This window comes from Saccopteryx leptura, chromosome 5 (assembly GCF_036850995.1).
Source record: "Saccopteryx leptura isolate mSacLep1 chromosome 5, mSacLep1_pri_phased_curated, whole genome shotgun sequence".
In the NCBI taxonomy this organism is placed as follows: Eukaryota; Metazoa; Chordata; class Mammalia; order Chiroptera; family Emballonuridae; genus Saccopteryx; species Saccopteryx leptura.
The window spans coordinates 2,893,853-3,026,583 of NC_089507.1; the positions used below are offsets into that span (position 1 = coordinate 2,893,853).

Consider the following 132,731-nt stretch of genomic DNA (forward strand, 5'->3'; position numbering starts at 1 on the left):
TGAAGAATACAGGACATAAATGCTAAGGGCTCAGAACAGTGCCCCCCCCCACACACACACACAAGTGTGCACCCACGCCCAGGCACACACACCAGGTGTGTGTATTTTTGTCAGGCATCCTGGTGATTCTGACTCTCAGCCATGAGATGTGACGTGGGCTGTCATGGTGAGGGACCGCTGGTTCGGCTGACAGCGGAAAAAGCTGGACAGGAGCTGCCCACTCAGTTCTGCTTCCCTATGTGACGAATAGATGGACAGACGGACGGATGGATGGATGCGGTACAAAGCGTCTGACACTGTTCTTTGATTAAATGCACGGTTCCGTGGTGCTTTTAATCAAAGAACCATGGAGTATACTTCTACACGGCCCTGCTGGCTGGGACCTGCTGGCAGCTGGCTGTCCTATCCCTTAACTGTCCCACCAGGCCGGGGACCTGGGCTCTCTTTTCACAAGTCCTCCTTGCTTACCTGTCAGTGCCGCTGTTCCAGGACCTCTGGTCTTTGGTGCTCACATTTCTGTCACCAGCCCGCAGTGACAGCTGTCCCCTGGGTCGCTGGTGTGGGGCTGACAGACTCCTGAGTTCACTGCCGTCCGCTGAAAGGGGAGAGATTTCCTAGTAGGACCAGACGGCCGGCTGTTTGGGGAAGTCCGGGGAGCCTGGCCACATGCTGGGGCTCTCCGGTTCACTGGTGGGCGTCCCTCAGGGGGTTGAGCTGGTGCTCTGCTTCCCTGGGCCTAGTGGGGACGTGGGGGGGGTGGGGGGCTGCCACGCCCTGGTGCTCTGGACTTTCCCAGAGGCCCCCTCAGGTCTTGGGCAGCCTAGGCTGGCCTGCGGACCCCACCCCACTCAGGGTCCAAGGGGGTGTGCTGGTCACCTGGCCAGGGAGGCCAGGCCTGGGGGCTTGGAGGTGGTTCAGTCCCAGACTGTCCCCCTCAAGGGGCCTGCCCACAGGTCGAGGGCTTTCGGGGGGCTGAGTGCCTCACTCAGGTCTCCCCTGCACCCTTTGGTTTCAACCCCCCCAGGCAGGTCTACCGAGTGACCCGTTTCTGGTGGGGAGACCTAGGCCCCGAGGTGTCCAGCACCGTGGACAGAACCCACCCCTGGAAGTCTCCACACTGGGGTCCCACGGTGGGGTTTCCCACTACTGAAGTCTCTTGTGCTGAAGAGACCGTCCTCTTGTGAGGCTGAGCTGTCAGGAACCCTACATATTTATTCTTATATTTTATTTATTGAATTTAGAGAGAAAGGAAGAAAGAGAGAGAGAGAGAGAGACGGGAGTATCATTCTGTTCCTGTGTGTGCCCTGACCAGGGATCGAAGCCGCCAACCTCTGCACATCAGCTGAGTTCCCTGAACCCACCAAGCCACCCAGCCAGGGTGAGACCCCCAGAAATTCTAACCCCAGCTCCATCGCAAGCAATGCACACCTTTCGCTGGTCCTCAGTGCCCCCACCTGCGATCTGAGAGGGGCCGGGCTGGGCGCTCCCCGTGGGTCATGGTCATGAAGGAAGCCGTCCACCTGCCGGACCGCAGGACCCAGGCTCCTCCGTGCTCCCGCGCACGGTCTGGGGGTGAGCGGTGCGAGAGGACGCCTCCGCTTTCTCTGCACATGAGCCCGCTCTGCAGGCCACGGCGGTCTCCCTCCGCCTCCGGGAACCTAGCGTCGCTGGGCTCGGGGACCTGCGCAGGAGGTGCCTGCCAGAAACATCCCAACTGTGGAGAATTCTTATGAGTTTATCGGAGCCAAACAGAGGACGGTTGCCGGGAAGGAAATCTCAGCGGATGGAGAAGACGGCGGCTTCGCCACTTATTTTACAGGTCAGAAGCCAAGGGGAAGACGTGGGGGGTTCCATGGATCCCACGGGTGATGGGTTAAGGGGGCGGGAGAAAGCAGAGCGGGGAAATCGCTGGGATCGGATAAAATAAAACCGGCAGACACAGGCTTCTTTTCCACGGGTGCGCACAGGCTGGTTGACGAGGGGCATCGACAACTCACGGAGACGGTGCTCACTCCGGGAACAGGAGAACGGGGAGGGGTTCTGTGGCGGGCGATCGTGCCCTGAGGGTCCTGGGAAAAGAGGGTCCCCATGATGTTCCGAAGACATGTTGTTGTAGATACGAAAAAAGACTACAGACAGGCTCAATGGAGGTACAGAGGGACCTTTGTCAGGGAGGGTCGCGCCCTAGGACGTGGCTCCCCACCAGGAACTGTGTTTACGTAGGAAGTCTGACTGTCAGACCCTCCTGTGTGGTTCCTTTAGGCCCCTGAGTGTGCAAGGCCACCATGCAGGCCTCCCCTGAGCTTGTCAGGTTTGGCAGGGGGCCCCATTTCCATCCGCTGGGGTGTCCTTGGTGTGGAGGAGATGTGTCAGTCCTGTCGCCTAGGGAACGGGCGCTGTGGAGCCCAGAGTCCACTTCACAGCCAACGAGGCACCCAGACCTGACCTTGCTGTCTTACCCTTCTAAAGACCAGGTTAGCGATCTCGCTTATAAAGAATAAAGACAGGAGCACCTTCCTTCCTCCCGCTGGGGTCCTGAGGGCTGGCCAGCCACCCAGCTAGCCCAGAAGGGGCCTGAGCGACTGGTCCTCTTCAAGGCGAGTCTCCTGCCCATGGAGGAGCCAGTGTGAGTGACGCAGTGAGGGAGGGGTGGCCCTGAGGGGGCAGGCAGGAGCCCCCCGAGTGAGTGCGGACGACCCAGAAGCTAGAAGATCCTAGAAAACAAACAGGTGTTGACAGGCCCGGACCCCCAGGACCAAGGGCACCAGAAGCTCTACATTAAACGGACTGGCTTGGTCTGTTTCTTTCTGGGGTGAGTTCGCCGGCTCCGGAGCCGCGGCTGGGCCAGCCGAGGGGACGTCAACAAGGCAAAGAAGAGGCCGTGGCCCGCGGGCAGGGCGGAGGACAGGGTGGACCCCATCGGCAGCTCCATCCATGAAAAGGAAGTTGGGCAGGACCCCAAGTCCACCCCAAGGACTTGAACTTGGTTCTGAATTCGTCACAGGGGCTGCGCCCGCCCCGGCCTGGGGGGTGAGCCGAGCCATAGGAAGGTCTGGACGATGACTGCGGCTGGTGGCAGAATAAACGGTGACTGTGAACGTGTTCTCAACTATTCTCCAAGGCCGGAGGAAGGGATTTCACAACATCGTGGAGGGAGGGCTGCAGCCCGCTTTTGCTTTTGAAAACGCACTTTAGGGGACAGAGCGTGGACAGAGGAGTAGGGAGCATTTGCCGTGGGCGTCCGTGATGGGGCCAGGCGCTTAGACATTTCCTGAGCTCTTTCTGTATTCTCCGGGCGCATCAAGTTTAAAGTCAGAGGACGATGACGTTGGTGTTCAGAAAGAAACGCGATTCGTGTGATAATACACATTTTTTTCGGGTGCTACGTTATAAATGGGAGTGTTTCCGAGCAAGGCCTCAGGATCCAGGCTCCTGGGGGCTCTACCTGGGTCCTTGACCCCCTGATTCTGCTCCCCTGTCCAGGCTGTGGTTTGTTAGGGTATTGTCACCCGCTCATGGTGTGTCTGTCTTCCCCACCCCAAATCCGGTCCAAGCCCCACCGTGGAGAGCTCCAGGAACCCGGGACGGGTGGCAGTTCTTCCCTTGGGTGACTATGAGCAAGTCTCTTCCCTTCTGGGCTTTCTCTCTGGACAGGGGGGCCTCAGGACATCTCCCTGCTGGTCCCGTGTCCCAAACTGCTCAGTCTGAACCCGGAGAAGAGGCTCCGGGTCACCACTGCCCTCTAGTGGAGACCAGGAAGATTGACAACAAAGCTCTTGTACTGATCACTAGGACTTGGGTCTGACTTCTGTGGGAGTTCTGGACGACACGTTCGTTCCTATAGTCACCCCCTCCATAGATGAGAAGAAGGATGATTTGGGGGCCCCCGGCTCTCCCCACGGTGCTCGTCATTGGACAAGGTCCGCAGTCTGTAAGACCAGGGTGGCCCCTCGCCGTCCGGGCCTCCGAGGAGCGTTGGAACGAGACGTGGGGTGGAAAAGCTGTGGGCAGGTCTCGCAGGTGAGGCTCATGGCTAATCTTCCTGAAGGGCTATCCCGGTATCACTCTGGTGCCGGGCAGCTTCCGGAGGGCACAGCTCCTGTCCGGGCCCTTTCCCCGCCCCCAGAGACGTAAGTGTTCCCACGGGCGGGTGAAACGGGGCGCAAAGGGTTGGGGGTGATGAGCTGTCTCACCTGACCAGCCTGGGGGGCTGGTAGCAACATGGGACCTCAAGCCGGGCTGCTGCATGAGACTCAGGACAAGAGCTGTTCTCACTGCCAGGGAAGCCGCCTCTGAGTCCCCCGCTGGGCGTGTCCTCAAATTGTCATGGACAAGGGGGGACACAGGAAACTGGGGTCATGTGGCTGGGAGAGTCCGGTGGATTCTGACCGGCTGAGGTCCTTGTTAGCTGTGTGACCTTGTTTCTCTGGGCTGCCATTCTTCCCAGCTGGGCACCCCTAGACCTCAGCTTTTCTCCCAGGCCCTTGTGGGGGGACGATACTGGGTGGAGCTGTGCCCCCCAAAAGAGAGGTTCAAATTCTAAACCCATGCAACCTGTGAGTGGGACCTTATTTGGAAATAGGGTCTTCATAGGTGTAATTAGTTAAGATGAGGTCCTGCTGGGTTAGGGCAGATCCTATTCAATAAATCCAAGGACCTGGGTCCTTACAAGCAGAGGAGATTGACACACAGGACAAGGCCATGAGAAGACAGGGCAGAGATTGGAGTGATGCAGCCACAAGCCAAGGAACGCCAGGGATGGCTCGGAGCCCCCAGGAGCTGGAGAGAGAGGAAGACTCCTTCCCCAGCGCTATCGGGGAACACCGCCACCCAATACCTTGATATCTTTAAAAAAATTTTTTTCTTCTTTTCCAAGTGAGAGGAAGGGAGATAGAGAGACAGACTCGTACATGTGCCCCAATCGGAATCCACCCAGCACCCCCCATCTGGAATCAAAGTTCTGCCCATCTGGAACCGTGCTTGCAGCAGAGCTATTTTTAGCACCTGAGGTGGAGGCTCCATGGAACCATCCTCAGCACCCGGGGCCGATGTGCTCAAACCAATTGAGTCATGGCTGCGGGAGGGAAAGAGAGAGAGAGAGAAGGGGGAGGGGTGGAAAAGCAGATGGTCACTTCTCCTAGGTGCCCTGCCAGGAATTGAACCTAGAACATCCACACGCCAACACCTTGATTTCAAGCCTCTCCAGAACAGTGAAAGAACAGGCTTTGGTTGTTTTGTCCCTCAGCCCCAGGGAACTAGTCCATGTCACTCTGTAGTGACTCTGGAGGGCCCAGACCAGCTCTCCCTCCCTCTCTCTCTCTTTTTTTTTTTTTAATTTGGACTTACTGATTTTAAAGAGAGACAGAGGCCCTGGCCGGTTGGCTCAGCAGTAGAGCGTCGGCCTGGCGTGCGGGGGACCCGGGTTCAATTCCCGGCCAGGGCACATAGGAGAAGCGCCCATTTGCTTCTCCACCCCCCTCTCCTTCCTCTCTGTCTCTCTCTTCCCCTCCCACAGCCGAGGCTCCATTGGAGCAAAGATGGCCCGGGTGCTGGGGATGGCTCCTTGGCCTCTGCCCCAGGCGCTAGAGTGGCTCTGGTCGCAGCAGAGCGACGCCCCGGAGGGGCAGAGCATCGCCCCCTGGTGGGCAGAGCGTGGCCCCTGGTGGGCGTGCCGGGTGGATCCAGGTCGGGCGCATGCGGGAGTCTGTCTGACTGTCTCCCCGTTTCCAGCTTCAGAAAAATACAAAAAAAAAAAAAAAAAAAGAGAGAGACAGAGAAACATCGATTTATTGTTGTTCCACTTATTTATGCATTCATTGTTTGATTCATGTATGTGCCCAGACCGGGAATTGAACCCACAACCTGGGCATATCAGGACGATGACTGCGCTGCCCAGCCAGGGTGGACCTCCACCTCTTGTCCCCAGCACAGGCCTGGTATACAGAAGGCGCTCACCTGTGCACTTGCCCTTCTCCCTCACTCTCTGTTTCTCTTCCGTCGCCCTGACCTCCTCGTCTGTTTCTGCTACACAGGCACAAAATTTCATTAATTACAAGAACGGGCTCTTGGAGCACCGGCCAGGAGCCCAAGCCGAGCACGGCCTGAGTCATTTCCAGAGTCGGCCCACGCAGTCCGCTTCAGCCCATCCCTTGCCATGAACGAACCCTCTCTCGTGCTTTTCTGTGATGGCCGAACATCGCCAAGTCCTCAAAGCCCTCCGAGTGAACGGGGGCGGTGGGAAGGATGGAATAGACTCGGCCGCCCCGCAGAATCAAGGTGCGTCCAACCCACGCCGGCGCAGGTCCGCGTTCTCACCTGTGGCCGGGCCTGGTTCAGCTGAGTAATCCCAGCGTGGGGCCAAGATGTGAGTCACATCTTACTTTTACTCCTGGTTTCGCGTGGCGCGGTTTAAATTATTGAGTGGTTGGAAAGATCCCACAGTGAAGTCATATTTCATTCGATTTTTCACTTGGCTGTGAAGTACATCCGCTTCTGGGCTGTCTTTGGAGGCGAAGGAAGGACAGAGGAACTTGCAGTTTGGCAAGACAAATGCCCAGGGGTAGCCAGGGGTATCCAGGTCCCCGGGATGCTGTCAGCTTCCGCTGGCCACCGTGCACAGGCTTTCTGCACGGCTGGGTTTTCAGGGTGACACCTTTCTACACCAGGTCCCCAGGCGAGCCCAGCCACACCGTGCTCTCCACAGGAGGAGCGGTCTGAGGGAGGCCTCAGCAGACACGGGCCCGGTCAGCAATGTGGGCAAGGGGCTCAGGGGGTCTTCCCTCTTTCCTTTAGGTTAGCTGTGGGAGGGGCATTAGAGGGAACTGCAGTGGGGGCACGCTGGTCCTGCAGTTCACTGGCTACTCCCTCGGTGCTGAAGATTTCAGCATGTGATGGAGACCCCGGGATGCCTGGAGACCCCCGGCTGCCCTGGACATGCCAGGATGTGCAGGAGACCCCGGGATGCCCTGGAGACCCCGGGATGTCCATCATGAGATGGACCCAGCCCTATCTGGGAGGCCTGACATCTGGTGAGGGAGGCAGGCAGGAGACAAATGGAAAGATTATGGAGTGAAGTGGCAGTGACCTCAGAGAGCAGAGGTGGCCCCTGGCCTAGCTCAGGGTCCGGGGGGCTTCTCTGACTGGGGGGGGGGGACTGCAGCAGAGTCCAGAGGGGGAGGCTGAACTCCCCAGGTGAGGGTGGAGCATCCCCAACAGCCCAGGGGACAGAGGCGAGGTTCAGATCTGGCGGGACAGGCCCCTCTGGGCTGTGCTCCCCACCCTCTGCCCAGGCTCCCTCCCTTATCCCCTGGCCTCCCAGTGCCCTGTGAGGGGACGCAGATCCGGGAGGGGCCACAGCTTTCTCTTCAGAAGGGCCTGGTGCATCCCGGCAGCTCCACTCAGCTATAATTTGCAACTGGGTAAAGGCCTCCGTTTTTTCATCTGTGAAATGGGACGAAGATGAGGATGGTGATGACGATGATGAAGATGGAGGTTCTCTGTCACACATCGGTCCTGGGGCCCCACAGCTCCGGACGGGACTGCACGCCTGGCGTGGCCCTCGACATCCTCCACCTGAGCACGAGTCCGGCCCCACAGAGGGTCAAACACAACCCCTGCATCCAGGCTCACATCAGCAGCTCCCAGCCCATGGGGCCCAGCAGCCCTGGACGGGACTGCACGCCTGGCTTGGCCCTCGGCGTCCTCCTCAGGTGCAGTTCCATGCTGGCCCTCGACTCCCTCCGCCCGAGCACGAGTCCGGCCCCACAGAGGGTCAAACACAACCCCTGCATCCAGGCTCACATCAGCAGCCCCCAGCCCATGGTTCCCCCTCCCCTCTTCCTCCCAGGTCCTCCTGCATCAGCCTCAAGAAACCCATATCAGGCCGTGGCCGGGTGGGTCAGTGGATGAAGCATCGTCCCAGCGCACTGAGGTCGTGGGTTCTATCCCCAGTCAGGGCACATATGAGAAGCAACCAATGAGTGCACGACTACACGGAACAACTAAGTGGAAGAGTGAGCTGATGCTTCTCCCTCCCACCCCCAAATCAATGGCAAAATTAAAAAGAAAGAAACCTATGTGAATCGCCCTATGAGTCAGCACTTCGGTCAGTCCCAGCCGTGCCCAGCCCCACCCACCTCCCCTCGTTCTGCTCTTCCAGGACCTCCACGCCTCCCCAAAGGGAAATAAACATTCTGAGGACAAATGAAGCGATCTGCAGGCCCACGGAGCAGTGCCAGGAGCCTGTGCTCACTGAAGGGCCTTTGTCACAGAAATTAAAAAAAGACTCCTCTCTCTCCACAGTTCACTGGATTTCTTTCTCGGGAAGCCTCTCTGGGTGCGGCCTGTGTGGGAAAACTATCTGTACCACGGAGGGCTGTGCTTCTGAACGAAGCAGTGGTTTTACGTATCTAATGATGTCCGTGAAAACATGCATTTGCATTTTTTTTTTTTCTGTAAGGACTGTCAGGCTAAACCATTCTTAGTGCCCACTGTTCAGAGCACTGAGCGTAGAAATAGCCACTTCCTCTTTGCCCTGAGGTCACAGGCGCGGCACGCAGCTGCGTCCCTGGTGCCGTCCCTGGTCCCTGGTCCCGGCAGACCCAGCACTGCAGGGCATTCATTTGCATTTTTTGTTTCCGCGTTTTACGATCACCTTTGAGGGACCAGAGATGGAACCCCAGTGTTATAACCTGGTGCCCATAAGAGAGCAGAGTGTGGCTAAGACAGACTTGACCCTGAAACCAACGGGCCGGGAGTCGAAGGTTGCCCTCCACCCCATCCTCAGAGCAATCCTTATTCCACTGAGAAGACGGGGGGAGTGGTGCAGCTCTTGCCATCCTCTGCTGGCCTCCTGCTGGCACCGGGCAGGTCCACTGGTGGGCTCAGGTGCTCTGACACCACTGTCCTCCCTGGCCCAGGTTAGACCAAGGAGAGCTCCAGCCCACAGGTCAGGAGGAGAGGTGGAAACGCCGCCTCCAAGTTCTTCCTGACCCCGTGGTGGGTTCCATGTGGCAGAGGCAGCAGGCAGAGTGCTGGAGACCCACCAAGGCCCGTGGAGGGACAAGTGCTGTAGGCTGGGGGTCCCCCTAGGGGGCCCCATCCACAGGTGCCTTGCAAAACTTCACCCCTCCTGCGCTTCCCTGGGGACAGTCTCCAAGCCTGTAGGACAGAGGGCCAGAGCGCTGCTTCCGGGTTGTGGGAAGGACGACGCCAAAAGAAACATGTCTGTCACGCTTAGAGGGAAAAGAGGGGCACCACTGCCTGGAACGCTGCCTGGGAGAGGCTTGAAAGGACCCCCCACACCTCCTGTGGTGAAATGAGAAGGGGAGTCCCCCTGAGGGAATGTTCCGGAAGCACTGGAGGTGGGAGGGGCAGGGCTGGCTCCCTGCGGAGGCCTGGGTGGCAGAGCTCTAGGACCAGCCAGAAGTCGGGCCACCCACTCTACCTTGACTCACACGGACTTGGGAGCAAGTGCCCGTCTGTCCGTATCCGTGGTGTCTCCCTTGACGACGGGTGTGATGGGGGCCTCCCTGCTGTCCTCGCCATGCTGTGCGCAGGAACCCAGACACCCCCAGCAGGCTCATAGGAGCCTTTGGAGACACAGCAGGCAGGTGCTTCTGCCAGATAGGAAACAGGGCCATGGGGGAGCTGGATGCAGCACTCCTTAAAGAGGGCGAGGGGTGACAGGACTGTGCCTACCCTCTCTCCGTCCCTCCATGCTTCTTTTCTTTTACTCAACAGATATTTGTGGGGTGCCCACTGTGCACCAAGCCCAGTGCAAGGCACTGCGAACAATAATAAGAATCACACAATATCAAAGACATTTTATTGATTTCAACTCATGCTGGGGCACAGCACGCCTTAGCTCATGTCACCCACAGAACTATCCCGAAATGCAGGGACAGCCATCAGGTCCAAGGATGAACGCTGAGGCACAGAGATCGGCACCTCACACAAGCAGGGAGAGAAGCCAGGCTCCCACAGGGGGTCGGACCCCAGGGTCCTCCGTCCCTACTGGCCTGCATCTGCCCAGTCAGGACCAACGACCCAAATGTGGTGCTCTCAGCGGACAGCGGGTCCTTCACTCAGCCTCGGCCCAGACGGGGCCCTGATACCCAGAGGGGAAGGGACTTGCTGGTCTGCCCAGCTGAGAGGGGCAGCTGTGTAGGGAACAGGGCACCCGACCCCTTCCAGTGTACCTTCCGCCTTCCCTCAACATTTTCTGTGGCCAGCCCACCGCCCCTTGTTTACAGCATCTCCAAGCAGCCCTGGCCCCCTTTCCCAGCAGTGCCAGGTCCTGGAGAGTCTGTCCCTTAATTGCTGGTCCAGCCGAGACCCTCTGCACCCCCTGAAGCCCCCTTTCGTTAGTACAAGGCGCCAATGGGGTCCACCTGCTTCCACCCAGGGGCCCTCCGTCTCTGTCCCCATGCCCCGTGCTGGGCGCCTGACGTCGCAGAGAGCAATCGCGCTGCAGGGGAACTTGGGTCTGAACCCGACCCGGGGGTGGGGAGGACGCGCCCCCTCCCCGGCGTCGCCCCAGCAGATCAAGGCGCCAGCCGGCGCAGCGCTCCGGGAGCCCGAGGTGTGCGGCCCCAGACCTGGAGTCAGCAGCCCTGCGCCGGAATCGCAGCCTGCTCAAGCCTCCGCATGGGAAGTGGGCAAACCCCGCCGTGCCCCACCGCCGCTTCGGGTTCCCTCTCTGCCGACCGCGGAAGGAGGGGGTGGGCCCAGAAGGTGTTCAATGCCCCCCCTGGAAACTCCACGACTCAACAAGGGCTGCACCAAGTTCGCTTTCCCCTCGGGCGTCCTCCTCGACCCTCCTGAGCTCCCGAGAGCTGGCGCCAGCCAGGCCACCAGCCGCGCCACCAGCCAGGAGACGATGACAGCTCCGCAGAGACCCACGAGTGGCTGCGGGAGGCCGCAGCGGCGTCGCCTGTGTGCGCATGCACGGGGCGCGCGGCCTTTCGGGACTTGTAGTCCATCCGTGAGGAGGCCGGGGCGTAAAGGTGGAAACGGAGAGGGCGCGACGCCTACACTTCCCAGAGTGCGTCCCGCTGGCAGCGCGGCGGGAGGAGGGGTGGGGCGGAGCCGAGGGGCGGGGCCGGCGGGGGCGGGGCCGGCGGGGCGGGGCCGGCGCGCCGAGGGGCTGCGGCGACGCTGCGGGCAGGCGCGGCTGTGCGCTGAGCCGCTGACCCGCGGGCGGTTGGGTCGCTGCGCGGCCGGGAGCCGCACCTGCGGGCGGGCGGGCGCATCAGGCTGCAGCGGCGCCGGGACGGCCCGACTCCGGGCTGCCGCGGAGATGAGTGCAGGTGAGTGTGGGACCGTGGACCCGCGCCCTCCCAGCTGGGTCGCGGCGCCGCAAGGGCTCGGGGAGCCGCACCTGCCGCGCGAGGGGGAGATCGCCCAGCGGCTCCACCCAACTTTTGCTCCAGGGTCCGGCGCGCGGCCCCCCTGTCCCTGGACCTCAGGCACGTAGCTCTGCCGCGCGGGCTGGGCACCCCCTTCCCACCGCACCGGCCGCGGTGGCCGCGCCGAGCTGCCTGGGAGGCGCCACTCCCTTGCTTCTCTCTGGGGTCCGGGGGGTCCGGGGTCCCGGCGGCGGAGGGGCGAGGGGCCGCGCAGACCCTGGCACGGGGAGCTGTGACGCTGACGGGGGAGCTCTGCGGCAGGGGGCGCCCCCTCTGCGCGGTTCCCGCCGCGCCTAGGTCCGGGGTCGAGGGCGTCAGGCCGATCCAGGTGCCCTGGGCTCGCCCGCGGCAGATTTGGGGGCACGGAGCCGGGAAGGTGTGCGCGACTCGCCCGTATCTCCCTGCTCATCGCTCCTGTCGCCTCGCCCCTGCGCGCCCCCACTGCCGCCTCCCGCGCCGCACCCGCGGACCGCGCGGCCTCTGTGCGGCGCTGCGAATCCCTCTTCGCCACACACCCGCCGCGCCCGCCGCTCTTGGGGAAACTGAGCCCTGGAACTGGGAGGCCTCGTTGGATGAGTCCGGATTGCACGCAGCGTGAGAGCCCAGGGTTTGACAGCCTCCCGGGCCCGGCCCTGGGCGGAGGGCCTGTCCGTACATTCCGGGGCAGGGAGGAGCCGGCACCCCATTTTCCAGGGTGGGACCGCAGCTCGTGCACGCGCTTGAGTACGTTTGCTCAGCTCGTGTAGCGGGGCGGGGACTCGAACCCGATGCTTCCTGACCCCGGTGCTCTTTCCTCCGAGCCTGTCTCCACAGACTGCAGCGTGGCCCTTGGCCACGGTGCTAAAAGCAATGGGGACAGCTGCTTCCCCTGGCGCCAGGGTGGTCGGATTGGGGAGGGAAGGTGCATTTAGAGGGCACCCACCGTGCGCTCTGGGCCCGGGAGGAGTGTGTTTCCAGGGACCCTCCCCTCCCAGCGGAAACAGAGCCCTCCCTTTCCCAACCAGGAAAGGAGGGATGGCACTGGCTGTGGGCGTCGGGAGGGTGACTGAGAGCAAATGGCAGGTGGTGGGAGGCAGAATTTTCTGGAAGAGGATTGCTGAAATGGCCTACCTGTTATCTGGAGGTGGCTTGGGAGCAGGGCACCCCCAGACCCAGCAGAACCTCCAGACACATTTGTCTAACGGGGGGCGGGGATAATGACAAGGTGCATGCAGGGTAATTGTGGATTTCTAGGACCATAATTGATGCTTCCTGCCCCGCTGTAATCAGAGAGAACCCCAGAAGAAGCCCTGGCATCCCCCCTCCTGGTGGTTGTGTGGGCACCCGGGGCCACGGGGGTCACGGTTGGAAAGAGCAAAGGGACTGGGGTTTGAACCAGTGTCTGCCTGGTGATCTCGGCATCTTCCTGGGCTTGGCCTCTGATCCATAGAAGCAGTACCGCTGGTTACCTGGAGAGCATAAGGTACGGTGAGCAGCCCTGCACGTAGTAGGTCCTTCATAGCTTGTGATGGCCGTTACTAGATGGTCAAGTTCACCTCAGCCTTCTTGAGCTAACCCAGCCCTTTGGCTCTGGCAGGGAGAGTGCTCTCCCGTCCACCTGTCGCTCACGCCCCAGACCTGTCCCCAGCCCATTATCTGCACAGCAGTAATCTCCACCGCGCTGCACGGGGGCGGGGGAGCCGTGTGGCCCCTCGTGCCTGGCACTGGGCTCTAATGTCTGGCCACTGTGCGTATCTGACAGGTCACGGGCTTCCGTCATCCACAGGGGCAGGTCCCCTGATGGCCCCTCGTACCTGGCACTGGGCTCTAATGTCTGGCCACTGTGCGTATCTGACAGGTCACGGGCTTCCGTCATCCACAGGGGCAGGGGAGCCGTGTGGCCCCTCGTGCTTGGCTCTAGGCTCTAATGTCTGGCCACTGTGCATATCTGGCAGGTCACGGGCTTCCATCATCCTCAGGGGCAGGTCCCCTGATGGCCCGCCCCATGGCAGGCTGGCGTTATCCTGGAGCTTGGCGCCAGCAGGTGTGGCTAGGCATCATGTGGCCCAGTCTTCAGCTGCCCAGACGGGCTGGACAGTGAAAGTCTGAGGCTGGGGGCGCACCTTTCCCGAGGCTGATAATGAAGACACCTGTGCAAGGGCGCCAGTGGCCTTGGCTGGACAGCTGCCCGCTTGTTCTGCTGCATGCTGATCTCTGGTGGCCGGGGAGCTGGCAGGAGCTGGCACTCTGTACCAGTCAGACCCAGACCCGCGCACAAGCTGTCAGCTCCTGTGCCTCCGTTTCCCCACTGTCTGCGGGGCACGCCCTTTGCCCTTCCTGCAGTGCCGGCCCAGTGGATAACAAGTGTGTGGTGGCTTCACGTCGCAGCCCACCTGGCCACACGGTACGAAGCCGGGAGGGGCTCCTGTGCCAGCTCTGTCACCGGGAGCACTGGGTCCTCGAGGACCCGTGCTTTCTCTGAGCCACCCTGCGTGGCTGCCGGCCCGTGAGGGAGGAGGCCCCAGGTGGTCAGAGGCTGCCAGGAGTGAGGGAAGACTGGGGACTAAAGTAATGGAGATGTTGTCTTCTCACAGTCCTGGAGGCTGGAAGTCCAGGATCAAGGTGTGGGCGGGTGGTTCCTCCGGAGGCCTCTCTCCTCAGTGTGTAGGTGGCTGTCTCCTCCCTGTGACCTCACAGGGTCGTCCCTCTGTGTGTGCCTGTGTCCTAATCTCTTATAAGACACCAGTCATATTGGACCAGGGCCCATCCCAGCGACCTCATTTTACCTTAATTACCTGCATAAAGGTCTTCTCTCCAGAAACAGTCCCATTCTGGGGTCCTGGGTGGGGGATGGGGCTAGGACTTTAACATATGGGTTTGGGAGGGACACAGTTCAGCCCATGACAGGGGTGCAGGGCCAGGTGGAGACCTGGGGAGCTGGCTCAGCTGTCTTCCGTTTCCATGGCTACGGTGTTAGCATCGCAGAGCTATAAGGGACTTAAAGGATGTCCCCCCCACCCCAGGAGGGACACCGAGGCCTGGAGAGGTAAAACAACAGTCCAGGGCCACGGAGAGTGTGCGGCCGAGACAGAACCCGAACCCTAGTCCCCTACTCTGGTTGGCACAGAAAGAGAGACACAGTCCTTCCCCTAACCCAAGTGCGGGCAACAATGTAGCCATGAACCTGTTCCCGTCAACATTACTAATCACAGCAGAATGTTGGAGCCCACCCCAGTGTGGAGGGGAGTGATGGAATTGTAGCCATGCGATCATTCATTTAGTCAACAAATGTTTCCTAAACGCTTCCTGTGTGCCAAGCACTGCTCCAGGCCCTGAGTGCCAGCAACAGACAAGAGCAAACCAAATTCTGTATCCTCCTGACATTGCATTCTGGGAGGAGGGGAGCATTCTAGAGCCATATGTGGGGAGTCTTCGATGTTAGACAACCCTGCTTAAGGGAAGTTTAATTTAGATAACAGCTGAGGACAAAAATTGCATGCCGTAGATGATCTGCCCTCTACAAAACGGTGACAGAGAAAAGACCTGAAGGGCATGAACCAAGATGTCAGCATCGGACCTACTCTGTGTCTGGGAATGGAGGGCTCCCCGGTGGCAGCACCATGGAGCATCTCACAGGTGGTGGCACTGGTGCCCCGCTTCCCTGTGACTCCATCGGAATTCAGGGCGGCAGAAAACAAATCATCCTGACCCAGAAATACATCAGGAAAGGACGGCCGTTGCCCAGGAACCGGCTGGCTATCTGCAGCTCAGCCTGGGAACCACCGAGCTCTGAGCTGGTGTCCCCCACGTTCAGGGTCACTTCCTAACTGGCCGCTGAAGACCCTGGGATTTATTATGGTTTCTGTCGTTGAGGTTGGGGGGTGGGGGTGGGGGGGATAGATGGCGTATTTTCTTCCATCAAATACTCGGTCTGAGGAAGTCATGGAAAGTCCAGTCTTTCTGCCCTGGGGGAGCAATTGCGACCCTCACGGAGAAGTCACCTGGCAGATGCGCTGACCCTCCGGAGCATTGCCTGGGACACGGGAGAGCTGTGAGCTGGCCAGAGGACACTGGTGGTGACAGGAGGAGGGGGGATGTTCCAGCCTGCGGTGGGGGGTCTACTCTGCTCCTGGTCCTCAGGGCCAGGCCAGCCATCGTGGCTGACAGCAGCTGCTGGGGCTCTGGGTGGCTGGTCAGAAGCCGGATCCCGAACCCCTCCTCTGCACAGGGGAAGACTTGGGGCTTCCTTGAGCCCCTCGCTTGCGCCCGCCTCGGCAGGACGTGGTAAGGCCTCCCCGAATTCGGACCTCTGGGCTGAAATCCCAGCTCTGCCACCTGCCAGCATCGCCGAGTGTTGAACTTCCTGTTGCTTCCAGTGCCGCCTCCCCCGGGGTCTCCGTAGGGACAGCGGGTGCCAAGGGCTGAGCATGTGGGAGAGGCTTGTAGTCACTAAAGGCAGCGACCGTAGAGGAGCCCCTGGGTGGCGAGCAGGGAGCGGCTCACGCTCTTGGATGATGACAGTGAGGTCTTGTGAGCCACTGGGGGACCAGCCGGCAGTGCACGGGCGGTCCCGAGGCAGCGGTCTGCAGGGCCGAGCAACCTGAGTGCGGCGTCTCTGTTTACCCAGCGCCGGGAGTTTCCATCGCGCTGGGTCTCTAGGGTGTCAGCAGCATTCTGCCCGGTGTCACGGCGGGGCGGCCATGCCTCCCAGGGTGCTCCCTGGGGCCCCGTGCCCGGTCAGGCGCTCCTGAGATCCGATAGCGCTTCTCAGGGCTGCCGGGGGGTGTCCCCGATGCAAAATGGGGACATGGAGGCCCCAGAGGCCCTGTGGCTGCCTGGTGTCATGTCACTCCATCTGTCAACGGACAGAATTGGATTTGAATCCTGGTGTGGCCAGACACAGATCTCCCCAGGCTGGGTGGGCGCTGTGGGCCCCCGCCTCCTGCCTCGTGCGCCCCAGCGGGAGGCTTGCGACCTGTGGGCCCCTCAGAAGGTGTGTCACTGTTTGGGGTGGACCCGTCTGGAGCATCATGACGGGGCTTCGTAGTGAGAGAGGCGTTGTCCCATCCCATCTCCCAGGTGTCACCTGCCTGCACAAAGCCAGGAAGGCAGAGCCGCTGCCTCTGGGGTCGTGGCCCACCCCCAGGATTCACTCTAGGAAAGCTCAGACCCAACATCAAGTCCAGGGGCTTCCCTGTCACTTTGATCTCTGGCCCCGACTCTCAGCCCCGCCCACCCAGACCTCTGTGCTGTCGTCCCTGTTTGTGCCTCATTGTATCTGTCTGTAAAAATGGGGCCGTTGACCCCCTCAGATGTGTGACCTCTTTCTTATGACAACGCTGTCCCCTCCACTGTCCCCTGTTGGATCTGAGGCTACGCCGCCGGTTCAGGGAGACGTGCCGTGAGGTCCCCCGTTGGCCTTCTCCGCCAGGCGGATCTCACCCGGTATTTACACCAAGGATCCTGGCGTCGAGGGGGGTCTGGACACACTGGGAGTGGCCTCTGTGGCAGTTGGCCCGTCACCGAGCTGGCAGAGTGGCTGAGTGCTTCCCGTCTGTGGGCAGCACTGGGGAGGGAGGGAGGTGCGCTGTGAATTCTGGGACGCCCACTCTATGCGCCAGTCAGCAGCACGCCCTCCTGGAAGCTGTGCGCCTCCGGTGGCTCCCAGGCAGGCAGGTGCGAGCCAGGGTCTAGCAAACAGGTTCTGTGGACAGACGGTGCATTTGGGGCCTCTGTGGACCACTTACCTTGGCTGAGGATTTCCCAGCATGGGGGCTGGGGGGGGCAGTCTCAATACTTGGGAAGTGCTGTGGTTTGGGGGTCAGGCACACCTGGGCTGCCGTCACGACTGCCCATCATTTGCTTGTTGTGTTCCTGCCAACAGGTTGTCCTCTGCCTCCGTTTCCTTCACCTACAAAGTGAGAATAATAGCCCCCGCTTGTTGGGACCGCTCATGGGCTGTGCGTGGGTGTCCAGGGCCCAGGCCCCGTGGGCCCAGGACGCAGGTGGAGCATATATACAGTCTCCACAGCTCGGGGCAGACCTGAAATTGCACCCTGTCACCCTGTGTGGGCCACAGGGCGTCAGCTTACACAAGGTGCTGCAGCCCGTCTCCCCGTGTGTGGCTGGTTCTGCTCTCCCCTCCCCCACACAGCCCGCCCCAGTCCTGTTCCTCGCTCCCGTCCGGCCCCCAGAGAGCACCAGCTCCAGCCCCGTATGGGCTGCAGGATGGTCCTCCTGTGCTGCTGGGGTCCTTGGTCCAGCTCCGAGCTTCCCTGCAGCTGCGGCGGCTGGTGGCCCTCCCCACCCCACACACACACCGGCAGCACCCGCCCGCCTCCCGCATGCAGCGTGTGCCCTGTGCTTCCCGAGGCTTGGGTTTCTTCGTGCACAGGACGGGGGTTTGGAGAGACGATCCGGCAACACGACTCCAGCCAGCAGAACAAGAAACCGATGCCCAGTGTCACCGCCGTGCTCGGGCACTGGCTCCTGTTCCCGCCGGGTGTCTGTCCCCAGGGCAGGGCTGGGCCTCTGACCGGCTCCCCGCCGGTGGGCCACACTCAGCTGCCCCGTGACAGGCATTCCGTGAACGTCTGTCCAGTGGAGGGGGGACGATGGCTCAGCCTCCTCGTCGGCTGCCCTGGTTCCGGGTCCGGGGCTCACAGGCGGGTCCCTCTGCTCCTCCTTGGTCTCCAGCGGCCCCAGGATCTTACAGGGAGATGGCTCGTCCGAGGCCCCAGTTGGTGCTGCCCTTAGACGTGACATTTCAAGAGGGAAGAATTGCAGGGACCATCCCTGTGGCCCCTACTTCAGTTTGGCCACTTGAGTTTCAGATGATTGCAGAGGGTCCAGCCCCTTTGTCCCGTAGCTGCTTCATTTTGGGGTCCCGAGAGACTGGGGCCTTGGGTGCAGGTGGCTTCCCCGAGAGACGTCCCAGGGAGCCAGGGAGGGTGAGATGGGAGGGAGGACCCAGGGGGCTGCCGCCTGTGGGAAGTTCTGCGATACTGTCCCCTGGGAGCCCTCCCTGCCCATCCCAAGGACAGGGGCGTCATCCAGACCTCCCACTGAGCTAGTTGTACACGCCTGAGACAGGGGGGCCCCTGCGCCCCAGACGTCTGTGCGGTTGTGAGTCATCCCCACGTGCAGGGTCTGGAGCCGTGCACACTCTGGTTTGGGGGCACAGCCTCACCACCCCTGCCCTGGGTGTGGGGGGCCCGGGCCCAGCAGAGTCTGATCCCCCCGCTACCGAGGGAGCCTGGTGCTCCTCTGCTCAAGCCCAGATTGGCTCCTGAGCCTTCGGGGCCCTCGACAGGACTCTCATTTGTGGTTCTGACCCAATGCTTCACCTCCAGCTCTGAGACCGAGCCTTGTCAGCCAGGTGCTTGGCAAGCAGTTGTGGGGTACAGAATCACAGGCCTCAGACCCCTCCACACATCCCACTGTGCTCAGAAATCAGGAAATGCAGTAAGTGTGCAAGGGGCCCAGCATCCAGCCAGGTGCCTCCAGCCTCTGATGGGTATAGGTGTGGGGTGCAGTGTGGGCTTGGGGTTCCATGCAGGACAGGTGGGGTACAGTGTGGGCTTGGGGTTCCATGTAGGACAGGAGGGTGTGCAGTGTGGGCTTGGGGTTCCGTGTAGGACAGGAGGGGGTACAGTGTGGGCTTGGGGTTCCGTGTAGGACAGGTGGTGTGCAGTGTGGGCTTGGGGTTCCATGCAGGACAGGTGGGGTGCAGTGTGGGCTTGGGGTTCCCTGTAGGACAGGAGGGGGTGCAGTGTGGGCTTGGGGTTCCCTGTAGGACAGGTGGGGTGCAGTGTGGGCTTGGGGTTCCGTGTAGGACAGGAGGGGGTGCAGTGTGGGCTTGGGGTTCCCTGTAGGACAGGTGGGGTGCAGTGTGGGCTTGGGGTTCCATGCAGGACAGGAGGGGGTGCAGTGTGGGCTTGGGGTTCCATGCAGGACAGGTGGGGTGCAGTGTGGGCTTGGGGTTCCGTGTAGGACAGGTGGGGTGCAGTGTGGGCTTGGGGTTCCCTGTAGGACAGGTGGGGTGCAGTGTGGGCTTGGGGTTCCGTGTAGGACAGGTGGGGTGCAGTGTGGGCTTGGGGTTCCGTGTAGGACAGGTGGGGTGCAGTGTGGGCTTGGGGTTCCGTGCAGGACAGGTGGGGTGCAGTGTGGGCTTGGGGTTCCATGTAGGACAGGTGGGGTGCAGTGTGGGCTTGGGGTTCCGTGCAGGACAGGTGGGGTGCAGTGTGGGCTTGGGGTTCCATGTAGGACAGGAGGGGGTGCAGTGTGGGCTTGGGGTTCCCTGTAGGACAGGTGGGGTGCAGTGTGGGCTTGGGGTTCTGTGTAGGACAGGAGGGGGTGCAGTGTGGGCTTGGGGTTCCGTGTAGGACAGGTGGGGTGCAGTGTGGGCTTGGGGTTCCGTGTAGGACAGGTGGGGTGCAGTGTGGGCTTGGGGTTCCGTGTAGGACAGGAGGGGGTGCAGTGTGGGCTTGGGGTTTCGTGCAGGACAGGAGGGGGTGCAGTGTGGGCTTGGGGTTCCCTGTAGGACAGGTGGGGTGCAGTGTGGGCTTGGGGTTCCGTGCAGGGCAGGTGGGCTGCAGTGCTGGTGGGCAGTGGCTCTGAGTGCTGATGGACAGAGCAAGTCCCTAGGCCTGTCCTCCTCAGGAATCCAATGGGGAGGACCCTCCCACCCCAGAACTCAGTGTGCCTTGACCACTCTTCCCTGCCAGCCCTCTCCTCCTGGCCCCTACTGCCCTCTCTGGCCAGTCTGGGCTCCTGCGAGGTCTGGGGCTGCCGTACAGGCTGTGTCCTGCCCCAGGGCTGCCCCCGGGGCACCCTACAGCCCCCCTGTGCCTGTGTCTTTGGGACAGCAGCTAGCTAGGGCACAGCGGGAGGAGCCAACCAGCCGCCGTTGGAGAAGCCAAGAGGGGTGAACATACCCGAGCCCCTCAGTGCGCCAGGGTGGGGGTGGGCAGTGAGAATTCTAACTGGTGATGCCCTTGGAAAGGGAATGGGGTTGGGAAAGGAGGGAGTCAGACTCTTCCTCGAGGTGCCGCACCCCACAGAGGTGGCTGAAGTCAGGGTGTTGGCACCACTGCGCTCCGTCGGGGGCTCTGGGGAGAATCTGACCCCGGCTCCTCCCGGCTCCGGTGGCTGCCGGCACTCCTCGGCTTGTGGCCGCGTCACTCTGACCCCGGCTCCTCCCGGCTCCGGTGGCTGCCGGCACTCCTCGGCTTGTGGCTGCGTCACTCCAGCCTGCAAGGCCAGCACCTCCCCATCTCCATCTCCACATCGCCTGCTCCTCTGTGTGTGTGTCCAGTCCCTGCCTCCCTCCGGTAAAGGCGCTCCTGATGGCATTTAGGGCCACCTGGGTAATCCTCAATCACCTCCCCGTTTCAAGGTCCTTATTTTCCCCCCCACACACAACTTTTTTAAAATCACTTAAGTTCACAGTGCTAGTTAGTCAACTAGCGCATGGATATTTCTCGGGGACCACTATCCAGGGTAGCACAGGCAGCTTCTCGAGGGTTCTGTTCCTGGAGCCAGCCGCTTTCTCCTCCCTGTTAGGTTTCTAGACTAGCCGAGGGTTTGAGAGAATGGCTTTATCATGAGATAAAAATGTCCCCCTCGGCTGCATTTAAATGTCCCCAACCCTGCCAGCCGCACACTGTCACAGACCACCAACGGGAGCATCAGCACACACAAGCCTGAGGGAGCAATGAGGCAGAACACAGTGAGCCCTTAAAGCACCCATGCCCTTTGGTAGACTCCTGCTTCCGGAAACTTCTGAGAAAGGCTCTTGACACACAGGCAGGGGTTCATGCAAAGCCCCTTCGGGTGGGGGCTGTGTACTCTGCACTGCGAACATCACGCCACAGTAGATAAAACACTGTCCGTAGCAGGGGTTCTCAGATTTTTAGGGCTTAGGACCTCCCCCCACACACACACATACACACAGAACTCAAACTGACTGAGGACCCCAAAGAGCTTTCATTGAAGTGGACTGTATTGATTGATAGTCATGGTATTCAAAATTAAAATGGAGAGACCTCTAAGATATTTGTTAATCCACGAACCAGAATAATAGCCCTCTGTGTGAGGCTATTCTCAGTGGACAGACCATTGTACGGCCTTGCTGTACGGTTTTGCAGACCTCCTTAATATCCAGCTTAATCGACGGCAGCTGGGATCTTGTGTCCGGTCTGTGTTCTGTCAGTTGTGATGTCACCCGTCATGTAGCCTCCGGACAGCATCCTTGGGCACTCGGGGGGGAGAGTGGACATGAAGAAGGAAAAGCACATCTTCATAGTTTGATGAAAACGGACCGACCCCTGCTTGGGTCGTGGCATTCCTCAGGAGGTCCTTGGACCTCACATTGAGAACCGCTGATCAAAGAGGGACTAACTGTATCCTGCGGTCACTAGCACGCCTGTGAAGGACCAGGAGAATGCGTGTGTCCGGGCCGGTGGTGAATGAAGGTATGGGGTCCAGGATTTTGGACCCGGGTTCATCTCCACGAAATACGCAGAGAAAATACACTGGAAGAAAAGGCATCGCAGTGTGGGAGGGTCACAGTTAATGGTCCCTTTTCTTCCCCCCCCTAATACTTTGCTATTTTATTTACTTATTTATTTATTTTTCCTGCTGACTCATTTGGAGAGACGCAGGGACACAGAAGTTTTTCAAGGAGGTCTGATTAGCGAGCAGCTGTCTGACTCACTGGCACCAGCTGCCTGGGCTAAGGTCATGGCATTCTCTATTCTGGGAGGTGGACTCACGGCGGAGCGAGGGCTGTGGGTGGCACCGGCGTGTTAACCAGTGTAGGACTTCAGCGTGTACGTGTGTGTGTGTGTGCGTGTGCATGTCCTCTTGTGAGAATTTAGTCTGTGGTTATAAACGAGAGGGCGTTCTGCTCCGAAGCAAACCCCGCGGTCGCCATGGGGGAGTGGGGAGCTGGTGTCAGCCTGTGAGTCCTCAGCCGGAATGCCTGCACCCGGCCCAGCTCCCGCAGAGAAGCTAAATATATCCCGGGTGTGTGCTGGCGGCCTCGGGAACCCCACCCCCACGCGGCGGCCTGCCGCTGACCAGAGCTCAGGGGAGTGATTGATCTGCCTAATAAAAGCCGGCGTCTGCTGTTTATGGAGCGTCGAGTAACACCCAGCACGGTAGCGACTCCGGGCAGGCTTGGTCGGGCTCCAGGGCCCCGCGTCCCATCCCTGTGGTGTGGGGGACTGTGGCTTCCAAGTTGCCAGTGAGGGCATTCGGGTTAAGCCGGGAGAAGGTGTGTCTTGCCCGCGGTCACACGGCTAGTGATGGGGCAGGTGGGGTTCCACCCCTAGTGCCGCCTCCCCCGGGAACGCCCGTCTCCCCCCTGGTTCTTCCAGATCGGGGGCATCGTTGTGCTTCTCCAAGGGGCTGGGGCTTCCTGACCCAGGGGCCTCGCAGGTGGAGCAGGCTGGCGTTTGCAGTGAGAGCACCGGACAGTGTCACTCACTCAGTCCCCTCGGTACTGCGGGGGGGGGGGCTACGGTGACTGCCCACGCCAAGGGGGGGGCACAGAGGCCAGGTGGCACCCAGAAGCCTGCCCCGAGGACCCAGCTGGTCGAGGTGGAGTGGCACTTGAACTGGGGTGGCCTCTTTCCCGACCGTGGCTGCAGCTGCACTGGCCCCTCGCTCCGTAGCATCTAATGTGGGTCGGCTGCCAGCAGAGGCTGTCTGCATCTGCTCCGGGCGCTGCGGACCGGAGTTTCCTCCGTTCCCTCCATTCCCCAGCTTGCAGAGAGCAGGCTGGCCTGGGGCAGGCTAGAGCCATGTCAGTGCCCGGCGGCCAGAGAGGGGGCTGCCCTCTGCTTCCCAGGTGGGCGCCTCGCACAGGACTCCTTGCTGGAAATTGGGGTCTTGAGGGCCATTTTCGCCCCTTGCCCAGGGGTCCAGGGGTTGCTCCCCCGTTGATGCTCAGCTCTGAGCTGTGAGGCTTTTCCCCAGACTCTGAGAGGCACCCCTGTGGTCCAGCAGGAGAGCTCAGCAGGGCTTTGCTCTGGATTTGATGGGGAGGCGGTGCAGCCGGCGTCTCAGCCCACCTGCTAGCCACCACCCTGCAGGAAGCTGGGGGGTGGGGCTTCTCCCTGGACTTCCTCCCTCCAAGTTCCTGTTTTCCCTGTGAGGACCTGCCTCTCCCTGGAGTGTCTGTCACAGAGGACCCTCCCACTGCCCCCAAGGTAAGGCCCTACTTTGGGTCTCATGGGCATGCAGCCAACAGACCCAGCACCCATAACAGGGGTGAGGGGCAGACGTGGCAATTTCAGCTGAGTGTATGCATCCAGTGGCCAGGTGCTGCAGGTGACCCTCATACAGTCCCCCCTCCAGGGGCTCCCTGCCTAATAGACAGTACGTGACGAGAACACACCATGAGAAAGCACTTCTCAGGGAGGCTGTTGGGACAGAGGATACCGTTAAAAGAACCTACCAAGAGAGAGAAATCCTGGCAGGCTTCCTGGAGGAGGTGATATTAATTCAGTAGGTGCTAGCCATATACAACAGCGGGAGAGGACATCCAGCCACAAGTGCAGAGCCCCAGAGGTGAGGATGGACGGAGCATTTGAGGGCATCACCCATGCCTCTGACCAGGCGTGGCCCTAGATAAGGTGCGGGGCATGCAGCATGTGGCAGGGACCTCACAGCCCCGTCTGCCTCTCGTGCACTGTGGTCTCCTGGCCCGTGGCCCAGCGCCTTGATCGCAGTGGGTGCTCAGTGAAAATGCAAGAGCCAGTGGTCTCGGCGTCTGCAGGGGAGGGGAGGGGAGGGCGCGGGGAGATCCGTGGCTGGGCAGAATGCAGACTCCTGGGCACTCTGACCCCCCGGCGTGGGGCCCAGGAGCAGGGTTCCAGGCTGAGCCGTGTTTGAGGACTGTAAGTGTCACCGTGTGGCCAGGGCTCAGAGGACTTTAGTTGTCCCCATGGGATGGGGGGAAGAGGCGGGGGGTGGCACCTGGAGGGGAGACAGGTGCTGGGGGCCCATTCCTGACCCCTCACCCATCTGCTGAGCTGTCCTACACGGACCCCGTGTCAGGGGGCAGGGCCCAAGGGGGTAGCGGCACCTTCCTCCAGCCGAGCAGGAGACAGGGCCCGGGGACCTGGCGAGGCCCCTGGTTTGGATGCCGGGGCCTCCTCCCCCCCGTGAAGCAGGGACGCCCACCGCCAGCCCAGCACGTCATTTCATTCAAGAATAGCGGACAGTTTGGGACAGAGCGGCCTCTCTGACTTGGCATCGTGTTGCGTCTGCTGGCTGCCCAGGTCCTGGGGTGGTGAGTGCTGATGAGGGGACGTGTGCCCACTGCCTGTGCGGGGGAGAGCCACGGCAGACGGCGCTGGGGCCCTCTGTGCCCGGGCCGGCTGGGCAGTGCCAGGGCAGTGAGATGGGGCTCATGGGGTCCCCGCCCCCGGAAGCGTGGCCGGGCTGGGAGGAGAGCCTGGGAGCAGCCCCGTGGCGAGGCTGCCGTGCTGCACAGACCCGTGAGACGCAGAGACGCGGGGTGGGGTCCGGGGCTGGCACTGAGACCCCAGCAGCGGGCCCGTCTCGCTGTCCCAGTTCTGGGCAGGAGGGCTCTGCCAGGAATAGACCGTTTATTTCCCACGGCACCGCCTGATTGGGGGCTGCAGCCGTGTGGGGACGGTGGCACTCGTGGCCGGGATCTGTGGCTTCAGGCAGGAGCGTAGCGGGGCGTGTGACCTCCCGCTCAGGGGACAGCCGCTCCCGTCCGTACCCAAGAGCTGTTTAAGCTCGGACTGCAGGTTGGGAAGTCTGGAAAGCTTGGCCCCAGTGTGCGTGTGGGTGAAAGAGGTGTCAGGACGGAGCCCTGGACGCGGCCGAGAGCCAGTGCGCTCCCCGCAGACGCTCCCGCTCCTCAGAACGCCGAGTGGCTGTCAGCGCGGGTTCTCCTGTGCGCACACCTGTGCGTGGGCCGCTCCGAACACCAGACACACGGCCACCTGCCCTCCTCCACTGCCGCGATCTTCCGAAGGCCAGTGACTCAGGCATCGATTACCTGACTGCGAGCAAACAGACCCGCTCGCATTAGTGTCTGGCAAAGGCCGTTTCCCTGGGTGAGGGAGATGAATTGCAGGCAAGCTCCGAACAAGGCCCTCGTGGCCGTGGTCTCGCCCCCGAGGAGGAGGGGCTGGCAGTCGCTGTGGGCCTGGCTGAGGTCTGGCTGTGTAGGCTTCTCCCGGTCGGTCTCTTAATCCACAAGACTGTAACCAACGTGCGCTCGGGGGGCCTTGCTCCCCGGAACTCTCGGATGCCTGTGACCTCCTTACAGCTTTCCCAGAATCCTCAGAAGCACCTCAGGGTCTGGGGATGGTGGGGGCGGAAGGATGGCTGAGGTCCTGGCCGGAACAAAGCATAGATGCTGTTTGAGGCCAGGGCTGCCTGTCCCTGTCCCAGGCCCTTCCCACCAGCCTGAGACGTCTCAGGAGACGGGTATGTAGACAGCAAGGGGCCGGGGCAGGGAGCAGCCGGGGGAATTAGAGGCGGTGATGTTCCGCTGAGCTTGAGATCAGATGCGCTACCTTGGGGAAGTGTCCACAGGGCAGCAGGCACTGACTTTGATTCTGATGAGAAAAAAGACTTGGCAAGACACTGTTTACATGCCCAGGCCTGACCTGCACTGGTTCATAGTCTATTGTTCTGTCAAAGCTCCTGGCCATTGTCCCCACGCTGCCCCGGCCCCCACCGGAGTGCCCGTGGGGTGCGTGCAGAGGTTTCTCTTCTAAACTCTGTCACCTGCTCTTCCCTCCCTGCCACACAGCTGGGCACCACTCTCTGGCCACAAAGGACCTTACAGAAGAGGACACAACCTCTTCTAGGGCGTCCCTGTCATTTGAATTTTTGAAGTCAGTTTTATCACTGTCACTGTTATCAGGAAACTGAGGCCAGCGAGGTGACATGACTTCGCTACGATGCCAGCCTCTGGGCTGGGCGCTGGGCGCCAGGGGGAGGATGTTCGACAACTCGAACACACGCCATCGCCTCCTCACCGAACTGCGTGCATTCCCCCATCCTGCCGGTCCTGCACTAACTCACCACGTGTGAGTGGGTCCACGCTGTGCCCCGTCCTGGGCTGTGACACACATCGGGCTGGGTGTCACTCCTAAGAGCTGGCAGGATGAGGGGACTGACTCACACAGGGGCAAAGAACAGACAGTCGACTGCCCAGGTCTGCCACAGATGCCAAAAGGGTAAGCATGCATATGTGCGTGTGTTCATGCATGTGCTTGTACGCACATGGTGTGTGTGTGTGCGTCTGCCAGCTCTGGCTGCAGGCGGGGAAGCAGGTCCAGGAGAGGAGGGGTTTCCTCAGGGGCAGAGCCAGGCGCTCCGAGCCCAGGCGGGTCTCTGTTAGCACAGTCTCTCTCCCGGGGTCTCGGGAGGTGAAGCAGGTCCCGCTCAGTCCCGTTTCCAGTGCCATTGTTTTCTTCATCAGTCCCCACCTCCCACTGACTGTTTATTTTGCAAACTTTCAAGCATGTGGAAAAGTCAAAAGCAGGAGCAGCTCCACGATCACTTTGTGACACTTTTGTGCTGCGGAGGCGTGAAGAGTCCAGGCCTGCTGGGGCGGGGCGGGGGGGGCTGTCCCCCGATCTGCATTGGTCTGTTTCTCGGTGATGAGATCCAGGGGAGAAGCTGCCTCGGTGACTGTGTCCCCGTGCGAGGGGCCCACGTGCTTTCCGGTGGCTTCTCAGATACCCCCGCTCACTGGAGCAGAGGTGAGAATTCTTGCACCTGCGTGCAAATAGACCCGGCAGAGCTATTCTGGGGGTGGAGTTGGTTAACGGAGGGCTCCTGCCAAAACGTCTCCCCAGTTTATACCTTTATCAAGGGGCGGGGCCGAGAGTCCCTCACCCTGTCCCCTCCTAGCTCAGCACAGGGACAGTGTCGGTCTTCTCGTATTGGCTAAACTGGTGGAAAACGGCACCTCCCTGCTGTGGTCTGCCGGCTGCCTGGGCCCCGAGAGCAGAGCGTCTGTGGAGCTTCCGGGCCACTGGTGTCCCTGTGAACTTCCTGTTCCCCCTTTGCTGACCTTTCTCGGGGGTTGCCTGTCTGTCTGCACGGACCCAGGGGCCGGATGGGCGTGGGGGCCACCTTCAGTCGGGCAGGGCAGTGAGTCGCTCTTGATCCGAGCATGGGGCAGCTTCGGCAATGGGGCCTGCGAGAAGGGGTGTGTGGGGGGCAGGGACTCGGGGCACAGTGTGCAGCTGTGTCGTTGGGTAGAGAAGGCAGATGGGGACGGAGGAGGGGGTCTCCGGATGGGACACAGACAGTCCATCACCTCCCTCCCACCTTTCTCAGCAGACGGGCTCACCCTGTTCTGAGGGCGGCCCGAGGCCCCACGTGTGAAGTCAGGATGCCTCCTTCTCTGCGAGCGAGACCCTGCCCCCCCTGGCGTCCCCGCAGCCTCCTCTTGCTCTGGGCTCCTCCCAGCCTGGGGTCCTCACACTTGCCCGCCCTCTGCTGACCCGTCCTGTCCCCTATGTAGTGTCCTGTCCCCTCTGCTGACCCGTCCTGTCCCCTCTGTAGCGTCCTGTCCCCTCTGCTGACCCGTCCTGTCCCCTCTGTAGCGTCCTGTCCCCTCTGCTGACCCGTCCTGTCCCCTCTGCTGACTCGTCCTGTCCCCTCTGCTGACCCGTCCTGTCCCCTCTGTAGCGTCCTGTCCCCTCTGCTGACCCGTCCTGTCCCCTCTGTAGCGTCCTGTCCCCTCTGCTGACCCGTCCTGTCCCCTCTGCTGACCCGTCCTGTCCCCTCTGCTGACTCGTCCTGTCCCCTCTGTAGCGTCCTGTCCCCTCTGCTGACCCGTCCTGTCCCCTCTGCTGACTCGTCCTGTCCCCTCTGCTGACCCGTCCTGTCCCCTCTGTAGCGTCCTGTCCCCTCTGCTGACCCGTCCTGTCCCCTCTGTAGCGTCCTGTCCCCTCTGCTGACCCGTCCTGTCCCCTCTGTTGACCCGTCCTGTCCCCTCTGCTGACTCGTCCTGTCCCCTCTGTAGCGTCCTGTCCCCTCTGCTGACCCGTCCTGTCCCCTCTGTAGCGTCCTGTCCCCTCTGCTGACCCGTCCTGTCCCCTCTGTAGCGTCCTGTCCCCTCTGCTGACCCGTCCTGTCCCCTCTGTAGCGTCCTGTCCCCTCTGTTGACCCGTCCTGTCCCCTCTGCTGACTCGTTCTGTCCCCTCTGCTGACCCGTCCTGTCCCCTCTGCTGACCCGTTCTGTCCCCTCTGTAGTGTTTTCTCCGTCTCCGAGGGTTGCTGTCACCTCAGCAGCGGCTGCGGCTGCTCCTGGACCTTCTCGCGCATTAAGCGGATCGTGGTCCGACCTGTGTGTTCCCATGATTCCCGGCTGGGTCACCGCCTGCCTGGCCGCCCCACGTGGGACGGGGCCCGAGGATGTCATAGCTGGCGTGCCGCTCAGGGCGCACCTGCTCTTGGCAGGGTGTGGAGCACCCGGCACTCACCGGCTCTCATTCCCCAGCTCTCTGGAGGGGACATCCGCTGTCAAGCCCAACCCTTGATGGCCAGGAGGTTCCTGCTGTAGCCAGCTCCTGGTCGATGCCTCGGGGGTCCCTGAGTGTGAGTGTCCTCTGCCCTGTGGGGTCCTGGACTCACGGCTGAAGCCCTCACTCCTGGCACCTCAGAAAGTGACCTCACTCAGAAACAGGGTCATTGCAAATGGGACCCGTTCAGGTGAGGTCCTTGTGTGGAAGCGTGGGCTCTGACCCAGTGTGGCTGGTGTCTTTCATGAGAGGGGGAGAGGGACAGAGAGAGACACGGAGCAGCGGCCATGTGACAACGAGGCAGAGATCGGAGCGGTGGTGGCCACAGGCAAGGGGCTCGCAGGCTGCGCCGGGGCTGGAGGCAGCAGGAAGGACCCTCCTGTGGTGTCAGAGGAGCCGCGGCCCTGCTGGCAGCTTGACTTAGGACCGCCGGCCTCCGGAACAGCTGATTAAAAGAGATTTCTGTCGATTAGGCCTGGTTTGTGGTCCTCTGTCACGACGGCCATGGGAATGAATGCAGTTGGGAATTGGGAACGAAAGATGCCAGCCCTCCAGTGCCCACCCTGTGCCAGGCGAGGGGCCAGGTGCCAGCCCTCCAGTGCCCACCCTGTGCCAGGCGAGGGGCCAGGTGCTTTCACACACACACATCACCTCGTTTAGTTTCCCTGCAACCCCATAGGTAGGCATTCCCATTCCGTAGACAAGGAGACTGAGGCTCAGAGAGGCAAAGCGTCTGGGCCAAGGTCACACAGCTGCTGGCCCGCCCCAGGCTGCCTGGGTTGCAGAAGGGGGAGTCCGCTGGGTGAAGGGGCAGGTATGTGACGCGTGGCACTGTTGGGGGGTGGGAGTGGTGGGTGAGAGTGGGCACAGCGAGCCAGGCATTCTCTCTTCCAGCTGTGAGGTACCTGGGAGGGCTTCCAGGTGGATGGCGCCCAGCGTGAAGCTGGCGCTGGCAGAGTGGGGGGTTGAGCGCTCGGGAGATGCCCGGGCTGGTCCTTCAGAATCCTCGCCCAGGGGAGCGGATGGCACAGATCCCTCCAGACCTAATTTTTTTTATGTCCCTGAGAGAGTGTTGTGTCTTCTTTGCCTCAAAGTCACTTTGAAAACCTGTCTGTGCATCCTGACGGGACGTTTCCAAGCCCTTGTTCTCACCCAGCCGCGCTGGTCAGTGTCCTGAGTGAGCCTCTGGACCAGCCGTGCAGTGGTCGGTGGGAAGTCCGGGCTGTCGGGGATCCTGCCGGACGTGGAGTGGAGACAGCGCCAAGAGGAGGGGACGGGAAGGCTCCGAGCGGTGGAGCTCAGGGAGACACGGGAGTCACTGAGCCCACCCTGGGGACCCCCACCGCTCTCCTTTCTGGTCGGGGCCCCTTCCCCAGCCCCCAGTGAGCCAGACTGCTCGTGGGGTGTGAGGGCCGCAGGAGGAGGGCCGTGCACAAGCCCAGGAACCCAGGGACGCCCTCCTTCCAGGCACCTGTCATGCCCGCCGCCGTCTGTATGCGGAAGGAGCTCATTTCTGTCTTTCCTTTAAATCGTCACCACTTGGATTCCGGCCCCCGCCCTGACGGGGGCGTGCCCAGGTGCAGGGTCAGGATAGAACTTTCTCCGCTGCAGGTGGCGACCCATTTATGGGCGCACAATCAGATTAGTAGGTCACACGCGTTACGTAAGTTGAATGGAATAGCAGAATGGCAGGGCACTCCACGAGGAACAAGGGCACCAGCACACATGTGCGTGCCGCACAGACGGGGGCTGAAGCACGGCCCCTCCGGCACACCGCTGGTCCCCACCCTGGCCCCAGAGTACGGTGCCTGTTTGGGAAAAAGAGTCCTTGCCAAATGGGATTAAGTCAGGACGTGGAGCCGGGAGGATGATCCCGGATTATCCAGCCGAGCCCTCGATGCAGTCAGGATCATGGTCAGGATCATGGTCAGGACAGAGGCAGGGGGCTCCAGACAGACACACGGAGCAGGCGAGGTGACCGTGGAGGCCGAGGTGGGTGAGGCGGCCACAAGCCTAGGATGCCGCAGCCGCCCGAGGCCGGGAGACCAGGAGCATCTCACAGCCCTGTTCACCCCACGGTGTCGCCCCAGGGAGAACCACTTTGGGCATCTGGCCTCCGGGACTGGGAGAGAATAAGTCTGTGTGGTTTTAAGGTCCCCATCTGTGGGGCTCTGTTGCAGCCGCAGTCCCAGGACAGGGATGCACAGAGGGTCAGCAACCAACCGTCCTCGCTCGGGGCCCACGGCCCGGCGAGGGCTCACCTGGCCAGGTCCTGGTGGGTGGTCTGGCCCGTCTCACGCCTTCCTCCTGGGACCTGCAGGCTGGTGGAGCGTTCTCAGTGTTCAAGGGCAGACGCACAGCCGGGCAGGTGGCAGTGTCTGAGGCTTTGACCCTGAACTGGGCCTCTGTCACCTCCACCCGTGTGCCATTGGCCAGAACCAGCCCCGGGAAGCAAACACACTGTCCTGGGACAGGAAGCCACCCTGTGCCCCGGACGCTGGCAAGGTGAGGGTGTGGGGAGACTTCAGAGCCCAGCCTGCCCACGAGTGGGTATGCACACCTGTGCGTGCGGGCCTCCTCTGACCTGCACGACCCTTTCTGTGTGCTGATGTCAGAGCCATGTGGAAGCCACTAGCCAGGGACAGAGAACCCGGCCACAGGTGCCTGTCCCCGTGCCCCTGGTCCCAAAGTTCACGGGGTTTCAGCGCCCCAGCTTCTCTGTGGCTCCGCGGACCTTCAGCTGGACGGTTCTGGGTCAGGTGGGATCAGAACCACGGTCAGGTCCGGTCACACACGGGGCTCTTTACCGCTGCTGGACTCTCAGGCTCCGAGCCTGTGTGACCCTGTCCTGTTCACCAGCACCGGTCCATCCACCTGTCTCTGCTCGTTCCTCACTGGACAAGTGGGGGGTGTGATTCCTGCCTCGGGCGTGGACCCAGGGGAGACACGGGACCACGGGACCGCTGAGGGCTCACCAAGTCTGCTGTCCTTGTCACCGACATCATTTCTGCCCCGAGCTGGACACAGGGCCACAGGGCATGGGTAGCAAACTAAGTAAAGGAGAAGCTCTTCTCACATATAAGCAAAAGGGGATGGAATTCTCTTCCTTGGACTCATCATTTGTACCCGTTTGTGGGTTCCCTGGGCTGGGTAGTGACCCTCCTCCGGGAGGCCTTCCCTCTGAGATCTGCGGTCGACCTCCCGTTCACTGGGCGTGGCACCTGGAGGTCAGATGGGGCAGCCCCGACTCCTCAGAGCTGACGGGGAAGGTGTCTTCCGCCGGGCGCCCTGACCGACGGAACTGTCACACCTCCCAGAGGCGTCTCCCGCTGGGCGCCCTGACCGACGGAACTGTCACACCTCCCAGAGGTGTCTCCCACTGGGCGGAACTGTCACACCTCCCAGAGGCGTCTCCCGCTGGGCGCCCTGACCGACGGAACTGTCACACCTCCCAGAGGCATCTCCCGCTGAGCGCCCTGACCGACGGAACTGTCACACCTCCCAGAGGCGTCTCCCGCTGGGCGCCCTGACCGACGGAACTGTCACACCTCCCAGAGGCGTCTCCCGCTGGGCGCCCTGACCGACGGAACTGTCACACCTCCCAGAGGCGTCTTCCACTGGGCGCCCTGACCGACGGAAATGTCACACCTCCCAGAGGCGTCTCCCGCTGGGCGCCCTGACCGACGGAACTGTCACACCTCCCAGAGGCGTCTTCCGCTGGGCGCCCTGACCGACGGAAATGTCACACCTCCCAGAGGCGTCTTCTGCCGGGCGCCCTGACCGATGGAAATGTCACACCTCCCAGAGGCGTCTCCCGCTGGGCGCCCTGACCGATGGAACTGTCACACCTCCCAGAGGCGTCTTCTGCCGGGCGCCCTGACCGACGGAACTGTCACACCTCCCAGAGGCGTCTTCCGCTGGGCGCCCTGACCGACGGAAATGTCACACCTCCCAGAGGCGTCTTCTGCCGGGCGCCCTGACCGACGGAACTGTCACACCTCCCAGAGGCGTCTTCTGCCGGGCGCCCTGACCGACGGAACTGTCACACCTCCCAGAGGCGTCTTCCGCCGGGCGCCCTGACCGACGGAAATGTCACACCTCCCAGAGCTGCCCCTCCGTGGAGCAGAGTGGGGTGAGCTGTGATTGTGATTAACAGTCATGCCCAAAGCTTCTTGGGGGGGGGGGTCCTGGCCTCAGTGAGCCAGGCTGGGTTTCACATGTCACGTGCACCACTGACCACGAGGATGCCAGCGGTGCCCTGCGGCCAAGTGTCGCGCCCAGAGTGCTGCTGAATGCTTATGCTGCTGGGGGCTCAGAAAAGATTTCCACATCCTGAGATCATAAAGCCCAAACTAGCAGAAGAGTGTCACAGAGACTGGGGACGCCTCAGGGACCGTAAAGTTGGCCAGCCTTGGGCAGGGACCCAGCACCGCCTCTCCAGCTCAGGGCCTCCCGTTAGTGACCTAAGCTTCGCAGGCCTCCGTTCCCCCTGGCACAGTGGGGGCTGTGTAGGATAAATGAATGGGAAGTAGGTCCCCGCCTCCCCCCAAATCCATGTTCATCTGGAGCCTTAGCCTGCAGCCTTCTTCGGCATAAGCACCTTTGCAGATGTAACAAAGATAAGGATGGAGATGAAGTCATCCTGGTTTAGGCTGAGCTCTGAATCCCATGACTGGTGTCCTTAGAAGAGACAGAACAGCACTGGCCTGTGGTGGCGCCGTGGATAGAGCATCGAGCTGGAATGCTGAGGTCACCGGTTCAAACCCTGGGCTTGCCTGGTTGAGGCACATACCACAGGCAAGAAATGAACAGCTAAAGCGAAGCAGCTCTGAGTTGATATTTCTCACTCTCCCCTGCCTCTCTCTCTGTAAAATTAATAAATAAAATCCTTTAAAAACGAGAGACAGAGGGGACACACAGACACACAGGGAGGAGGCCGTGTAGAGACCGTGGCAGAGCTTGGAGCGAAGCGGCTACAAGGGCAAGAGTGGCTGGAGCCGCCGGAGCCGGAAGGACCCTCCCCTGGTCCTTCCAAGGGGGCGTGGCCCTGCCCACACCCTGCTGCCAGCCTCTGGCCTCCAGGACTGAGAGCAGAGGTGTCTCTTCGTGAAGCCGCTGTGCGTGGGGCTTGTCGGGCAGCCCCAGGCACCTGCCCACACGCCGGGCTGCTGGGAGGGCGGGTGAGCTCCCTCTTGCAGTACCTGGCACAGGCTGGGCAGCACATGACCCTGGCCCTCTGGCCCCCCTGCCCCACCCCCGTGTATCTTTTTAAAGTCCCTTTCCCGGACGCCTGGGAAACAGGTGCACTTGGGCGTGTGGCGGGAGTCTATTTCAGTGCGTCGGGAAGGGGGTGGCGCTGCCCCTCCGCGAGCAGGGGGGCGGCAGCTGCCACGTGACCCTCCGCGAGCAGGGGTGGGGCAGCTGCCACGTGACCCTCCGCGAGCAGGGGGGGCACCTGCCACGTGACCCTCCGTGAGCAGGGGGGCGGCACCTGCCACGTGACCCTCCGGCGTGCCCGTCTGAGCTCTGCTGGCCGCAGAGGCTCCCCGCCAGTCCAGCTGCTGCCCGCTGCCCCCACGGGCGCCGGCCCTTTGCGAGGAGGCCACGCTCCATGGGCATGCCCGGAGGGGACACAGGTAAGACCCCAGACTCCCAAACTGCCCTTTTTACTGGGACCGGCCGGCCGGGCAGGAAGGCGCGTGTGTCCAACGAGAAGTGTTGAGCACTGGGAACAGGCTCTGGGCCCCTGACGGGAACGGAGGTGGTCTGACCGAGCTCTTCTGTTGATGAATGTCATGAGGGCCAGTGCTTAGGAGCGCCGACTGCATACCGGGCTTTTGGACTTTTTCCTGTGGCCTCTTGGTGACAGACAGCCTTGTGGCCTGGCCCCATTTTACAGATGAATAAGCTGAGACTCGGGGAAGGAGGGTTGGGAGCATCGAGCAAGACCAGGCTCCAGTGCCCTCTGACCCCACTGGCGGGGTCCCAGGGCCCACAGCCTCTCTGCACCCCCTTTCTCCCTTCCTGGTTCTCAACCGGGACCCATTTTGCTCCCGGGGACCATGTGGCTATGTCCGGAGGCCTCCTTGGTTGTCATAGCTTGGGGCAAGGTGCTCCTCAGGCTCCCGGGGGTGGGGGGTGGGGGCCGGGGATGCCCCCCAGGCTCCTGGGGGTGGGGGCGAGGTGCCCCCCAGGCTTCCGGGGGGGGGATGTGTGTGGGGGGGCGAGGTGCCCCCCAGGCTCCTGGGGGTGGGGGCGAGGTGCCCCCCAGGCTCCTGGGGGTGGGGGCCGGGGACGCTGCCCAGCCTCCCGGTGCCCAGGGCGGCCCCCCAGCCGAGAGCTGTCCGGCCCTGAATGTCAGTTGAGCCGAGGCTGAGAGGCCTGTTTTAAGGAATTTCATCAACATGTCAGTTCTCCTGGTGTCGAGGTGCTCAAGGCCACTGAGGCCTGTGGGGAACATCCTTGGAGGAAGAGGCGGGGATGGGGAGGACTCGGGGATGCAGAGAGGAGACAACTGGGAGTGAGATGGAGCCTGGACCCCTCGAAGGCAGAGAGAAGTCGGGGTGCACAGGGAGCGCCCCGTGTGCCTGAGGTGTGTGTGTGGGGTAGCCTCTGCCCTCGCCTCCGTCCCAGGTCCTCAGGCCTCTGTCCTGGCACGAGGCCCAGTGCCCAGGGGCACCTCCTCTCTGGGCAGTCAGGACAGAGCCCTCCCCTTTTGCTCTGGCCTGCAGGGTCTGTCCCGGGGCAGGAGCCAGGACGCCTGTCCCACATCTCACCATCGGCGCCTCGCACTCGGGATTTGTTCTGACGGAGCAGCTCTGGGCTGGGGCAGTTCCCTAAAAGCTGGGCCAGCAAGCATCCAGCCCTGACTCTGGCCTGATCTCACTGCGTCCTGGTCAGGGCTCTTCACCGCCCGGGGTCTCGAGAGCCCCATCTGTACACACGGGGCTGGCTGTGGCTCCTCCCTCCCCGGTGGTGTGAGCAAGCGCAGCAGACACTCCCAAACTAGCTACTTAGATAGATATTTGCTTCCCCAAACCAGCGGCCATGTGCCCCCCCCCCCCGCTGGCCTGACACGGTGGCCGCATCAACACCTCCCTCCTGGTCTTTGCACAGTGGTCCGTTGGCATGGGCTCAGGCAACAGCCCCTGGCCTGGTCCAGAGGCCAGTGCAGTCCAAGCACTGCGACATGTGACCGTGTCCCTTCCTCAGATGGAATTTCCATGCCAGAGGCTGGGTGGGTCCCCGCTCGGCTGAGGACACAGCGTCCCTCACACCCAGATGTGGTGTGTGCTCTCCCAGAGGGTGGCCAAGAACGCCCCTGGCGGGGAGCAGACAGGGATGTGGGAAATGGCAGGGACCCGGCGGGGAACAAGCGCTCTTGTTCCCAACTCACATGAGAAGTGGAACCTCGTGATAAAAATAGCCGTTTAGGAAGTGTGAGCTCATTCGTGGGACGTCACCGTAAGAGCAGAAACTGGAAAGACTAGACAACGCTTAGAGGAAAACAGAGGGTACGTCTTCATGACCTCGGGTCAGGCGGTGGTTCCTTGGACGTGACACTGAGAACACAAGCGACACAGAAGAGAAACATCAGTCAGATGCCATCAGAACAACCCGTTCTCATGCTGCAGAGGGCAGGAGGAAGGAAACGGAAATGCAACTCACAGAACGGGAGACGGTCTTTGCCCATCACATCTGATCAAGGAACCGGTATCTAGAACGTACGAACAACGTATGAACCAGCTGTAAAAAGACAACCAAATTACACGGACAAAGGATCTGAACAGACGTTTCTCCAAAGAAGGGGTCCAGAAGCCGCCGGGCCACCGAGAGGTGCTCAGCGTCATCAGCCACCGGGAAAATGCCAGTCGAAACCGCGTGACACTTTTCACCCCGGCTGGGTGGCTCAGTGGATAAAGCATCGTCCCGGTTGTGGGTGCACCAGAGGTTGCGGGTACAATCCCCGGTCTGGGCACGTACAGAGATGCAACCGATGAACACACAAGTAAATGCTACAAACAAGTAGTGAGTTGATGCTTCTCTCTCTCTCTCTCTTCTTCTCTCTCTGTGTCAATTAATGGAAAAACTAAAAAAAGAAAACCACACATGAGATACCACCTCACAGCCACCCACCAGGGCTGCTGCAGTAAGAAAGACAGTCAGCCGTGTTGACAAGGATGTGGAGAAACTGGACTCTCCTACGTGGCTGCTTGTGGCACTGTCCACTGGTGCAGCCGCCGAGGACACGGGCTGGCGGTTAAACATAGAGTTCCCATCCGACCGAGCGGCTCACCGGCAGGGGTGCAGCAGGACACGGGGAGACACATGCCAGCCTGAACAACCCCAGTCCTTTGACTGATGGGTGGGTCCACGGGGCACGTCCACACACGGAATGTTATTCGGCCACACAAAGGAGCGGGGTCGGGCACATGCTGCGGCGTGGGTGGGAGGACGGGATGCTCGGTGGACGAAGCCGGATGCCAGAGACCACGTCTTCTGAGAGCCCATGTCTGTGAAGCGTCCGGAAGAGGCAGATCCACAGGGAGCAAGTGGGCGCTCAGTGACCAGGCCGGAGGAGCGGTGCAGAGGGACGGGCATGGGCACGGGGGCGGAGGAGCCGTGCAGAGGGACAGGCATGGGCACGGGGGTGGAGGAGCGGTGCAGAGGGACGGGCACCGGGCCGGGGGTGGAGGAGCGGTGCGGAGGGACGGGCACGGGGCCGGAGGAACGGTGCAGAGGGACGGGCATGGGCACGGGGGTGGAGGAGCGGTGCGGAGGGACGGGCACGGGGGCGGAGGAGCGGTGCGGAGGGACGGGCACGGGGCACAGGGCGGAGGAGCGGTGCGGAGGGACGGGCACGGGGCCGGGGGCGGAGGAGCGGTGCGGAGGGACGGGCACGGGGCGGAGGAGCGGTGCGGAGGGACGGGCACGGGGCGGAGGAGCGGTGCGGAGGGACGGGCACGGGGGCGGAGGAGCGGTGCGGAGGGACGGGCACGGGGCGGAGGAGCGGTGCGGAGGGACGGGCACGGGGGCGGAGGAGCGGTGCGGAGGGACGGGCACGGGGCGGAGGAGCGGTGCGGAGGGACGGGCACGGGCACGGGGGTGGCTTGGGGGGTGGGAGTGATGGAAATGTCCCACCATTGATGGTGATCATGACACAACTCTGAATACACTGAAACCATTGGCGTGTGCGTCTTTCCGAGGAGAAGGAGAGGTGTGGCATGGGGAAGTTTAAAAAAGGATTAAAGAAAAGCCGTTATTGTTTAAAACGCATATACCGAGCACCTTTTGCAGGACTGTGAGACGGTCAAGAGAGTCCCCAGTTGTGTGACGTGAGCTGGATACTTGGACTAAAAGTGTCAGGCACCTCTGGACAGTGTCTGGTGTCCCTCCTAGGAGATGGGGTGGGAGAAGAGGTCAAAGGGAGGGTTCTGACCTCCAGGACCCTCCAGGGGTCTTTAAACTTTTTATAAAAACCACCTACTTTTGCAGTGCTGGTCAACCTGGTCCCTACCGTGCAACCAAACAGCGCTGCGATTGGCCCACCATAAAAGCTGGACCGCCCACTAGTGGGCGGTAGGGACCAGGTTGACCAGCACTGCAGAAGTGGGCGGTTTTTATAAAAGGTTTGATGACCCCTGCCACCCTGGCTGGATTCAAAGCCAAGGACTTATCCAGGGTGTTTAGACTGGCTGGCGTTACCCAGGGGGCCAGCGAGCCCCCCGCCCCCCAACCAGGCAGGTGGTGTCTGGGGGTCAAGTCTGCAGCCCCATCTTCAAAGGCCTGGGCAGGAAGGGGGCAGCTGGGACTCTGAGCGGTCAGTGCACACTGGGGGGCATATTGGCAGGGCCTTCAGCCCGACGAGCTCCCTTCCTGGGGGTGTCCTACAGCAGATGGCCGGGGTGGGGCCCTGGCCGGACTGGCTCAGCCCACAGACCTCTCAGTGGGAGTTGATGGAGGTGTGTGTGTGGGTGGGGAGCCTGTGGCCCAGGTTCAAGTCCTAGCTGTGCTCTTTGCCCATTTCCTGCTCTGTGACCCAGGCTATCGGTGGAAATCGCCGAGTGCAGCGCCTGGCAGAGCCCGGACACAGGAAGTGGACGGTGACCATGTCCCAGAGGTTATTGATTATCCCCCTGCTGGCACTGTACAGTGCTCGGGCCACTAAATGCATTTCCTGCTGCCCATTGGACTTAAGGAACATTTACTGGGCATCTGCTGTGTGCCGAGCTCTGGGCATATGTTGAAGACCCAGATGAGGTCACTTGTTGACCCAGCGGTGGCCACCCCGGCCAATGGCAGCGTGACACGGGGAACAAGAACAGGCCTGGGAACGCAGAGCCCTGAGCCCGGTCCTGGCCTGGCCACAGACTTGCCAGGTGTGGGTAGTTTTCCCTGTGTGCGGGGGTGGGGTTGGGCTGGGGGTTGGCTGTTGCCTGCTAATCCCCAACCTTCCGGAATGCCACCCACGAGATCCTCTGATGCCTCTTCGGCCAGGACGGGCTGCTCTTCCGGGGATGAAATAACACACTCCGGGGAGGCGGGTGGGAGGGCGCCCGGCCCAGCTGCCGGAAACCCGAAGGTCCCAGGAATTGTCAGCAGCTCGCGCTGAGGTCTGCCCGGAGCCTCATGGCCAGCCTGCTCTTCCGGGGGGCTGCTCACCGCCATGTGTCTCCCAGCTCTGCCCCCCACTTCCCCCCAGATGCACACACTCACCCCTGCTGAGCCCCGCCACACGTCAGCCCTGCCGTGTCACCGTCCTCCCAGCAGAGAGACAGGTGCGGGGATGGACGTCCAGGAGGAGCGGAGGCCGCGTGGGGAACCGCGTGCATGCGGCCGGTGCGTGCTGCAGGAGGGGACATAGACTCGTGTCCAGCAGGGCTGCAGTTCTGTGTGACGCGGGCTGACGCACCCCAGTGACCCCACACCCGCGAGGCGCCAGGCCCTGAGCCGCGTGCTGGGCCTCCGGGGGCCACATGGAGCTGCCGGGGTGGGCAGCCTGCCGCTCCTTCGGAGTGGACAGTGGGAGCAGGACGTTCGGTGCAGCGATCTGGGGGTCAGCTCCTCCACCTGCAGCCACTCCTGCCGCCCTCTGGCCGTCCCTGAGCTGGGCAAGGGGGTCGGGACCCCAGGAGACCAAGGTCCAGGCTGACACGGGTGCCGACGGGCGCAGGGGCAGTCGGCCGGCTAGAGAATGCAGATGCTCCCCGACTGGCTGTGGGGTCACCTCCCGATAAACCCACCGTCAACTGAAAACTCCCTAAGCGGAAGATGCACTCAAGACGGCTCACCCAGCTTGGCGTCGTCGGTTGCCGCTGGAGACATTCTGCCATCCTCCTGTCATGGAGCCCGGGACGGCCCGCGTAAGGCGTCCTCACATGCGCAGTTCTGTCTGCCCAGACTTGTGCTCAAGCCCCGCGTCCAATTCTTAGGCCCTCGGGATAGAGCGGAGCCGATGGCTGACCTTGGGGAGTCGCAGTCTGACCTTGGTGCCGGTCAAGGACCCAGACAAGCACAGTCAGCTCCCCAGGGGAGACCGGAGACTGTGCTCGTGGGGAATCGGCAGAGGGCCGGGGCGCTCCGGGGAAGGTCCTGACCCGGAGCAGCAGGTCACGTCTCGGGTAGTGAGTTACTTCCAGGGTCACAGGTCACATCCGGTGGGCAGGTCACCTCTGAGGTAGCGAATCTCTTGCAAGGTAATGAGTCAGTTCCGGGGCAGCAGGTCACTGCCAAGAGGTTACTGGGGTGCGGGTCAGTTCCGGGGTAGCAGGTCAGTTCCGGGGTAGCAGGTCACTGCCAGGAGGTTACTGGGGTGCGGGTCAGTTCCGGGGCAGCAGGTCACTGCCAGGAGGTTACTGGGGTGCGGGTCAGTTCCGGGGTAGCAGGTCAGTTCCGGGGTAGCAGGTCACTGCCAGGAGGTTACTGGGGTGCGGGTCAGTTCCGGGGCAGCAGGTCACTGCCAAGAGGTTACTGGGGTGCGGGTCAGTTCCGGGGCGGCAGGTCACTGCCAGGAGGTTACTGGGGTGCGGGTCAGTTCCGGGACAGCAGGTCACTGCCAGGAGGTTACTGGGGTGCGGGTCAGTTCCGGGGCGGCAGGTCACTGCCAGGAGGTTACTGGGGTGCGGGTCAGTTCCGGGGCGGCAGGTCACTGCCAGGAGGTTACTGGGGTGCGGGTCAGTTCCAGGACGGCAGGTCACTGCCAGGAGGTTACTGGGGTGCGGGTCAGTTCCGGGGTAGGTCACTGCCAGGAGGTTACTGGGGTGCGGGTCAGTTCCAGGACAGCAGGTCACTGCCAGGAGGTTACTGGGGTGCGGGTCAGTTCCAGGACAGCAGGTCACTGCCAGGAGGTTACTGGGGTGCGGGTCAGTTCCGGGGTAGCAGGTCACTGCCAGGAGGTTACTGGGGTGCGGGTCAGTTCCGGGGCAGCAGGTCACTGCCAGGAGGTTACTGGGGTGCGGGTCAGTTCCGGGGTAGCAGGTCACTGCCAGGAGGTTACTGGGGTGCGGGTCAGTTCCAGGACAGCAGGTCACTGCCAGGAGGTTACTGGGGTGCGGGTCAGTTCCGGGGCAGCAGGTCACTGCCAGGAGGTTACTGGGGTGCGGGTCAGTTCCGGGGTAGCAGGTCAGTTCCGGGGTAGCAGGTCACTGCCAGGAGGTTACTGGGGTGCGGGTCAGTTCCGGGGCAGCAGGTCACTGCCAGGAGGTTACTGGGGTGCGGGTCAGTTCTGGGGTAGCAGGTCAGTTCCGGGGTAGCAGGTCACTGCCAGGAGGTTACTGGGGTGCGGGTCAGTTCCGGGGCGGCAGGTCACTGCCAAGAGGTTACTGGGGTGCGGGTCAGTTCCGGGGCGGCAGGTCACTGCCAGGAGGTTACTGGGGTGCGGGTCAGTTCCGGGACGGCAGGTCACTGCCAGGAGGTTACTGGGGTGCGGGTCAGTTCCGGGGCGGCAGGTCACTGCCAGGAGGTTACTGGGGTGCGGGTCAGTTCCGGGGCGGCAGGTCACTGCCAGGAGGTTACTGGGGTGCGGGTCAGTTCCGGGGCGGCAGGTCACTGCCAGGAGGTTACTGGGGTGCGGGTCAGTTCCGGGGCGGCAGGTCACTGCCAGGAGGTTACTGGGGTGCGGGTCAGTTCCGGGGCGGCAGGTCACTGCCAGGAGGTTACTGGGGTGCGGGTCAGTTCCGGGGCGGCAGGTCACTGCCAGGAGGTTACTGGGGTGCGGGTCAGTTCCGGGGCGGCAGGTCACTGCCAGGAGGTTACTGGGGTGCGGGTCAGTTCCGGGGCGGCAGGTCACTGCCAGGAGGTTACTGGGGTGCGGGTCAGTTCCGGGGCGGCAGGTCACTGCCAGGAGGTTACTGGGGTGCGGGTCAGTTCCGTGGCGGCAGGTCACTGCCAGGAGGTTACTGGGGTGCGGGTCAGTTCCGGGACGGCAGGTCACTGCCAGGAGGTTACTGGGGTGCGGGTCAGTTCCGGGGCGGCAGGTCACTGCCAGGAGGTTACTGGGGTGCGGGTCAGTTCCGGGGCGGCAGGTCACTGCCAGGAGGTTACTGGGGTGCGGGTCAGTTCCGGGGCGGCAGGTCACTGCCAGGAGGTTACTGGGGTGCGGGTCAGTTCCGGGGCGGCAGGTCACTGCCAGGAGGTTACTGGGGTGCGGGTCAGTTCCGGGACGGCAGGTCACTGCCAGGAGGTTACTGGGGTGCGGGTCAGTTCCGGGGCGGCAGGTCACTGCCAGGAGGTTACTGGGGTGCGGGTCAGTTCCGGGGCGGCAGGTCACTGCCAGGAGGTTACTGGGGTGCGGGTCAGTTCCGGGGCGGCAGGTCACTGCCAGGAGGTTACTGGGGTGCGGGTCAGTTCCGGGGCGGCAGGTCACTGCCAGGAGGTTACTGGGGTGCGGGTCAGTTCCGGGGCGGCAGGTCACTGCCAGGAGGTTACTGGGGTGCGGGTCAGTTCCGGGGCGGCAGGTCACTGCCAGGAGGTTACTGGGGTGCGGGTCAGTTCCGGGGCGGCAGGTCACTGCCAGGAGGTTACTGGGGTGCGGGTCAGTTCCGGGGCGGCAGGTCACTGCCAGGAGGTTACTGGGGTGCGGGTCAGTTCCGGGGCGGCAGGTCACTGCCAGGAGGTTACTGGGGTGCGGGTCAGTTCCGGGGCGGCAGGTCACTGCCAGGAGGTTACTGGGGTGCGGGTCAGTTCCGGGGCGGCAGGTCACTGCCAGGAGGTTACTGGGGTGCGGGTCAGTTCCGGGGCGGCAGGTCACTGCCAGGAGGTTACTGGGGTGCGGGTCAGTTCCGGGGCGGCAGGTCACTGCCAGGAGGTTACTGGGGTGCGGGTCAGTTCCGGGGCGGCAGGTCACTGCCAGGAGGTTACTGGGGTGCGGGTCAGTTCCGGGGCGGCAGGTCACTGCCAGGAGGTTACTGGGGTGCGGGTCAGTTCCGGGACGGCAGGTCACTGCCAGGAGGTTACTGGGGTGCGGGTCAGTTCCGGGGCGGCAGGTCACTGCCAGGAGGTTACTGGGGTGCGGGTCAGTTCCGGGGCAGCAGGTCACTGCCAGGAGGTTACTGGGGTGCGGGTCAGTTCCGGGGCGGCAGGTCACTGCCAGGAGGTTACTGGGGTGCGGGTCAGTTCCGGGGCGGCAGGTCACTGCCAGGAGGTTACTGGGGTGCGGGTCAGTTCCGGGGCGGCAGGTCACTGCCAGGAGGTTACTGGGGTGCGGGTCAGTTCCGGGGCGGCAGGTCACTGCCAGGAGGTTACTGGGGTGCGGGTCAGTTCCAGGACAGCAGGTCACTGCCAGGAGGTTACTGGGGTGCGGGTCAGTTCCAGGACAGCAGGTCACTGCCAGGAGGTTACTGGGGTGCGGGTCAGTTCCGGGGCAGCAGGTCACTGCCAGGAGGTTACTGGGGTGCGGGTCAGTTCTGGGGTAGCAGGTCACTGCCAGGAGGTTACTGGGGTGCGGGTCAGTTCCGGGGTAGCAGGTGACTCCGGGTGTGGCGAGGGAGCATCTTCCCAGGGAGGAGCATCCCAGCGGGTCCCTGCAGGTTGACTTGATCATGTTACTGAGACAGGGTAGGTCCGGGTCCCGGGAGGGACGTCCCTGTGCCTGGTCGTGGGGCGTCGGTGTAATGAATTCCGGGTGGGGGATGTGCCCCAGTCTGTCCCCCATCTCCACCTCCTGTGTGAGCCGCTGGGGGCGGGACAGTGTCGGCCTCACCCTCAGACCCGTGTCCGCCGGAGCTCGACGGGGCTGGGGCGTCCCCATTCTGTCCTCGCAGGGTGGAGGACGTGCTTGAGGGTCCGACGGCAGCACGGCCCCCTGGCCGCTCGCCGGGTCAAGGTGGCCGTCGTGGAGAGAGAGGCTGGCCAGGGGCAGCTCCGGGTCCCAGCTCCAGGTTCTGGGTTCAGATTAGCATCCGCCCTCAGTAGGTTCAAAGACAAGCGCTCGCTTGCGGTTGGTGTGGTTTCCTACACGTGACCCACTCCCGCCTCAGACCCGACCTGCGCAGTGTGCTGAGGGTGTGGTTTCCAACACGTGACCTACTCCCGCCTCAGACCCGACCTGCGCAGTGTGCTGAGGGTGTGGTTTCCTACACGTGACCCACTCCCGCCTCAGACCCGACCTGCGCAGTGTGCTGAAGGTGTGGTTTCCAACACGTGACCCACTCCCGCCTCAGACCCGACCTGCGCAGTGTGCTGAGGGTGTGGTTTCCTACACGTGACCCACTCCCGCCTCAGACCTGACCTGCGCAGTGTGCTGAGGGTGTGGTTTCCTACACGTGACCCACTCCCGCCTCAGACCTGACCTGCGCAGTGTGCTGAGGGTGGGGCTTCCAACACGTGACCCACTCCCGCCTCAGACTCGACCTGCGCAGTGTGCTGAGGGTGGGGCTTCCGACACGTGACCCACTCCCGCCTCAGACCTGACCTGCGCAGTGTGCTGAGGGTGGGGCTTCCGACACGTGACCCACTCCCGCCTCAGACCTGACCTGCGCAGTGTGCTGAGGGTGGGGCTTCCAACACTTCCGACACGTGACCCACTCCCGCCTCAGACCCGACCTGCGCAGTGTGCTGAGGGTGGGCGCGGACCCGGTGAGGGGGCAGCCTGACCGGGCGTGTGGGAGTGCAGGGCGCCTCCCCTGTGCCGCTGACGGCACGGCCAGAATGCCCAGGCTTGAGGGCACACGGCTGCACGGGTGCTCACGGCCACGCGGTGTGAGTGTGATGCTCAGGACGGAGCCCTCGGCTCTGCTCTCCGACCCAGAGCCTGCCAATGGGAGACGTGCTTCTCAGGCCTGACCACTGGTCCTGGGCTTCAGGCCAGGGGTGGCAGACAAGCCAGTGGACAAGGGCCACCCAGCGTGGTCAGTGCTGTGATGGAAATGAGCACCATGACGTGACCTTGCTGCTGTCCCGGAAGGTGTCTGCCCACCACATGTCACCTCCTCCTAAAAGCCCTCCCTGACTACACACTGCATCTGCCAGCCATACCTGCCCACAGCCCAGTGCCTCCCCCTCCATCGTTACCTGCTCATCGTCATGGTTACACAGAAGGGCCTGGACAAGGCGACAATAGTGTATCCCGGACCCGCTCTGGGTGTACAGGGTTCTCAGGAGTGGACATGCATGTGGTCTCATAGCTCATTCATCAGTCGAACTGCCGTGAAGTTTGCACAATACAAACAGCAGAGTGGAGGCTCTACAGAATCCTCCTGCTGATGGGGCAGGGGCTCCCCCACCTGACGTCGAGGGATTTACTTCCAGGTCAAACCCTGGGAGACAAGCTGGACGGGCCGCTGTTGGCCAAGCCAGGAACGCCTGCTCGGACACAGCGCTCGCTGACCCCTCGGAGAAAGGACAGAACTAAAGTGTGTTGCTGACAAAAGAGGAGACAGACGGTGGGGACATCCCCAAGGATCATGGGTGACGTCTGCTTTGCTGTCTGGGAAGTGTCCCCTATCCTGCCGCCCACCACACTGGCCTGGTGGCCAGTTGTACACCTGCCCCCCACACTGCCCACAGACAGGCTCCTTTGTCCCGTTTGTTGAACAAGCGCCTGGCTTGGGACTTGCAGATGCAGGTGGCTCGGGACTTGCAGAAGCAGGTGGCTCGGGACTTGCAGATGCAGGTGGCTCGGGACTTGCAGAAGCAGGTGGCTCGGGACTTGCAGATGCAGGTGGCTCGGGACTTGCAGATGCAGGTGGCTCAGGTGAGCCGGGCCTCAGACACACCTGAGCTGGGACCCCAGGCGAGCCCTCAGCCATCTGCACACCTCAGTGTCCTCACTGTGGAGTGACAGACCGTTCCCCTGGGGTGGGGAATGGGCCAAATGAGAGAACGTGCAGGGAAGCACTGGGTCCGTTGTCCCTGGGGCACCCCCAGGGCCAAGACAGATTCCGGGCGCGCAGTAGATCCTCAGACATTTGTTGGGTGAGTGAAGGAGTGAATGGTAAGAGTGGCTTTGTTTTCTCAGTGTTTGGAGTTGAGTGCACTTGGCCTTCAGAATGAAGTCACGGGGTTGTAGTGCTTTTCCCGTGGCTCAGGGCACAGCAGAGGTTGGGACAGGTGCTCTGCGGCTGGAGCACGGATCACGTCACCTGGGAGAGCGAGGTGACAGCTGGCTCCCGCTCTGATGACCGGAGGAGACGTCGGGATTTGGCTGTGGCGTCTTGAATGGCAGGCTGGTGAATCCCCGTGGACGGGTCTGTGTCAATGGAGGGATGAGGAGTGAGAAGCAGTTTGGTGGGGACACGGATCGGACTCGTGCTCCCCCAGCTCACTGGACAGAGAGGACTCTGAGGTCCGAGTTAGCAGAGTAAAGAAACCAACAAGAGTGACCGGTGGTGGCGCACTGGATAGAGAGTTGACCTGGGACCCTGGGGTCCCAGGTTTGAAACCCAGAGGTTGCCGGCCTGAGCGCAGGCACACCAGCGTGAGCGTGGGGTCACCGGCGTGAACGTGGTGTTGCTGCTTTAGCTGGAGCCCCCACCTTCATCAAGGTACATGTGAGAAGCTGTCAATGAGTAACTACAGTGATGCAACTATGCGTTGATGCTTCTCATCTCTCTCCCTTCTTGTCTCTCTCTCTCTCTCTCTCTCTCAAAAACAACTACAACAAAACCCAACAAGCTGTTGACATGCTCACCAGTGTTCTGGAGGTCCTCCCAGCAGGAGGGACGATGGAGCCGAGGCTTGAGGTCGCTGACATCAGCAGTTTGGAGGGTTCAGTCACCATTCCTGCTTTCCCAGCCAAGGGCCAGTGAGGCCCGGGGCTGGGTCTGGGTCTGCACCACTCAGAACATCAGAACTGGGCATGGCTGGGGTGCAGAGAGCCCTGCCCACCTGGAGGTCACCACAGGAGAGGTCTGGAGGGAGCAGATGCGTCACCCATAGCCCCCGTGTGGCAGTGACTGCCTCCTGCACCCCCACAATGCAGTGGGCGCCCAGCTGGGTTGCCAGCTTCACACGTGTCCTCTCCTCTGATCTGCACAAGGGTCCTGTGTTTGGCAATACTTGTCCCCATTTTATAAAGGGGGACACTGAGACTCCTGGTGGTCATGCGAGACCTGCCCAAGGGGAGGGTGCAGCTGGGATCAGAGGGGCTGTCTCTTCCCAGGCACCCTCCCTGCCCTCACACCAAGCTGGGCCAAAGCGTGCAGGCAGGTCCCAGGCAACTGATGAGGCTACCGTGTGAGCAAAGCTGTCGCCCTCTGGGAACCTCTGGGTGTGCCCGCTCCCCTTCCTGAGAGCCCAAGTTGCAGGTGTGCCGTCGAGACCTGGAGAGGCTCCGCTGTTGTTCACACCTGTCAGGCACCCACCAGGTGCTCTCTCTAATGCCACAGACTCTGAGCAATGCTGAGGGAGACCAGGCTCCATTGCACAGATGCAAAGACAGGTTTCTCAGAGTTCAGTCAGCTCTCCAAGGTCACCCAGCGGCCCCTGGACAGTGGGCCCAAACTGTGTCTCAGCTCCTCCAGGACCCGTTCCTGGTGGCAGAGAGGAATCCCCCACACCTGGTGGGGTCAGTCGCAGGGGAGGGACCACAGCGATTGCCAGGTCGGCTGGCCCTCAAGTCAATGAGCAAACCGTGCCCCTCCATTGCCAGTGTGAGCCTTATGTGTTGATGTTCCCAATAATAATAATAATTATTTTGATTCCCAGCAGGGCTCCCCGGTATTGGGGTTTCATGATCACAGGGATTAAATAGTCACAGCCCTTGTGTGATTGATCCTTACCACTTGAGTGTATGTCTTGTGTTATTATCACAGTGAGGGACTCGTTAAACCAAATATTAAAGCCAATCTTGAAATTATAATGAAACGACCTGCTGTTTCGGTGCACAGCTCTGGGAATGTGGTAGTTTCTCCCTCTCCTGCTCTCTCTCTCTCAGTAATTTTAACACTTTCTTTCTTAGAGCAGTTTTTGTTTTATAGAAACGTTGACCAGAAAGCGGAGAGTTCCCCTGTATGCCCATCTCAAACCCGTTTCCTCATTGTTAGCATACTGCATTGGTGTGGTGCTTACGATGCATCTTAGTACATTGTTATTAACCCATTCTGGTACATTGTTATCAGTGCATCTTAGTACGTTGTTATTAACCCATTCTGCTACATTGTTATCAATGCATCTTAGTACATTGTTATTAACCTATTCTGCTACATTGTTATCAGTGCATCTTAGCACATTGTTATTAATCCATTCTGCTACATTGTTATCAATGCATCTTAGCACATTGTTATTAACCCATTCTGGTACATTGTTATCAGTGCATCTTAGCACATTGTTATTAATCCATTCTGCTACATTGTTATCAATGCATCTTAGCACATTGTTATTAACCCATTCTGGTACATTGTTATCAGTGCATCTTAGCACATTGTTATTAATCCATTCTGGTACATTGTTATCAGTGCATCTTAGCACATTGTTATTAATCCATTCTGGTACATTGTTATCAGTGCATCTTAGCACATTGTTATTAATCCATTCTGGTACATTGTTATCAGTGCATCTTAGCACATTGTTATTAACCCATTCTGGTACATTGTTATCAATGCATCTTAGCACATTGTTATTAACCCATTCTGGTACATTGTTATCAATGCATCTTAGTACATTGTTATTAACCCATTCTGGTACATTGTTATCAGTGCATCTTAGTACATTGTTATTAACCCATTCTGGTACATTGTTATCAGTGCATCTTAGCACATTGTTATTAACCCATTCTGGTACATTGTTATCAGTGCATCTTAGCACATTGTTATTAATCCATTCTGGTACATTGTTATCAGTGCATCTTAGCACATTGTTATTAATCCATTCTGGTACATTGTTATCAGTGCATCTTAGTACATTGTTATTAACCCATTCTGGTACATTGTTATCAGTGCATCTTAGTACATTGTTATTAACCCATTCTGGTACATTGTTATCAGTGCATCTTAGTACATTGTTATTAACCAATTCTGCTACATTGTTATTAACCCAATCTCATGCATTGTTATCAATGCATCTTAGTACATTGTTATTAACCCATTCTGGTACATTGTTATTAACCCATTCTGATACATTGTTATTAACCCATTCTCATGCATTGTTATCAATGCATCCTGGTACATTGTTATTAACCCATCCTGGTACATTGTTATTAACCCATTCTGGTACATTGTTATTAACCGAAGTTGAGGAGAGTGCTCACTCTTGGTGTTGTACAGTCTGTAAGCTTGGACATGTGTCAAGTGACAGGACACGTGCAGACTGGTTTCACTGCCCTAAAAGTCCCATGCTCTGCCCATTCATCCCCCCCTGCCTCCCCACTCCCAGCTGTGACAACCACTGATCTTCCCACTGTCTCCATAGTTTCGCCTCTTTATAACGTCATGTGGTTGGAGTCCTACAGGCTGCAGCCTTTTCAGATTGGCTTCTGTCTCTTAGTAGCGTGCATTTAAGTTTCCTTAGCATCACTTCTTTTCTGTTACGTCCGCACAGCAGACATGACCTGTGGCCAGAACCGGCCCATGCTGCCCTGGGGCTGCACGGAGGAAACCCTGGGCATTGTCACGCACAGGCCCTGATCGTCCTTGCCGCGACCGTGTGCCAGCGGGGCCACCTCTGTGGGCCTGGTTCGCTCGGCGGCAGCAGTAGTGACAACACTTACTTTGCTGGCTGCCGTGAGGAGCGGTGCCCTTAGCAAAGCACCTTGTGCATGGTTGGCCTCTCCTCAACCGAGCAGCTGCAGGAGGACTGAGTCCATCTTATGGGTAGAAGACCCATGCTACACATTGACGAGATTCACATACGTGACCCCAGGGCCAAGTGGGCAGGTGGGGGGACAGGGGTGAGCTAGCAAGGTCCCCTACCTGCGGGTGGTACCTGCAGAAGACACCGGTGCAGTGTCTACTTCCTACCGCCAGAGGGCAGCACACGGCTCTCCCTGGCACAGAGGCCCAGGAGCCTCAAGGATGCTCCAGGTGGGTGGAGCTGGTCCTCCCCAAAGCGGTGACTTAAAGCAGCTCCCCACGAACCCAAATATAGCTCTGGTAACCAGGGAGCTGGAGATTCAGGCTGTGAGATCTTGAACGGGGAAAATGGCTGTTGTGTGTATTGCACACTTAGGGTTTGCTGGCCCCTGGGTCGGCACATTTTTGTCCATGGTCTGGAGAGGGGATGTGTGCGGAGGGTGGAAGTCTGGGAGTTCTGGGTCCCAGCATGTCGGAGGTGGGTCTAGGGTTGCACCCTCAGCACCTGACCTCGCAGCCTGTATTGCCCCCAGGACTCTGACACTGACCCCCCGTACCCCCCGCCCACCCGTGGGGGTGGTTTGAGGCTCCCTCACACTGGATTTGGGCCAGTTTCCGGCAGTGTAAGGACATGCCTCGTGCACTTGTGGAGAGACGATGGCGTGTCGTCCTTTGTGTGCCTCACAGACAGACGAGAAGATGACCGTGTAGATGGTCTCTGCCCCTACCCCTGCGATCTCGACTTGACCTCGGACTGGGACTCCGTCAGCCCCGCGTGAGCCCCGGGCAGCCAGGCTGTGCGCAGTGTGAGCTGGCACTGGCGGCCCGAGGTTTCAGACCTCGATCTCAACCGCTTCTTCCTCCCTGGGCGTCTTCAGTTCGAGCCCGGGACACCTTCACTTTCTGCCTCTTCCCATCAAGTGTGTGAAATAATCCATGTGATGGTTGCTGCAGTGATTCTACAGGGAAAAGGACGAGGAGGGGGCATCGAATGCTTTTGACATTTAACCCCGAGCCGGAAATGCCACCGTCACTCCTGGGCGCAGGCCCAGCTCCGCCAGCTTGCTGCTTGGTGTCCTGGCTCCTCTGGGAACGTGAGGCAGGCTGGCCCCAGGCCAGGTGCCACTTGTCACCCTTCCTGCACCTGCTTCCCCAGGCAGAGCGGCTTCTCGTCCCCAGACAGCTGGCACCCCACTCCCTGTGGGGCATTCAGAGCCCTCCTTCCAGGAAGACCTGCTCCCCGGCCTGGCCCTGGTCCCTCTGTGCCACCAGCCGAGGGCAGGGACTGCAGGGAGGACAGGAGCCCTGCTCTGCCGCACTGGGGACTGTCGGGAGGTGGGGATCTGGGGGGAACCGGCTGGAGGAATGTCCTCTGTCTGGGACCTGCCCCCTCAGTTTCACAGTGGGGACGGGAGACCTGCCGGGCCTGGTGCTCCGTCAGTGCTGGTGTTCAGCAGGGGTGTGTGCGTGTGTGTGTGTGTGCATGTGTGTGTATGTATGTATCTGTGTGTGCGTGTGTGTATGTATGTATGTATCTGTGTGTGCGTGTGTGTGTATGTATGTATGTATCTGTGTGTGCGTGTATGTGTATGAATATGCCTAAATGCCGACCGGAGCGTGGCAGGTGTCGGCCGGGCCTGCCCACCTCCGCTGGGCCCACCTGTGGTTCCGGCAGCCAGGTGGGCCGCCGCCTGCACCTGCAGACGTCCCAACTCGGTGCCCCGGAGCTCCCCTGGCTGCTGTTCCTTGAGCTCCTGCTGACCCCGGACTCACCCAGCCCAGGCACCACGCAGCCCAGAAAGGGGAGGCGGGGTTCTGCCTTTGGGGTGCCCCCTCCCAGAGGGCAGGAGGTAGGGTCAGTGCCCCAGCCCCTTTCTTCTGAAGCACCGTGTGGGCGATGAGGGAGGATTCCGTGGAGGCCCCGAGGGGTGGCCCGCTGGCCCACAGCGGTAGCCAGCTCAGTGGTGTGCCTGTCAGTGACTCCGCCCTCTCCCTGCCAGACCCCCAACCCCTCACCCCTTCTTGCCACCTGGGTGCCCCATCCTTGTCTCAGCCTTGAGTCAGGGGGACCCAGACCAAAACAGAGGGCGGCATCAGGTGTGGAGCTCAGCGAGGAGCCCACAGGAAAAAGCAACGGCTCTTCACGCAGAGCCGGCTGCAGCAGGGGGCTGGCCGCCGTCACCTGCATTGGCGGAGACCCCAAGGCAGGCAGGGGTGGGTGGGGAGCTTCCTGATGGAGACACTGGGGCCCAGGGGCCCTGGTGGAGCCTGGAGCCGGCTGCTGGGGCAGCAGCAAGACGGGGTATCCAGTGGTGGGATTCACATAATTTAACAACCAGTTCTCTGCCCTAATGACCGTTTTAAGTATAAAAAAAGATATACCGAAAGGTAGTTTATTATTTCATGCGTTTGGTCCAGCCCGCTGGGGTCCCTTGTGCGGCCTGCAGCTCCGCCATCCAACCAGATGCCCCTCGCGCGGCAAGTGACTCCGCTGGGGGAGGGCTGGTCCCCAGCCCCGGGCCCCCCCGGCCCTGGCTGTGTCCTGTGGGTTGTCACTGCTGCCCACTGTCTGCACCGCTGGCGGCAGCTCCTTAAAGGGCGCTCCCTGGGCCCACGTCCCACCGCTGGCCTCTCTCGGTGCGTTTGGAGGGTGCAGGGCACGGTGCCCCCCCCCCAACCTCAGCAGCCCCTAACCGTCCACCCTGACCCGTCCCTACGTGGGTTTCCGGTGCCTCCGTACACATCTTAGGCTGTGGCTGGGGGACAGCAATGATATCCAGGGCAGTGTCCCCGGACACAGAGGGACTCTGAGGACGCTTACAGAGGGACGGTGGCCAGAGTGCCTGCATTTGAAAGGACTCAGTCTCCCGGCTGCACCGGGCTGCCCAGCTCACTGGGGTGGCGGCGGTCTGTGTGTGTGGGGTGTTCTGAGGGCCTGGCTTGTGCCAGGTCAAGGCTGCCGGGGAAAGGCCACCCTTGGGGAGGGGGTAGCGATCTGCTCGTCACTGCAGGTGTGCCCGCAGGGACAGGGAGCAGGAGCCCCTCATGGGGGGTGGTGATCACGTGATTCGATTCCCACCGGTCCTCGCACCATTGCGGTCAGCGCCCCTATGCCTGACCCCCCGCCCACTAACGCCGCTCCTTTCCCCCGACAGTGTCGGAGCCGCAGGCCGCCCACAGCGCGCTGGAGAAGCCGCCGGGCTCGGCCATCCTGTGCACCACCTGCGGGGACGTGTGCAAGGGGGAGGTGCTGCGCGTCCAGAGCAAGTATTTCCACATCAAGTGCTTCGTGTGCAAAGGTGAGTGTGCGTGCGTGCGAGCAAGCATGCGAGGGGCCTCCCGCTGCGACTCGGGGGCCAGAGCAGCGTGGCCACAGGGGGGCCCCTCAGATCTGAAATCTGGGAGAGTCCGGAGTCCAGAGCCTTCATACAGCAACGTGACCTTTTCTGTGGGGCCCGTGTCATGCTGGTGTGACAGAGGAATCCGCTCGCGTGGGGCGGGATGGAGGACGGGGGCCAGGCTCCAAGGACTGTCCTCACACGGTGCGCCCAGTGTCCGGGGCCTCAGATCCAGGGCCAGAGCAACTGTGGCCACTGGGGCCCCAGAACCAGAGCAAGTGGCCAGTGTTGGTGGTATGCGCTCCACTGTGTGCTGCCCACGGGCCTGCACCGGGCCACACTCGGGGGCCCCCCACTCAGAGCAGGATGAGAACATTACCATCCTTTCCAAGAGAAAATGGCCCTTTATTTTCCCTGATTGTAAAAGAGTAATGTGATATACCAAATTCAAATAATAATCAAAGAGATGAGATAAAATAAAAAAATAAAAGAAAAGAAAAAATTGCGAAGCGTCCCGCCATCCAGGCAGTTCACGCAAGCCGCCCCCTCCCTCCCTCCTTGTGCTGAAGTTAACGCGCTTCTGGTGAGCACGTGTATTCACATTTAGCTTCCTAAAAATATGAGCATGAAGGCCCTGGCCGGTTGGCTCAGTGGTAGAGCATCGGCCCTGCGTGTGGAAGTCCCGGGTTCGATAAACGGCCAGGGCACACAAGAGAAGCACCCATCTGCTTCTTCACCCCTCCCCCTCTCCTTCCTCTCTGTCTCTCTTCCCCTCCCGCAGCCAGGGCTCCATTGGAGCAAAGTTGGCCTGGGTGCTGAGGATGGCTCCATGGCCTCTGCCTCAGGTGCTAGAATGGCTCTGGTGGCAACAGAGTGACGCCCCAGATGGGCAGAGCATCGCCCCCTGGTGGGCGTGCCGGGTGGATCCCAGTCGGGCGCATGAGGGATTCTGTCTCTCTGCCTCCCTGCTTCATACTTCAGAAAAATACATAAAAAAGAAAAATATCTGAGCAGGAACACTTGGGGGAAGGGGTGGGCAGATGAAGGCCACGTGCCACGGAGCCCAAGCCCACAGGGTACACAGTTTTGAGGGAATTGTATTAGCCGTGCTAGGGACACTATTTACTTCTGCGGGGAGCAGGGCCGGCACGCTACTGTCCAGGGTGTGTGGTCTAGGCCTGTGTGTGCATGGGAGGCGGTCAGGGCGGGACTGCTGAGTGCAGCAGAGTGGGAGGGAGAGGCAGCAGGTGAGCCCCACCCCGGGACCTCTGCCTGCAGCCCCCAGTCAGCGGCAGGCACCCTGTGAAGACCGTGTGGTCCTACTGTTTGGGAAAAAATAAATCTTGAGAGCCACTGGCCATGATTCCTCTGCGTCGCCCGGGGAGGGTCCGGAGGTGGCCCTGGTGTCTGGTGGCCTTGGAGGGGTCCGAGCACAGCGGGGCAGACACTAGGGTGGCTGGTGGCGGGGTGGGGCTTTGACTGAGGGAAGGTGATGGGCACTACCAGAGACGTTCACCTCTGGGCCCTGTGGGGGCGGTGCCATTCCTGGCAGGAGCGGGCGTGCCCTGGGTCCCCAAACCCGTCCCCGCCCTCAGAGGTACTGTGACTCCAGCTCTGGGCCGGGTGGCCGTCAGGGACAACACTGAGGGTCCCTTGATGCCTCTGAATTTTCTGGACCCAGGAGTCCCCCACGGGTCAGCAGCCCGGCTCATTCCCGCTGCCCTCACAGAAGCTGCCGGAGTCCTGACGAGGGGGATGTCAGGACTGGGGCACCCCAGGAGGGGGCCTGGGGGCTGGTGGGAGAGGCGAGGGACATTCCCCGGGCACAGCCTGGGAAGCGTCTGTTCTGGGAAGAGGTGGAGCCCCCACAGGCGGTGCCGGGAGCATGGGGACCCTCAGTGCCCCCCAGACCAGGGTGCCTGCGCTTGTGACGCCATGTCCACCGCCCTGTGGGCTCCAGGATGAAGGGGCTGTGTCCGCGCTAGGGAGACCATTCCCTGGAGAAGGTGGCCGCGGCCCTGGTTGGCGCCCGCCCTGCCCGGAGTGTCCCTTCCCCTCCCCCAGGGCTCCCAGGCCACCGCGCAGTTTGTCTGGTTTAATCTCCTCTTCTCTCCAGAAAGGCCCATTGGCTGCATTGCTGAAAAGCACAATCCGTGAGGTGGCTCTTTGCAAAAAGCTTATTTTGGAAGACAGGGAGGAAACACCCGTTGTATTTAAAAGGGCTCCTGTAAGCTCAGGTCTCGGCAACACAATCAAAGGCCGGGACTCCTAGAACTGAGTCGTCACCTGGTTTGACCCGTGGGGTTTGGTCGGAGGTGGGGACTGCCCCAGATGCGCCCCTCCCCACAGTGCCACCGGGGCGGCCACGTCGTCGTCCTCTGAGGTTCACCTCCGTGGGGGGCATCTTGCTTCACCTGCAGAGGAAGGAACTGAACGGCTGGGATTTCCTGCGAGCGTTAGGCTTGAGAACTTCCCGGTCCTGGGTCGGTCTTTCGTGCGGGCTGTCATGAGTCAGCGAAGGTGCCTTTGGAGGAATGGAGAAGAACGCCCAACCCAGCGGGTCTTAGCCCCAGGGACACCTGTCACCTTCGCAGGAAGCCTGGGGGTAGCCCCTCGCCCCAGAGTCGGTTAATTTGATGGCTCAACAAGGTCATCAGAGAGCCAGGTTCTTTCTCCACGCCCCCCCCATGCTCTCGCCCCTCAGCCTGTGCACGGCAGCATGCCTCCCTCAGGGTCTCAGAGTAGCTGCGGGAGCGCCAAGCATCGCATCCTCACAGGGTGACACTCAGCCCTGGGGAAGGGAGGCGCACGGGGTGAGGGGCTCTCTCCCTGCAGGACGCTCCTTTTGATCGGGGAGGAGAACCCTTTCCCCGAGGTCCCCGCTGACCTCCAGTATGATTCACTGGCCAGAACTGGGTCATCTGTCCACCCCCACTGGCAAAGAGGAACAGGAGGGTGGTGACTGATGGTCGTGTCCGTCCCCGGAGGGCATGTTGCCAGTAAATCAGAGCAGGTCTGCTGGTGCAGAGGACGGTTGTGCCGATCGATTCTGATCCTGCCACAGTGGCACTTGCTGGACGTGCCTCGGTTTACCCGGGGACCTCTGTGAACGAGATGGCATCATCATCCTGACCCACGCCGAGGCTGGGACGCCTGAGGCTCTGCGTTCCAATCCCACCGCTGCTGCCCCAGCTCAGCGGACCTTGGACACATGTCAGCCTTGTTTCCATCAGCCGCTATTTACTGGGCACCGACTATGTGCAGGCATGCTCTGGGTGCTGAGGGTGCATCCATGAATGACACAGACATCCCTGTCCCCGCGGAGGTGGCATCCCAGAGCGGGGAGACAGACGGTCAGCACTGGACAGGACAGGACGTGGAAGTGCATTCTAGCACGTGCTGGAAAGTGCTAGGGAAGGGAAGAAAGGAGCAAGACGAAGGCGGGGTTCGGGGTGTCGGGCGTTATCAGGGAGGGCTTCCTGGAGGAGGGACCTTTGAGTGAGGACTGAGGGAAGGGAGAGCGTAGATGCGGGTGTGGAGCACATCCAGGTCTATAGAGGAGCCCAGGAGGCAGGAGGGAGGGGAGCCGGCCTGTCGGGGAGGTGAGCCTACCTGCCTCCTGTGACCTGGTGACGGTGGGCGGGGTGTCCACAGGGACACCTCCATCTGGAGACTGCAGGTGAGCCCACCTGCCTCCTGTGACCTGGTGACGGTGGGCGGGGTGTCCACAGGGACACCTCCATCTGGAGACTGAAGGTGAGCCCACCTGCCTCCTGTGACCTGGTAACGGTGGGCGGGGTGTCCACAGGGACACCTCCATCTGGAGACTGCAGGTGAGCCCACCTGCCTCCTGTGACCTGGTGACGGTGGGCGGGGTGTCCACAGGGACACCTCCATCTGGAGACTGCAGGTGAGCCCACCTGCCTCCTGTGACCTGGTGACGGTGGGCGGGGTGTCCACAGGGACACCTCCATCTGGAGACTGCAGATGAGCCCACCTGCCTCCTGTAACCTGGTAACGGTGGGCGGGGGGTCCACAGGGACACCTCCATCTGGAGACTGCAGGTGAGCCCACCTGCCTCCTGTGACCTGGTAATGGTGGGCGGGGTGTCCACAGGGACACCTCCATCTGGAGACTGCAGGGAGCCGGGCCCAGAGCCACTCTGGGTCCACAAGGCCACCGTGAAAAATGCCTGCACACTCACCTTCTGGGATGTTCCCAGGGCCTTTATGGGAGACCCACCAAGGGCCTCGGGGACAAAGCAGAGCTCCAGACAGATGTGTCACCCCCGGCCGGGGCACAGGTCGCTCTGCACAGCCTGACCCCTGAGGGCGTGCCAGGACCCGGGATCGCTGGCACAGCTGTGGAACATCACGGCAGGACCCGGGACCGCGGGCACAGCTGTGGAACATCACGGCAGGACCCGGGACCGCGGGCACAGCTGTGGAACATCACGGCAGGACCCGGGACCGCGGGCACAGCTGTGGAACATCACGGCAGGACCCGGGACCGCGGGCACAGCTGTGGAACATCACGGCAGGACCCGGGACCGCGGGCACAGCTGTGGAACATCTCGGCAGGACCCGGGACCGCGGGCACAGCTGTGGAACATCTCGGCAGGAACCGGGACCGCGGGCACAGCTGTGGAACATCACGGCAGGAACCGGGACCGCGGGCACAGCTGTGGAACATCTCGGCAGGAACCGGGACCGCGGGCACAGCTGTGGAACATCACGGCAGGACCCGGGACCGCGGGCACAGCTGTGGAACATCACGGCAGGACCCGGGACCACGGGCACAGCTGTGGAACATCTCGGCAGGAGGGACTCTCCGATGACGTGGCCTGTTATTTCAGGTGGCGCGGCCGAGGCGGAGGTCAGGAAGGACCTGGGCGGTACAGCCCTGCCCGCCCTGAGCCCGCTCTCTCCCACGCAACACGCGAACCCCCCGCGTCCTCTGCTTTGCTTTGTGTAGTAATGCCCCCACCCACCACACAGAAGCACCCGATCGCCCCCGGGAACTGCCGTCAGTATTGAGGTTTGCAGCCCGGCAAGTTGGCCTTTGTACTGTCTTAACTGAGCACCGTGCTGTGTGCCCACGTCTGAGCCTGAACTGTTCACCTCGAGGACCGAAGATGGCGGCCTCCATCGGAGAAGCTCCTCGCCGTGCGTCTCGCATCTGCCCGCGCTCCCCTTCGTGCACGGCCCACGCGGACTGCCCCCCACTCTGCTTTCGGACATTCGTGTTGATGCCAGCCCGGCACCCGGCTAATCGCTTCCCCAAACCTCACCTCTGTGATTTCTTACAACAGCCGAGCCAGATGAGCATGGTGAACCCTATTTAACAGAGGAGAACTCAGGCTCAGAGAGGGTAAGTGACCTGCCCAAGGTCACACAGCCGGGGAGAGCCGGCGTGAGGACTCCGACCCAGGCTGCCTGTCTCTGAAGCCCAGTGATCATTTACCACAGGATCCATTTGTGACACTGCAGCCAGCATGAGGGACAGGCCATCCATGGGTAGTCCTGGTCACTTCCTCCAACTAGAGATCACTGGGTCAAAGGGTGAAAACGGTTTTCACATTCTTTCGAGTCAGTGCCAAGTGCTCTTCCAGGAAGCACCATCCCACCACTGCCCGCCCCCCTGACCGTTTCTCATAAGTGACCACAGTGAGTGCCAAGGGCTGACCCTCAGGTCACCCACAGCTGCCCCTCCGACCCCCGTTAGTCTGGGCTGATCCAATTGGCTAAATAGAATGTAACAACAAGCCACGGTCTTGATTAGGGTTGTAAAGTTATGAGTGAACTTGGACTTTTATTTGTAGCAGGCAGAGGTCTGGGTTCGACTGCCCGGCCCTGACCTCTGTGAACGTGGGCGGTCACAGTCCGACCGGTAGCGGTGTAACCGGGACGAGGTGGCCCCTGCCAGGCCGGCTCGTGGGGCAGGTGTGGCAGGAAGGCCGTCGTTCCCTGTCCTGGCAACTCCGTGATGGGGACTCGTGTGTACTGGTGGGGAGCGAGGTCTGCCTTCCCATCCGGGTCCTCCAGAGAATGTCAGCGCCCTCACACCCTTACCAAGAACAGAAACACAGCCAGGTGCAGTCAGGGTGTCCCCAGGCCATTCTCCTGCTCAAGGGCCTAATTGTTACAGACAGGGTTTGCAGAAAAGGACAGTAGTGACCCAGTCAGGCCCCAGATAGCCCATTCTCCCACCGGGGACATCTGTCTGCCTGTGTCATGAGGCAGATTCAGCTGCAGGTTTTCACTCTCGGGAGGGTGTGAAGAGGTTTCGAACTGGCCTGGCCTCTGGCCTCTGGGGTGAGTGACATCAGCACAGGCACAGCCTGGACAGGGTCCCCCCCCACGACTCGGGGCGTACGTCACGCTAGCTCCTTTGTGCTGCATTTCCACCTTTGCGGAGGGCTCGCTGCTCCGGTTGGGACAAGGAGGCCCAGAGAGGTCAGGAACTTGCCCAGGGTCACACAGCACAGGCCCAGGTAGAGCCGGGATCTGAATCCAGGCGGCGCCCACAGCCGGGCCCGCAGCTGCTCAGCTGACATCTTGCCTGTCCAAGGAGCCAACGTGCTCTTGGAGAAGAGGAATGAAGGATTTCCAACCGCTCCAGTGACCCTCACCGGCACACAGCTCCTGCTCCCTGGGGCGTGGGGAGGGGACAGGGAGACCGGGAGAGGCCACTGCCCCACCCTGAGCTGGCAGGTGGCAGGTGGCAGGTGGCGGGTGCGCACCATCAGGCGCTGAGAGGGGCACGACTGACCAGACTGAGTCGAGGGGACTTGGGGGACCCCAAGATCCCGCAGGTTCAGTTTCCAGACCTCCCCAGATGCTCTCTTGAGACGTGACCTTCTGGGTAGAGGAGGGCAGCTGGGTGGCCCCTTGTCCTTCAGACTCCCAGGACACCAAGCAGGGAACGGGTCAGATGTCAGGCTCCCCTGATGGGACCCCAGGAACACACTGTCACCACCACACAATCATCAAGGGCTACGTGAAGAAGGTTTTATGTTGTACATTGAATAACCTACCAAAACGTGTAACCCGTGTGTTGCTTCGATCGCTTTGTACTGAGTTGTGATGATGACCAATCAGAACAACTCGTTAAATATGTGAAGCCTTGTGACCACAGATATTGCTAGGAAATCAATTTTCATGTTGACTTGGGAATTTGCAGAGAACAGTACGGGCGTTTTTAATCTTTAAAATACGTGAGATGTGCATACAGTTCGGGGGGGGGGGGTGTGTGCAAACACGCTCTCCAGGCAGAACAGGGTGAGGTGGCGTTCCTGCTGGCGCCGAGCGCTGGGAGGTGGGCTTTGTGAGTGATGGGGGGTCTCCCTTTAGCGTCCGCATTCCGCTGGACGGGCTCCAACGGAACGACGTCAGGACTAAGAGCTCACCAGACACGACGTCCTCTGCCGTGGTGAACGTTCAGTGAGAACCTGTAGGTGTCGACTCAGCAACGTACGAGGCTGTGCGGGTTTTCAAGGCTCTGGCGCCTGTGACCGCTGAGGGCTGTGCGGGTTTTCAAGGCTCTGGCGCCTGTGACCCCTGAGGGCTGTGCGGATTTTCAAGGCTCTGGCGCCTGTGACCGCTGAGGGCTGTGCGGGTTTTCAAGGCTCTGGCGCCTGTGACCGCTGAGGGCTGTGCGGGTTTTCAAGGCTCTGGCGCCTGTGACCGCTGAGGGCTGTGCGGGTTTTCAAGGCTCTGGCGCCTGTGACCCCTGAGGGCTGTGCAGGTTTTCAAGGCTCTGGCGCCTGTGACCGCTGAGGGCTGTGCGGGTTTTCAAGGCTCTGGCGCCTGTGACCCTGAGGGCTGTGCGGGTTTTCAAGGCTCTGGCGCCTGCGACCGCAAGGACCGGGCCTGGGCCTGGCTGAGGTGCTGGGCTGCAGGGACCTCCCGGGGGCCTCTGGCGGGGCGCTCGCTCTGCTGCCGTGCCTGGCTTTCAGGTGCCCCTGGGGCTGGAGGGGCAGTGTGTGGGGTGAAGGCTCAGGTGCCCTGGTGGCCAGCTGTCCCAAGGGCCGGTGCCCTGTTCTCCCCCTGGCAGCGTGCCCCCAGCCCTCCACAGGCACTGCAGTGACGCTTCCAGGGGCAGGAGGGGTGTGTTAGGGGTCAGGGGGTAATAGGGTTCATGGTCAAGTGTCTCAGGCCTCACACCCTCTTGCAGAGGGTCCAGCCTTGTCCACATGGCGTGGGGGAGGGGCAGGAAGCTTCACAGTGGTCTGAGGAGGGGCTGACCACAGGGATTCATCTGTTACCTGCCACATGGGACCTCCCCACCGAGAACAGAGCCTAGCGCATAGTGGGTGCCTTTCTGATCCATTCGGTTCTGCGCTGGGACAGCGAGCATCAGCGCTTCACCCTGGTGGGGTCCCGGAGCGAGGGAGGGACTCTGGTGTCCTCCCAGCTCGGTGCCCCTTTCTGGAAGCTTCCACGAGGAAGTCCACCCAACTCCAGGCTGAGGGGCCGGAGCTGGAGCCTGTGCCTGCCCCCCCCACCCCAGGGTCAGCCACCCGAGCCGCCCGTCTGCGTCAGGTGGGGGGCTGTCCGGGGTGGGTCCGCTCGGGGCGCGTCCCTGCCTGCTAACACCCGCCTGGCATGCTCTCCCCAGCTTGCGGCTGCGACCTGGCCGAGGGCGGCTTCTTCGTGCGCCAGGGCGAGTACATCTGCACGCAGGACTACCAGAGGCTGTACGGCACCCGCTGCTTCAGCTGCGACCAGTTCATCGAGGGCGAGGTGGTGTCGGCGCTGGGCAAGACCTACCACCCCGACTGCTTCGTGTGCGCCGTCTGCCGGTGAGTGGGGCCGCTGGGCTCCTGCGCCCGCCTGGGCGGGGTCCTCCCCCCTCCGTCCCTCCCGCCCTCCCTGGGGGGCACAGTGGCAGAGGGCAAGCAGGGCCCAGCCAAGGGCGGCAGGTGCACCTGGATGGCCGCTCCCCGCTGCCCACCCTCTCTGCCCCAGACCCTGCGGCCTCCGCCCTTGCTCGTAGCACAGGACCGATCCTTCCCCGGGGCACAGAGGCAGCAGCACCGAGGCTGCAGGCCTGTGGCCTCCGCTGGCTTCCGGAAAGACCGCCCCCCCCCCCCGTGCCCTCCTCGGCCTCCCCCACCCCCTCCTCCCCTCGTCCGCAGCCCCACACATTCCGTCTCTCCTGTCGGGACGGCGGTGTCCACGCTGCAGCCCCTCCTCACCACCCACGCCGTCCTCTGCACGTCCACCGCACATCCTGCCTCTCATGCCCCCTGTCCCCGATTGGTGGGTGGCACCACCACTCAATCCACGTGCACGAGCCCCAGCCTCGGGAGGGGGTGTTCCATTTCGGGAAAACGAAGAATAAAACCCCCAGAGTCTATTCTGCTCTGTTCTCTCTGTCTCACCACACCCAGCTTAGCAGGGACTTTTTGGAGTGTTGCTCCCAAAGCCGTTGTCTGTAGTTACAACACGTGCGCCAGACAGAAACGAAAGCTCGGTACGGGGGATGTTGAGAGAGGGAGGGACGATGACAGGGAACATTTCTAACGGGAGAGTCGGCATGTGTGTGTGTGGCGTGCGTGGGTCAGAGCTCCCCCGAGGACTGTCTCAATGTTTGATTTCTGAGCACTTCGCTCAGAGCTGAGGCTTGATGTAATCACGGTGGACCTGAGAGATCACCTCTGGACAATCTGCTATTTTAAAAGTGAGAGCAGACAGCTCAGTCATGCTGGTGACTGGACCTACCCATCCACTACAAACACCTGGGAAATGGGGGAAATATACAAAACGAGGCACTGGGTCCCAGGCGGCTCAGGACGGAGAGAAGGAAGATGAAGGGATGGGGCCCCAGGGCTGCCCCGACCTGCTGCCTGGTGCAAGGAGGGGGCCCTCTGGAGCGTGGCATTCCTGCCGGTAGGTGATGGTGATCTGAGGGGCAGCAGCATGTAGAATGAGAATGCAGAGAGCGGCTGGACGGAAGCTCTGGAGAGCTGCAGAGAGGGGCTGTGCAGTTTTTGACCAGAGCCGAGTCGACGTTGAGGAATTTCACAGGGTGACCAGTTGCTGTAAGCTCAGCAGTTCCCAGGGCCGGGAGAGATTGAGTTCTGCCCGGGGCGGACAGTCCTTGCTGCGTAGCAGGTATGCAGTAGGCACCTCAGGCACGCTGTGCCTTACGGGTGGGACTAAGCCCTGGGCACAGGCCACGACAACCCTGCACCGACCAAGTACAAGTGAGAAACCTCAAAGAGACCAGGCTGGCCTGCAAACACGCCAAGCTGCCTGTCAACGCCGAGCTCAACACTCTTTACAGGAAGGAAAGAAAACCCAGCGCTCAGCACTGCAAACCTGACGGCGTTCCACAGGCCGTCAGACGCTACTGCTCACAGCGACAAAAATGTGACGGAAGCTGAGACGGCAGCCGTGACAATGACCCAGACATGAGAGCAAGGACGCCACTCGCGGTGACTCTAACGCAGCGTTGTGAACGTGTTCAGGTTGTTCAAGGAATGTTACCATCTCCAAAATGAAAAATTCCCTGGAAGGAATTAGCAGTAGATTAGCTTTTGCAGAGGAAAATATTGGTGAACTTGAAGACATAGCTATACACGCTTTTCCCCTAAAGCAAAGCAGGGGGGGGGACGGACTGAAAAATTTGAATAGAGACTCAGTGATTTGTGGCTATAGGGTTATTTGTCTGTCCCTTGAGGTTGGAAGGGGGAGACCCAGGGGATGGGAGAAGATGGAAATTTTTGAGGAAATTAAGGCTGAAAAATGTCCAGATGTGATGTAAACTATAAACTCATATTTCCAAAAATCTCAGAATAAACACAACAAAAGCCTACCAAGCCCACCATAATCAAATTTATGAGGTATAGAAGTAGGAAGAAAATCTTAAAAGCAGCAAGAGAAACACACACACACACACACACACACACACACACACGTTATAGACAATAGACTAAGAGAATGTCCATGGACTTCTCATTTGAAACTAGGTGCACCAGAAGACAATGAACAGCACCTATAAAGAACTGAAAGAAAAAAATCTATCAAACAATTCTATACCAAGACCCCCCCCCCCCCACAAAAAAGAAAACTTTTAAAAATGAAGACAAGACTGGTTAAGGGTTTGGTCTTCCTTCTTGGGGGTGATAAAAAAACATCTTCAGGTTGGCTTGGGGGATGGTTGTACAACTCTGGATACAGTGACAACCTTTGAATGGTACGTGGACTTTAAAGCATCCATGAATAAAAGTGTCAATAAAGCTGTCACACACACACACACACACACACAAATGAAGACTTGTGTAGGCACACATAAGCTTAAGAGAATATGTTGCCAGAAGTCAGCTCTACACATACAACAAAGTTACAGGAAATTCTGCAACCAGAAGAAAAATGTCAGAAGACATCAAGAAGATGCAGAAAGCAAGCCATCAGCTGGTAGATAGTATATATTTGAGGAAGGACTGGGATCCACAATATATAAAAGTCAATAAAAAGAAAACAAAGAAAAGAAAAGAAAAACCCAATAAAAAAATGGACAGAAGAGTTTAACCGATAGTGCACAAAAGAATACATATTAATGACCAGTAAACAGATGAAACAAGCTGGATTAGCCACCAGGGGAGTGCAGATTAGAATTATGTTGACGTAGCTTTACAGAGCCACTAGCATGACTGAAACTAAGAGATGGATGGTGTCAAGTGTTGGCGAAGATGTGGAGCAGAAGGAACTCTCATACATTCCTGGTGGGAACGCAAAGTGGTATACAGTAATCTCCATGGAAACCAGCTTGCCACACACACCTAGTTAGTATATGACCCCAGTACTTCCACTCCTCAGGGTTCACCGAGAGAAATGAACACTCATATCCGGCAGACAGACTGCCAGCAAACGACTTTAGCAGCTGTACTTGTCACAGCCCCACATTGGAAAGAATCCAGGTGCCGCTCAGCAGTGAGGGGACCCTGTGATTGGCTCATCCACGCAAAGAAACACGATCGGGCAGTGAAGAAAGGAACACACTACTGGTGTGTGCAGCCACACGAAGGAACCTCCGACGTGATGCTGAACAGGACGTCCAGGACTGTGTGCCGTGGGGTCCCATTTATATGAATGAAGTTCCAGAAGGGCAAGGCTAACCCATAGCAACAGAATGCCATTGTGGTTGTCTGGGCCAGGGTGGTGATGGGTGATTGCAGGTGATCCCAGGGGACTTTGTTCAGTGGACAGAATATCCCACATCATGTCTGTGGTGTTGGTTACATGAGCGTGTCCACTAGTCAAAATGGACTGCAATGATGTTGAATTCGTGAATGACAGCTGCCATTTATTCAACTCCTCCTGGCCCCAAGGTGGTATGTTGGATGGATGGATGGATGGATGGATGATGGATGGATGGGTGGATGGATAGATGGATGGATGCATGGATGCACGGATACATAGATGCACAGATGCATGGATGCATGGATGGATGGATGGATGCATGCATGGATGATGGATGGGTGGGAGGGTGGGTGGGTGGATGGATAGATGGATGGATGCACAGATGCATGAATGATGGCTGGATGATGGATACATGGATGGATGCATGGACACATAGATGCATGGATGCATGGATACATAGATGGATGGATGGGTGGATAGATGGATAGATGGATGGATGGATGGATGGATGGATGGATGGATGGATGGATGGAAGGATGTTTAGATGGATGGATGAATGGGTGGGTGGATGGATAGATGGATGGATGGATGGATGGATGGATGCACGGATACATAGATGCACAGATGCATGGATGATGGATGGATGGGTGGGTGGGTGGATGGATAGATGGATGGATGCACGGATGGATGGATAGGTAGGTAAATGGATGGGTGGATGGATGGATGGACAGATAGGTGGATGGCTGGGTGAGTAACAACCCTGTGACACAGGTATTATTAGTCCCACTTTCTAGGTGAGAGACAGGAACTCAGGAAGGCTGAGTAATGTGCTTTGGATTACACAGCCAGAGATTTGCTCAGACACATTCAGGGAAGGTGAGGGACTCCTGCTCTATCCCAGAATTACCAGGCCGGCTGCAAGACAGTGCGCTGGAGAGAGGTCTGGAGACAGGCAGACCTCAGCGCTGAACACAGGGCAGCAGACAGCTGGGAAGGCTGCGAGCCAGCAGGAGCTCGGGACCCTCACCTGGCCCCTCAGTCACTCATTCGTTCATTTAACAATCACCCGTTGAGTACCTGGTATGTGTCATCCAGCTCCGAGGAAGGCAGAGGAGAGATGACAAAGGCTTAAGCCCCAGGAAGGGGCACATCCTGGTCCAGGTAGTTCTGCCCACTGGGTGCTGAGCTGAGGAAGGCACTGGCCCGTGGCTGCTGGGAGCTCAGTGGCAGCAGGTGGCAGAGATGGAGGTGGTCAGGACCCACAGGCATGCTCTGGGCCCTTGTCCACAGGGGGCCTGGCCCCAGCTCACCAAACAGCAGCCACCTGATCCATCTCAGTCACCAAAGGAGGATTGGCGGGGGGGGGGCTGCCAGGGCTGGGCCGGCTCTCAGCCCCTCAGCCAGCCTCGCCCCAGGCGCCCAGGCCTGCACCCTTGCCTCGGGCCTGGGATCGGCGTGCAGTGAGCGGGCGCTGGCTTTGGGTGCGGGATTTAAGTGGCTGCCAAAACACTCAGCAATGAAGGTAAAATACACTTTAATGCGATATTGAAATGAATACAAAAAAATCCATGGTGAATAAAAGGCCAAACTTTTAAATAAAAATGGGACCCAAAGTTTAGTGCCGTGGTGTCTACAGGGCGTGTCCTGCTGTTGCCCCCTGAGAAGCCCAGGCAGGGAAGCCAGGGAGATGGGAGCCAGGCGGGTCTGGGTCTGACTCGAGCTCTGCCTGCATTGGCTGTGTGTCCCCGGGACAGTTACACATCCTCTCTGAACTTCAGCGTTCTCATCGACAGAGAACAAGTGATGACCAACTTGGACAGCCGTCCCCACGTTGTGAAATGAGGCCCACGGCCTGTCAGGGGCCTGTTGTTGTTGAACTGATAGGAACAAAGCACCCGGGGCGGTGGGGTCAGAGGCGGCAGGGGAGCGTGGGGGAGGCCACTGGTGAGGACTTTCCGGTTGAGTGCTGCGGGCCAAGCCCCGGGCACTGGCCCTCGCCCCTCACCCCTGTGGCACTGTGGTCCCACCTGCCAGTCAGGTGGGGAAACCGGAGCCCAGATGGCAGGGACTAGTCTGAGATCACAGAGCGGGGACACCGCAGCCCCTGGATGGAGGGACCTGCCCTCCTCGGCCTGGGCGCCCTCATCCGTGAGGTCCCGGGGGCGGGGGAGGTGAGGGTGTGGATCTTGGGTGGGGCTCCCTCCGCCCCCGAGAAGAGCAGGAGGAGGTAGTCCTGGATCATCATCGTCCTCTTGTTTCAGGTTGCCTTTTCCACCTGGGGACCGAGTGACCTTCAACGGGAAGGAATGCATGTGCCAGAAGTGTTCCCTGCCCGTGTCCGTGGGCAGCAGCACGCACCCGTCCCAGGGCCTCTGGAGTGAGTGGGCGCGGAGGGGCGTGGGGGAGGGGCAAGGGGGAGGGCTGGCACTGAGCGGGGACAGGAGCGGAGGAAGGGGACCGAGTGACCTTCAACGGGAAGGAATGCATGTGCCAGAAGTGTTCCCACGTCCGTGAGCAGCAGCACGCCCCCGTCCCAGGGCCTCTGGAGTGAGTGGGCGTGGGGGGGTGTGGGGGAGGGGCGAGGGGGAGGGCTGGCACTGAGCGGGGACAGGAGCAGGCGTGGGGGAGGGGCGAGGGGGAGGGCTGGCACTGAGCGGGGACAGGAGCGGAGGAAGGGAGCCGAGGCAGGAACCTCTGGTGCGCTCATGCTGCTGAGTCTTGGCAGAGCCTGTGCCCGCCACCCTGTGCGCCATTCCTGCTTTTACATCTGACTCCCATCCTGCTTTCGGCCCAGCTCTGGTCTCCCTCTGCCAGGAAGCCCTCCTGGCCTACTTCTCCCTCTAGCTCACTCAGCTCCCCAGAGTTAATCTCAGGCCATCGGGAAGCCTTTGGAAGAACAGTTCAAAGGGCATTGAACTCTGGGCTTCTATGGTCAGGGGCTCCACATCCCAGGAGCCTGGCCAGGGTGTGTACACAGTAGGTGCTCAGTACATGGTTCTTGCATGAAGAAGCAGGTGGTCATTCCTGTAAAAGCACGCACGTCAGCTGGAGCATCACTGGCCTGCGGAGGTCGGGCAGAGAGTGAGCGAGGTGGGCGCTGGCTCTTCCCAGCGGGCTTGGCTCTCCCGGGGGAGCGGGCACTGAGCAGGGGCCCCGCCACTCCAGGACCGGCAGCTGCCAGGATCCTGCCCCGTGTGTGAGGTCGCTGCAGTGTCCCCGTGTCAGGGCCACGTGTCCTAGGACAGAGGAAGGGCTCCTGCTGACTCCCAGAGCCAGCCCCTTGCCCACGACCGACTTCTCCAGCGAAACACCTCCTCCCCGCCCACCCGGTTGCCGCCTGCTCACTCAGGTCTGCGCGCACCCGTCCTCCCGGCCCGCTCACTCACGTCTGCGCGCACCCGTCCTCCCGGCCCGCTCACTCACGTCTGCGCGCTCTCATCCTCCCAGCTGCTCACTCACGTCTGCGCGCTCTCATCCTCCCGGCCTGCTCACTCACGTCTGCGCACTCTCATCCTCCCGGCCCGCTCACTCACGTCTGCGCACTCTCATCCTCCCGGCCCGCTCACTCACGTCTGCGCGCACCCGTCCTCCCGGCCTGCTCACTCACGTCTGCGCGCTCTCATCCTCCCAGCTGCTCACTCACGTCTGCGCGCTCTCATCCTCCCAGCTGCTCACTCACGTCTGCGCACTCTCATCCTCCCGGCCCGCTCACTCACGTCTGCGCGCACTCATTCTCCCAGCTGCTCACTCACGTCTGCGCACACCCGTCCTCCCAGCCTGCTCACTCACGTCTGCGCACTCGTCCTCCCGGCCCGCTCACTCACGTCTGCGCACTCTCGTCCTCCCGGCTGCTCACTCACGTCTGCGCGCACCCGTCCTCCCGGCCCGCTCACTCACGTCTGCGCGCACTCATTCTCCCAGCTGCTCACTCACGTCTGCGCACACCCGTCCTCCCAGCCTGCTCACTCACGTCTGCGCGCACTCATTCTCCCAGCCTGCTCACTCACGTCTGCGCACTCTCATCCTCCCGGCCCGCTCACTCACGTCTGCGCACTCGTCCTCCCGGCTGCTCACTCACGTCTGCGCGCACCCGTCCTCCCGGCTGCTCACTCACGTCTGCGCGCACTCGTCCTCCCGGCTGCTCACTCACGTCTGCGCGCACCCGTCCTCCCGGCTGCTCACTCACGTCTGCGCGCACCCGTCCTCCCGGCTGCTCACTCACGTCTGCGCACTCGTCCTCCCGGCTGCTCACTCACGTCTGCGCGCACCCGTCCTCCCGGCTGCTCACTCACGTCTGCGCACTCGTCCTCCCGGCTGCTCACTCACGTCTGCGCGCACCCGTCCTCCCGGCTGCTCACTCACGTCTGCGCACTCGTCCTCCCGGCTGCTCACTCACGTCTGCGCACACTCGTCCTCCTGGCCTGCTCACTCACGTCTGCGCACACTCATTCTCCCAGCTGCTCACTCACGTCTGCGCGCACCTGTCCTCCCGGCCTGCTCACTCACGTCTGCGCACACTCGTCCTCCCAGCTGCTCACTCACGTCTGCGCGCACTCATTCTCCCAGCTGCTCACTCACGTCTGCGCACACCCGTCCTCCCAGCCTGCTCACTCACGTCTGCGCGCACTCATTCTCCCAGCTGCTCACTCAAGTCTGCGCGCACCTGTCCTCCCGGCCTGCTCACTCACGTCTGCGCACACTCGTCCTCCCAGCTGCTCACTCACGTCTGCGCGCACTCATTCTCCCAGCTGCTCACTCACGTCTGCGCACACCCGTCCTCCCAGCCTGCTCACTCACGTCTGCGCACTCGTCCTCCCGGCCCGCTCACTCACGTCTGCGCACTCTCGTCCTCCCGGCTGCTCACTCACGTCTGCGCGCACCCGTCCTCCCGGCCCGCTCACTCACGTCTGCGCGCACTCATTCTCCCAGCTGCTCACTCACGTCTGCGCACACCCGTCCTCCCAGCCTGCTCACTCACGTCTGCGCACACTCATTCTCCCAGCTGCTCACTCACGTCTGCGCGCACCCGTCCTCCCGGCCCGCTCACTCACGTCTGCGCGCACTCATTCTCCCAGCTGCTCACTCACGTCTGCGCACACCCGTCCTCCCAGCCTGCTCACTCACGTCTGCGCGCACTCATTCTCCCAGCCTGCTCACTCACGTCTGCGCACTCTCATCCTCCCGGCCCGCTCACTCACGTCTGCGCACTCGTCCTCCCGGCTGCTCACTCACGTCTGCGCGCACCCGTCCTCCCGGCTGCTCACTCACGTCTGCGCGCACCCGTCCTCCCGGCTGCTCACTCACGTCTGCGCGCACCCGTCCTCCCGGCTGCTCACTCACGTCTGCGCACTCGTCCTCCCCGCCTGCTCACTCACGTCTGCGCGCACTCGCCCTCCCGGCCTGCTCACTCACGTCTGCGCGCACCCGTCCTCCCGGCTGCTCACTCACGTCTGCGCACTCGTCCTCCCGGCTGCTCACTCACGTCTGCGCGCACCCGTCCTCCCGGCTGCTCACTCACGTCTGCGCACTCGTCCTCCCGGCTGCTCACTCACGTCTGCGCACACTCGTCCTCCTGGCCTGCTCACTCACGTCTGCGCACACTCATTCTCCCAGCTGCTCACTCACGTCTGCGCGCACCTGTCCTCCCGGCCTGCTCACTCACGTCTGCGCACACTCGTCCTCCCAGCTGCTCACTCACGTCTGCGCACACTCATTCTCCCAGCGGTTCCTGCCAGCCTCGGTGCGGCCGCGGGGTCCTGAGCGAGAGGAGAGCCCCCCCACCCCGTTCCCGCAGGGCCCTGGATCTGGGAGTTCCAGTCTGCTTTTCCGTCATTTTCCAAAGCTGCATGTGGATTTAAACGGTGTGATCACTTAGGAGAGCCAGAGCTTGACCAGCAGTTCTGGGGACAGTTTGGGCTTTGGTTGGAGGATGCACCTGCCACTCAGGCCCAGACGCCCCGCCTCTGGCCCATGGAGCTCCCGTCTCCCCAGCTGCTCCCTGGGCTGCGTGCACTCGGTGCTCAGCCACACGGGAGTGAACTTTGTGATCTGTTCTGCGCGTGCTCACGCCAGCTGTCGTGTGACAGGGCCCCACAAGTACCCCGGTGGGACTGTCCCCCAGGGTCCCACAAGCACCCCAGTGGGACTGTCCCCTCTGTCCACTACCCCGGGACAGTTTAACTGCTTTCGTGGTGTCTGGGGACGCAGTGGTGAGACACCCCCCCCCCCCCACTGCTCTCAGGTGATGAAGTCTGGCTTTCACCTTCCAGGTTGCGGGGGCTGCGGCACAGAAATAAAGAACGGCCAGTCCCTGGTGGCTTTGGACAAGCACTGGCATCTGGGCTGCTTTAAGTGCAAGACCTGCGGGAAGGAGCTGAACGCCGAGTACATCAGCAAGTGAGTGGGGTGGGGCAGGGTGCCCGGCAACCGCTGGCACCTGGGGGCCTCCTGCTGCGTGCCCTGAGCTGGGACCTGGCGTGTCTGTCCCCACGGCCGGCCGGGCGGCTCCTCCCCCCATCCTCGCTCTCCGACCCCGGCTTGCAGAGGGCAGAGAGAAAGGTGCGATGAGCAGTCTCTCGGGGTCAGAGCACGTCAGGGGCTCTTTGAGCAACTTCATGGAGCGCTGTGCCCGTTCTGATGCCCTGAGGGAACAGAATCATCGCAGGAACTGATTGTATTAAAAAAAAAAAAAGGCTCTGCCGTAGCCTGACCTGTGGTGGCGCAGTGGGTAGAGCGTTGGCCTGGAACGCTGAGGTCGCCGGTTCTAAACCCCGGCTGGCCTGGTCAGGGCACATACGAGAAGCAACTGCTATGGCTTCCCATTTCTTCCCCTCCTCTCTCTCTCTCAAGTCGATAACTAAAATCACGCACGCCCACGAGCACACGTCCCTCTGGGGGAAACTGAGTCAGGCCGCTGGGTGCACCCACGTCGGTTTCCCAGGTGACTCTGTGCTCAGTTCTGCCAGGAGGCTGTGCTGAGTCTCCGGACTCTTTCTTTCAAGTACACGTGACCCCACAGTGACCTCAAGATAGAGTGCTTTCAGCAGAAGGCTCTCTGTGCAGGGGGGTGAGCCTCCGTCATAGTGACGGAATGGGGTGACTCAGAGGCAGCCTGGGGGACAGAGCGGTTAGAAGGAAGTGAGATGCCCAGCCCCCAGGACCCCCAGCCCCCAGGACGCCCAGCCCCCAGGACCCCCAGCCCCCAGGACCCCCAGCCCCCAGGACCCAGAGCCAAGCACGCGGCTGCCCAGCCCCCAGGACCCCCAGCCCCCAGGACGCCCAGCCCCTAGGACCCCCAGCCCCCAGGACCCCCAGCCCCCAGGACCCAGAGCCAAGCACGCGGCTGCCCAGCCCCCAGGACCCCCAGCCCCCAGGACGCCCAGCCCCCAGGACGCCCAGCCCCCAGGACCCCCAGGACCCCCAGCCCCCAGGACGCCCAGCCCCCAGGACCCCCAGCCCCCAGGACGCCCAGCCCCCAGGACCCCCACCCCCCAGGACGCCCAGCCCCCAGGACGCCCAGACCCCAGGACCCAGAGCCAAGCACGCGGCTGCCCAGCCCCCAGGACGCCCAGCCCCCAGGACCCCCAGCCCCCAGGACGCCCAGCCCCCAGGACCCAGAGCCAAGCACGCGGCTGCCCAGCCCCCAGGACGCCCAGCCCCCAGGACGCCCAGCCCCCAGGACCCCCAGCCCCCAGGACGCCCAGCCCCCAGGAAGCCCAGCCCCCAGGACCCCCAGCCCCCAGGACACCCAGCCCCCAGGACCCCCAGCCCCCAGGACCCGGAGCCGAGCTCGCGGCTGTCCAGCCCACACTACTCAGCAGCCTCCAGACTGTCCCAGAATTGAGGAGGAGGGTGCGTTGGTGTTGCCATGGAGACGTTTTCTTTGAATCTCCTGGGTTTGCTGCAGATGCACCGTGTGTGGGAAGTCACACAGGGCCCCCAGGTCAGCGCAGTCGAGAGTAGCCCCTGGCGCCCAGTTTCCATCCTCACCCTCCACCCCCGTGAGGCTGTGGGCAGAGGCGGTCACTGCAGCCCCAGGGGCCTGTCACCCCACAGCAGGTCCCTCCCCTCTGGCAGGCGTCCTGCGACCTGGAGAAGGTCAATCATAATAATCGTTGTGGCTATAAAATGAGCGTCTGGCCGGGGCAGATGAGGTACCAGCCGTGCCTGCATTTTCTCCCGCTCACGACCCTGCCCGCCGGCTCTGGTCTCACAACTCCTTCTGTGGGCGCAGCGTCTACGCCATGTGCCCGAGTCCGCCCTGTGCCAAGGGCCCGTGCCCCACGTGATGTCTCACTCATCACTGATTCCTGGGCACCACCAGCTGCGCCTGGCACGGAGTAGGCACGTCGTACACAGGCGTGCGGTGGGCGGGCCCCTGGCGTGCGGTGGGCGTGCGGTGGGCGGGCCCCTCCCCTGTGGTGGGCAGGCCCCTCCCCTCCCCGTGGCCCCTGCTCCTCCCTGCACGGCCGACACCTCTGCTGCCCCTCTCGGGCAGCGCGGTTTCCCCTCAACTCACCACGGCCGCTCCCTGGCGTCGTGGCATCCCTCAGACCTGGTCCTGGACGCGGGCGCCTTTGTCCACATGCCCTTTGGGACTCATATAAATTTGCAGGGTGCCCAGAGCCATTTGGGAAGGAGCTAGAAGCCCCCCCGAGGAGCAGTCTGGCCGTTTCCCGCGCTGGGTGTGGGACGTGGGGCAGAGTGGACCCGAAGGAAGAGTCACGTCTGTGGAAACATCTCTTGGTTCCCAGACGCGGCTTCTGTTCCCTTGGCTCAGGCTCCGGAGGCGCCACCAGCCCCTCACTCTGCCCCTGGGCATGAGGCACCCGCTCTGGGCAGCACCGTGTCTCCATTCATGAGATGGGGCCATCGTTGTGGTCTCTCCTGGGGGCTGGTGTGAGCGCCCCATGAACGCTCAGGGTGTTCCTGTTACTTGGAGGAGGAGGAAATGGTCTCGCCCCCATTTGTCGTGGCCCCTCTTGTAGGCGAGGGATGTCGGGTCTTGGGGGTTGCTGTGGTGACCCCGCCCGTCCTGACTGCCTGGCTCATTGCAGGGACGGGCTGCCCTACTGCGAGGCCGACTACCATGCCAAGTTCGGCATCCGCTGTGACGGCTGTGAGAAGTACATCACGGGGCACGTGCTGGAGGTACGTCCTGCTCCAGGTGGATGCCGGGCTCTGCCTGCCCCACGGGGACCAAAAGGGGCCTCGAGGTGACCAACAGTCCCTGTGTTTGTGCAAGAATCTGAACCCAGAGTCTTTGCCCCCTCGTTCTCCCAGCTCTGCTAGAGGACTGCTGGGAGTCGAGTGCCACCTCCTCCAGGAAGCTCTCCTGGAGTGTGACACTCTGTCCTGGGCCCTTTAAAAGTTAATAGAGCTGGATGCCTGACCAGGCGGTGGCGCAGTGGATAGAACATCAGACTGGGATGCGGAGGACCCAGGTTCGAGACCCCGAGGTCACCAGCTTGAGCGCGGGCTCATCTGGTTTGAGCAAAGCTCACCAGCTTGGACCCAAGGTTGCTGGCTTGAGCAAGGGGTTACTCGGTCTGCTGAAGGCCCGCGGTCAAGGCACATATGAGAAAGCAATCAATGAACAACTAAGGTGTCGCCACGAAAAACAAATGATTGATGCTTCTCATCTCTCTCCGTTCCTGTCTGTCTGTCCCTATCTATCCCTCTCTCTGACTCTCTCTGTCTCTGAAAAAAAAAAAAAAAAAAAGCGCTCTCTGTCAGATTTCTGTCGGAGTTCCCGCTGCTTGGCCAAGCTAGACAATAAAGCTTTAATGTGTAAAAAAAAAAAAAAAAAAAAAAAATAGAGCTGGAGAAGTGGGAAGGACTGAAGGTCCTGGGCCTACCCCTTCGAGTGTAGATGGAGAGTCTGAGGCCTGGAGCATTTCAAGTGCACGAGGAGGCAGGACTGTGTCCCCCATGGGAGGGACAGAGTGGTCGGTCCCCTGGCCGGCCAGGCCCCAGAGCACTTATGGGGCGGGTTCTCCTGGGAGCTGCCCGTGTGCTTCTTGATCTGGGTGGTGGTTACATGGGCGTCTCCCTCGTGAAATAGCGCGTGTTATACAATTTTCTGCGACTACTGTCCAGTAAGGGAGCTCCCGGGGAGGACTGGTACCACACCCCACCCACCGCTGCCCGGGCCAGCCCCTCCTCCACCTCACCCTGCTGTCCCTCCTCCACCTCATCCTGCCAGCCCCTCCTCCACCTCACCCTGCTGTCCCTCCCTCAGCTCTGTGCTGGCTGGGGCAGGCGGAGAGGTGGACCGTCCAGGGCCTGGCCCCTGGTCCCTGAGGGAGCGCACAGGTGACCAGAGGACCTCAGGGAGGAGCGAGGGGCTGAGCACTGGGAGGGGAGGAGGCGCTGACCCGGCCAAGGCACCAGAAGCTGCCTCTGGGGGTGAGGAGGGGCTGGGAGTTGAGGCTGCGAGGCTCCCCCAGCCCCCGGGACGGACTGCGTGGATCTGATGTGCACTGTCAAGAGCTCCCTTCAGCTGCGCTGAGGCTGGACTGGAGGTCTGGGCTGGGGGACAGCCGGGAGGGAGGGGCAGAGGACAGGCGTTCCCCTGGAATCCCCAAGGATTCCGGCTCTGCCTGCAGCTGGTGCACCGGAGACCCCGTCGTTCAGAAGGTTCCGCCGCTGGGATTCCTCAGTGAACCCGGATTTACTTTTCCCACAGTTACATGTGACGTCCAAGCCGCAGGCGCAGAGCTCCGAGGGGCCTCAGTGTCGCCTCCCTGCCAATCTCAACCTGGGGCTGGTGAGGAGGGGGCGGGGGCAAGGCGAGGTCACACCCGCCCCCACACAGTGCTGGCCCTCCTGCCGCGCAGTGGGAACGCCCTCGCTCTGTGGGGCTCCGCCCTCCGCCCGCAGGGGCCCCTGAGGGTGGATGCGATTACACAGGCGCAGGTGCGCAGTGTGCAGGGCTCAGAGGAGGGGACGTCTCCCAGAACACCATCCGAGTTCGCTGACCTTTAGGGCCGGTTTCCCTACAGGCTTTTCTCTTTCCCTGTGAGGTCATCACATCTGATACCAGACCATTTTGGACAACTTCATATCCTGATTTTTCTCAACTCATATATACTTTGTAACAGATTGCTGTGCTTTTGTTTTCTTCCGTTTCGGTTTTTTGTAGCATGGATCTTTTTTATTTACATAAAACAGTAAAATGTTTATTTTCTTAGGAGAAAAAAAAAACACGTGGGGAAGAGGGATTTGAAACGGTTGTGATCGCCCTTCCGTCTGCACCCTGAGCAAAGCCAGTGTCGCGAGTTTGATCCTTGATTAGATACCAAGTAAACGAAACAACCAACCGGGGCTGCTCCCTCCTGGTCGCTCCCAGGAGTCAGGTCACAACACGCTTTAAATCGATAAGAGCTTTTCTGCATCTTAGCAGAGAAGCAAGGCTGGCCGTAGCAAGCGCCCCATCTCCAAGCCCCGCCAGCGAGAGGCAAGGCTCTGGACCACTCCGGAGAGACAGAGAGGAGGGAGAGAGGGAAGGAGGCGTTTAGAGGCGGACCGGTCTAGAACAGAAGTTCTGATATCTGAGCTCACCACTGCCCCGTCTTCTAGAAGACAGGTCGGAGACCCTCTGTGCCACCCGCAGTATCTCGGGGGATTTTGCTGCCACAACCCAGACACAAGAGGACTGACAAGTTGCACCAAGTTTCAAGGTGTAGCAGCAGAGAAAGTAACCAGAGCAGTTTCTTGTTTGTGCTTAGCAGCATTCCTTTGCAAGGTCCGTAGGAAACCCTGTCGTTTCCTGGGGCACAGGCTAGGGAGCGGGATTCTTCTGTGGTCACGCTGTGTGTTCCTTGAAGAGGGCGACCTTGGCACGGTTTCGACCGGGGTGTGTGACCTGCGTGCGCAGTGAAGCAGCTCCTCTCGGGCGGAGTGTCAGGACGGGTGCAAAGCGACACCCTCTTCCCCGGACAGGACAGGCACCTCCACCCTTCTCTACTTTTCTGTCCGGACGGGTGCAAAGCGACGCCCTCTTCCCCGGACAGGACAGGCACCTCCACCCTTCTCTACTTTTCTGTCAGGACTGGTGCAAAGCGACGCCCTCTTCCCCGGACAGGACAGGCACCTCCACCCTTCTCTACTTTTCTGTCAGGACGGGTGCAAAGCGACGCCCTCTTCCCCGGACAGGACAGGCACCTCCACCTTCTCTACTTTTCTGTCCGGCCTCCCGAAGACTCCTCGCCGGCTCTCGAGAGATGTGCGTGCCTGTTTGCTCTGGGGGTCGACGAGCTGAGCCCAGAATCTCTCTGTTAGTTTTCGTTCTTCCATTTGAACCGGAGCTTTCTTTTTCCTCCGAGTTCTCTTGGTCCTTCGCTGCTCTTTTCTGCTCCTCCTCTGTCTTTTTTTTTTCCTTTTTTTTCTTTTTCTTTTATGTCTTGGACCTCTCTCACCGATCTGATCCTGTACTCATCGTCAAACACCTCTCCGTTCCGGGCGTGTCCCACCACCTGGGCGCCCTCTGCATTCTGAGCAGTGGTGGCGGGGCTGGGGGGAGGCTCAGCCCACATGGTCTCCTTCACTGGGTTCCCGCGGGCTGAACTAACTGCAGATCATCTCTACGGGGACGGGGACGGGGACCTTTCCCTTTTCTGAAATGAGTGATTGGCCTTAGAGAGACAGAGAGAGGAAGGGAGAGAGACAGAGAGAGGAAGGGAGAGAGAGAGAGGAAGGGAGAGAGAGAGAGAGAGAGCGAGCATTCGTTTGTTTTCCCACTTAGTTGTCCCTTCGTTGTTCATTTCCCGTCGGTGCTGTGACCAGGGATCAAACCCCCAACCTTGGTGTTGTTTCGGGACGACACTGTAACCGACTGAGTTAACCGGCCGGGACCATTTCTCTTTTCTTTAAACACGAAGTAAATTGACCTTCCTGCTGAGCTGGTCAAGATGTGTGCATCTTGGGTGCTCGTGGTGGTGGTGGGGGGCTGCGCTGAAGATGGCAAGCCTCTTGCCCCCCCCCCGCCCCCTCCCGTTCTCTCCACACCTAGCTTCTTCCTCCTTCTTCCTCTTCTTCCTCCCCCTCTCCATTGTGTGTCTGGGGCTCCCCTGCTCCCCAAAAACCCTGAAGCTGGTCTTGTATATGTGTGTTCGTGGGAAGTGGTGGCCCTGGGGTTTTTTTTTGTATTTTTCTGAAGCTGGAAATGGGAAGAGACAGTCAGACAGACTCCTGCATGCACCCGACCGGATCCACCCGGCACACCCACCAGGGGGCGACGCTCTGCCCCTCCGGGGCATCGCTCTGTTGCAACCAGAGCCATTCTAGCGCCTGAGGCAGAGGCCAAGGAGCCATTCCCAGCATCCGGGCCAACTTTGCTCCAATGGAGCCTTGGCTGCGGGAGGGTTAGAGAGAGACAGAGAGGAAGGAGAGGGGAAGGGGTGGAGAAGCAGATGGGCGCTTCTCCTGTGTGCCCTGGCCGGGAATTGAACCTGGGACTCCTGCACGCCAGGCTGACGCTCTACCACTGAGCCAACCTGCCAGGGCCCGGCCTTGGGTTTTGTTTGTTTTGTAACAACTTTATTGGGATACTGTTCACGTGCCACATGACTCACCATTCTAAGTATGCGGTTCAGTGACTGTTCATGTCTTCACAGAGCTGGGCTGCCATCCCCACAGTCCATCTTAGAGCATTTTGTCACCTCTCCAGAACCCTGTCCCTTGCAGCTGTTACTCCCTACCCCCTGGAGCCCGTGGCCACCGTGGCCCTCCTCTCTGTCCCCACGTCTCCCTGCTCTGACATCTCCTACGCCTGGAGCCCGGGGACCTCCTCTCTGTCCCCACGTCTCCCTGCTCTGACATCTCCTATAAACGGAGCCCGGGGACCTCCTCTCTGTCCCCACGTCTCCCTGCTCTGACATCTCCTACGCACGGAGCCCGGGGACCTCCTCTCTGTCCCCACGTCTCCCTGCTCTGACATCTCCTACGCCCGGAGCCCGGGTACCTCCTCTCTGTCCCCAGGTCTCCCTGCTCTGACATCTCCTACACAGGGAGCCCGGGGACCTCCTCTCTGTCCCCACGTCTCCCTGCTCTGACATCTCCTACGCCCGGAGCCCGGGGACCTCCTCTCTGTCCCCACGTCTCCCTGCTCTGACATCTCCTACGCCCGGAGCCCGGGGACCTCCTCTCTGTCCCCACGTCTCCCTGCTCTGACATCTCCTACACAGGGAGCCCGGGGACCTCCTCTCTGTCCCCACGTCTCCCTGCTCTGACATCTCCTACGCCCCGAGCCCGGGGACCTCCTCTCTGTCCCCACGTCTCCCTGCTCTGACATCTCCTACGCCCGGAGCCCGGGGACCTCCTCTCTGTCCCCACGTCTCCCTGCTCTGACATCTCCTACGCCCGGAGCCCGGGGACCTCCTCTCTGTCCCCACGTCTCCCTGCTCTGACATCTCCTACACAGGGAGCCCGGGGACCTCCTCTCTGTCCCCACGTCTCCCTGCTCTGACATCTCCTACGCCCGGAGCCCGGGGACCTCCTCTCTGTCCCCACGTCTCCCTGCTCTGACATCTCCTACACAGGGAGCCCGGGGACCTCCTCTCTGTCCCCACGTCTCCCTGCTCTGACATCTCCTACGCCCGGAGCCCGGGGACCTCCTCTCTGTCCCCACGTCTCCCTGCTCTGACATCTCCTACGCCCGGAGCCCGGGGACCTCCTCTCTGTCCCCACGTCTCCCTGCTCTGACATCTCCTACACAGGGAGCCCGGGGACCTCCTCTCTGTCCCCACGTCTCCCTGCTCTGACATTTCCTATGCACGGAGCCCGGGGACCTCCTCTCTGTCCCCACGTCTCCCTGCTCTGACATCTCCTACGCCCGGAGCCCGTGGACCTCCTCTCTGTCCCCACGTCTCCCTGCTCTGACATCTCCTACGCCCGGAGCCCGGGGACCTCCTCTCTGTCCCCACGTCTCCCTGCTCTGACATCTCCTACACAGGGAGCCCGGGGACCTCCTCTCTGTCCCCACGTCTCCCTGCTCTGACATCTCCTACGCCCGGAGCCCGGGGACCTCCTCTCTGTCCCCACGTCTCCCTGCTCTGACATCTCCTACACAGGGAGCCCGGGGACCTCCTCTCTGTCCTCACGTCTCCCTGCTCTGACATCTCCTACACAGGGAGCCCGGGGACCTCCTCTCTGTCCCCACGTCTCCCTGCTCTGACATCTCCTACGCACGGAGCCCGGGGACCTCCTCTCTGTCCCCACGTCTCCCTGCTCTGACATCTCCTACGCCCCGAGCCCGGGGACCTCCTCTCTGTCCCCACATCTCCCTGCTCTGACATCTCCTACGCCCCGAGCCCGGGGACCTCCTCTCTGTCCCCACGTCTCCCTGCTCTGACATCTCCTGCGCCTGGAGCCATGCCACGTGTGTGGTCGTGCGGGTCGGCTGCTCCCACACAGCCCAGAGCTGCCCAGGCTTGTCCACACAGGCGTGTTTCCACGCTGCGCCCTGTGCGCACGGAGCTGAGGAGAACTGACTCGGGGCCGTCGTGGCTGGACGCGGCACTGCCCTGCGGTCCTCACAGCGATAGTCGCGCCGAGACGGGCGTCTGGCTTTACTGCAAGTCTCGTTTTCCTTACGATTAAGTCACAGGACTGCAGACACACGTTCAGACACCATGAACCCTTAAAGGGTTCTTCGTGCTTATAAATTGCTTTTCAGATAGATTATCCTAATTTACACTATTTTTTAAGAGAGAGGAAAGAGAGAAAGGGGTGAGGGGGTCATAGCTGGAAGTATCAACTTGTAGTAATTGATTCTTGTATGTGCCTCGACTAGGCAAGCCCGGGGTTTCAAACCAGCGACCTCAGTGTTCCAGGTTGACGCTTTATCCACTGCGCCACCACAGGTCAGGCCTAATTTACCCCCTTATCAACAGAATACAATGCTCCCCGCCTCCTAGTGGGAGTGTGATCTTTATGGAATCCTGAGCCAGTCTGAGAGGTGACAACGTGGGGCCTCGCCCTAACTCGCCTCCCTCCACCCCTGGTGAGGCTGGGTCTTTCTGGGTCATTTTTAGCTGATGGTAGTTCTAGTGTTTCAGTTACGCTTTGTGAACTTGGCCCATTCACACCTGGGGGCCGCATGCTTCTCTCCTGACCCGTGCCCGCAGGCTGTGGGATGAGCTTGCTGACATCCTGTCCTGGAATTGTTTCTGGGGGGGTGCAGGGGGGTGATCCCAACTCCCGTTTTACGCCACACCCTCCGAAGGTGGAGAATGGTGCAGCCGCTCCTGGTCCTCGCTGTGACCTCTCACCTGGCCATCCTCCCTCCACGGTCTCCCTCGCCTCTCTCCTCGCAGGGCCCTGGCCACACCGCCAGCTCGGTGGGAGTCTGCCACCCCTGCCGCAGCACCCAGCGCTTTGGGGGAGCCCAGACGGGGCCCACCTTCCCCACTGCCCCACAGTGCAGACCCCATTTCTCGCGTTCCCCAGAACACCGTTGCAGACCCGGCCCTCGCTGCTGGGCTGCCCCCCCCACAGGACCTGTCCTCTCCTGGGGGGATGACATACGGAGCTTCCCCCCCCACAGGACCTGTCCTCTCCTGGGGGGATGACATACGGGGCTGCCCCCCCACAGGACCTGTCCTCTCCTGGGGGGATGACATACGGGGCTGCCCCCCCCACAGGACCTGTCTTCTCCTGGGGGGATGACATATGGGGCTGCCCCCCCCCAGGACCTGTCCCCGCCTGGGGGGACGACATACGGGGCAGGACGGCACTCGGGAAGGTCCTCCTGGGCTCGCAGTCTGTGAGCTCCCCTTGCCCACCCTACGGGCAGCTCCTGCCCTTTCTGCCAAAGGCGCCGTCTTTCCCTCCGTCCTCAGACCCCGACCTGACCCGTGCTCAGGTCCCCGCCCCTCCCCCGACCGCCCCCCATCTTCTCAGGACCCCGCTCCTGCCATCTCCTCCCTCCCCCCTTTGGGCACACAGCTCCCCTCTCAAAGGCTTTTTAAATAGCTCATCACCCCCATGGAAAGAAACAACCGCACGAGCTCCCCGGGGTCTCTGGCCTCCCCTCCCCCCTCCCTTCCCAGCCCAGCAGCTGCACAGTGCTGTCCCCTGGCTCCCGGCCCCGGGGCCTGCCCTCCCACAACCTGTCACTAGAGACTGGACCCGAGGCCCCCTCCGGGCCCCTCACCGACCCCTCCCTGCCCTCGGGGCCTCCACGCCCTGCCTCTCCCCTCCCTGAGCCTCTGGCACCTGGCTGACTCAGTTTGTCCCTCCTGGGAAATGCAGGTGGCTGCAAAGTTCTATCAGGTCAACCCCGGATTCTGGAAAGACCCACCCCCTCACCCAGACACATGCCTGCGGTCCCCGCACCCCGTGCCCCTGGACAGTGCCACCATCGTGTGTCGCACACCTGCCACCGGCTGGACAGCACCCACAGGGGGAGCGTGGGGCTTGACCCAGGCTGCCCAGGCTTCCTGGTGCCCATTCTGTCCTTTGCCGCAGCCCCATGGCCTCTCCCAGCGCAGGGACATCGCTCACGTTTCGGCCTTAGCATTGTGCCACAGTGTGAGGACTGACGGTCCAAAGTGGGGTGCCTGAGGCTCAGGCGGGCTGAGCTGTGGGTGCCACAGGTGTGTGAGCCCAGCCTGGCTGGCTTCCTGACAACCGTGGGCAGCGGCCCCTGTACCCCGAGTGGGGGGGGGCGAAGGGGCTGACCTGCCCAAACCCTCTGCCTGCCCGGCTTCTTGAGACCCTGAGCGGGTGCCACACTCGTCAGCCGAAGGCTCCAGTCACAGCTGGGTGTCCAGGGTCACAGCCCATGAACCCCCTGCCCACCCCAGCTCAGTGCCAGCCCCGTGGTAACTGATGGGGGTGGCAGCGATTAGCCAGCCTCTCCTGATGGATCGGGGCGAGGGGGAAGGTGACCCCGTCTGCAGAGTAAGCACCCCTGATGTCAGATGCTGGGCCGGGCACACAGCTGGGGGCTCGGTGCCTGTGAGGCCCCTCCAGTGCAGTGCAGTCGGGTGGATCAGCAAGGACCTTCTTGACAGCAGGGACGAGGAAAACAGGTCTGGGCTTTCCCCCCAGTCTGCATGGAGGATCAGGGCCTTCCAGGGAAGATGAATGCTTTTGTTTTCGCCCCTGCCGGGAGGGAGCCGGGCTGGCTGAGTCGGCAGCAGCAGCGGCAGCGGCAGCGGCAGCGGCAGTGGCAGTGGCTCCGCAGAGCTCTGAACACCCTCCGCAGGAGGCGAGGCGGCGGCCCAGGGCGAGGGCGGGCTGAGACGAGCTCGAGCCGGCTCCGCAGAAGGAGAGCCGCCGCCACGGTGGCACCACCGAGCCTGCCCAGAGTGTGCCGCGCCCGGCTGGGTGGGCGGTGGGCTCTAGGAGGCGGCAGGTGGCAGGACCTGAACAAGAGGAGGACAGACCGGACCCCTTGCTGAAGGGCGAGGGCCGCCCTCCTCCCCGTCACACGTCTGTCCAGCGGGCCTGACCCAGGAGCGGGCCCTGGAGAGGGGCCGTGGGGCCGGCCAAGCGGACTGGTTCCCTGGCACCAGGACCCCCTGCAGGTAGGAAGACGGGCCAGTCACTTCCCAGGGCTGGTGGGGGAGACCAGAGGCCCCCCGCTGGGCTGCAGGGGAGGGCTTGCAGGGAGCAGAGACAGATCAGCCAGATATGAGACCCCCCCAGGGCACCTGTCTCCCCTCCTCCCATTGTGCCCCCGAGAGGCTGTCGCTGCCCCAGCCCTCCTCTGTGGAGCCGAGCGGCAAAGCGGCCAGCCCTGTGCTCGCGAGCAGCAGGAGCCGGTCTGTGCTGCGTCTGGTCTGCCAGCGCAGGCAGAGTGCCATCTTAGCGCTGGCGCCCGCCCGCCTGTGAAGTGTGCTCTGCTGGCAGGGTGGCTCCCCCTCCCCTCCCCCAGTCTCTCCGCGTGGGGAGTGCTGTTCCGTGTCCCCCAGGTCCCGCGGGCCTCGTCTCGGGTGTCTTCTCTGGTTGAGCCTGTTCCCTGCTGGGGTGCGGGTAGAGGAGCTCTGTGGGGTGCCTGGGAGGGGCTGGGGGTTGGGGCAGCCCTGCCACAGGGCTGCTGGCTCCTGGGGTCAGAGTTGTCCCGGGGAGAGAGCTGCGAAGTGACCAGTGACATGTCAGGGACAGCCCTACAGTCAAACCCACTAGAACAGCGTTTGGGAATGGGCAGGGGACGCTGAGTGAGAGGGTGTCCCTGGCTTGGACCTGGTCGTCACCTCTTTCCCGCACACCTGCCTCGTTCTCGGTTTTGTTCTCAGCGATTAGCTGCACGGCTTCCCTGCGCAGGTGGAGGGGGCGGGGCAGGAATGGGACGCTGCTCGCTCAGCCCTCAGCCCGTGAGGCGCTGCTGTCTGAGCCTCTCCTGCCCTGTGCAGCCTGCTGTCCCCATGGCGACAGGAAGGAAGGCAAGGTCCCTCTGGGACCACTAATTCTTCCCTCCCTCCCTCCCTCCCTCCCTCCCTTCCTTCCTGTCTTCCTTCCTTCCTGTCTCCCTTCCTTCCTTCCTTCCTTCCTTCCTTCCTTCCTTCCTTCCTTCCTTCCTGTCTTCCTTCCTTCCTCCCTCCCTCCCTCCCTCCCTCCCTTCCTTCCTTCCTTCCTTCCTGTCTTCCTTCCTTCCTCCCTCCCTCCCTCCCTTCCTTCCTTCCTTCCTTCCTTCCTGTCTTCCTCCCTCCCTCCCTCCCTCCCTCCCTTCCTTCCTTCCTTCCTTCCTTCCTGTCTTCCTTCCTTCCTTCCTTCCTTCCTTCCTTCCTTCCTTCCTTCCTTCCTTCCTGTCTTCCTTCCTCCCTCCCTCCTTCCCTTCCTTCCTTCCTTCCTTCCTCCCTTCCTTCCTTCCTTCCTGTCTTCCTTCCTTCCTTCCTTCCTTCCTTCCTTCCTTCCTTCCTTCCTCCCTGCCTTCCTCCCTCCATCCACCCGCCTTTCCTCTTCTCTTCCTTTCTCAATCCACCGCTCACCTGACAGATCCTTCCTGAACACTTACAGTGTCCCCACCCCGGGCAGGGGGCTGCCCTCATGGAGGTGGTGGTGACAGGTGCCCTGCAGGAGACCAGTCGGAGAGGGGACCTCCCAGCCCACTCCCGCCCTAGGTCCGGCGTCCAGCTAAGCATTTATGTCCAGGACCCCGTCTTCTGTGACGCGGGCCGCCGGGCCCTGGGCTCCTGCTCCGTTCCACTGGGGCTCTGCACGCACCCTCATGGGCACGGACACTTGTATCTGGAAGAAAATAAGCCGTCTGTTCCAAGTAAACGAAAGGACGGAGGCAAAGTCAACCTCCAGATGGCCCCAACTGCTTTTTTAAAAAAAATAAAAACAAAACAAATTAATGTGTTTATTTAAATATAACACTCTCGGGAGGAACACTTGTTTATCATAAAATAAACCAAAAAAGAAAATCATCTGCGATGAGTGCCAACCCCCAGACTCACTACTGTCACCATGTAGAAGCCACCCTGTCAGACTGTGCACACAGAGACACATGGAGACACAGAGACACACACACGCACACGCACCGACATGCCTGTCCTCACCCCCCGGCTTCTGCACACTCCAGGGAGTCACTGCCCGGGGTCCTGATCCGATACTGGTCTCTGACGTGTCAGCCGGGCAGCACGGGGCTCCCCGGTCAGCTGGGCCCGGGGTACGGGCAGGGGTAGGAGCAGACGTCCACGGGCTTCTCAGAGCCTTGGGACGTGGGCGTGCGTGTGAACACCCGAAGGTGGGACCGGTTATCTCTTCCCAAACGCACCGAGCCTAGTGGACCCGTGTCCCTGCTCCCACCACCTCCGCGTGTGGCTCTGCTCCGGGGCCCGGGGGGCCCTGGAGGAGGGGACAGCGCTCTGTCCTCCTGAAGCTCACGCCCTGGATGGAGCTAGACGGTGAGACAGAGGAGGAAGAGAGAGCGAGCAGAGAGCCCTGCCAGCCCGGCAGAGAGAGCCCTAGGAGAGGGGGCGTGTCGCGGGCGGAGGCCGGTGGACACGGGTGGGTCAGAGAAGGGGAAGGGTAGGGAGGGGTGAGGTCAGGGGCTCTGGGGAGGGGCTACTGGGCAGGGAGCCGGTGTGGTGAGAAGTAGGCTCTTCTTTTCAAGGACAGGAGGCCCCTGGAGGGTCTTAGTCTGCAGACCCCCCCTCTGGGGACCGCGCCAGCTGCGGCCCCCTCACGCCCACGGGAGCTGTTCCTTCGCTCCTTGGTAAATTCCCTGTGATGGCGGCACTCTGGCGATGGGGTCTTGTAAGACCTGGGTTCACTTTCGGTCAGATTCACAGAGGAAATGGAAGCTTCCCCTTGGGTGGCGAACATACCCTGAGCAGCGGGGAGCAGGCTGGGGGACATGTGCACCCCCTCCGCCGGGTGGAGCCCAGGAAGCAGGCGGAGGGGCTGCCCGGTCTCCGGGAAGGCGCGGGCCGACACCCTTCTCTCCAGCACTGTGACTTCCCCGTGTGTCCTGCTCTGTTGTAACGACCGTCACCCCAGGGGCTGTGGGGTGCCATCACGTTGGGGTCCGATGCACATTTCCTCGGCCACAGGGACGCTGGACACATTCCGTGGGCTTCCCGGCCACGTGGACGTCTTCTTTGCAAGTGTTCCGGTCCTTGGCCCTTTTTTTTTTTTTTTTCATTTTAACTGGGACTGTTTGTCACTTTGTTCTTGGGCTGTAAGACTTCTTTGTGTTCTGGATACGAAGCCCGTATCCGAGCTGGGATTTGCAGACATTTTCTCCTGTTTCTATAGGTCGACCCTTTTGTGGCACAAGAGTGTGTCCTTTCTAAGGTTCAAGTCACTAGTTTAGTTGCTGCTGGTGCTTTTGGTGTCCTGCCCGAGAACCCGCTGCCGAACCTGGGGTCCTGAGGATGTGCCCCCACCCCCGCCCATGTGTTCTTCTAAGAGTTTTATACTTTCAGCTCTTCTGTTAGGTCGCTGATCCGTTTCGTGGGGGAACTCTTTGGGCACGTTTCACCCACGGAGGCGTGCGTGAAGCCAGCACGTGCGACTTGATGATGAATTTTCTCAAACTGGACACCCACGTCACCGGCACTCAGAGCAAGAGAGGACGTGCCAGCCCCCGATGCCCCGGGCACCCCACCCCAAGGGCAGCCACCCTGACTTGAGGAGTGTAGATTCCTATAGCCAGTTCCGTAAAGGTGGATCCCACTCTGGCATGCCTGGCTTCTGCTCCAGGCCGGCCCTGGGTTCTTCCCCCAACAGCCAGGGGTCACCTTGGGCCCGGTGTCCACCGAAGGCGCGGGTGGGTAAGGGTAAGAAACATGAGAGACACTCGTGATGAAGTTCCACCTGTTACTTCCTTACTCAGGAATGTGATGCTTCCGCCTGCAGAGTCGGGAGCTGGTGACCAGACTTCTCCCCGTTTCAGGAAGGAGTGAAGCGTGGGGGTCGGCACCCCCATCAGCAACAAGCTGCAGCCCTCCCCTCCCCCTTGGGCTGAGCGACAGTCCCTACAGAGCAATGCCGAACGCAGTATTTTGGGGTGATGTGAGGTTGTCTTCTTTTTGGCACCATGTAGAATGCAGGCCAAACCAGCGAGTGTAATTAGGCTATTCCAGTGTTAACAGTCTAATCTAATTTCATGGAGTTTTTAAAAAGAATTATAAAGCTAATAAATGCTAATTGAGAAAATCGAGCACCGCATAATACATCAGAAAACTACGAAATCATTTTTCCCCTCCTTCCCTGTACCCCAGGGGAAATAATGTTAGCTTTGTGCCCTCCCTCCCGTTTCTCCTCCTCCTCCTCCTCCTCCTCCTGTTCTCCTCCTCCTGTCCTCCCCAAATACAGAGGGGAGTGGGACCCGGCCCCTCTGCCTTGCGGGGAAGGCTGTCCGACAAGCCCTGAGCCGGGAGCTGGTGACACCCGCGGTGTGGCCGGGCAACCTCCGCTGGCAGACGTGTCCCCGCGGGCAGCGCCAGCTCTCACGCACAGCGCCCTGGGCTCGCAGGGCACCCGGGCTGCGTGGGCTCCCTGCGGCGCCCCCGCAGTAAAGGCCTCTCTGCTCTGCTCTGTCCTCACAGGCGGGGGAGAAGCACTACCACCCGGCGTGCGCGCTGTGCGTGAGGTGCGGCTGCATGTTCGCGGAAGGCGAGGAGATGTATCTCCAAGGTAAGGAGCAGAACCGCGCTCCGTCCCCGAGGACAGGAGGCCGACATCTCCTGGGCCCGTCCTGTGAGCTGGGTGTGAGCCAGGGGGTCCCCGGGGGGCTCTGGAGAGTTAGGAAGCCCCGGCATGGACACAGCAGGGGGCTGGGGCAAGGCTGCAGCAGGCTGTCTGAACGGGCGCAGTGGGACCGCGGGCTGTGCTGTGCTGGGGCAGTGGTGACCGTGGGAGGCAGAGCCCACAGGACCTGGGGCAGTGGTGACCGTGGGAGGCAGAGCCCACAGGACCTGGGGCAGTGGTGACCATGGGAGGCAGAGCCCACAGGACCTGGGGCAGTGGTGACCGTGGGAGGCAGAGCCCACAGGACCTGGGGCAGTGGTGACCGTGGGAGGCAGAGCCCACAGGACCTGGGGCAGTGGTGACCGTGGGAGGCAGAGCCCACAGGACCTGGGGCAGTGGTGACCGTGGGAGGCAGAGCCCACAGGACCTGGGGACGGGGAGAGGGACCAGATGCTGCTGCTGGGACCTTCCCCATCAGGCCCTGGGGAAGGTGGGTGATGTCAAGACCAATCTCTTTTTGAAGAGAAGGAGAGGAGGGGAGAAGAAAGGGGGGAAGGTAACGAGAGAGGGAGAGAAGCATCAACGCGTTTCACTGAGTTCCACTTAGTTGTGCGCTTGTTGATTGCTTCTCCTACGTGCCCCAACCGGGGATGGAACCCGTGACCTCTGAGTGCCGGGATTATGCTCTATCCACTGAGCCGCCGAACCAGGGCTGGAGACCGGTCTCTTCAGCAGTTTCTTCAATGCGCTCTCTGTCTCCAGTGACCAGGGGCAGCTGAGCAGGGCCCGGCCGGCCGGGGAGCCGAGAGCTGTCCAGCCGACGGGCTGTTTGATGACATCATCAACGTTGTCTTGGGGCTGTGTGCCAGACAGGCCTCCCTTTCTGAGCCTGAACCTCATGGGGTGATGTCAGCTAGGACGGCCTCGTCCCCAGTGTCCCCTCTTGTTCTTGAGTCTCCGCTGCAGAGCCCGTGAAAGGGGTTCTTTGCGCCCCGACCAGCAGTGCCAGGCTGTCTGCGGGGTGGGGCGGCCCTGCCTGCGGTGCTGGCCCCTGCCGTGAATAGCGCTTTCAGGGTCTCCTGACACCAAGCACAGTGCTGCAGGGACAGGGGCGTGGGGACAGGGGTTCACCATCACGGGGGACCAGCTGCAGGGAACAACAGTGCCGTTCACGGCTGTGGGCTGTGGCTGGCGCCCCCTTTCTGAAGCGGGTTCTGCTGTGACTTTTGGGGGACGTTGAGGCCAGCATCGTCCCCTCTCCCTACCTCAGATGTCCCCGTCGGTCAGATGAGGGGGTCCAACCAGCTCTAGGTGTCTGAGCTTCGAGCCACGGACCATGGTAGGGCCAGGGCCAGGGACCTCACTGGGGGCTCTGCCCCACCCTGCCCGGACACCCCGAGGTGCCTGGTCCACCTGGATGTTGGGGCTCCGTGCACATCTTATGTGACAGGTGACCCTTATGCACTAAAGCTCTGAAGAGCAGGCGTCCCAGCGAGCCCCACAGCCTTCTGGGATGATGCAACAGGCACCTCTCCCCCGGAGGTTACCCCTCCCCCGGGGAACCTCCCAGCCATCGATCTTCCCCTAAACACAGGGCAGGGAGGTGGGCTCCCATCATGATCCGACTACAATAATGAGGAGGAGCTGTTCTTTCCCCACTGGGCTGACAGAGACCAGAAGGGCGGGCACGGCCCCATGTCACGAGCACGCTAGGAAACAGGACTCTGAGCCGGCTGGCGGGGCGAAAACGGAAATTGTCATTGACGCATCGGGGTCATAAAACTTGCCCACAGCCTCGGAGGCCCCTGAGGACAGGAGGCGTGTGGCAGGTGGGCGCGGTGCTCCCGCGCCAGGTCACTCGGCAGCGCCCCTGTGGCGCCAGCCGAGGGCGGCAGGTGGATGCGTTCTCATTGGCCGGCACGGTGGAGCGCCACAGGGCCCTTCACGCCACGCCCGCGGTATCTACTTGTCGGGGGAATGTTCAGGACGCCCCAGAGCCGGCATCGCGAGAACCGTGTGTGCTCAACACCGTCCCCCCTCCGTGTAAGGGGCTCGTGGGTCCTGAAGGCAGCAGGGGGGCGAGGAGAGATGCTTTTAATTTTCATATCATGTGCATGTACTTCGTTAGGCTTCCTTCGTGTCTGACGAGGAATATCTGTTCCCATTGTCATTGTCAACCATTTGTTTTAAATAAGTGCTTTACTTAGACACACCCCCTCTCCCCCCACGCCGCCCCCTCCCCTAAATCGTGGTCTTCCTGGGAGCTCTGGGCTGATGCGGAGCTCTGCTGGGGGAATCGGGGTTGTCCGTTCACTGGTTCATACGACCCGGAAGGCATTGTGAGCGGGAAAGGGGTGTCATCGCCTCCTTCCACACACGTGCAAGCCCAGTGTGTGCCAGGCCCCTGGGCGGCTTGTTTGGGGACCCGAGGAGTGTGACAGACACGGCCCCACCTTCACGGCGGGCATGGCCCTGGTGGGGCAGACACCCAGACACAGCCCCAGGCAGAGGACACAGAGGGGAGTAGGGCTCAGCGGGGAGGGGTCAGGCTGAGGTTCAGGGAGGCCCCCAGGGGGCGCAGGTGCTCTGGGCCCGAAGGACGGGAGTGCAGGGGGTGCAGGGGGTGCTGCCTGTCGTGCTGATAAAACGTGTGTGTGTATGTGTGTATGTGTGTGTATGTGTGTGTATGTGTGTACATGTGTGTGTATGTGTGTGTACGTGTGTGTATGTGTATGTGTGTGTATGTGTGTATGTGTGTGTATGTGTGTGTATGTGTGTGTATGTGTGTACGTGTGTGTATGTGTGTATGTATGTGTGTGTGTATGTGTATGTGTGTGTATGTGTGTATGTGTGTATGTGTGTGTATGTGTATGTGTGTATGTGTGTATGTGTGTGTATGTGTGTATATGTGTGTATGTGTATGTGTGTATGTGTGTGTGTATGTGTGTGTATATGTGTGTATGTCTGTGTGTGTGTGTGTGTGTGTGTGCAGCCGCCCACAGCCCCCCTTGCGGCTCTACTCAGTTTTATTAGAATCTCCTGCTGACCCAGTCGGGCTGTTGTTGGCCCTCTCTGTACACACGGGGCGGGGTCCTGGGTGACTTTGGTGGAGGTATTGATGTGGGTGGCCAGGCAGAGCTGGCAGGTGAGGAAACCAAGGCAGGTGAAGGCTCAGGGGCCAAGTGGATCAGTGACGGGTCAAGCCTGGGGTGGGGGCCTCGTGCCCGGCCCCCAGTTCTCGGCCCCGCTCCTCCCTCCTCACCTGAGGGTCCCCCTGCCTGCCTCCCGGCCGGTTCCCACCCCAGCGCCAGCCCGGTGGTTCCCACGGTTGGCGGGCTACTGTCCCCCCCTCAGGAAGGAGGGGCAGGGACAGGTCACACCGGCAGCCCCTTCTCTCCCCTCCGCCCTTGAACCTGAAGGCCCTCAGCAACCCCTCTCTGAGCAGCCTCATCTGGCCGCCCCGCTGGGCGAGGTGCCCCCTGGATTCTGAGGGACCCTGTCCTGTGCAGGCCGCCCTCTGTGGGAGCACTGACAGTGGCGGCTTTGCCCGTTCACGTCACGTCCCGCAATGGGCTGCGTGTCCCCGGGGGAGGTCCCAGGAGCAGCACAGACTCCGCACAGAAGGCGCCCAGGGTCCCCTCAGAGGTAGCGGACGAGCGGACATCCACGTGTGGGCCGCCAGCTCCCCCCGGGGAGGTGACACTAACCACTCCCCTCTTGGGAATCTGTCCCCAGGCTCCTCCATCTGGCACCCAGCCTGTCGACAAGCCGCCAGGACGGAAGACAAGAACAAGGTGGGTGGAGTTCACTGCTCCTGGGCTGCAGCCTCCCCGCGTGTGCATGACGGTCGTGCAGGGAGGGGGACGCTGGCCAGCTGCGGGGCAGGGGCCGCGGGGCCAGCGGGTGTCCAGGTAGCTCTGAGGGACAGTGCCAGGAGGGGCAGGGCCTCCGGGCCTCCTGACCCTCTGACCTCTTCATTTGTTCAGTGGATACTGATGGCTGCATACCTTTGGGGACAACTTCGAAGTTAGTAGGTCCCCAGACGGTCATCACCGTAGAGACCGAATTCTCAGAAATGTCACTAGAATTACAGACACTGGGATTTGGGATGAGGACAGCTCACCCGTCTCCTCCTCCCTCCCCCCTTCCCTACGCCAGGCCCTGACCCACTGCCAGCTGAGTACTGCCAGTCCCTGAGCCAGTGCCCGGGCCGTGTGGGCAAGGGGGGCAGAGCCACCTGACAGCCGTCCTCCCAGCTCCAGGGGCGCAGAGGCCGGGGGAGGAAGCTGGTGACTTCACTGTTTCCTGTGGCACTATAACAGATGACCTCAGATGCAGAGGCTCAGAAACCACAGACAGACCACCTGGCAGGGCTGGCGGTCAGGAGTTTAACCCGGCCACCAGGGCTGTGCCCTCCCGAGGCTCCAGGGAGAATCCATTCCCGTCCTTCTCGGTGTCTAGAGGGGCCCCATGTCACTCAGACCACTGCCCGTCTCTCCTAAGGACCCTGCGGTTACATGGGGTCACCCGAGAATCCAGAACAAGCTCCTCAACGCCGTCTGCAAAGTCCCTTTGGCCGCACATGGTCACAGTCGCAGGGTCTGGGAGTTAGGACGTGAGCATCATGGGGTGTTACTGTGCCTCCCACAGTTACAGAACTGGCAGTCACAGCTTGTCACGTGCATGGCCAGGGTCACAGTGAGTGGCGTCATCCTCTCACTGGCCGATTCACTCTATAAACTGCCCCTGAGCCGCCCAGTCCTCAGAGATGAACCAGGCAACGTCCCTGTCCTCCCAGAGCCACAATCCCATGACCCTGAAGTGACCAGAGCCTGACCTTTGTCTGTGGACCCCTCCATCCCAACACCAGGGCAAAACCAAGGTGTGCCAAAGGCACTCGTGTGCCGAGAGGTCCCCAGGCCACACGTATGCATGGGCATGTCCACGGGTGAGACTGACCGGGGCTGGAAAGGGGGACCCAGGACCATGGCAGGCCCTCTCAAGGACAGGTCAATGTAACCGGCACCGCTCCTGGATTCTGGGCCCGGCGGCTGAGCTGACCACTGGGCCTGCAGGGACCCCAGCTCCGAGCAGCCTCTGCTCCCTGCCTAGAGGCCAGCTGGTGATGACCGTGGCTGCTGGCCCAACGGGAGGAGGGCTCTCTGGATGCAAGAGGGACAGGGAAGGAGGAAGGGGCCACTGAAGGAGGAAGGGGCCGCTGCCCGGGGCTGCACAGCCCGGGGGGCTTCCTGGGCTGTTTGGGAACATGTGGGGCAGAGGCTGCTGCCTGAGAAGAGCTGCCCCCCCAGCACTGGGCCCGGGGCTGGGGGGGCTTGTCCCCTGCCCCTCCCTGCCCTGGGACAGGGTCCTCCTGGTCATGCCCTTCTTGTCCCTGCCTGTCCCTCGCGTCACCCTCCCCATGTTCCACCCCCACCCAGCCCCTCGGAGCCTCTTCTGTCTGGCCGAGGAAAGAGCATGACCTCAGGGGCCCGGGCCAGCCAGGGTGGGTTCAGGCAGTGAGTGCACGGGGCAGGCCTACATGATTCTCCCTGGGCACTCGGGTCCCTTGGAGACAGTTCTCCAGCCAGCTGGCCACTCTGGCCTGGTAGCAGAAAGAGAGAGCCTGTTAATGACCATGAACCAGACAGACCCGGTCAGCTTAGTGGGGTCGGCTCCAAAGGACCATCAGCCTCTGAGAAATGCAACAGAGATGGCGTGGGCCTCGTTAACTCTCTGAAACTGGCCCCAGGTCAAGGTGGCACCAGTTACCTGGTAATCCACATGAGAGCTGACTTGCCCATCTTGGGGGTGTGCTCAGCAGTCTTCTAACAAGTGCCTCTCTGTGCCAGGCCCAGGGGGGGGTGTCAGGGACCCCTGGGAGCAAGCTCCTTTCCTGCCATCGGGGTCCAGCTGTGCCTCTGCCCAGCTGTGTGACCTTGGGCAAGTCACTCGCCCTCTCTGAACCTCAGCCTCACTTTTGCATGGAGACGAGCAGGTGTCAGTCCCCTCACACGGTGTCAGGGAGACTTGTGTGTGACCTTAAGGAGAACCAGGCGCCCCAGACACTGTTGTTGACGGTGCTTCCGGAGGGCCAGGCTGCGCAGTGGGGGCGGGGCGGGGCAAGCTCTCCACCCTTTCTGACTCTGCAGGTGCACACAGGCCTGAGAACACAATGGGCGTTGGGTTTAATTGTGAGGCTCCCCTGGGCGAGCTGGGGTCAGGGAAGAAAGTGAGAGGAGACCCCGTCTCCCGCATCTGCCTGTGGGAATAGCCGGCACTCAGCTCCCTCACTGTCTGGGCTCAGTGACCGGAGAGGTGCTCCGCTCCTGCCCCCTTTCCCCAGGCCGGGCACCGGGCTCCGGGCCCTGGAAGCCGCTGGCTCGGGACTGCCCTAAACGTGTAGAGCAAACAGACCCCGGTGGCCGCGCGCTCGGCCCGAGCACCCTGGTCACGGCAGTGCCCACGTGACCCGTGCGCCCCGACCTCCCACCCCGGTGCCAGGAAATATTCTCTGGGGGCATGGGGACAGCACCTTGGCCACCGCTGCTGCAGCCAGCTGGGGGGACTTTCTCTCCAACCCCCCAGTGTTCGTTTGGGGGCTTCCTGTCGTGGGCCCGCCCTGCCCTGAAATGGAAGTGAGGTGGTCTCCCAGCCTAGCTCCTCACAGGCCGTCTCTCTGAACCCCCAGGACAGAGCTGCGGGGAAGGAAGCTGAGACCCCCTAGCTCCTCACAGGCCATCTCTCTGAACCCCCAGAACAGAGCTGCGGGGAGGCCCGTCCGAGCCTAGCTCCTCACAGGCCATCTCTCTGAACCCCCAGGACAGAGCTGCAGGGAGGCCTGTCCACTGCGCAGGGAAGGAAGCTGAGACCCAAAGGGTTCCTTCTAGTGTGTGAAACGCACATGCACATCATCTGTGGCCAGTGGCCTGGGCTCCCACAGGGCGGCGAGGGGACAGGCCCGTGTTCCCTGCCTCTGGGGACACCGTCCCCTTGCTGAACAGCACGTGGGGTTATGTCTGACCTCGGGAGTGGCCAGAGGCTGGGCACTGCGCTGTGGGTTCGGGCTGAGCTCCGTGGGGAGACCGCAGCCTCTGGGGGCGGCATCGGGCCCTCTGACTCCTCTCTCCCTCTGGATGCAGAAGCAGGTCTGCACTCAGGTGTGCCCGGTGCCACCCCTGTGCCTTACAGGGCTGTGTGCCTGCCATCTGGTCCTGCTGCTGTCCCGGCCTCGCCGCTGTCGTGCTGAGTGTAGGCGGAGCTGGGACTCCTCCACCGGGGAGAGGACGGCTCCACAGCCTGTGCTAATGTCCTGGGGCCGCCATGGCAGCACCCCAGACTGGGGGCTTCAACGGCAGAGGTCCAGTCCTCTCAGTCCTGGAGGCTGGAAGTCCGAGGTCCAGGCGTCGGCCCCGCTGGCTCCTCCTGAGGCCTCGCTCCTTGGCCGTCCCCTCGTGTCCTCACACGGTTGTCCCTCTGTGTCTGTCTGTGTCCTCATCTCTTCTAATCAGGACTCTGGACATGTCGGATCAGGACCCGCCCTAAAAGCCCATTTTAACCTAATTAGGTCTTATCTCCAAATCCAGTCATGTTCTGGGGTACTGGGAGGCCAGACTTCCACCTAGGGGTTTGAGGGACGCCGTTCAGCCTGAAACGGGACCCCTGCCGGGCGCTGGCAGTACCGTGGGCGTGGACCACTGAGTGGACAGCGTGGCGGGGGTGCAGGGGGGCCTGCTTAGGAGACAAGAGGGGAGGTGGCAGGTGCTGTGTGTGGGGAGAGGGGGTTCGAGTTCCTGGCTGGGAGCCCCTTCACGGAGATGGGTTCCATTTAGACCGGGAGCGTGGGGAAGCGAGATGGGGGTGGTCCAGGCAGGGGCAGGGCTGGGCCCAGGTGGGTGGAGATGCCGGGTCGTGCCCTGCAGCTGGGGATGGACACAGGGGCATGCTTGGGGTGGGGGCCAGAGAAGGAGAAGGGTCAGGGAGGAGGTAGACGGCCAGGGCAGCCGTCACCTCGGGGAAGCAGGAGGTGTGGTCGGGGAGGGGGGCAGGCGGACTGCTTCCAAAAAGCAGCGGGCACTCAAGGGGCGGATTCTACGCGTGAGGACCACAGAGAGGCCCCGGGCCACGCCCGAGGGCTCAGCGGTGAGAGTGGCCGCGGTGGCCTCAGGAGGGTGGCTATGTTTGAGGCGTGTCCGGGTGCAGGATCAAGTGCAGGGTTGTGCCTGGGCTGCTGGCGCTGAGGAAGGCGTGGGGTGGCTGTCTGAGGGGCGTGGAGGGGCAGGAGCGGACTCGGCCTAGAGACGGGGCTTTAGGTCACGAGACCGTCCCGAGGTCCGACAGCAGAGCCCGGCTGGTGGGTTGAGCCGCCACACAGCCCGGAATCTGCGTGGAAAATAACTTCTCTGAGCAGCACGATTCTGGGTCCGAGACAGTGTCTGCCTCTGGGACTCAGAACCCTTTGGAACCCCGCTGCTCACTCTTCTTTTGTGTGTGTGACAGAGACAGAGAGAGGGACAGATAGGGACAGGTAGGAAGGGAGAGAGATGAGAAGCATCAATTCTTCGCTGCGGCACCTTAGTTGTTCATTGACTGCTTTTTCACATGTGCCTTGACAGGGGGTGAGGGGCTACAGCAGACTGAGTGACCCCTTGCTCGAGCCAGTGACCTTGGGTCCAAGCTGGTGAGCTTTGCTCAAACCAGATGAGCCCGCGCTCAAGCTGGTGACCTCAGGGTTTCTAACCTGGGTCCTCCACATCCCAGTCCAACGTCTATTCACTGCGTCACCGCCTGGTCAGGCTGCTCGCTCTTGTCCTCCAGAGAACAGACCATTTCGGCACCAGGAAAGCTTGCCGACCGTCGGCACGGAGAGCGTCCCTGCTTTGCTGTAGCCTGTTACATTGCAGGAGACAGGCCACAGCAGACACAAAGTGAATTTTATAAGTTTTATTGCAGACCTGCACAGGGACTGCAGGCAACCCATGCAAGGGAGCACTGCAGCCCCCCAAACCTGCGCAGGAACTGCAGGTAACCCACACAGGGGAACACTGCAGCCCCCCAAACCTGCGCAGGGACTGCAGGCAACCCACGCCTCCGAAGAGACTGGGGCACTGCAGCCACGAGCTTCTAAAATGGCTCCTTTTTATAGGATGGCTATCTAGGATGAGCAACCATCATACAGAAGCTGATGTGGCTGTTAGCTATTGGCTAGGGAGGTCGTGCGCAGTTACGGGGGGGTATTGCTCAGTGGAGAATTTCAAACATAAACTTCTGATAAGGGTCTCTGACTCAATGCAGGATGTTGCTGAACTCTTTGTTCTCAGCATCACAGGAACCTTGTACACTCTTGGCAGCCCCAGCATGTCAGTACTCCCTGAATCTAACATAGCCCACGTCACCCGCATGTCTGTCCGATTCGTTTCCAGTTATCCGTCCAAGCCTGCCTGTTTATTTTAAGAATTCTTCCAACCTGCCAATGGAAAAACTGTCTGTGAGCTGGCCTCTTGTTGTCGCGTGACTGTGACAGTGACAGTGACCTCTGGAGGGTCCTCACGCTGACATGTTCTGTTTCCCGTCTCCCCGTCTCCTCCTCTCCCAGGAGACCAGGATGTCCTCGGAGAGCATCATTTCCATGCCTGCGTCCAGCACCTCCGGGTCTCCCAGCCGCGTGATTTATGTAAGCTGGATTCTTCCGACAGTGGGGAGAGGTTGGGGTCTGGGGTCACGGCTGAGCGAGCCCCGGAGGCTGGGGTGCCCTCGCCCAGTGTCCGCGCTGCCTTCCCTGCCTCAGGGATGGATGCTGACTCCCGGAGGCTGACCCGGAGGCTAACCCGGAGCCTTCCTGCCACGTGGACAAAGCTTGACCCAGCCACGCCCCAGTCATGTAGTGACAAGGGCACAAAGCAGTGCTGGCAGCTGCCGCTGACAAGGGTGTGAGTGACATCGTCCGCACGGCCAGGCTCCAGGGCTGGCCTGAACAAACCCGCTGGGGCCCACACGGGGCCGGCCGGGCAGGCCTAGTGAATACCACGCAGACCTGTGCGTGTTGTGGACGGTGTTCCTCACGCGTTCCTAGGATGGTGTGCTAAGGATAATATATGTTGTGTATCCCGTTTTTGTTCAGGAGAATGTGTGTGTCTGTGTACATGTGTGTATGAGTACACGTGTGTATGTGTGTGCATGTGCACACATATCGGTGCATTTGTAGTTATACTACCTACTTGCATTCCACGTGGGTGTGTGTTTGTGTGTGTGCACGTGTCCATGTATTTCATGTGTGCATAGATGCATGTGCCTATGTCCGTGTGTACATGTGTATGCATACATTTGTGTTTGTGTATGTGTATGTATTTGTATGCACACAGAGATGTATGTACTTTAAGGCCACGGACTGAGTGTCACGGTCCTCTGGGCCCATGTCAGGCACACCCAGGCTGCACCTCTTTGGCCCCCAGAGCCGTCTTGTGGGCCATCCATCCTGTGGGCCTTCTCTCCCACTTCGTAGGCACAGGGACCCAGGCCCACATGATCGTGAGGCCTCCCGCCCCCGGTCCAGGTCTGCCCGCAGGGGGTCTGGGCTGAGCTCGGCACCCCCAGGGCTGCGCCCCCCGGCACGCGGGCCTCACTGCACCCCTCTGCTCTCCCCTGGCAGGCCAAGCTGGGCGACGAGATTCTCGACTACAGAGACCTGGCTGCTCTCCCCAAGAGCAAGGCCATCTACAACATCGACCGCCCGGACATGATCTCCTACGCGCCCTACGTCAGCCACTCGGCGGGGGACCGGCAGAGCTGCAGCGAGGTGCGTCCCCAGCGCGGTGCGTCCCCCAGCGCGGCGTGTCCCCAGCGCTGTCCCCTCACGCTGTCCCCGCGGCGCTCGTGACGCTGGGCCTTCTCTGCTGCCCTGCGGCGAGCTGTGCGTGTCCCCAGGGCCCCTGCCCCAGACACGGCCGGGCAGGCTACACGTGGCACGCCGGGCACGGCGTTGGAAAGCCCCTCGCGTGGGGCGGAGAGCAGGAAGCGTGCTGGCGTTTAGGGAGGTGACAGGGACCGGGAGACCCTTCATCTCTGCAGCTTGGGAGGGTTTCCATGATGTATGAAATGACAGTTCTCCTGCGTCCAGAACATTCCGGGCCTTGCTTCCACCCCCACCAGCCATGATGGCCTGGTCCTCGGGCCCATGACTTCCTCAAGCTGGGGGACCCGTGACGTCCCTGTGGGCGGCGTCCCTGTGGGCGGCGTCCCTGTGGGCGGCGTCCCTGTGGGTGGCGTCCCTGTGGGCGGTGTCCCTGTGAGCAGCGTCCCTGTGGTGTCCCTGTGGGCGGCGTCCCTGTGGGCGGCGTCCCTGTGGGCGGCGTCCCTATGGGCAGCGTCCCTGTGGGCAGTGTCCCTGTGAGCAGCGTCCCTGTGGGCGGCGTCCCTGTGGGCGGCGTCCCTGTGGGCAGCGTCCCTGTGGGCAGCGTCCCTGCAGCATCCCTGTGGGCAGTGTCCCTGTGGGCGGCGTCCCTGTGGGCGGCGTCCCTGTGGGCGGCGTCCCTGTGGGCAGCGTCCTCTGCTGGTGACGTCTCGGAGCAGCTGCCTCTTCCACGTGGTGCCGGCGCTGTTGGTTTCCGACTTTCTTGTGGTGGTTTTGAGGTTTCCGTGTGACGGGAGCTCTGCCGGCCGTCGGTCTGAGCGTGTGTGTGCCGCTCGCGGGTGGGTGGCCGCGGAGAGCACAGGCCCACCACACATGTCCCCGCCGCCACCTGTTTGAGTGTCCAGCCAAGGGCCTCTTGGGAAGCGAGGCTGGGGTTCCGGGGGGTGCCGTGCTGGAGGGGTGGTGCACGCGAGCCCAGCCTGGCCCTGCTGAGCCCCGGCACCAGCTGCTGTCCCAGTGGCTGGCACAGCCGTGGAGCTCGAGGGGAGTCCGGGGAGCGTGAGGAGGGCCCTGCTTCCCTTGCTCAGAGGCCAGCAGCTACCCCTGCTGCCCCAGGGGACATAGGGGACCCCCCAGGATCTGGGTGGTAAGTGCCAGGAAGAGAGGCCAGTGGGCAGGGCGTGAAGGTGGGGGTCTTCACCTGCCCCCACCCGCCACATGCCTGAGCTGGGCAGGTGCCCTCGTGGTCCAGTGTCCGGTCTGTGTTCTGCTGGAAGGCCCTGGAAGAGGGCCGGAGGGGTCAGGTGGCTTGGCCACCATCTCCCATAGCAAACGTCTGTGGAGCAGACGGTGCTCACCTGTCCTGACCGGAGGCGTCCCGCTGGGGAGGCTGGTCACTGCTCCCTGGCAGAGCCGGACCTCACCTGGACCCTCGGGCCCCAGCATGTCGCTGCCCCATGCCCTGAGCCAACAGTCTTCCTTTTGGAAAAATGTCTTCCTGGGAGAGCAGTGCGGACAGGCTCCAGGACGGGCACCAGTTAGCGTCCCGGGAGCCTCTTTCTCGGGGTGCCGTTGACCCTGTTTCTCCCATAAGAGATCCGGGGAGTCCCGTGCTGGGTTCCTCTCCCGGGTGGAGGAGGGCCCGTTGCGCATGTGTGTGCGTGTGCGTGTCTGCATCTGTGCCGTGTGTCGTCTCTCCCACACGCGGCCGCTGGTGCTGAGGTGCTGACAGGCTGCTCTGTGTTGCGTCCACAGTCACCGCAGTTGCTCTCGCCAACACCGATGGAGGTAACTGCCGCCCCGGCCACCCCAGCCCGCGTGCTCACAGTGCCACCTGCCGCCCCAGCCCGTGTGCTCACAGTGCCACCTGCCGCCCCCAGCCCGCGTGCTCCCAGTGCCACCTGCCTCCCCCAGCCCGCGTGCTCCCAGTGCCACCTGCCTCCCCCAGCCCGTGTGCTCACAGTGCCACCCCCGGGTTATAAACAGAGCCTCCTACTGCCCCCAGCCCGCGTGCTCCCAGTGCCACCTGCCGCCCCCAGCCCACGTGCTCACAGTGCCACCTGCCTCCCCCAGCCCGCGTGCTCCCAGTGCCACCTGCCTCCCCCAGCCCGCGTGCTCCCAGTGCCACCCCCGCGTGCTCACAGTGCCACCTGCCGCCCCCAGCCCGCGTGCTCCCAGTGCCACCCCCGCGTGCTCACAGTGCCACCTGCCTCCCCCAGCCCGCGTGCTCCCAGTGCCACCTGCCTCCCCCAGCCCGCGTGCTCCCAGTGCCACCTGCCTCCCCCAGCCCGCGTGCTCACAGTGCCACCTGCCTCCCCCAGCCCGTGTGCTCACAGTGCCACCCCCGGGTTATGAACATAACCACCTGCCTCCCCCAGCCCGCGTGCTCACAGTGCCACCCCCGGGTTATAAACAGAGCCTCCTACTGCCCCCAGCCCGCGTGCTCCCAGTGCCACCTGCCTCCCCCAGCCCGCGTGCTCACAGTGCCACCCCCGGGTTATGAACATAACCACCTGCCTCCCCCAGCCCGCGTGCTCACAGTGCCACCTGCCTCCCCCAGCCCGCGTGCTCCCAGTGCCACCTGCCTCCCCCAGCCCGCGTGCTCCCAGTGCCACCTGCCTCCCCCAGCCCGCGTGCTCACAGTGCCACCTGCCTCCCCCAGCCCGTGTGCTCACAGTGCCACCCCCGGGTTATGAACATAACCACCTGCCTCCCCCAGCCCGCGTGCTCACAGTGCCACCTGCCTCCCCCAGCCCGCGTGCTCCCAGTGCCACCTGCCTCCCCCAGCCCGCGTGCTCCCAGTGCCACCTGCCTCCCCCAGCCCGCGTGCTCACAGTGCCACCTGCCTCCCCCAGCCCGTGTGCTCACAGTGCCACCCCCGGGTTATGAACATAACCACCTGCCTCCCCCAGCCCGCGTGCTCACAGTGCCACCCCCGGGTTATAAACAGAGCCTCCTACTGCCCCCAGCCCGCGTGCTCCCAGTGCCACCTGCCTCCCCCAGCCCGCGTGCTCACAGTGCCACCTGCCGCCCCCAGCCCGCGTGCTCACAGTGCCACCTGCCGCCCCCAGCCCGCGTGCTCCCAGTGCCACCTGCCTCCCCCAGCCCGCGTGCTCACAGTGCCTCCTACTGCCCCCAGCCCGCGTGCTCCCAGTGCCACCTGCCTCCCCCAGCCCGCATGCTCACAGTGCCACCTGCCTCCCCCAGCCCGCGTGCTCCCAGTGCCACCTGCCTCCCCCAGCCCGCGTGCTCCCAGTGCCACCTGCCTCCCCCAGCCCGCGTGCTCACAGTGCCACCTGCCTCCCCCAGCCCGCATGCTCCCAGTGCCACCTGCCTCCCCCAGCCCGCGTGCTCCCAGTGCCACCTGCCTCCCCCAGCCCGCATGCTCCCAGTGCCACCTGCCTCCCCCAGCCCGCGTGCTCACAGTGCCACCTGCCTCCCCCAGCCTGCGTGCTCACAGTGCCACCCCCGGGTTATAAACAGAGCCTCCTACTGCCCCCAGCCCGCGTGCTCCCAGTGCCACCTGCCTCCCCCAGCCTGCGTGCTCCCAGTGCCACCTGCCTCCCCCAGCCCGCGTGCTCCCAGTGCCACCTGCCTCCCCCAGCCTGCGTGCTCCCAGTGCCACCTGCCTCCCCCAGCCTGCGTGCTCCCAGTGCCACCTGCCTCCCCCAGCCCGCGTGCTCACAGTGCCACCCCCGGGTTATGAACATAACCTCCTGCCGCCCCAGCCCGTGTGCTCACAGTGCCACCCCCGGGTTATGAACATAACCTCCTGCCGCCCCAGCCCGTGTGCTCACAGTGCCACCCCTGGGTTATGAACAGAGCCACCTGCCACCCCAGCCCGTGTGCTCACAGTGCCACCCCCGGGTTATGAACATAGCCACCTGCCTCCCCCAGCCCGTGTGCTTACAGTGCCACCCCCGGGTTATGAACATAGCCACCTGCCGCCCCAGCCCGCGTGCTCACAGTGCCACCTGCCACCCCCAGCCTGCGTGCTCACAGTGCCACCTGCCTCCCCCAGCCCGTGTGCTCACAGTGCCACCCCCGGGCTATGAACATAACCTCCTGCCACCCCAGCCCGTGTGCTCACAGTGCCACCCCCAGGCTATGAACATAACCTCCTGCCACCCCAGCCCGCGTGCTCCCAGTGCCACCTGCCTCCCCCAGCCTGCGTGCTCACAGTGCCACCCCCGGGTTATGAACAGAGCCACCTGCCTCCCCCAGCCCGTGTGCTCACAGTGCCACCCCCGGGTTATGAACAGAGCCACCTGCCTCCCCCAGCCCGTGTGCTCACAGTGCCACCCCCGGGTTATGAACAGAGCCACCTGCCACCCCCAGCCTGCGTGCTCACAGTGCCACCTGCCTCCCCCAGCCCGTGTGCTCACAGTGCCACCCCTGGGTTATGGACATAGCCACCTGCGCCCCCAGCCCGCGTGCTCACAGTGCCACCCCCGGGTTATGAACATAACCTCCTGCCGCCCCAGCCCGTGTGCTCACAGTGCCACCCCCGGGTTATGAACAGAGCCACCTGCGCCCCCAGGAGGACCTCCATGGCTCCTGACCGCGGTGCCTGGGCTGTGGTGCTCCCTGGCTGGGGCGCCCTCCTGGGCGTTGGTTATTTTCATAATCACGTCTCACTTGCATACCTCCCTGGTGCGTCTGTGGACCCGCCGATGCGGGCACCTGGGGCACAGGGCTCCCGAGGTCTGCACCACGGCTCCCTTAGAGAGGAAGTCCAGGAGCCTGGGGTGGCCCAGAGCCCACCTCCTGCGCCTCCAAGCGGGACATGTGGGAAGTCCTTGCAGACAGACATTCCGGAAGCATGTCTCCATCACACAGCTTTGGTGATGAGCGGCCCACTCTCTTCCCGTTGCTCAGGATCAGTCAGGGATGTCGATAACTGCCAACCAGACTCCAGTCTGCTTGGGCATCAGACTCCTCGATCCAGGAATTCAACAACCAAATCGTGCACGTGGCACGCAAGCCCCACAGACAGGCTGGGCGAGGAGACAGGGCACCTGTGGGCGTCAACGGGCCAGCAGGCCGTGCGGAGGGAGCCCAGGACGGAGAGCATACACAGAAAGGCTCTAGCTGACCAGGACAGGGCCCGTCTCTGCGGCCGGGACAGGCCACAGAGCTCTGGGTGCAGCACACACAGGGACCGGCAGGGCAGTACCTCCACGAGGCCTGGCCGGGGCCGAGTGTGGAGCGGGGTGCACGGCTGGCTTTAGGGACAGCGGCCTGGTCAGTTTGGCTGAAGAGTGTGCCCTAGGAGGGAGGTAGCCGGTGAATTTGGAAAGGCGTGGGAGCCGTGAGTGCCAGACCCAACTCTTGCCTCGCTCCTCCCGTGCCGGCCTCGAGGGCCAAGCAGCAGCGTCCCCCCCGCCTGCCGCCCCCCCTGTGCCAAAGCTGCAGCGTCCCCCCCACCTGCCCCCCCGTGGCGGGACCCTGGGCTGAGCTGTGTCATGACTCAGGGCAACGTGCTAAGCTGTGGGGGGCCCCGCACTGCTCTTCCCCTCCTGTCCACCGTGCCATCTCACGCCACCTGCCGCCCGCCCGCTCCGACTGCTCCGAATGGTTGCTCGTCCTGCTTGAGTGGAGTCTGCATTGTCAGTGCTTGTGGGTCTGACTCAACCGGTGCCCTCCCACCTCCCACGCCGGGGGTCCCCAGCAAGGCTGGGAGAGCACAGTGGTGCTCACACTGTGTGCCAAGGAGCCTTGGGTGCTGGGAAAGATTGGGAATGAGGGGGGAGCTGAGGGGTGAAGGGGAAGTGGGTGCCTTCCCCACTGGTGTGGGAGCCGCAGCGGCAGGAGGGGCTGTCGGAGGGGTGGGGTGGACCCTGCTCTCTGGTACCTGGTGGGCACGGGGACCATGCTCAGGCCCACAGGAGTGTCGGCACCAAGGCCAAGCCCCCATGTGACGCCTCCGCCCCGTGCCTGGCAGGTGAAGACGACTCCGTCTTGGGGCCGTGTTGAGTCAGGCTCTTAGGTCAGGAAAGCGAAGGCGGGAGGAGAGCGGGTGGGTGGGAGAGGGGCGGGCCGTGCCCCGGCTCCGTGTTCACCAGGATGTCTTCCCTCCCAGGGGGACCAGGACGACCGCTCCTACAAGCAGTGCCGGACCTCCAGCCCGAGCTCCACGGGGTCCGTCAGCCTTGGGCGCTACACCCCCACCTCCCGGTCGCCCCAGCACTACAGCCGGCCAGGTACTCGGCTTCCCCGGCCTCTTTGACCGCCACCCTCCCCCAATGAAGCTGTATTTCTCGGTGCCTTTTCTGCTATGAATCTGTCTCTTATCCACAACCAGAAAATTGATGGATGGGTGTGTGTGGCAGGGGAGGGGCGCCGTGGGTGACAGAGAAGCCATCGTGCAGTGACGAGAGGAAAAGGCCCTCATCGGGGTGGGGAGGTGGCGGCTGACCGCAGAGGCGGCCGGTGTGTCCGCTCTGAGGCCGCGAGGCAGACCCCGAGCACCTAGAACCTAGCTGGTGTCATTGCCGTTTAGCCGACGAGACCTCGCGAAGACAGAAGGCGGATGGTAGGCAGGAGTCCGTTAGCTCCGCGGAGCTCCCGCGGGTCTGGGACGGTCTGAGGTGTGAAGGCAAAAAAAAAAAAAAAAAAAAAAAAATTAAAGGCCAGAAAATAGAGTCACTCTCCATGGACACGGCACCTGGAGCTGGGTCACTGGCCCTAAGGACCCACGGGAAAATTGGCAAGAGGCCCCCTGCCAGGCCGCTCGGAGCAGGGGAGCCCCGTGGAGGGTCCTCTCTCCCGTCCCCTGCCTGGTGCCCAGCTGTGCGCTGCTGTCCCTTAGCTGCCAGAATCCCTCGTTGCCCTCCGCATGGCAGAGCCACGGGGACGCTCCACGCTCAAAAAGGGCGCTGCCTTTTTGGGGGATTTTTCCACGCAGCTTGCTCCTCCTCGGCCGGCTGTCAAACGGCTCCATCCCCCCCCCCCCCCATGGGCTGCAGCTCTTACTGCGCAGCCCACGTGGAAAAATCGGAACTCATTCATGCGCAGTTACTTTCATGGGCTCCCTGCCATGTGCCTGGTGCATCCGCCCGAGGGTGGGGTCCCAGAAGTGGGTGAGCACGTGGACGAGGGAAGGAGGGAGCAGGCAGTCCAGGTTCAGGGAACGAAAGGCCCTTGTCCTGTCCGAGGGCCCCTCTGCTGACCCGTGACCGCTGTACTGTGGGTCACCTGGGCTGGTGGACCAGTCCCAGCGGGGTGGCAACCCCAGAGAGCTGAGACCTGTGATGAGCACAGACAAGGCCGTTTGGTGGTCAGGTGACAGTCTGGGCACACCCCCCGTCCAGCCAGCTGCTCTCCACCTGTGTCCTTGGTCCCACGGAGCCCCCAGGCGGGGTGACAGGGGGGCTCAGCTCCTGTCCCCTGAGGGCCCGTCTCCCTCACTCTGAGTCTGGAGCAGACGGGTGTAAAACCTGTTTGGTGAGCCCCCCCCCCCCGAAAGGTGTGCCTTCTTGGGGAGAGGAAGCAGACATGTTCCTAGCAGAAGGGGCCTAGGGATGTTTGTGGTTCCGTGGCCGCGAGCCAGCGGACTCTGACTCGCTCTCTGTTGCCCGCAGCTGGTACTGTGAGTGTTGGTACCAGTAGCTGCCTGTCCCTGTCCCAACACCCAAGCCCTACCTCCGTGTTCAGACATCATTACATCCCCTACTTCAGAGGTAAGGCGCGCAGTGCTGCGGGCTGGGGCGCTGGCGGGCGGCCGCCGCACGCGTGTGTCTCGTGTCTGTGTCGCCGCATGGCTTCCCGAGCCCCGTGTCTCACATCCGTGCTCCCCGCCCTGTGTCTCGTGAGTCCAGTTCTGTTCCTGTGGGTGTGTGGCTGTTACGAAAAGCGTGAGCGGTGAGGGGTGGGGTGGGGGCTGCAGGGGAGATCAGGACCGGTCCGTCGCCTGCCCTGGGACCGACATCATCAGTGTTGTTTCCCACGGTCGGCTCCGCGGGCGCAGGGACTGAAAGCTAAGGCCTGAACAGAGCGGTGACTTGTCCGCAGCCTGGGTGCAGGGGGCCTGGGCAGGGTGCACCCCACGCATGGCTTCAACTCTTGCCTCTTCCCAGGGTGCAGACCCGCCCACTGTCCACATCCCTGCACAGAAGGGTGTGTGTGAATCCCACTAGGAAGGGGGACAAACTCCCGTTTTCCCATACGCTACGGACTGAATTCTGCCCCTCCCTCCAACATTTATATGTTGAAATAAATCCTAACTCCCAATGTGGCAGCATTCAGAAAAGGGTCTTTAGAAGGTTATTAGGGTCACATGGAGTCATAAAGGTGGGGGGCCCTAGTCCCACAGGATTGGTGGTCTTGTAGACAGAGGAAAGACACCAGGAGATCTCTCAGTCACTCTGCATGTGCTCAGAGGAAGGTCCGTGTGAAGACAGAGAGGCTGTCCACAGGCCAGGAAAGGCGCTCTCACCAGGAACTGAATCCTGCCAGACTTCCAGCCTCCAGAGCTGTGAGAACTAAATGTCTGTTGTCTCAGCCCCCGGTCCGTGGTGTTTGTTACACAGCCCTAGCTGACTGATACACCGCAGGAAGACTCAGCATGAGCGGAAGCAGCAGGGATGTTCTTGCTGATTCCCCAAGAGACAAGGTCAAGTCCCCGTTCCCTGCAGCTGCTGAGAGCATCTCAGGCAGAATCTTCTGTCCCGAAGGGACCAGGAGGCCGGCAGCCTCAGCTGGATCACTCTGTCATCTGATGGTCATTGGACAGGCTCCTTGGCTCTCTTAATATCTGTCATCATCACTTGCTTTTTGGGACCTCATTGGGTCCACTGAGAAGAGAGCCCCAAACCCTGAGGACCTCCATGCCTCCTTCTCGTCGACCTAGTCCTACCACGCATGTTCTCTGCTGGGCCCACTGACTCTTTCCAGAAGCAGGACAGCCTGAAGTGGCACACGCTGGGAGTGTGAAGCGCTGGCGGGGCCCTGCTGCAGGCATCCGTGCGGCACCTGAGTGTGTGGTCCCCCCAGCGGCAGACAAAGCGCTCCCCTCAAACCAGAGGGAGCTGGACTCTGAGGCAAGTTTCCTTTGCTCAAAAGTCCAAGGCCTCACGTCCAGCCTCCCTCCCACCTGACATGGCCCTGCTCTGGGTGGGGCTGTTACAGCTGGGGGGGGGGGCAGGGACACTCACTGTCCTGGCTGCTCCAGCCTCGCTCCCTGGCGGCCCCCCGTGAGCTGTTCTGGGCAGCCCTGTGGCCAAGACTTGTCCCCCTGGGGTCTGGAGCCAGAGCTGGCCCTGTGGCCAAGATTTGTCCCGCTGGGGTCTGGAGCCAGAGCAGGCCCTGTGGCCGAGACTCGTCCCGCTGGGGTCTGGAGCCAGAGCAGGCCCTGTGGCCGAGACTCGTCCCGCTGGGGTCTGGAGCCAGAGCAGGCCCTGTGGCCGAGACTCGTCCCGCTGGGGTCTGGAGCCAGAGCAGGCCCTGTGGCCTCTCCTCTGCTCCTCTGAGTCTCCACCCTCGAGTCCTCACCTCTCCAGGGTGAGGCAAGGCCAGCAGGGGGCCTCAGCCTAGGGCAGCCGCCCCCCCGGAGTGCCCCATCCTTAGACACAAGAGAGGGTCGGGAAGGGGACGGGGGGGGGGGGAGGCAGCCCTGTTCTTTCGGTGGGAGCAGCAGGGCTCCACCTGCTGCAGACAGGTCCCTACCCACCCACCAGAATGCAGATCAGAAACTGCCTCTGCTGCAGCCCACTCGGGGGTGCCCCCAGAGGCAGAAAGCCCCATGCCCGTGCCCTCTGCTGCAGCCCACTCAGGGTGCCCCCAGAGGCAGAAAGCCCCACGCCCGTGCCCTCCGCTGTAGCCCACTCAGGGGTGCCCCCAGAGGCAGAAAGCCCCATGCCCGTGCCCTCTGCTGTAGCCCACTCAGGGTGCCCCCAGAGGCAGAAAGCCCCACGCCCGTGCCCTCTGCTGTAGCCCACTCAGGGGTGCCCCCAGAGGCAGAAAGCCCCATGCCCGTGCCCTCTGCTGTAGCCCACTCAGGGGTGCCCCCAGAGGCAGAAAGCCCCATGCCCGTGCCCTCTGCTGGGTGGGCACAGGCACTGGCCCTGTGGTGGGTCTTGCTGCCGCCATGGCTGGTCTCTGCCTGGTTCCCTCCTGGCTGTTTCAGCCAGCAGTTCCCTTTGTTCAGAAGTCAGATGAAGCCCCCACCCTCCTCTCTGATGTAGAATGTGGGGGAGCCCGGCCCCCTGGCTCTGTCCCCTGCCAGACTTCCAGGGCTGCCCATGACCTCAGGAGGGCACAGCCTCCTCCCAGAACTCACCCCAGAGGAGACCGAGCCTGACCTCTTCTCCTGGTGCCCCTCACTCAGTCCACGGGCTCCAGGGCATCCCAGCCTGTGGGCACTGGTGGTCAGCCATGCCTAGGTCACCTGCCCGCTCTCAGCTGGCCAGGGGGCCGGGCATCCACCCCCGCCCCTGGGGAAGGCCTCCTCAGTTGTGGGCTGTCCTCGGCGACTGCCTCCCTACAGGACAGTGTGGGAGGGCGCGGGGCGCAGCAGGACAGTGGAGAAACCTGGCCACCACCACGACCCTGGGCAGGGCACCAGGTCAGCATCACAGTGGCAGGTCGTGGGACACCATGTGTGTCGCCTTAACCGGGTGAGGTGAGAAGGGCGCTTCTCTGTGGTCGTCCTCCCAGGAACCGTAACCTCCGTCTAATCACGGGGAAAAACGTCAGACGAATCCCAGCCGAGGGACGTTGAACAGAACACCGACAGGACCTCTCAAAGCTGCCAAGGTCATGAGGAAAGAAGGAGAGTCTGAGAAGCTGTCGCCGCCCAGAGGGGGCCAGGGAGCCGTGGTGATGGAAGGGGACGTGGTGCCCCAGTGGGACACTGGGACAGGAACAGGCCGTGAGCTAGAATGTGCGGAATAGAGCTGAGGGTGGCATTTACCGAACGCTACCGCAGCAGTGCTCATAGTGACGAGCGGTGTCACCTGTAGGGACCTGGACACCAGGACGCAGGACCTCTGCACTGCCCGGAGCGCGGCAGTGCTCATAGTGACGAGCGGGTGTCACCTGTCAGGGCCTGGACACCAGGACGCAGGACCTCTGCACTGCCCGGAGCGCGGCTGTGCTCATAGTGACGAGCGGGTGTCACCTGTCGGGGCCTGGACACCAGGACGCAGGACCTCTGCACTGCCCGGAGCGCGGCAGTGCTCATAGTGACGAGCGGGTGTCACCTGTCGGGGCCTGGACACCAGGACGCAGGACCTCTGCACTGCCCAGAGCGCGGCTGTGCTCATAGTGATGAGCGGGTGTCACCTGTAGGGACCTGGACACCAGGACGCAGGACCTCTGCACTGCCCGGAGCGCGGCAGTGCTCATAGTGACGAGCGGTGTCACCTGTCGGGGCCTGGACACCAGGACGCAGGACCTCTGCACTGCCCGGAGCGCGGCAGTGCTCATAGTGACGAGCGGTGTCACCTGTCGGGGCCTGGACACCAGGACGCAGGACCTCTGCACTGCCCAGAGCGCGGCAGTGCTCATAGTGACGAGCGGGTGTCACCTGTTGGGGCCTGGACACCAGGACGCAGGACCTCTGCACTGCCCGGAGCGCGGCTGTGCTCATAGTGACGAGCGGTGTCACCTGTTGGGGCCTGGACACCAGGACGCAGGACCTCTGCACTGCCCGGAGCGCGGCAGTGCTCATAGTGATGAGCGGTGTCACCTGTCGGGGCCTGGACACCAGGACGCAGGACCTCTGCACTGCCCGGAGCGCGGCAGTGCTCATAGTGACGAGCGGTGTCACCTGTCGGGGCCTGGACACCAGGACGCAGGACCTCTGCACTGCCCAGAGCGACCCTCCAGAAAGTTCTCTGCTTGAAGTAAAAGAAGCAGGTGGCTTTTCAAAGGCGGAGTCTTCCCGTGCACAAGCAGGCACCCTCCCTGTCCTCTTGACCCCCTCACGGGGCGCTGCCCCCTCTCCAGCAGATGTCAGAAGCCGGCCCGCTCCTGAACCACCTCCGGCAGAAGCCATGAGCCTCATCAGAAGAGACACCGTCTGTGCCTTCTCAGGGTCCCTACACAGCTAGGCTCCTCCCACTTCCTCATATCCATGGTGATGGCAGCAGTGTGGACTTTGACATCAAAGGAGGCCCGTGGAAGAAGCCGGTCCCCAGAGCAGTAACCAGAGCCGCCCCCGGGCGCCGGCCCCCTGCACCCTCCCAACCCCGTCCGTCCCTCCTGCAGAAGGCGGCCATGGTGGCATGTGCCCCACAGGACTGTCATGGACGTTCTGAGAGCCGACATGGGCACAGCGCCCCAAGGGACCCCCACGCGGGGTCAGGGTCAGTGGTGTGTTTTATTACGACGAGGCGACACCGTGAACGGGCAGGGGGGTGAATGGGCATGGTGGCCTGTGTCCCCCAGAAAGGCTTGCACCTGAGCCATGACCCGGGAAGGGTTTGGACAAGTGGGGAGTATTGGAATGCGGGTTCCAGACGGGGAGGTGGGGGCAGCGGAGGCCAGGAGGGGGGAGGGGAGGAAAGCGTCGTCTTGGGTTGGGACCGAGACCTGGGCAGTTTGATGACTGGTGTAAAGGCCCCTGGAAGGCAGGTGTAAAGTAGGCAAAATGGACCAGTAGGGCCACCAGGTCAGTGTGTCCCCAGCTGCCCCTCCGGGTGTTAGGCCCCTAAGCACCGGAGGAAAGCCATGGGACCTCCTTAGATAAATGTGTCACGCGCACGTACAGAACCCGGCTTGTGAGATACAGAGGACAGGGCACTGTGGGCTTGGTGACGGGGGGACAGGAGGCCTGTGGCATGTTAGAGGCTGTTAGGCTGGGCAGCGTGGTGGACGAGGGACCATGAATTCTAGGCAGAGAGAAACGAGCCCTGTGAGGTCCCCCAGATTCAATAGGCTGTGGCAAGAGCACAGGAGCTTAGGGACGACCCCGGGTGAGCGGGTCCGAGCAGGTGGACTTGTCCGAGTCCTCGGGGAGGGACCCATCACACACAGAGTGGTAGGACGGGTCTGTGCAGGTGGGGTGTCGTCTCTCCGGGGCTCGGCACAGCCGGGAGGCCCCTGCGGCCCAGGGCAGTGCAGGCGTCTGGACAGGCTCCGCAAGGCTCCACGCTCTGCTGGAGGGCGGCTGAGGGAAAAGCGGGGTTCACGCCATGCGGGTGATGGACAGCCCTCTGTCTGAAGCCCCGTTGGTGCCGACGGGCGAAATTGGCTCCCGGGCCCAGGAAGAGGCTCAACGCTCATCAGCAGCCCCTGCTGAGACCTCAGCCCGGAGTGGGCTCCGGTTGTGGCTGGCTGGAGCTGAACCCCCACCTCTGCGAGCTCCCCGGGGCCCCAGGGCGCCCCGTCTGGGGAAGAGCTCGCCCTGAGCGGGCACCTTCCTCATCAGCAGGCCACGCGACCCCTGGCCGGGCCACCTCGAGGTCTGCACGGCGTCCACTGCAGTGGACGTGCGGCCCCATCACCTCGGGGCCAGTGGCTCTGAACAGCTGCGGCTCCGAGGGGTTGTCTGAGGTCATGGGGGGCCCTTGCCCGTGCCAGGCTGTCCTCGACTGTGGCGGGAGGTTTCCTGAGGCTGATGGGAGAGGACCCGGGTCGTGTCTTACGAGTGTCTCCTGAAGCACACCGCACGCCTCCTCACGCACAGTGTCCAGTGCCACTGCGTTCTGTGTGTCACCTCATTTCTGAAACACAGGGCTGGGGGCGGCTCGCCCCGGGGGACGATAGCCATCTACATGTGTGACTTGATAATCCAACCTCGTCTGCAAAACAGAAATCCCAAATCCAGATGGGATAAGACACGGGAGCCAGAATCAGGGTTCTTTCCGTTCAGTTTGCCAAAGAAACCCACAAAAAAAACAAAACACCAGCTCCAGGAGGAGCGCAGCGCTGGATACCGACGTGGTCCTGCTGTCGCACTGACATTCCTCTCAGCGGCTTTTCAGGACAGATTTTATTCTAGCACTTTAATCCTATTGTGGCTTCTCAAAAAAAACCCCCCAACAGGGTCTTTTTCTACAAGGGCATTCAGGAAGGGGGGGCCTCCAGCTGGCTTTAAACCCCAGCCCCGGCCAGCAGCAGAGAGCCCTGCTGTACCCCCAGCCCAGGCACAGCGGGGCCCTGTCAGGGTGGGCAGGCCAGCCTTCCCGGGAACTAGGGGACCAGCCGGCTCGCAGCCCCCGGGGCCGCTGTTCCTCGCCACCGCGCCAGGGGAAGGGTGGGCGCGAGGTTGGATTAACAAGTCCTGGGTCCGTGGTGGAGATGTCAGCCCCGGGCAGGGGCTCGGGGGGCCCGCCCGCCGGCAGGGGAGACGGGGCTCGCTGCTGGGAATAAGCCTTCACGCTTGAAATACTCTGCTTTGCTTCCCTTCCCCCTCTGCCCGCTGCCTCTGCTCTTCCGTCTGGAGGCAGCGAAAGCGGCCGGAGCACCCCCAGCCTCTCGGTGCTGTCCGACAGCAAGCCGCCCCCCTCCACCTACCAGCAGGCTCCGCGCCATTTCCACATCCCAGGTAGGCACGGGGCGCGCCCTGGGGCTGCCTGGCTTCTGCCGGTGTTGAGTGATGCCCAAGCCTCTCCACGCCCCCCGCCCGCCCCCGCTCCTCCACCAATTCCGAGATGCTTTAGAAATCAGCACATCCCACACTTCCCATTTCTCCCGAAGCCCCGCACTCTCCGCCTTCCCGGGTAAGCTGTTGGGGCCACAGGGGTGGGGCCACAGGGGTGGGGCCCCGTGCCTCTGGCCACCCACTCCCTCTGCCCCTTCAAGCTGGGGGCGTGGCCCCTGGGCTGGGCGGGGCTTGGTCATCTGCGGTTGTGGGGGCCCAGGGAACCGTCCTTGGTGGGGTCCCAGGTCCTTTCTGGAGACTGTGAGCCCAGAGACTGGTGGGCACTGACAGGAAATCAGTCGACTGGAAACCCCCACGGGCTGCTTGCTTACGCTGCTTTCTCTTCTTTTTCTCTCTCTTCTTTCCCAGACACCGGCGTAAAAGATAACATCTATAGGAAACCCCCTATCTACAAACAGCATGGTACAGTCGGTGTCCTCCGTGGTGGTGTGGTCCCTGCATGCCTGTCGGCCCCTGTGCTCTGAACCCTTGCTCTGCTGGTGCCTATGCTCACTGGGGCGGCCGCAGAGGCCCCAGCAGTCGAACTAGTACACGTAGAGACCCTCCTCATAAAACCCAGGGAAGGGTAGTGTGAGTAAGGGCCCCTCTGTGTGTTGGAGACCCGAGGCCGATGCCCGCCAGCTAGGCGTGGGGTTGGCGTTGATACCGAGAGCTGGCTCTCTTGGGTGGCTCGACCGTGCTCCTTGGAAAGAAGCAGTCAGACTAACCGCAGCCGAGGTGCTGAGGGACGGGGGCTTCTCGGACCACGGCCGGAGCCATCCCTGTCTGTGGGAGACGGAGCACAGCAGAGCCGGTCATTTGCCCCTGCGTGGGCGCGAGGTCCCGTGCTGTGAGAACTTCTGAGGGGAGCGTGGGCAGGCTAGCCTCCAGTGGGAGTGAGTTTGTGCACCAGCAGACAGGGGCTGCAGATGTGTGCAATGGCGAGAGCGTCTCTCAGCCCCACACCCGCCCCGGTCTCCCTCTCAGAGGTGACCACCTGGGCCTTCCAGGGCCGGTGCACAGGGAGCAGGGCGCTGGGCCGTGGAGCAGGAGGTGGGGGACTCCAGGTGTCCCCTCTGTCTTCATGAAATGTCCGGGTGATCTGAAGGCATCACCACCACGAGCCTGTTTCCTCATCTGCAGAGCGGGAGGGAGCCCCCCACCCTGCCCTCTCCCCAGGCTGCCCATGGGGACCGGCGGGAGGATGGACGTAGCACACCCTAGACCCTGTGAAGGGCTGTGCACGGGGTGGGGGTTGTCACCAGGTCGCGAGGGAGACGGGAGGAGGAATCCCCACACTTGAAGTTCTTGTTCAGAGGTGCCCAGGACGCAGCCCCGTCCGGCAGCCCGTGCCGGACACTCCCAGGTGGAACCCTGGATGCATGTGCTTCCTGTGGCTCACAGGCTGGGCGGTCAGTGGGCGATCGTGCAGACCACGGGGTTTTTACATTTCTCCTCAGTGGCAGCCCCATGGTCTGTTTCCTCCCCTCCCCAGGACAGGGGAAACAATGAATGACAACTCCCTGGTTTCTAGGAGGGGATGGCCTTTTTACCATCTCCTCCCAACCTGGGAAGCGGGGAGCCCAGATCTCCCAGAGGGCCAGAGGGGGAGGGGCTCCCATGCGAATGAGTGGGGGAAACTGAGGCCCAGCTGAAGGAAGCACTGCCCGTCCATCCTGCCTGCCGTCCTTGTCCTGCAGGTGGGGTCGGTCACCCAGCCTGGCGTTAGCCTTAACTGCGTCACCTGTACACAGCGTGGAGGGGTCAGCCCCCGAGTTGAGAGCGGCAGGGGGCAAGTCGAGTGTGGCCTTGCTCTGTAGTGTGCCCCCAGCGGGACCTAGGACAGGGCTGCTGACGTGAGGCCCCTTAACCGAGCTGTGTGGTGACAGCTTAGACCGGGGCTCACCTCTGGGTCATCGTTGTCAGTCTGGGCATCAGCGCCACTCCTGTCCGAAGCAGGTGAACTCCTATTTGACCAGACCCCGAGCCACAACCCAGATCCTTTGAACATTCCAGGATTGGGGCCCCTTGATTCTTTCAGGAAATACATTTTATAGAGCAGCTCTCGACTGCAGGCAAGGGTTCACCCAGCATGCGGTGGGTGTGGACGTCGGGAAGGGACAGACGTATCGGATGCCTGGATGGCCAATACATCGCCGACGTTTGGGTTTTTACGGAGCCCCCCGCCCCTTTGGTGGGTGCCCTGTCAGAAACCCGGGTGTGAGCATGCATGCATGTGTGTGATGCCCGCGTGTGCGTGTGCCAAGCCCCCCGCCCCCACCCCCGGTCACCCCCCAGAGGGGAGAGGAGATCGGCTCAGGCTGGAGAAGTCGTCGCTTTAGTTTCCAAACAAACTGGGCGTCCTGAGGTTGATCCTGGACCGTTTCTCTTGTTTAAGATGATGCGGTCAAAGAGCTAAAAAAAAAAAAAATTGCTTTTTCCTCGACTTGTTCAACCCTCCAGTTGCAGCTCATCCGAAGGGTTTTTCTGAACATGAGCGTTGGTCTGTCCTGGGGCTCTTGTCTCCCTCCGGCCATGAGGGCGGCCAGGCCTGATGGGCGGGTGGGGACGGGGGTGCCCAGGACGAGGCGATCGGCCCTCATGCGCTGCCAGGGGCCCCGTCACATGGGCGTCACATGGGTGTGCTGCCTGCCCGGCCCTGGACGGCCCGTGTCATCTCCACCCTCTGAGGTCGGTGTGGTTATGGGTGAGGACAGGCAGGCCGAGCGGTGAAGGGACCGGTCCATGGCTGAGCTGAAGCCCACCCCTGCGTCTGCTTGGCCCCTGGCCCCTGACCCCTGACCCCTGACCCCTGACTTCTCCAGCCCTCATTTTACAGCATGGAGGGCCCAGCAGTGTTTTCTTGTACTCCATCGGTTCCAACTCTACTTGGTTACGATGTAACGGCTTTTTCAGTAAAAGAATAAGAGAAGAAAGGAAACAAAAGGAACCAAATTAAAATTTTAAAAAAGGGGGAGGATAGAAAGAGTCCCCCACCCCACGCAGTCAAGAGCAGATGGGGAGCAGGATGAGCTACAGGACAGGCTAGGGGACAGCGCAGTCGGCCCTCCCCAGTCGGAGGGGGGCTGTCCAAAACCACCCAGGGACCAAGACTTCAGGTGCCGCTGGGGACATTGCTGGTGTTTTTCTGAATGCCAGTCACCCGCAGTCACCGTGTGAGGCAGACACGGTTCAGGGCTCAGCTGGTCCCCTTCTGCCCCGCCACTGGACGGAGCACATGTCCCTCAGAGCCCGTCCCCTCTGAACGGCAAGGCTCAAGGCCACCTTGAGGAGGGTTCAGTGAGGCCGTGTAGGGTCTGAGCAGAACGCAGGACCTCTGGGGGCCCAGCCCCTCCGGGGAGTGACGCTGGCCCCGTGTGTAGACCGTTCAGAATGAATTCAGGAGGGACGGGAGTTCCTCCCCAGGCTCCCAGGAAGCTGACGGTCCCCAGACAGGGGCCAGGACTGACACTCCAGCGTTCTGTTTCATCCGTAACCAGACGCGGGCCACCAGGTGGTCGTGGGAGTGGAGCCCTGGACCAGGGGGCATCTCATCCGCTCCAGCTGCCCTCCGGTGGGGTGGGGGGTACTCACTCCCACCCTCCCGCCTCTCAGAGCCCCCCACCCAGGCCAGACAGCAAAGGGGACCCTGTGTGGCTGCTTCTCCGGATCACGGCTCCGGGATTCCTGGGTAGCGGGGTTGAGACTCCTTTTGGTTCTGGGGGCCCCCTGGGATGGGAAGAAGGGAAGGCGGGCTCTGTTTCCGGGAGGAGAGTTAGGCCCGCTGTCACAGGCTCCCGAGGGACACGCGTGGACGGCAGCCTTCCCCCAGCGCGCTCCCCGGGCCGGCGGAGCTGCCTTGTGGCTGCAGGAGACCCACTCCCGGGACTCCTCCCCCCTTCCTGGCAGAAACACGGGTCGCAGATCCGCCTCAAGTCAGCCTCCGGATGATTCCAAGGTTTCAAACCTGAGCTCCCTGGTTACCGACCACCGGTTATCCCCAGTGGTCCTCACGACTCCAAGGGTGGGTGTCATGTACCCACTTTACAGATCAGGGAAACTGAGTCTTGGAGCTGTTAAAACGGAGCAGGCCACAAATCATACAGAGTGCTGGGAGGGTTCCCGTATTTCCTGTCTGGACTCTCGTTTCTCAGGGGACGGTCGTGTGATTTTCGGGCTGGCACATGTGGGCACTAAGGGGCCTCGGCCTGAGTCTGGTTAAGAGCTGGCAGGGTCTGCAGGGGCATTTGCTAAACTTTGGCGGCCTGCCCCCTCGCCAGAGAGCGGGGCTGTGGTTTTTTTGTTTTTGTTTTTTTTTTTGAGCCCTGCATCTAGAATGTCTGGCCCAACCTGCCGTCCTCGGCTGTGTGAAGTCCTCAAACCCAGGGTGGCCGGTGGTCCCGTGGGCTGGACTCCCAAGGACGGGGATTTCGTATCCCAAAGGGCAAGTTATCCCCCGTGTGGTGGTCCATTGGGGGCGCCCACGGCCGTTCAGGAGCGTGGCCCACGCACTTCCCCGGGCTGGACAGCGGCAGTTGTTCCCAGAGCCCCAAAGCACTGCTGGCCTGAGTGTCCTCAGGTCTCGCTGGGCAGCCACCAGGAGCCACAGCTGACACATGGCCGGGACCAGGGTTCCACTCTCGAGGGCCGTTGTCTGGGCAACGGGGGAGCCCAGCTGATGGGCACACGTTCCCCTCTGGGCACACATCCCCTCGACCTCCCTCCATCACCAGGCTCCTCACTCAGGCGTGTAGTTCACTCGCCTCTGGGAGCGGAGAGGGCAGGGCCTTTTGTCTGCACACTGGACAGCGCGGTCCCTCCTGGAAGAAGGAGACACGGAGCCGTCGGGAGTGACGGCCCGTTAGCTTGTCCAGTCTGGTCTTCAGCTGTGGCCTTATCTTGTCAAGGTCCTGTAGCCCAGTCCCCAGTCTCCCAGCTCTCGGGCCTGATGTCAGTCTTGTCCTTGGTGGTGCACAAGGCAGGGTTCTCCAACAGGCTAGAAGGTCCGAGCCCTCCGCAGGCTGCAGGTAAGGAGCCGCCGGGCGCGTCCTTACGATGGCCGCGGTCTCCCTGGCGGGCGGGAGGCCCCGGGGTTTCCTTTCATGGCTCCATGCATGTGGTCGGTGTCTGAGTGCGGGCTGCACGGGGCGGGTCCTCACGGGCCGAACAGAATGCCGCCTTGTTTGATCGGTCTTGGTTAGGAGATCAGGTTAGTCCAGCTGGGTGACAGCCTCCTCCCCAACGGCCAGTGGGCAGCACGAGACACGCCAGCTCCACGGGGCATTCTGGGGACAGGAACGCGCTTGCTGTCTGTCCCGTTGCAGTCACCTCGGGGTGTACGTTGTGCCCTCTTGACTGCCCTTCATGGCCCGTTTCCAGCGGCATAACCCACTGACCGTTCTGTGGTTTGTGGGCAGCATACAGTGAGGTGGGGCGTCAGAGGAAGGACCCAGGAGTCAGACCGCCTGGGCTTGGAGGCCCAGCCTCTGCCACCCGCTGACCCGTGAGCTTGAGAAAGGCACGGCATTGCTCGCTCTGAGCTCTCTCCAGTCCTCTGATCTGTGACGTGGGCGGTGTGGTGACAGGCAGCCCTGTCCACGCAGCTCCCGGGGGAGCTCGGCACGGGACAGGCTGGACCACGGCGACCTCCGCTCACCTGGAGGCAGAGAGCGTGCTCTTCGCAGTGCCAAGTGGCTGCCTCTGCAAGCACGGCCCGGTCTCTGCGTGGGGGCTGACGGGGGGCAGGGTGGGGGCTGGGCATCACCTCCCCGCCCGCCCTCGGCTCAGGGACTGTCCTGTGAGGACACTCGCCCGGCCACTCCCCAGAGTGTTCGTGCGGGGAGCCTTCTCCAGCCTGCCTGGCCCCTCAGCCCCTCACAGGCGCCCGTACTGGCGAACCTGTTCTCTGGGTTTTTTCCATTTTCTGAGCGTCGCTGTGCAGTGGGAGCTGAGGCGTGAAAGCCCGGGAGAAGCAGCGTGTGGCCGTGACAAATCGATGTTTCCTTTCCAGCCTCGAGGCGATTGGACGGGGAGGACGGGAGTTTCGACCAGGACAACAGGAAGGTAATGTGTGTTGGGGGGCGGGGGGGCAGGTCTGGTTTAGAACAAGCTTGTGCACCAAGAAATGTGCTCCCGTGGGAACTTGTCCTACTGGAAACCTCCGGCTCCTCCCCTTGGGTTCCGCTCCTTAGAGGGTCCCACGAGGCCCCGCGTGCAGCAGGGGCCACGTTCAAGAGCGGGGTGGCCCTTTCCCTGCAGCCTCTCTCTCCCCTGTGCAACCAGCCCAGCCACTGGCCAGGTCCTCACGGCGTGCCCGGGCGTCCTGGGTTACAGTTCTGTAACGGGGACGTCTGAAACGAGAGGAGAGAGAGCCACCGTGTCTTCTCTGAGACAGTTGTCCTGGAACGGGCTTGGCAGGCGTTTCCAGTGGGGCCAGAGGCACACTCCCAGGCTCTGGGGCCGTGCCCGCCGCGGGTGATGCCCGAGGAACGGACACGGCCGTGCCCCCCACCCCCCCACACTGTTGTTGCACACGAGGGGGGGTTCAGTCTTGCTTCCTCGGGAGCTGCGGCCCCCTTTCTAGTCCTTAGGGAAGGTAGGTGTGTGCGGCAAGAGCCCAAGGCTGGCTCTCCTGGCTCTCCCCGGGTGAAGCTGTTTGGTCCCTGGAGCCTCCCCGGGCCTCAGTTTCCCCATCTATAAAATGGGAGCAGTTGCCGCGGCAGATGACCTCGGAATTCACGTGCCTGTTTTTGGTTTTGCTTTTTCTCTTTCCCCAGCAGAAGGCCAGCTGGCTGATTCTGAAGGGGGACGCAGACACTAGGACGAACTCTCCAGACCTGGACAACCAGTCTCTGTCCCACAGTAGTGGGACCGATAGAGACCCTCTCCAGACAGTGCCCGGAGACAACTTTTACTCACGTGAGTGGTTCTTTTGACCAAGGAGCTGTCCATGTGGCCCGCAAGACCGTGCAGCAAAGGGGCCCCACAGCTTTAAGCTGATCCCCCAGATCTAAGCTTTGCTCGTTAAGAAAAAAAGTGTATATATATATATATATATATATATATATATATATATATACACACACACACACACACACATGTATACCGGGCAGGAGGTAGGCCTCTGTGCTTGCTGACCCCCTCGAGGACACTCATTAGCTGATGCATGGCTTGTGGGCCGCGCCAGCCAGTTGGTCCACTAGAACACTGCAGAGCCGGCTGGAGGGCAGAGAGCCGAGTCGGGAATGGGCGTCCTGGGCTGCCAGGCTGGACGTGGAGGCCCATTTCCCTCCAGAGCAGATGTGAGCACGGTCCAGGCGGCGAGTCCAGACTCGGAGTGGATGACGGCATTGTCCTGTACCCTGTGCTTGTCCCGAGCAAGGGACCGGGAGTTGGGACTTTGTAGCCTCGGGGAGCGCGGGAGACAGGGACGATGTCGTGAAGCCCGGTTAGGCGCCATCGGCAGACGTGGGACCAGGTCCAGAGGGTGGTCCTCGCTTCTCGGGCCGTCGGTTACAGTACAGCAGTTGCACGCGGTCGGGAGACCCCGGCGTGGTCTTTGGGTCCCAGTGGACCGAAGGTGTTTTTCTAGGGCAAGCCTGAGGCTTAGCTTGGAAGATGCGGAGATCAAGCAGGGATGGGTGTGGGCAAGAGAACACAGGATGAAAGATGCTGGCTCTGCCTGAGACGGACCCGAGTTCAAATCCCCACTCGCCACGACCGGCCGCGGGACCACGGCGACACACCCGTTGCTGCCGGCCTGGCTGGGTCGTTAAGAGCCCCAACAGAGGGGACTCGTGCACGCCGCCCGTACTCTGCCTGGCCCACAGTAGGTGCTCAGCATACAGACTGTCTGTCATCTCCATCGTCACCCTCACGTTGTAAAACTGTCCTTACAAATGGAAGGTGAAGCATTCCGATGGGGGAGGAGAGAGAAGAGCTTGGCGCTGGTCGTTGTTGAGGAAGAGCCCGTGCAAAGGGAAGGTGGCTGTTCTGTGTGTGGTCGGTGTGAGCAGATGTCTGCAGGCCACCGTGCCCCTGTGTGTGGTCTGTGTGAGCAGATGTCTGCAGGCCACCGTGCCTCTGTGTGTGGTCTGTGTGAGCAGATATCTGTAGGCCACCGTGCCTCTGTGTGTGGTCGGTGTGAGCAGATGTCTGCAGGCCACCGTGCCCCTGTGTGTGGTCTGTGTGAGCAGATGTCTGCAGGCCACCGTGCCTCTGTGTGTGGTCTGTGTGAGCAGATGTCTGCAGGCCACCGTGCCTCTGTGTGTGGTCTGTGTGAGCAGATGTCTGCAGGCCACCGTGCCTCTGTGTGTGGTCTGTGTGAGCAGATGTCTGCAGGCCACCGTGCCTCTGTGTGTGGTCGGTGTGAGCAGATGTCTGCAGGCCACCGTGCCTCTGTGTGTGGTCTGTGTGAGCAGATGTCCGTAGGCCACCGTGCCTCTGTGTGTGGTCGGTGTGAGCAGATGTCTGTAGGCCACCGTGCCCCTGTGTGTGGTCTGTGTGAGCAGATGTCTGCAGGCCACCGTGCCTCTGTGTGTGGTCCGTGTGAGCAGATGTCTGCAGGCCACCGTGCCTCTGTGTGTGGTCCGTGTGAGCAGATGTCTGCAGGCCACCGTGCCTCTGTGTGTGGTCTGTGTGAGCAGATGTCTGTAGGCCACCGTGCCTCTGTGTGTGGTCTGTGTGAGCAGATGTCCGTAGGCCACCGTGCCTCTGTGTGTGGTCTGTGTGAGCAGATGTCTGCAGGCCACCGTGCCTCTGTGTGTGGTCTGTGTGAGCAGATGTCTGCAGGCCACCGTGCCTCTGTGTGTGGTCGGTGTGAGCAGATGTCTGCAGGCCACCGTGCCTCTGTGTGTGGTCCGTGTGAGCAGATGTCTGCAGGCCACCGTGCCTCTGTGTGTGGTCTGTGTGAGCAGATGTCCGTAGGCCACCGTGCCTCTGTGTGTGGTCTGTGTGAGCAGATGTCTGCAGGCCACCGTGCCTCTGTGTGTGGTCTGTGTGGTCTGTGTGAGCAGATGTCCGTAGGCCACCGTGCCTCTGTGTGTGGTTGGTGTGAGCAGATGTCTGCAGGCCACCGTGCCTCTGTGTGTGGTCTGTGTGGTCTGTGTGAGCAGATGTCTGCAGGCCACCGTGCCTCTGTGTGTGGTCTGTGTGGTCTGTGTGAGCAGATGTCCGTAGGCCACCGTGCCTCTGTGTGTGGTCTGTGTGAGCAGATGTCTGCAGGCCACCGTGCCTCTGTGTGTGGTCTGTGTGAGCAGATGTCTGCAGGCCACCGTGCCTCTGTGTGTGGTCTGTGTGAGCAGATGTCCGTAGGCCACCGTGCCTCTGTGTGTGGTCTGTGTGAGCAGATGTCTGCAGGCCACCGTGCCTCTGTGTGTGGTCTGTGTGAGCAGATGTCTGTAGGCCACCGTGCCTCTGTGTGTGGTCGGTGTGAGCAGATGTCTGTAGGCCACCGTGCCTCTGTGTGTGGTCGGTGTGAGCAGATGTCTGCAGGCCACCGTGCCTGTGTGTGTGGTCTGTGTGGTCGGTGTGAGCAGATGTCTGTAGGCCACCGTGCCTCTGTGTGTGGTCGGTGTGAGCAGATGTCCGTAGGCCACCGTGCCCCTGTGTGTGGTCTGTGTGAGCAGATGTCTGTAGGCCACCGTGCCTCTGTGTGTGGTCGGTGTGAGCAGATGTCCGTAGGCCACCGTGCCCCTGTGTGTGGTCGGTGTGAGCAGATATCTGTAGGCCACCGTGCCTCTGTGTGTGGTCGGTGTGAGCAGATGTCCATAGGCCACCGTGCCCCTGTGTGTGGTCTGTGTGAGCAGATGTCCGTAGGCCACTGTGCTTCTGTGTGTGGTCTGTGTGGTCGGTGTGAGCAGATGTCTGTAGGCCACCGTGCCCCTGTCCCTCCTGGGGTACAGCTGTCTAAATGCTGGGGGCTCAGAGCCGGTACGCAGGGCTGATGCCACCGTGGGAAGGTCACGCCCGCAGCGTCCCCAGAGGGACTTGTCCAGGGTGGCAGCATGCCTACCCGGGATCAGGTCTGGGAGGGGCGTGGCAGCTGCCCGTCCACTAACAGGCAGGTCGAGGCGGACGGGGCTGGTCACTGGAGAACCAGTGGGCAAACTGCTGACCAGACAATAGCAACTGGTCCTCTACTCTCTCCCTGTTCCTGGGCCCCAGGCCGGTGGTGCAGACCGTGAGCCTTCCCACTGTGGGCTCCTCCTTCCTGACGGTTGTGTTTGGGAGGCGGGAGCCCCTGCGGCCCAGCTCTGTAGCCCCAGGGAGGCCCTCCCAGACCTGGGGGGCACCGAGGCCTCAGCCCCCCCCTAGGCTCCAGGGAGGCCCTCCCAGACCTGGGGGGCACCGAGGCCTCAGCCCCCCCAGGCTCAGAGCTCCCGGGAGATTATCCGGGGGTCTCAGGGTGGTCTTCTCTGCTTTCAGTCCTTCCCTTGCTGGGCGATGGGTGACCTTCCTCTGCCGGGAGGTGGCATGCCCTTCGCCTCCCCCACTCTCCTCCGGGGAGGCCAGCTACTGCCCCCAGGGGTTCCCACAGAAGTCCCTGGCCTGCCCGTGGCCCAGGCTTAGGGAGGAGTGGGCATCTCCCTGGGCTGCTGACCTGCCCTGTGGTCCGTGCGTGTGGCACCTTCACCTTCATCTGCTTCCTCGCCAGCAAGGTGCCCTGGGGTGATCTGAGGTGTCCCATGGGTGGTCGACCCTCTGAGGCCCGCAGGCCGTGCCAGCTGTTTCGATCGGCCTGCCACACACCTGCAAGGGCCCCTTGCTGCCTCGTCACACCTGCTTGTGCCACCACAGGGGGGAGCGCAGTCACTTCCCGCACAGGAGTCGATGGCCTGTGCTGTGTAGCCCATGACCTGACTGGGGTGATTCCTCCAGAGAGCCGACAGAGAGTGTGTGTGCGCGTGCGTGTGTGCGTGTGTGTGCACGCTTCCCCACACCGACGCTTGCTTGTGAGGACACCGATGATGATTCTGCCGTCTGCTCACTTTCTGCGAGAGTTCCGAGCCGGTTCTCCGAGTGGGAGATCCCTGTGTCCAGCCTTTGCAGCGGTGACTTTGTTTTGCCCTGGGGACTCTGCCTGGCTTCCCGATGTGCACGAAGGTAGCAGTGAGGACCCAGGCTGCCGGCCACCTGCGTCAGCCGTGTCTTGCTCTCTGCCAGACTCTGGGGAAATTTGGGCGACAGGGGCTGCACTCACAGAGGGCCATCCACCTCTTCTCGGGGTTCCTAGAGCCCTCCCCCCCAGACGTGAGTTCATTGACACCAGTTCCCTGTGCAAACAGCAGTGACTCAGCACCGCGTTTGCATGCAGCAGGGCATGCCCCGCCTGCATCCTGGCAGCCTCTGGCAGCGGCGCCCCGGGTAGGTAGTGTTGTGACGTTCAACGCAGCGGGCACTCAATAAATGTTTGTTGAATTGAGATGCATTAGGTTCAATGGGTATTTACTGAGCACCCACTCTGTGCCAGACGCTGTGTGGGGCTCACAGGGGGAGACTGAGGGGCCGCCCCGCCCGGAGGAGCGTGCGGGCAGCAGGGAGAGGCGGAGACACGGCCGGTGCAGCACACGTGCCTCTCGCCACCGCCTGCCAGGGTCCTCTGAGGGGGAGAACCCTGGCTCCTGGGGACCAGACAGCGCCTCATCCCACTTACAACACCATCGTTTCACCTGGGACTGAACCATCATCATGCAGTCATTCATCCATCTGTCTGTGAACGGTGATTGAGCACCTACTGCACGCTGGATGTGGTGCGAGGCAGCACAGGGGTGGTGGTGGGCCTGGCCTGGCCTGGTCCCCAGCAGGGAAGCAGTGGATGGAGCAGCAGTGACCAGGGTGACATCCCTCTCCCCAGGAGCAGCGGTTCCCAACCAGCACTGCTGACCTCGGCAAAGAGAGCTTCCTGTCGCGTGTTGATGATAGACCGCCGTTCATTGTCCTCCCTGCGACGCACAAGGCGTTCTCTGGGCTGGGCGTGCCGTAGGCTGTATGAGCGATGAGCCTGGCATCTGCACGGGACAGGGATGGTGTTAGTATTTTTGTTACAAGAGGCCTTGAGGTTTGTACTCTTCTGAGGTTCCCATGTCCCCTCTGGGTGGTCAGCAGTGAGTCAGTGCCTGACAACCCCCTGACCAGCTGCCAGCCCTGCCCAGGGGACTCGGTAATCCCTGGAAAGGACGCTAGGTTCTTCCCTAAAACCCCAGCACAGGAGAGGAATGGGGGTGAGGCTTGGGGATCAGGGTGAGAGTCGAGGTTGCACCGATGGGTGGTCCCAGCATGAGCAGCTGTGCCCCAACCCTGCCCGTGGCTTTGGTGTGTGTCACCTGTCTGTCCCTCCCCGTGGAGTCCCATGTGTGGTGGGACATGGCTGTGTTCACCTGTTGCCCACCCCTGCCTGGCGACTGAGTCCCGGGTGCCTCCTAGTGTCCAGTGGGTGTGAGGGGGAGGTGCCAGCACCTGTGTCCCTGCGGTCCTCCCTGTCAGTGAGGGCGGGCGGGTCTGAGGCTTGCTCAGGAGTGGCCTTTCTGCTGCTCCCGTTTATCCCTCTGGAGTTGCAAGGTGAGAAGGAACGGTTCTCACTTTCCTTAGTTTGCGGGTGAAAGAGAGAGGCGCTCTGAGTCGCTGCCCAGCTCGTGGGAACATTGGGCGGGCTGGGCAACGTGCCCGGCGTATGCGTGGCCACCAGGAGCAGAATCCTCAGAACAGGAAGGACGTCTATGTCATTTGCCCCTTTTACCACAGGCCGGCGAGGGCATGACCGCCCGACTGCCCACGGCCGTTCTGTGAGCGCCGTGTGGACTCCGGCGCCCTGCAGGTGCTGGGGGAAGGCAGAGGCCAAAGCGGACAGGGTCCCGCCCGGGGGAGCCGGCCTTGGGCGGGGAGGGACTCACGTCCGTTGTCCCCGGCTGTGCCGGTCAGAAGGCGAGGAGGGGCCAGGGGCAGGGTGGAGTAAAGCCCTGGGGAAGGACGGTGACCGCTGAGCGGGACCTGAGGGGTGCGGAGTGGACGGTGCCGACCCCGGGAAGGCACTCCTCACGAAGGGGGCTTGTGGGATGTCAGGGGGCCCTGCTAGGGGTGAAGGCCGGGACAGGCAGGGTCGCACAAGGCTTTGTTGTCTTTGAGGGGACTCCAGACTGACCTCAGCATGAGGGACAATCCTAGTGGGTCCTCAACAGAGGCCTGACCTCATGACGAGGGTCTCAGCAGGACTGCGCGGGGAAGAGAAGGCTCTTACCATCATCCATCCTGGGGGAGGGCTCTAGAGAAGGGTGCCCGGGGGGGTATTTTGAGGTGGGGGTCTTGGGAGAGGGCTTGTAAGCAGCACGAAGAACAGGGGCAATAGGCGGGTGGTCCCAGGGAGGCAGGAAGCCGTGAGGAGGGGGAGCAGCCGGCCGGAGACAGTTTCTTCTCTGCCTGACTGGGGACGGTTGGCACCACAGGGCTGTGTGCAGGGACACGCGGTGGTCGGGTTTAGATGTTTGAAACACAGGTGGTCAGCTTCACAGAGGACCGACCGAGGCTGCCAGGCCAAAGTGAAAGGGATCGGGGTGTCCAGATTAGCAGCATGGGTCCCCTGCACAGCCTGAATGGCTGGACGGTGTGTGAGCAGTCAGGAGGGTGGGGAGGGGACAAGGTGACACGGGGCTGCTCTGGCTCAGGCGGGCGGAGGCACCTTTATTCAGAGACCCAGAAGCAGGAGGTGGGCTCGTCCTGCTGTTGGAGCCTGAGCCATCCAGGCGGGGCTGCTCGGAGGTAGACAGATGGACTGGGGGCTCAGAGGAGGTCTGGGCCAGGGGCAGAGCCCCGAGGGTCCTCTTTCCTGTGGGCCCCGAGTCACGGCAGCCGGGGTGCAGATGAAACGGGTGCAGACAAACCATGTTCCTGAGTCTGCGTTACTTTCCCAAAAGGGCCGAGGTGGCTAAGCTGTCACTGTCCTGCTCCAGCCTGGGGCTCCCCGCCCCCTCCCTGGCCCCCTCCCTGGCCCCCTCCCCGCCCCCTCCCTGGCCCCCTCCCTGCCCCATCGGGCAGAAGGCTGGAGGGAGGGAGAGGGAGGGAGTGGACGGGGCATCGGAGGGAGAGAGCGCCGCGCAGTGGAGTGGCCCCAGAAAGCTGGAAGGGGCGGGCGCAGCCAGCAGCGCAGTCAGTCAGGAAGGGCAGGGAGGGCGGGGCCTCGGGTGGGGGAGCTGGAGGGCTCAGGTCCAGCGGTCCTGGGCTGTCCGACAAGGACCAGGGGGTTCCCAGGTGCGGAAACTCCCGGAGAGAAACACGGCCTGGTCCTCGTGCAAAAACGCGGCCTCCTGCTGGGTGGACAGAGTGCCTTCCGTCCCCTGCCTGTGTGCGGCCCCGAGTGGTGGGGGCTCCGGACATCGGGGGGAGACCTTGGCCAGGCAGAACCACTGCTGGCCCTCAGCAGTAGAGACCAGCCCCAGCCCAGGTGCGGAGTAGAGCACCCCCAGGCAGAGCCCGCTGCCGTTCACTGGGGAGCCCTGGGAACTCTGCTTTTAGCAAAAGTCCCCGTGCTGCGCTGCGCCCAGCTGGCTTGCCCGTGAGCGCAGGAGCCGGGCAGTGTGTGGTCTCTGGTTCTGTGGGCAGGGGCACAGCCCACGCGGGGCACCAGTCCCTCACGTAGTCATGGTAAAGAGCCAGGGTCTCAAGTCCCACCTCTCAGGGTCCCCTCTGTCCCATGCCAACTCTGCCATGGGGTCTTGAGACACTCCCCACCCCCCGTGGACAGCTCTGTGTCCTCATCAGCTCCTGGGGAGCAGGGTCCAGCGGGGACCCCCCCACGTGCACATAGCGGCTTCTCAGTGAGTGCTTGTCGGGTCTTCCCGGAGGGGCACCTTCCCCCCTTTGTGGGGCTCAGCACTGCTCTGGGGGGGGCAGGAGGGGTGAGGTGGCCGCAGCTAACACGGGGCAGTAACAGTGTCCACACGATCACGTGAGGATCAGTGAGAGTCACTGGATCTGGGTGTTGGTCCGCTCGGGATGGAGTCCTAGCTTGTCACTTGCTGTGTGACCTTGGGCACGGGGAGCAGACTTCTCTGCGTTTCCAGTCACCTCATCTGTAAGAGTGGGGATCTGGGGCTCGTGTGTGAGCACCCCAGCATCCTCCAGCCTGGGCTCTGTGGGATGTCATGGCCGAGGAGGGTCCAGTCCACAAGCCTGGCTGACCACAGTGAGTCCTCAGCAGCCCTCTTGCTTGTTTCTGAAGCCTGAAGTTCAGACCATCTGAGGGACCTTCCATTCAAAGTCAGTCAGGAATGGGGGGTTCCAGCCTCTTCCTTCCTCAGATGGGGACACCAAGGCCCAGCGAGGGGACCCAAGCCCACGCAGGGACGCTCAGCTGCAGAGTTCCATATCCATGCATCGGTGAACAGAAACCGGTCATGGTGCGGGTGAAACTGACTAGGACCTGCCCGGGGACTGGCCGACGGGTCAGTTACCACCAGCACCTCTGGGTGCCGTGAGGTGACCACACGTCCCCAGAGCACCTGAAACAGCCGTCCACCTGCATGTCCTGGACCTCTCCTTGCACATCCAACTGGTCCTCCGACCCCTGACCAGCCCGCCCAGAAGAGGTGCAGACCCGAGGAGACCGTGTGCTCAGGGTCTCAGCAGCGGTCCTGGTGGGAGCTGAGGGCGCGGTTGCCACACGTGGGCTTCTGGGAGGAGGTGGCAGGGAACCCGGGTTAGGCTGAGCTTGGACAAGGGGAGTGGGAGGGCGTGCAGCATGCACAGAGCCCGCTGAGACGCCTCGCCCCAGGCCCAGCACGCCGCCGTCTCCCCGTGTGCCCCCCTCGCTGGCGCACTCGCACGGACATCGACCTGGCAGGCCCCACTCCTGCAGAGCTCCACCAGGGCAGAGCTGCCGGACAGGAGCCTGGGCTCTGGTCTCACCCACTTCGCGAGTAACCACTCGACCGTGTCCAGGCCCCTTAACCTCATCGGGCCTCGGCTTCCTCGTCCCAGAAGGGGCTCCCCTGTGATGCCCAGGCCCGCGAGGGTCAAGTGAAATCTCTGAACGTATGAAGAGCCTTGTTACACCAGTGGTTCCCACCCTGGCTGCACTGGGGTCCCTGGGACCTCTGGACTCGACGGACGGCTGGTCCCCCCCCACACGGGAGGCCCACTTTACTGGGTCTGGACAGCAGTGTGGGGGCTGAGAGATGGCAGACTCCTCTCTCCTTGCTGCTCATGTACTTAGCGGACATGTGCTAAGTGGAGAAATCCAGAAACAATACGGCAAACAACCACAGGACTCTGAAGGAGGAACAGAAGAAGGAGGACTTGGCTAGGGACCTCGAAAAACAGGACCCCCTGTCTCCCACCTCCCACGCAGTGAGCGGCCCAGGTGACTACGTGCCACACCAGCCACAGCGGCAGGTGTGGAGCGGGAGGCACGCCGGCACCCAGCAGCCTGGAGCGTGGGCCCGGGGAGACACTCTCTACCATGGCCTCTGTCTCCCGCCCCACCGCAGGGCACAGAGCAACCCAGGAAGCTCATGTCACTCCCTCATGGGGACACCAGCAACACCGGGTGCGCTCTGAACACCAGAAGAGCACTTTGAAGACAACATTTTCGTCGGAACCTCGGACCATAATAAAGCCAGGCCCTGTGTGTTAACCCTAAACTGGGTGGCAGCCAGCTAAATAGGAGGTGTAACTAGGACCCAGAGTCTCCATAATCTTCAGAAACAATAGAGAATTCGTCTTCACACCAAGAGCCGTGAAGATAACTCCCTGAATGAGAAAAAGACCACAGATACCGACACCCAGCAGGGTCAATGTCAGAGTTACTGGATAAGGATGTTTAAGGCAACCGTCACAAACCTGCTTCAACAGACAATTACAAATACTCTTGAAACAGCTGAAAAGAAAAAAAAAAAACACCTCACCAGAGAAATATAACTTACATAAAAAATAACCAAGTGGAAAGGACAGACCCAAAAAATAAAATAACCAAAAAGAACCACAACCAAACAAACCTTCACTGGATGGGTCCAATAACAGAATAGAGAGAATGTCAGAGGCGAGAATTAGAGAATCTGAGTGACAGAGAGGACAGAGCCTCAGCGTCTGGGGCGGGAAGGGGGACAATATTGACGTCATGGGTGTCCCCCAAGGAGAGAACAGAGTGGGTCCGAGAAAGTCTTCAGAGAAATAATGGCTCCAAACTCACCAAATTTGACAAAAGACCTAAACCTGCAGGTTTAAGGGAAACTGAGCCCTCAAAGTAGGATAAATCCAAAGTCATCCACTCCAAGACATGTCATAATTAAACTTCAGAAATCTAAAGACAGAGAGGAAAAAAATCTCGAAAGCAGAAAAAGATGAGATTTTCTATAGGGGAACACCGATTCCAACGGCCCCGACTGCTCGCCGGAAACCCTGGAGGCCGGCAGGACAGGGTGCTGCTGGAAAGTTGCTCTGGGTGTGAGCGCTCAGCGGGTGAAGGTGTGTCTTCAGGAATGACTGGGAGAGAGCGACATTCCCAGACAGAGGACCACTGAGAGAAGTGTTCTCTAGCAGTCGCGATTGGCCAAAGGAAGTTCCCCAAACAGAAAGACAATAATAACAGAAGATGGCTCAGGACACCACTCTCAGGAGGGGAGAATGTCAGAATGGGTAAAAAAAAAAAAAAAAGAGGGGTAAGCGTAGCGGACGGATGAGCCCGTGTTGTAGGAATTCCTTACATCGTAGTTGATGGCTGGCGCGAAAATGATCCTACCACACGACGTGGGTGCTCACGGGGGTGGAAGGAATGCCTGAGATGTCACAAAGTGGGAGGACAGAGGGGACTGTGTGGAAATGGGTCTCTGCCTGTCGGGGGAGGTGGTCAGACGCTGGCTGTGGGAGGGAGGCGACCACACTGCGTGCAGCGGGAGAGCCACAGGCTTGGGGCCGTTAAGGGCAGAGGGGAGGGCATCGCTGTCCTCCAGACCCTCGGGCAGTGGTGCCCAGTCTCTGTGGGCCCCAGCACTCGGAAGCAGTAGATCCCGGGGGGGGGGGGCTGAGAATCGGCCTTGCTGACGGATTTCCAGCTGAGGCAGAGGCTGCTGCCCCGGGGACCAGCTCTGGGAACCGCGGCTCTGGCATCTTTGGCTGCTGAGTTGCTCCTCTGTCTCAGCCAAGGGTCCCCCCAATTCCTCACCCAACGAACAGCCTCGCATCCCCAGGTGTGCCAGGCTCCAGGTGTAAATCAGGAAGCAGGTGTATCCAGGAGGGGCCTCCCAGACACCAAGGCAGGAGGCCACATTTCAGACTTGGAGAGAGAAGCTAGACGTTAGGATTTTAATGTGAAATTCCCCAATTCCAAACAGCTCAGTATGTTAAAAGAAAAAAACAACAACTAAGTGGTCTCCAGGACCCTTGATCGGTGGTGGGCCTGCATTTGCCCTTCGGGCTCAGGATGCCTCAGCCTGACCCCCCAACCATCACCCCCCCCCCCGATGTCAGAGAACGCAGGTGCGCCCGGGTGGGGTCAGGCTCCGTGGTGTTCCTGGTGTTGTGGGCGGGCT

The 132,731-nt window shown here is 61.7% G+C and overlaps 2 protein-coding genes and 1 non-coding gene across 16 annotated transcripts in view; 1 reads left to right on the forward strand and 2 right to left on the reverse strand.

Annotated features, from left to right (window-relative positions):
- Positions 1-8,458: 8,458 nt before the first annotated feature.
- Positions 8,459-8,593, reverse strand: LOC136407383 (small nucleolar RNA SNORA43). The gene has a single exon (XR_010751924.1). It is a non-coding gene; the product is annotated as a small nucleolar RNA SNORA43 (small nucleolar RNA).
- Positions 8,594-11,148: 2,555 nt separating this feature from the next.
- On the forward strand, positions 11,149-121,244 carry ABLIM2 (actin binding LIM protein family member 2). Of its 14 annotated transcripts, none has more exons than XM_066385492.1 (18): positions 11,149-11,309; positions 53,301-53,444; positions 62,103-62,286; positions 67,894-68,009; positions 71,902-72,028; positions 74,689-74,782; positions 88,639-88,726; positions 92,516-92,574; positions 98,373-98,450; positions 99,426-99,572; positions 101,382-101,414; positions 105,709-105,829; positions 107,210-107,308; positions 114,016-114,117; positions 114,583-114,636; positions 119,121-119,240; positions 120,224-120,276; positions 120,990-121,243. In XM_066385492.1, the coding sequence occupies exons 1-18, from the start codon at positions 11,300-11,302 to the stop codon at positions 121,146-121,148; spliced, it is 1,788 nt and encodes a 595-aa protein (XP_066241589.1). In that variant the 5' UTR covers positions 11,149-11,299; the 3' UTR covers positions 121,149-121,243. The 14 variants fall into 14 exon arrangements, with proteins under 14 accessions (XP_066241589.1, XP_066241586.1, XP_066241588.1 ...); XM_066385489.1 differs by lacking the exon at positions 11,149-11,309 and adding an exon at positions 34,470-34,557; XM_066385491.1 differs by lacking the exon at positions 11,149-11,309 and adding an exon at positions 34,470-34,557 and having other exon boundaries at positions 120,993-121,243.
- Positions 121,245-124,266: 3,022 nt separating this feature from the next.
- Positions 124,267-132,731, reverse strand: part of SORCS2 (sortilin related VPS10 domain containing receptor 2) — a 352,373-nt gene continuing 343,908 nt past the window's right edge. The window contains exons 11-15 of the mRNA XM_066385291.1: positions 126,591-127,030; positions 126,098-126,221; positions 125,202-125,379; positions 124,814-124,992; positions 124,267-124,494 (exon numbers count right to left, since the gene is read on the reverse strand). Coding sequence (XP_066241388.1) covers positions 124,267-124,494; positions 124,814-124,992; positions 125,202-125,379; positions 126,098-126,221; positions 126,591-127,030 — 1,149 coding nt within the window. The remainder of the gene's footprint in view (positions 124,495-124,813; positions 124,993-125,201; positions 125,380-126,097; positions 126,222-126,590; positions 127,031-132,731) is intronic.

Bases quoted from the DNA above. Each gene is read 5' to 3' on its own strand.
- ABLIM2 (XM_066385489.1), top strand. From the start codon at position 34,533: ATGGGCATGCCCGGAGGGGACACAG. The intron at 99,573-101,381 runs GTGCGTCCCCAG...TTGCGTCCACAG, and splicing joins ACCGGCAGAGCTGCAGCGAG to TCACCGCAGTTGCTCTCGCC. The intron at 105,830-107,209 runs GTACTCGGCTTC...TGTTGCCCGCAG, and splicing joins CCAGCACTACAGCCGGCCAG to CTGGTACTGTGAGTGTTGGT.